We start from the raw sequence: 144,179 nt of genomic DNA on the forward strand, positions 1-144,179 counted from the left end.
CTCTACATATCTTCTATATCATAAATGCATTGAGAACACAAATGGGCGTCATTGGAAGCATCAAAATTAGTATTAAAATCCAAAACAATAGGGAGGCTACCTTACTAGAACGAACCCGACCAACCCAATTTAGAAGATAGAAGTAAGTTCTTGATGTGAGAGTAAAGAGAGAAATTCAAGCTTCTAAAGGAAAAATCAAGACAACTTGAGCTTGCATACCAACAATTTCTCAAATACCCAACCCAACAACAACGCCCCAATGGAGTAATACAATTTCCTTATGCCAAAGGCTCCCACATGGTGGAAAAAGGGATATGATACAGAGTATACTTATAGGAAACTAAACTGAAATCAATTATGGAAGAACCGCCTTTCCAATATTGGAACTCAGAAATTTCCAAACCAAGCACAGGGAGCTCATATTTACCTTGGAACTGATCAACACGTAGAGGGTTAGTGCCTCTTAGGACAAGGTATCCAGGATCAGTAGAAGAACCCTGTGAGCCGAAGAGACCTTTGTACCCAATGAACTAGGAACAAAAGTGACAAAGCCATGAATGCCATGCTACAAGATAAAAAGCCAGGTCCTTTATAGGAGGCTCCTTACAGAGTAGACTATAGGAAGCCTGAATAGATGCCACAAATGGATACAAATATCAGGGTGGAGTCTGATCCAAATTGAGAGCCATTTTAACACTGAATTGCTTGAATTTCCATTCCTTCATTAATTTCACTCAGATGCTCATCAATAAAATTCATCGAAGATCTGGCCTGAGGTGGATTCCAAGGCTTTAGCCATAGATAATCGTATATGAAAGCATGCGAAGAGGGGAGATCATCCTCTGCATGGTGGTGGATATCATATGAAGCCACATCATAGGTAATGCAAGGAAAGGTTAGCTTAACTAACATAATTATGGAGAGGAAGGAAAGGACTTGAGAGGGCCAAGAAAGGGAGAAGGAGAAAACAAAAGGGGAGGGAGGGAAAAGAAGGGAGGAGGCATTGAAGATGGAGAAGGGGCAGGGGAAGGAAATGAGGGAGATGGGGTTAGGAGAGGGGGAAGATGGGGGATTAAAATAAGAGAAGGGAGGGAAAAAAAATAGAATGGAGATAAAGGAGGAAGGGCAAGATAATCATTATTTCAAATTTGAATTCATTGGACCTTAGGGGATGAGACTGAGACTGATGTTACCATTTATTTCAAGCATGGATTATCCTAATGTACAAGCTCATTTTGCTTCCAATTCTACCTCCATGTTGTTTCTTCTAAGAATATGGTAGAAATGTCGGGAGTGAAAGAAATTTGCCAAAATTTTGATGCGATATAAAATATGGGAAAGGGAGTTGTCCTTTGGGCTGACAAGTTTAGTGATATACAAATTTGTTAGCAGTGAATCTCCTATAATTATGATGTCTTATTTATCTTTTGCAATGATGAGGCCTTGATAAATTCCATACATTTTCGCCTGATTATTAGTCCTCCTTCCCAATCCCCAAGCGTATTTGATTTCAGCTTTTCCATCGAGATTAAATAAAATCCCTCCCCCTCCTTACACCCCTAATATTTATTTGGGAGGTTTTAAAAAATATTCCTTATCATATTTGGGAACTCACCCAATAAAATATCTAGTCATTTTCATATTCCAAATTATCATGTTCACAAATGCGTTGATACTCCATTGGGTGAGTTTCAAATTTCAAGTAAGTATCATTTGAATGGAATTGATAGTGAAATAGGTGACTGCCTTGATCAAAGTATATTATCAATTTTCACCAATGATTCATTGAATTTCTTTCAAACTTTGAATTTTGTGTTTTCCTAAAATTTCATGCAATGTTCTTAAAGGCACTAAAAAAAATTCAAACTTTGTGCATTAATATTTAATATCATTGATGGAATATTTTTTCTTTCTGTCTTTTCTAGTTAATGTTGATCATAATATTGTAGGTCCAAACCAAATATTATAAGGAACATTCGAGCATTTGAATGTATCAAATTCTTTGTTGAAGTATGCATTTGAAGGATAAGCATAAAAACAAATCCATTTTTAAAATTTGCACCGATTTGCTTCTTGCTAGAAAACGAGCTCTGTTAATGCATTCAAAGTTATAGTATGCTTAAAAAATTTCCTAACAAATTTTGTACCACATCCTCTAGAATCCACATCACACCATATTAGGGGAATTTTGGGGTCTAAAATTGGTCTTCTTAAGGAAGATAATAAAATAATAGTTAAAACGCTAAAATATGAGTTATGCTTTTTTAAAGGAGAAGAAAGAGTGACCTTTTTTTTTGTTAAATTGTATTTTTGGCTTATCTTCTATAGGTTTACTTAAATATCAAATGTGCGCACTCTTTGGATGTGAAATTTAATTATGCATCCAACGAGTACCCACTCTATATACTTTTGAGTAGATCCACACCAAAAAAATTGAAACTACATTTCTTTCCACGTATTTTCATTTTTTTTTAGTATGGGTCTGCTCAAAAGTATACATAGTGTGTACATGTTGGATGTTGAATTTATTCCACAATAAATAGGTGCCCATACTTGAAATTTGAGTAAGCCTATAACATGATAAGTGGAAAATACAATTAAAAATAATATTTTCCTTCTTTTCCCTCCAAAATCAAAACAAAATGTTCTAAAAGAACAAATAAGATTCAAAATTATGATGTTGGTACATTTTTTGTTTTGAGGACCATTTCAACCTCAAAATTATTGTAATGCAAGTTTATGATGGTAGACATGATTACCTAATTTTTTTGAAAAAGCATTACTTTACAAATTGAATTGAAATTTTCAATGAGTTCATATATGTTTAATTATATCTTTCCTCAAACATTGAATTCAAATATCTCATCCCATGCATAAGCTTATCTTTTCTAATTGAACACATACATTATTTTGTTTATAGAGTCCATTTCATTTGAATCATAATTCACTAAGACTAAATCCCATGTTAGGTTGGTACCTCTCCTAGGATTTTTCTATGAGAGGATGGAGTTCTTGTTACCTTTGAATGATTTCGTTTTGAAATGGGAGTAGATTTGCCTCGTTCAAAATATTATTTTTTATATTAGAAATCTACACTAGATTTAATCAGTTAAATTTAAATGTCAAAATATGGATTCAAAATTTGTAACCAACTCTCCTAAGTGATATGCTTGCCTACCTTTCAAAGGAAAACACTACTTAAATTAGGGCATGGACATATTTTTTGATTTTATGACGCTTGCCATGAAATTCAAGCAAAAAAAATCTTTCAATGTTTAGTCTCTTCCATCTAGAGTGTCAAAGGATTTCAAGTGGTTTTCTCAGAAGTTTTCTTTATAACTCCACTAAATTTTGTTGTTGTTAAAATAGGTAAGTTTCAATACCAAGACCAATGCAAGAAACATGAAAATAATAAGAAAAAAAGCACATATATGAATCCATCATCCAAAGATCCCATGAGACCAACTTACTCAAATGCTACAAGAAATACTAAAATATGGCTTAAAACTTCTATAAATCCCTTAAAATGGAAAAGCGAAGATGATTATGTGAAACTTTCAAAGATCCCAAATACATAAAGTAGTAGCCCAACTTACCATATGGTCTTGTGCTAAAATGATGAAATATATCATTAATCATATAAATATTGACCACATAATGAAGGTTAATGATGATGGCAAGTGTATATCATATTTGAATGTTGGAAACATATTACAAGTCTCCCCAAGTAGAGACATATATGAATTCTGCATCGTAGAGGAATTTTCATGAAATAAAAACTATCACAAGGTCATGGGAAAATGGTGGATTGAAGGAAGAGAGTTGAGATTAAAAAATAAAGGAATAATCCCCATCAAAATACTTGGGGAACGATATATACATGATATTGTTTTCGTGACTAGGTTATAACACAAAACATTTCAAATAGGTTTGGGTGCCACTCCTACATAATATATTGAGGAAGGGATCAATTTTTAACTAGGATATCATCTCATCCCACAAAATTACTAATAAACTAGCCAAGACTAGGTATCCCACTCTAGGCTCATCCCTTAACTTTTTGTGTATTCTTATTTGATAGATATCATATGCGCTTTAAAACCTTTCCTAGTGTTCATAGTGCTGGATGCCACCAAAATTGTAAGGGGATCTCCCTGATGTTAAGTCCCAATTAGACCTCACAACATTTGGTGTATGAGTCTTGTCCAATCATACAGTCTGACCACTATTGGAATGATTTAGATATATTTCTTGGTTACCAACAAACTCAAGATAACACACACTACTTTGGGGCAACAAGAATTTGAGCTTTTTGAGACATCTAATGTAAGGTATATGAGGGAGAATTCCATGACTGCTAGGGGAAAAAGCCATTGGTTAGAAAAGTAATAGTATTATTCTAAAGGGGGACCCGGGATAAACAGAAAGACTGGTTGAATATCTGTATATTAGTCCACATAATAAGCAATAATCGTTAAAGCATAACAACACTAATTCAATAATAGCCATATCTAAGCAACTAATTAGTTCATTAACTTATTATGTAAATGAAGCAACATATACCATAAACATAACCAATAGTCCAACTACATCTACGATACAGGTATGAAGGAATGAAAACTCATTGAGCTTCTGATTAAAAGTGTAAGATCCCAAGTACACTGTTAAATGAATGAAACATTGTATCCAATAGTGGAACACAAAGACACAACTTTCTTCTCTAAAGAATGATCTATCTCTTATGTATTGCAAGATAAGCCAAGGCAAGACCTCTAGAATCTAAAGCCTTCCAAATTCCCTTTGCTTGAGTTATGAGGATCTATTTATAAAAATTGACAATGAACTTTGAGATTCCTCACGACTCTTTGAATTATATGACAGTTCCTATTCTATACATGACTCATTACATTCCAATGTGTGGCTTTTCACTTGGAATTCATTACATAGTATTTATTACATAAGAAAATTTACAAATGAGATAGTTGCCTAATAAGACAAAATTGACATTGGGACAAAGAATCATCGAATGGATAAATCATTTTCTTCCTCATGGAGTTTGTTTGTGATGTAAGTGTGCCAAGCTATGATCTCCTTTGCATTGGATTTGACCCAAACTAGCAAGTCCCCTGTGCAGCGAATATTCACTTGCAGTGCCTCCCTTAGTATGTTCTTGGATATCGACTGTGCATTATTCCACAACTATGAGAGCTTCATGTGCACTTTGATTGGTGCAAAGGCATACTTGTAGAATAATTTCTTTGGTAACCTCCAAGCCTTCCTATTCTGTTTCCTACTTGATCTATTAAATATATTATATGATCTCTTGGATGATGACTTCTCTACTTCTGATTGCTTCAAGATATCTGATGGTGGGCATCCCATGTTTATGTGTTAGAGACTCAAACCCATTATGTAGTCGGGTACACACAATCATAGTATTAATTGGCTATGCTCCAAGATGTGAGTAGTTCTGTAAGTGGAGTCTCAACTGGAATCTGTCTATTTCTGTGACAATCTTATCCTTCTTTTCCAATTATCGCAGAGCATCAGGATATCTGGCAGTCCACTCCTACATCTGGTCAACTGCTCTATTTTATATCTTCAAGATTTTCACCACTTCCTATACGTTCTCCTGAATGCTAATGAGAGGGGCCATGACCTGCAATATAAGTACCATCTAATCATATAGTTCTCCATTGGCCCCAACTCTTATTACATAACTGACTGCCATTCCGTGGTGTTGAAGTTCTGTGATGACAATGACCGGTTCTCTACCACAATATGTTCTTCTTGTTGCTTCATCGCAACAAGTTCTCTTCTCAACCTAACATTATCATTCAATAAATACTCAAAGTTATCCTATGCCACTGTAGCGAATGCAACATTTTCCACCATGAATGCCCTCAGATCCCTTCCAGTGTTGCAGTTATCACCTTCTCTGTAGACATTGAGACCAAATTCAAAGGATCATTTGAGAAATATCTATGCCTCTGTTACACGATCCTCTACTTTAGTTGATCAAACTTTATATTGCATACATCCATGAGTCTGTCGGTTGGTGGAGGTGTGATCGCAATTTATCCAAATGGAAGATGGCCACCTGTGAGAGGATGCTCTCCTGGAGTTAACTTTTCTTCTTCCAATCTATGCACTACTTCCTCCTCCTTGGTTTGCCTCTGCTACTCTTCTCCTATCCTCCTCTTCTCTTCTTCTTCTGCTTATTTCTTACCCAGCAACGCATCGTGCCAACTCTTCCTTTCTTCTTATTCTACTTCTCCATTCTTTGCTTGAATGGTTCCTAATTTCAAAGGATTGACTTTCCATTTCTTTATGCTCTCACCCGTTGAGGAATACCTAATATTTTTGTTAACACTAGAAAATCGTACACATGTTTGTGCAATCCAGAAGACGCTAAAAGGAATCCAACAGAATGCACAGGTGAATATTCTCCAGCTAAATACATCATGAAGTTTAAAAAATCAAATTTATCCTAAGGCCCAAATTTTTACAAAGATAAAAAATTGATGTCGCCGCGACTATTTATTCGATAGCCGCATGCACGCGAAATATCCTTCAAAAGCCGTGCGGTCGTAGAAATGGGTGACTTAGTGATTCAGGACCACTCCACACACTTGGAGTCGATTCTCTGACATGATATCACTCCAAGACAACTGAATTTGAGTCACCCTAAAGATATATAACCCTCAATGGAATCATCTTGTCCTACTCTTGTGTCAATATCATGCATGAACCAAGAGGGGGAAGATTTGAGGAAGGTCCCTCAAATCCTACTTTGGGGTCCTAATTACAACTTGGATTCCATCATGTCAGCTCTAGGGGTTGCTAACTATCAAAATAGGGCCTCCTTTATCCAAAGTTAGGGCTTCTCTAGGTGCAACAGTCCCTCCCAAGTCTCTCAATGGGAGACCAACCTCATATGCGATCTAAATCAAGTCATTCCATGTTGATAATGTTGGATGCTGCCAACATACAGGGGGTCTGCCCTATGTGGATTCCCAATTATACCTCAAACCATTTAGAGTAGGAGCCCCATCTAGCGATATGGTTCACCCACCATTATCAAGTGATTTAGAGGTATGCCTTGGGTGCAACACATACACAAGATATAATAACTCAACTTTGTGGCACTACGTCTAGTGCCATTATCTTGGATTTCTCCTCATCTTTGCTAATGATATCTTCTTATTTTTCCTCTTGTTTTATGCTTGATCCATCATTGCTATCACTAGGGATTTCATCTTCTTCTTCTTATGAGGAGGATTGATTTGTCACTGCAATAAAAGTAGAATCCTTTGCATGGTTCTCCATTTTTGAAATTTGCAATTTTCCTCCAAGATATAAACTTTGCAACCTATCCAACTTATATTTTGCAGTCTCACAATGTCTCACATACATGCTATCATATTTTGAAATACTATGAAAAATAATATTTTTAGCCAAATCATTAAATTCATCTTTAATTCCATACTCTACTAATATCAAAATATTTTCATCAAGAGATATAAAATATGAATCCAATTTCATCCTCCAAGTTGCAAATTTACCTTCATGAAGTACTAGAACTCCTTGTTGATGCGTTTCGAAAATTTTGCAAAAATTTTGCCAAAAACTCCAAGATCCACTCTCTAATGATCAAGCTACACCCGAGAGCCCTCTCTATGATACCAATTGTTAGAAACTAGATCACTACTGAGGGGGGGGGGTGAATCAATAGTGAAGGCACTTATAATTTTTTCTCCAAATGATTATTCTTTAATCATGCATAAACTAAAACACAAAAGCATAGATCAAAGCATCAAATATAAACATGAAACCATGAAAGCAATCAACACAATGGACATAAATATTTATGGTGGAAAAACATCTCCAAGGAAAAAAACCACCTGATGTTGTTACACTGCTCAAATATCTATTATGTTAAGAAAATTATTTACGTAGAGATTTAGCTAGATACTATCAAATGAAGGCTCTTTCTCATGCAGATATATGGACTACCATCTGCTGAAGGCCACCGCGATGAACGATATTCGCTGAGTTACTCCTAAACTAAAAAACGACTCTACAGACTCCTATCTGCTGGAAGCCACCACAACCAATGAGCCTCACCCGGTTTCTTCTAAACTATCCAACTACCATTGGATTGAGAAAACCGCTCACTTATATTGAATTCACTAGAGTCACCCAACTCCACTCCTCTTTGTGGTTCTCGTTTCATACATTTTTATACTATAACCAAGAACTTTTCAACATGAACACTATAGAAACCTATCATCAAGGCACACAATCAAAAACTAAAACCACAACAGTAAATACAACATAATCTCTCCACACACTACATAAAATAATATGATCAATGCATCAGCTAAAACCCACTCTGCACCAAATATTAGCTCACAACTTAATGTTTCCTTCAAACAATAAATTGGAGAATATACTAGGAGAAAACGATCTCCAAAATCACCTGTAACTAAACACTATTTCATCTCCTCACTCATTATTAAAAATGTTGGCTGAAACATACTCTACTATCTACTGCAACACCTGCAAACTGCTTCAGAAAATATGCATCATACAACTCTCACAACTTGCACACAATCCTCTAAACTCACACTCACTCAACACACCAAGAGAATCAACCATACTATCATTGAGCTTCCTCCAATATATATATGAATTGAGGTGCTCAACTCAATAATTACCAAGAACTACTGAGCTCCACAAACTTTGTTCATATGCTTGATTTGATACAGATTCATCTCATTGACTTTATCAAGCCACTAACTCCACTTGAATTTTGATATTTTCAACTTTAATTAGCTTCTAGAGGCCCCACTACCTTTTCCGATCATATACTAAAAAGTTATGATAAAAAACATTGCCACAATACCAAAATTAGTTGAGTTACGTGAGGAATACAGAGAAATTTCCATGAAAAGGCTCAGTCGCATGCACAACATTGGCTAAAATAGATTGGAACTCTTTAGTTGCATGCACAAGCCTGTCTCCAAGAAACTGGAAACTTTCATTCACTCTCATGAGCCTTCATCTATGCGACTGGTGCATAGGATGGTCAAAGTCATATTTCCTCATCTCAAAACTTGCCCAAACTTTTTGAGCACCTTCATCAACTCCTAAAAACACCTACAAGCCTATGTAACAGTCTAAAACTAATGACATAGGCTAAGAACCTAAGTTAGTAATATTCAAACCCTAGTCTACCAAACTCCTCGTCAAGATCAACACCTCCAGCTCCTCAAGCAGCAACAACCTGTCCAAACACCTCCAACACCTATAAAAAAATCTCTAACTCTTGTAGCAGCATCTCCAACACCTACAGTAGTGGCATCAAGTCATCCAACTACCTCCAACACCTGTAGAGGCACCTCCAGCACATGCAACAACATCTCAACACATGTAGTAGCAACTCCAATGATTTCAACACATGTATAATCATATGCAACACCTGTAGAAACAATCCAATCACCAGCAACAGTGGAATTTGTAGAAACATCATCAACCTATGACAAGCCACCATATCATGCCTTGCATCCATATCTACTTAGCCTCGAAATCATTTCCACTAGTCATGCCACAACCAAGTTGACATCAATTCCATCCAACAAGACCATCAATCCAAACACTCATCACACATCAAGAGGATTAATAACATCATAAGGCATATAACAAGTAGCACCATGACCCTATTGACAACAATGCCAACACTACAATGCCAACATCTCATGTTATTGGAATAGTTTCATTGACATAGTTGTGCATATATCAAGTGTGTTTGCATCAAGGAAATTTGAAGTATTAAATTCTAGTTGTTTTCACTATTTGAAATGGAAAAAAGAAAAGGAAACTTTTCCCTACCCTAGCTATAATTCATTGAAAAGGAAAATTTTCATTGATTGCGTTTCATTGTGACTTTTCTATTACACATTAAAGAGTCGTAACAACACTTAGTTGCAATCCATATCCCTTTTTGAGTAAACAACAACCTTTAAAATAAATGGTAATTAAAATTTATCATACATTTTCATTTATAGAAAACCCACAAGCTTAGGATTGTAGGGTCTCATAATAGGATTGGAGAGTGAATTATTTAAGGATATGAAACTGAAACTATTTCTACTAGTGAGTGAAAATCCATCACCACATCAAATTTGTGTGGGAAAGATCCTATCACATAGAAGCTAAGCAAGAGGTCACTTCTGAGGATTGTGGAGTGATATCCCTAATAAAGTTGTTTTATGGTGCTTGTTTTATTATGTACATCCAACGATATCATAAGCGCACATGGTTCACTATGAGAAATCCCATTTTGAAGCTTCAAGATTATATTCCCTACCCATGCGTATGGCCCTAACCCACAAGTGTTCCCCTGATCATTTAATAGTGATATGGTAACCTTAATGGATTTACTTTACAATACCCAACCTAGGTGATTATGGGTGGGATGTCCCCATAGTACCTGAGGCATATGTCAATCACCATATCAACACTCTTTGGGGGTGAAACCGTATTACACTCAAGAGGTCAGTAATGGTCGTAAATTCTAGGATAAGGAGGTTAGGGCAGCTACTTCTCATACCTTCGCTAGCTAGGGGTCTTGGAGATTTTATCATTCCAAGGTTGTTGGTTTTGGAAGGCCCTTATACATTCTCTTATTTTCTTGTTATTATCTTAGGCTCTTTTTAGAGTGTGATATGTGGTATTTGGTATAGTGTTAGCCTTAGCTTTCTCATTTTTGTGGAATAATCAAAATATGGAATTGTAGCTAAATAATTGATCCATAAACTACCGTGGATATTCCACTAGACATCTCATCACAACAGATATGATAATATTATATTTTAAATATGAGATTCTACACTATTACAGTTTTATTTAATTTATAGATTTGTAAAATTAACTATAATTAGTGCATGCATGTAAAAGTAAATCAAACAAAAAAAGTAGAGAATGAAAAAATAAGCTCTCACACACATAATACACAAGATATTCTCTCCGGGAAACCATTTTGGGAGAAAACCTAGCTGGAAGGTGAGGTTGCTTCGCTCTCTTTCTTTGTCTGGAAATATGGCTACAGATATAGAGAAGTAAAATTTCTGTGGCTTGTGGGCTGCTATAGTGCACAGATCCTCTCTGTGTGTTCTACCTCCTATCTCTCCTACTTATCTTCTCTCAACTATGGAACAAAATGCTTTCAAAATAATGGAATGCCTCTTCCTCCTAGTGGTCTGGTTATAACACAACCTGATAGCCTACTAGTGGTTAATTTTGGCTACATCAACCTTAATTAGAGTTACAAAATAGACTCTTCTAGAGTCTTGTACATCACAAACACGTGGCTAGACCCTTTTCCATGAATAATGGGGGCTGACATAGCATCCTCCCAAACTATAGGTGTGAAAATAGGAAGGTCAACTTCTGAGTGGCATAACTTTTGTATACGAACTCTGATTGATGCGATTCTTGCACCGTTGGAAATATTTATGTGTGTAGAATATCATGAAAATGTGTGGCACTTATGTGACAAATTTTTACTCCCAAAAAACATTGTTTGATGCCTCGAAATGCTCTCGGAAGGTTTCAAACCTTGTTTCTCCAAACTGGGTCACGCTGGTACAAATGGTCCCGTGAGTTGATTCCTCCACTTTTTCCACTCAAAATGCATCGAGATGCATGAAAAAAATATAATGATCCAATTCAGATCAATAATTATACCATTAGTCATGGAGACAATGTGGTCTCTCTCTCATCATAAAAGATCCACACACTATTCTTTGAAGAGTTTTATCACCATATAATACTCCCTCATATCACCTTGAGACACACAACACCTATTTAGGAGATCGTGTTGAAATCAAGGTTATACACAATAGTATGTTACCTAGCTTCAACCTTCCTTTGACTAATCCATTTAGTCTTTTATTACAACAAGTCCAACCTACAACCTTAGAATATGCTCTCTTCCATAATTTCCTTATGATTCCAAGTGTCACTAGCTCATCAGGAACAAGAATACCCCTACCTTCACCTTCATCCATAGTGGGGTGAGCTACTTCTCTCCCTCTTCTAACATCACTAAGTGGTATGAATGCTTCTGCCATTTTTCCTAATGCTCCTAGATTCTCAGTTTTGGGACATGTGTCATTATCTCTATTTTTGTCTATCATTGTTCCTATGGTCAATACAACCATGCTATCAATGGAATCAACCACGATAGTGTTCCATCCTAATGGGGGGACTTCTTTCACTCTACCTTTTGCAAGTGAGACTCACATGTTTGTTAATCCTTTCATTGGCATCTCATCTATTTTTCATAATCCTCACTTAGCTTGTTAAAATATTATGAAAGGATCAAGATAGACCACTAAAGAGGTTGGAGGAAACACTAATTTCTAGGAGAAAAAATCTACAAGGACCCAAAACACATATGGAATCACTCCTTTCTCATGTGAAAACCTAACCTTTAGGGGTAATTTTACTTCTAATAAATTTCTAACTAAAACAAACACACATTTAGAAACTTCTTGGGCTTCATTAATCCCTTTTTTGAAGGAATTCAACCTTTTTCTAGGACATTTTCTCCAAATAAATCCCTCAATGGAACTTGTTTCCCTTCATTAATCCTGTCATGCATATGGTTTACCACTCTGGTACACAACCTCAACCCACCATCCTTATTTTCTTTAGGAACTATAGTGTTTGGGTACAACAAGTTAACCTAGGTTTTTGAACCCCCATGCTCAAATTTTTTCTCTATCCCACTTACCTTTTTTGGAATCTCTTGACTTGCCAACCTTGGATAAGCTCACAATCAACCCCATCTATCACAATCCTCTATGGTCACCAATGCCACGTAAATTTTGTTCCAGCATCCCAAATTTTATGACAAATTGAGAGAGAATCCCAAAACACACATCACACCTATCATTTGTGTTGTTTGTCCAACTCCCTAGTAGATCATAATATGCACTTCCATCTATTTCAATGTAGTCTCACCAGTGATTCCATCAAGTGGTACATCAAACTTGCCCCAAAATATTACCATGATTTTGCAACATTGGTGATTCATTTCTTAACACATTTCCAACAATCGATTTGTCAATCCATTGGGTTGATATTTTGCCACACTTCTATCAGGAAACCTCACCCACATCTCTAATAATATTCATGATTGGAGAATATAATGATGTTTTATTTGTACAGAGATCTTATAACATTTCTTGCAATATTGGTTCACATGGTCTCTACTACCCCGGATAGCTTGTAATGTTTCCATGGCTAGTGCAACGACCAAAGAACAAGCCATGTTACATGCTTAACACCTCAATTTGATATATTTTCAATCAAGAAAATTGCATAATATAATCCCTAATTCACAAAGTTCTGACTGTTGTATATTCTTCCAAACCTTAATTGAGCCCCTTTGATGATGGTGTGGTGGGCTCTATTTCCAGTGACTCTTTAGGACAATTCAATGCAAATTTGGCCAGATGGATATCAACACTCATCTGTAGCCAACGTGCCCCCAAATCTAAAGCCATTAGTTCCTACTACCATATTGGAGATTTACTCAGTAGATTCCACTAACCCAAATAATTCTCAATAACTTAGATGTCATAAGAAAAAATAAAACAGAAAAACTAGTCTTTTGAGAAAGATGCAACTCAAACTCAGACACACAACCTTACTTTTGATGACAAGAAATGGAAGTTCAAGGTGAAATATCCTTGTAAGATATATGTTGAGTACCATCCTATGTATTAATTTCCATGGATGGATGATATCCCATACTACTTCAACCATCATGTTGTAGCTGCTACAACAGCACCCAAAATCTTTACCCTAATACTCAAATTTTGGGCCACCCTCTGATTTTCAATATTACAATGGTTATGCCTATGCCTTAAATTGGTTAAATATTTCAATGACCTAACTTTCATAAAACCCTATGGTTGATGATGATTTCACGATGCATATTATCTATATTTACCTTGATTCATCTTAGACATTATTCTTTTGAGTGCATTTGGGTTTGTGGAGTTGATTCTTTTGTTATGCGCCTTTAAGCTTCATACCATCACAGTATGCATTGAAAATTATAGGCATGCATATTTTGTTTCTGTTCATACTTCACCTTAGCTCTTATCCCCTAATTTGCAGCTTCAAGCATTGAATTCTCATGAGCATTTCATGGAATTTTACAATCATAGTAGTTGCATTGTTGTGTGAGAAAGTTACTTTGCATATTTGTGCCACTTCGATTATTAATTTAATTTTTGTGATTTAAGGAAAACTATTATTCCTGCATTAAGATTGACTCCTAAAAGAATTCACCTTAAACATTTAACTTCTTTCAAGGAAATACATTAGAAACATTTGTATTACCTATGTTTTTAAATCATTTGGAGGTTTCTTTTGGAGTTTCTCTTGGAGTTAATTCTTGCAAATTTTTTATCTAGTGTGTAAACGAGGATTCAACTTTCAAGTTTGTAAATGGCTCATATTTTTCTCTCCCATATAAAGCATTAAAGAGTATCAATTTTGTTAGGATATTCTGACACATAGGAAATAGTTAAGTACAACTTGGTCTAGTATAGAGTTAGGTATAGAGTTAGGTAAAGTGTGTTTCTTTACCGTTGTACATTTTGTAACTTACAATCCGACGGTCACGATTTGTAGTGATCCGATGGTTCATTCTCTCCTTGGTATTTCTTAACTTTCATTGATGATTTCTCCAGACGCACTTGGGTATACTTCTTAAAACTCAAGAGTGAAGTATTTAACACATTTTTGGCCTTCAAAGCCTTTGTTGAAAAACAATCTGGAGATCAAATTCTCAAGCTAAGATCTGATAATGGCGGAGAATATGTTAAAAACACATTCATCAACTTTTGCACTGAGAATGGAATTCAAATGCAGCATACTGTTCCATATACTCCACAACAAAATGGTGTAGCTGAAAGGAAGAATCACACCTTAAAGGAAATGGCTAATTGTATGCTACAATCTAAAGGACTTGGTCTTAGTTTTTGGGCAGAAGCAATTAACTGTGCAAATTACATAATAAATCGCACTCCTACTAAGGCTTTAAAGAATATCACTCCAGAAGAAGCATGGAGCTCAATCAAACCAGATGTAAGTCACTTTTGTTGGATATTCTGAAGATGTCAAAGGCTATAGACTTATTCCATTTAATTCCAAAAATGTTATCATTAGAAGAGATGTAAAATTTGATGAAAATATATTGGCCTGCGAGCCTAGTCCGGCGGATGTGCCACCTCTCCCTATCTCTTCTACTTTTGAAAACATTTCTTCTTCAGATGATGAAAGTGAGGATGACAATCCTCCCCCACCATCTCAGGATCCTCCTTTAGCTCCTCAGCTTCCAAAATGGGTTCGTGCTACTCGTGATGCAGCAGGTGATCTTGCCGGTGATCCTACAGATCAGCGACGCACACGTTCTCAGTTTGAGAGAGCCTCTTCTTTACTGGCTCAAGCTCCAGTAAATTATGATCCTGACACCTTTGCAAAAGCTTCAGGCCATCCAGATTGGGAAGCAGCTATGAATGAAGAATATCATTCATTGTTGGCAAATGATACATGGGATCTTGTTCCTCTACCAAAGGGACGAAAACTTGTTAGATGCAAATGGGTTTACTGAACCAAGTATGGACCAGATGGGAAAGTTGATAAACATAAAGCTCGTCTTGTTGCTAAAGGTTTTTCATAGGTTGAAGGCATTGACTACACTGAAACCTTCTCCCCTGTTGCCAAAATGAATTCTATCTGCCTTGTTCTTTCCCTTGCTGCCTCGTTCAAATGGGAAGTCCATCAGATGGATGTTAAATCTGCCTTCTTTCATGGGGACTTGCATGAAGAAATCTACATGGAACAACCCATTGGCTTCATAAAAATAGACTCCAGCCTTGTATGTCGGCTTAAGAAATCCCTTTATGGCCTCAAGCAAGCTCCTCGAGCTTGGTATGCCAAAATGGATAGCTTTCTTTTAGAATCTGGCTTTTCTAGGTGTCATTCTGACAATACTGTCTACACCAAGCAAGTGGGCAAGTCTCTTATCATTCTTGTTCTTTATGTTGATGATCTTATCCTTACTGGTAGTGATCCCAACCTTATAAACCATGTGAAGTCTAGCCTTAAAAGGAAGTTTGAAATGATAGACTTAGGACACTTACATTATTTTCTCGGTCTTCAAGTCTTGCAATCCAAGGAAGGTATTTCCCTTTCTCAGTCCAAGTATGCCTGTGATATTCTACGCCACTTTCACATGGAAGACTGTAAGCCAGCCCCTTCTCCCTTTCAGTCTGGAGTCAAACTTTCAGTCACTTGTACTTCTCCTGAAGTTGATGCTACCTTATACCGCCAACTTGTAGGAAAACTTTTGTATCTAACCCATACTCGTCCTGATCTTTCCTTTGCTGTTGGCCTTGTTGCTCAGTTTATGCAAAACCCACGTGAAAGTCATTGGAAAGCAGCTAAAAGAATACTTCGTTATGTTCGCGGTACAGTTCAGTTTGGGATTCATTACAGTGCTGAAGCAGCTCCTCTATTGGTTGGTTTCACTGATTTTGATTGGGCTGGTGACCCTGATGATCGGAAGTCTACTGCCGGTTATGTGTTCACTCTTGGTTCAGGACCTATTACATAGGCTTGCAAGAAACAAGCTGCCATTTCTCTTTCATCAGCAGAAGCAGAGTATCGTGGTGCTGTAGAAGCTAGTAAGGAAGCCTTGTGGCTTCGTCAGATCCTGTCAGAGTTTGGCTTTCAGCAGCAGCATCTGACTACACTTTGGTGTGATAATCAAAGTGCCATTCAACTATGCAAAGATCCAGTCCAACATCAGCGCAGCAAACACATTGAACTGCACATGCACTTCATCAGAAAGCTCATTCACGACCATGTTCTTGAAGTGCAATATTGTTCAACAGATGATCAAGTTGCAGACATCTTCACAAAGGCTCTCACAGAGGCGAAGTTCACTAAACTTCGATTTATGGTTGGAGTTCAGGAAGTTGTCACTAAGGGGGGATAGGCTCTAGTGCCTCCTTCCTTCTCCTATTGTGTCATATTTGTAAATCCTTCAATCCTATCCCAAGTTGTTCTTAAGGGGGGATGTTAGGATATTCCGACACATAGGAAATAGTTAAGTACAACTTGGTCTAGTATAGAGTTAGGTAAAGTGTGTTTCTTTACCGTTGTACATTTTGTAACTTACAATCCGATGGTCACGATATGTAGTGATCCGACGGTTCATTCTCTCCTCGGTATTACCGACACTTGATCCATGGCTTGACACCCGATTGGTCCATGATTTCTATTTAAAGCGCATGGAGGGTCATTTGTAGGGTAATCCGTGCATGAGAGAAACATATGTAAATTTTCATTCTTTTATTAATAAATTGCCTGAAGTGTCCGCGTTGGCTCAGGCCGTGGATTGTTTCCCTCTTTGAGGGTTTTAACCACATTAAAAATACTGGTGTATTGGTCTGTGATCTGGTTGTGAGTGGTGTCCTTTGGTGTTCCGTCTGAGGAACTTACCCTGTAAATTCCTACAAATTTTACATAAATATTTCATCATAATATCTATTAATTTTATTGACATTAAGCTTGTATGGTATGATAATAATTATTCTTACAATGTTGTTTGACAGACCATTTTTTATGGCTGAATATTTTGGCAATGAAAAAGGGACCTCTAGCTCAGTTTACAGGAGTTTAACCTAATCAACTCCTCACCTCTATTTTTATTCCCTAATTTCAGCCTAGAGCTTGCAATTGGAATATGTGGAAAATTCAAGTTTCATTGAAGAATGGCATTCACCCAAGGGACATGGATTTGTGGGTTGGAAATTCTTTCATTCCTAAATGCTCTACTATTTATTTGAGGAGAGAGAATATATTGAAATTAATGGGAAATGTTAGACACATATTTTCAAGAATTGTTGTTTCCTTTGACATTCACCCATGGCAAAGGATTACATAAATCACTATTTCTTTCACCAAAATATGTGTCGTGTGCCAAGAGGCTTTACAAGGAGAAAGGGAAGCTTTTGCATTGTCTATGGTCAAATATATAAAAGGAAACATCTCTAGTTTACAAGAACCAATTCCATTCTACCTTTGAATGATAGGGTGTATGATTGAAGAAAAATGAGATTTTTCCATCAAAAGGTTGAAAGGTCAAATATAAAGTGTTGGATGGCATACCAAACAATGTAATGGAAATTATATTAAAACATGTGCATGCAATGGGACTATGTATGGATGCATGTGATGAGGTTATATACTGATGCATGTGAAAGGCCATATCTTGGTCCTTGTGATTTAGGTTTTAACCCTGTACAGAAATTACCTAGATACAAATTCTAAAAATTGAAAATAAACAATGGCGAGAGCATAAAACATAAAGCAGATATACACAAAGATTTTCCCCTGGAACCCAAAACAAGGACTACTAGATTTATTTTTCATTATGTTCCTTTCAATTTTACAATACATTTATATACATGTCGAAGCATCTGTAAACCCCAGTCCATTAACCATGGATTAGAACATAATCGTAGTTCCCTTAACCGGATCTACAAAATACCATGGGCAAAAAATCATCATGCCCAAAACCATGTGCGAAACACATGCACAAAACCATAGGTAGGTCTTCCCACCTAATATAGGGTCCAAAAAAAAAAATCTAGGGTGTTTCCCCCAACCTCATGTAGGGGGCTACCATCTCCCTACAAACCCCTCGTTTCACCTGACACAAGGAAGGGGGTGCTGTCCTCCCCCCCTCTAACCCCCCAGCTTCACGCGTGGGGCTAGTTGTGGAAAGAATATAACACACACGCAACATTCTCCCACTTGTTGTTTTCTTTGTACAGGGGGCCACAAGAGAGCTTAGTCATTGGTCCAGCCCTACAATGCCCATTTTTTCTCTATACCAAGAAAACTTCTTAGTGTTGATAGTCTTCATCAATGCATCTATAGTATTCTTCAAAGTGTCCACCTTTACTGCAACACCTTTTTTCCTCAACCATATCCCTCACAATGTGATACTGGACATCAATGTGCTTTTTATTTGAATGATAAGTAGGGTTCTTTTCCAAGAAAATTGCACTTTGGCTATCACATTCTATCCTTATAGCTCGCTATACTAACCCCATACTTGAACACAAACTCTGCAACCAAATTGCTTCCTTGCTTGCATGAGTGGTTGCCATGTATTCTTCCTTTGTAGTTGAAATTTCCACTACAAACTGTCCCTTACTCATCCAAATAACTGCACTTCCAAATAGGTTAAACACATACCCACTTGTAGATCTTCTCTGATCCAAATCTCCAGCCCTGTCTACATCAAAAAATCCATAGATGTCCAAAAATTTGTCTAATCCTGGTCTTCCTTGGTAGCATAGACCATAATCACTAGTGCCACGCAAATACCTCAACACCTACTTCATTGTTGTCCATTGCTCCTTCCCTGGTTTTGACATAAACCTTCTCAATACTCCCACTACATATGCAATGTATGGTCTAGTACATACCATTGCATACATCAGGCTATCGACTTCACTTGCGTATGGAGCACATGGCATGTCCTCTTCCTCTTCTTGTGTCTTCGGACACTACTCAACAGATAAATTTACACCTATAAGGATATGAACCTTCACTGGTTTACTATCCTGCATATTAAACCTTTGCAGTATTGTCTTGAAATACTTCCTCTGGTTTAATTAGAGCTTCCTCTTTGCCTGATCTAGTTTAATTTCCATGCCTAAAATATAGTTTGCAGCACAAAGATATTTCATGTTGAATTCAAAAGACAATTGGGTCTTCAAATCCTAGATAATTTCTTTGTTATTTCCAATTAGCAACATATCATCCACATACAAGACCAAATAAATAATACGGTCACCAATTAATTTAAAATACACACTGTGATCTTCTTTTCTTCTGGTGAAGCCAAGTCCCCGTGTATCAAATTTCTGATACCACATCCTTGGTGACTGTTTTAACCCATACAAAGACTTTTTTAACATGCCTACCAGTTCTTTCTTACCCTTCACTGCAAAGCCTTCAAGTTGTTTCATATAGATGTCTTCTTCTAAATCCCCATGAAGAAATGTTGCCTTCACATTGATCTGTTCTACCTCAAAATCAAAAGAAACAGTAACAGATAAAAGTAATCTAATAGAAGTTACCTTGGCAACAGGAGAAAAAATATCACCACAATCAATTCCTGACACCTAGGAATAACCTTTTGCTACCAACTGAGATTTGTATTTCTCCACATTTCCTTCTTCATTTGTCTTCTTCTTGAACACCCATTTGCTGCCAATGGGTTTCCTTCCAACCGGCAACTCCACTAGATCCCAAGCCTCATTTTTGTGCAAAGATGCCATTTCATCAACCATGGCCTCTTGATATTCAATTCAATTAATATGAGTCTATCTTGAAGTCTAGGATTCAAATGATAAGTCAAGGGAGACTCTCAATCTCCTGGATTTTGAAATAGTGTAGCTGAGCCAAAAAAAATATTGAATTGTTTCTAGGTGCATTTCCTGAGTCATCTAGTGAAGTGACACCCTTGGACTGAGTCAAGTATGAAATTTCTAGTACCAAACTTACCATTGGATTTTTCCTTCCATACTGAGTGCCTTGTACCTCAATTATGTCTTAATGGTCACCCTCAATGAGTTTCATTGGATCATGAGATCACTCATTCTTTATGTCCTTGGATAGTTCCTAATCATGATATGATTCTAGGCTTTCACTAGATTCATCAACCTTTAGGAATGTAGCAATATGATTCTATGTGGCTTGGCCCTAGCATGGTGCATCATATGTTTTCGAAAATTGCTCATGATTTCAGATATGTCGATAGGAATCCTTGGCCTATACTTGGAACTATGCACTACATGGCATAACCTATTTAACTATGTCCTAATTTATATATATATGTATATAGTATATCAAATCAAAAAATCCAAAAGGAATTTATCAAATTCAAAACATCAAAAACATGGTCTTGTTTTACATGATACATGCTTTATTGATTTCATTATGTGATCTAACAATGCGTCTAGTCTTTTTGGATGGTATTTACAAGACAGGGTAGAATCTTTATGGAAACTTTATACTGAAATTTGAGGCATATTTCTTTCCCAAAGCATACATTGATAGGTTTTTCCCTATCATCTACATTATTAACTATCGCTTGCTCAATGTATGCCTTGATTTCAAATCCGTTGATTTGTGACATTACCCACTCCTACTTGTAGACAGTAAATAAATGGTAGTACCTTGCCCCATGAGCACCCTATATTAGCACCCCCTTTATCCATTGGTGTCCATGATGAATTATTTCCATAGGATTGGGAACCCCTATAAATCTTCCACGACTCAAAATCAAACCTCATTTTTGTATCTTGTCTTTAATTCTAGCCATATCCTTAAGGGTTTTTCCCCATGCCTTATACTTCAAAATATACATACATACTATTTTTCATGCTTTATCACTTATTGATCAACTATTATTTGCTTTAATCCCACTTAGCACCTTTGTATTCATATTTTCTTTGCTCGCTTCCATCATACACTTGAGAGATAATTGTTGTTATGAGTAGCCTTTCCTTTCCAGTATCATATTGCACTTTATCCTACATAGGTTGGTCGCATCATCTAGGGACATAGAAGTATTGCATGATGCCACTCTTTCTCTCCAGTGAGCCTTATTTTATCTCTTTTTCACACTTGTTAAAAAATTATGAAAAATACATTGTAAAGTATATGTTTAGCTCTTTTTTGAGATCATAAAAATTGAATAAAAATACAATACTAAGCTTACTTTACAAATCTTGTTCAAGCTTGTAAAACCATAAAGGAGACTTCTATAAAAAAAACAAAGAATTGGATGAAATCATGCATGTATATTTATACTTCATGATAGCATTCATGTTTCCCTTGAACATAGCACCTTCCCATGTTAGTATCATAGTTGAGTTATAGTTTTTCTACATGCAATATCATGAGTTTTTTACTCCTCCATGTTGGTCTTCCTTCTATTGATCACTATGGAGAGTGCTTCTCTTCTTTCTTCATTGTTTCACTTTGTCATTCATTCTTTTAAGTATTGCTACCAAGTCAATCATATGTCATGTTATATGTTCAAGGGAAGTTAAACCTTAGTTTACCATCTGCTTCTCTCTTTACCTGTTGATTCATCCATCCTTGTATCATTTCATTGCTACAACCCTACTACTTCACATACTCTTTGAGTATATGTTTCATGTTGATCTATGGGGGTTAACCGATGCCTTCCTTTGACATATCTCTTCCTATCAACACTAACTCTTTATATAGGAAGAGTGTCTAGAAACTAGACAATACTTTAGGAGTTGTATACCTTAGTGTAAGGTTTCCTTGCATGATAGTGGGATTCCATCAGTGGCTCCTATTTTATCAATTTTATAATTTTCAATGATAATTCATCCATTCACACTTTCTAGGTTGTACTCGGTATCTTGGGGCCCATCTTCCTCATAAGTGGATTCCATTATGTCTTTTAACAGTTTATATCATTGACCACTAATTAGATAGATGCTCCCATGTTTTATTTTAGCACATCTAGTCATGTGGGTTGGCATCATACTATTGGGGTTGAGATGTAGTCCTTGGGGCATCACAAGGGAACATCACTTTTTCATTATACTATCCTAAGCTATGATGGATTTGTATTATGAAGACTACAGGTGAATTCTCATACATCCCAGTTTTATTCATGATATATGTTGTGCCATGGATCTATATTGTATCTATTGATGGATATAAAATTTCACATGGACCTACCATGTATTCCTTTTTGGCCATGATTTTTCATTTCATAACCTAGATCCATGGTATATTGTTAGAAACCATGCTATATTACTCCCTTGAGTATGGTTATGCCTCCCTCAGGGATGACTAATAGTAGGTTTCTATGGATATGAACTCCTCATACTTGTCCTTGTGTTTCGTCTTATTACTTAATTCATAATGTATTTTTCCCATCATATTATATTATGGATTCACACATTATAGGGCATCTGCTATGGCCTTAAAAATCACTCTCATGAACCTTTGAGGATTTCTTAATATCATATATTGAGACACTTCAATGACAAATAATTTTTTAACATTGTCTTACCCCACATTCTAAGTAGAGTGTGATTGATTGTTATTTTCATTACCTACAACACGCAACATTTATTGTTTCCTTATTTTCATACTATGAGCACCATCCTAATCATCAAATTTGATAATCTTGAGGAGAATATGCTTGGGACATGATTTATACCTTGTATGTATCACCATGACCTAGCCTTCAGGCTCAAGCTTCACCTAATTCACCCAATATTTCAAGCTCATCATCTCATCCCATTATATCCTATACCCCAAATATATAGTGAAGATAATACCAAGGGAAAAATGGAGATAAATTTGAATTAAACTTATGTTATTGATATTTCTATTGTTGGTTATGTTGTTTTGAGGCCCAAGGAATGAAGAGGAAAAGGAACAAAAGAGAATGGTGACTGATTCAACGTAACTTGATTCATACATTGTAATTTTTTTATTTTGCTTAATGTAAAGGACCTATATGGTTTTCCCTTCAACAATTATTGTTGATTATGCATGAATATTTTATATGGTTATTGATCTAATTGGAAATTAATAGTTTATACTTGGTTTTAACTAATAATCCACTATATTAGAAGGATTTGGAAAAGGTTTTTTTGTTGCTTTTAGAGTAGATAATAAGTTGCAAGAGCCAAAGTTGCAATCTCATGAAATGCACTTATTGAGGCCACATGAGGAAAAACACTTAGAAAATGTGCACACCATAATCTTAACCTTCTTTTGTAGCTTAGAAATTGTCTATTTTCCTAATCTAGTGGGAATTCATATTGTTGTATGAACTTCTCTCTACCTCAAATTGTGGGAAAACTCAAGGGAGGGCTCACCTATCCATAGGAGGATTTTCTCCATTAGCACTAAGCTGCTAGAAAGGAATTGAAACCATGCATAATGGTGGTTAAGTTATCTCCCTATTTACTAGTTGATCCAAGACATGACTTGGGAGAATGTGGGAAGTTTTGATGGCTCCATAAATTTTGATTTATGTGCCTTCTTATTTTACATATTGCATAAAAATAGACACATAATTGATTCAAATATCTTTTATTACTTCATATATTTTTTATACAACTTTCCATACCCTGCGCACACAACTGCAGGGGCCCATGCACTTAGCTGCGGACTTACCATGGTCACCGCACACTTAGCTGTAGGAGTCTTCCCCTTCGCCCAAACACATAAATATCTATAATTACAGACTCAAAATTAGTTCATCCATCAAGTAATTATCCTCAGACCTGCTAAGACACCTTTTTATACTCTTTTCTGTTACAACACCATGGTCCGCAAACCATGGGTGGATCTCAAAACAACACCAAAATATAAGGGGTTTCGACCTTCTTAAAACCCCTTGACTCCTATTTGACCTATGCTAGTCATGCTATGCTCCTCAAGATGTGTAGACTTACAATATTTTAACAAAATTGACCTAGGGGACCATGTCCTAACAGGCCCCTAACACAGTGATGTGACTCGTCCTCAAGTCACTCTGCTGGTACGCTTTGGATATTTTATTTTAGGATGGTGAATGAAGAATTAAATGGGTGAAGTGCCTCTGTGCATTGAATGGATTCCTGTCGAAATTCTTGGACCAACTTTTCCATAGTTGGCATATCTTCTGCTAAGTCGATGGTTCGTTGTGTCCACTGCATACTCTTGATTGTGCCTTCCACAATTTGTGAAAGTTTCCCTGCTTCTTCTTCCCATGGATACATTCTTGCAGTGATGATATGCATCTTCTTCCACAACGTCTCGATCTCTCCTTGCAGGGATGTCCCCTCTTTAAACTGGTCAAACCATTGCACAGGGGCTAAGGTGCATGTCATTTCCTTTATCTCGTTATACTGCAACTACTTATCTCGAATGGTGACTTCGATATTTTTCACCTATGGGTCCTCTTGCAGCAAGGCCCACAATTCTAGAGTCTCTTCAAACAAATGGCTACACTCCTTGACTGTAGCATCGAGATTTTCCCTATCTGTTCTAATGGAAGCCTCACACTTCTCTCAGATCTCTGGTGGTGTGATGGGATGTAGCTTCGATTGAAGCTAAGTAATTTGTAGCTGCATATCGAAGAACACTTTATCCACCTACGCCTTTGATTCTCTAAATGCATCTGCCAGCTGTTACACTTTTTATTTATAAGTGGCCTTTGACTGAATCTAGAGCTCAAGGAGCTCACAACATACTATGGAGATGGCCTCCTCTAGCTGCGCCCTTCTCGAAACTGCCTCATCACGATCCTAGAGAGATTTTTTCTTTTCATCATACATCTATTGACTAGTGATCTGCACATCCTTGATCACCATGAGAGCCCGTTTCTCTCGCACCTGAAGCTTATCTACTACACCCTGATGTAGCTCATGCAATGTGGATATGGGAAGCGTCGTGAGGTTAATACTTATGTCTTTAGGTAGTTGGGCACTCTCCCATTCGCTAGCATCATTCAAATATAAAGATCCATTAGGTAGGGGTACAACGCGAAGCTTTGAAGTGAATAACGAATGCACACTACCCGATGTCCTTTTTTTCCCACTCACTTGAGACCAGCTCACTTGAACCATGATTTCTTGAACCTGGCTCACTTGAATCTGCAACTCTGTGAGGCCCGCCTAGACCTTCATCAAAATTGATTGATATTGTTCTTCAATATGGCCCCAAATTTCTTCTGTCGCAGGCCTAAAAATATCTCCAATTTCATCAAGGTCCCCCTTAGTGAGGACCATGGCCTCTACACCGTTGGACTTATTAGACTTGAGCTTCTTTCATTCTCCTTCTGCACTTGACTTTTGTTGTCATTTAAGAATAAAGGTATAATAAACGTTCTCTGGGTCTACAAAGGGGTCTTCAGTACCCTGATCCAGTTCTTTTGTATGCTTCTCTTCATCGTGCTTGCCCTCTGGTTCCTGCACAATATTTTTCTCTAGGTCAATGGTCACCATCTTCTTTTCCTTCGGTGCCTCTTCACTGGTGCCCGTTGTGCCTTCTGCACTAGTTGTTGGCTTGTTGGGGCATGACCTAGGTTCAGAGGTGATTTAGCCAAACAAATCTCGATACTACTGGCCCTTTCGGCAATAGTCCATGGAGTGCAGATTGAGGTCTCACCCAAAGTAGTATGGGAGGGTTATAAAACTAGGTTTTCGCACCCTGGAGATGTCTAATGGTTTCAAGTGGTTTGCGGTTCTACCTTGCGTGCATGTCGCTATGCACACTTATTGTTCCTTGTAGCCTGAGGTGCTGCTTACATGCAACCCTACTCAGGGGCCGAATGTTGTTATTACCCAAGTCCTTACTAGTAATCCGATATTAGTTGATTAAGTTGGCTTATTTGTATGCTTTCAGTTATACTTAACAATATTCACAATTCATACAAGTGTGCGCAGTAAAGAAACAATATATTTTCAAATGATATCAAACATGTAATAACTCAAAATAGATACAAAGAATTGGTAATAAAACCTTTCTTTATTAATCTCTTCTCCGATTACAGACTCGACTCCACCCTGCGCACTCAGCTGCAGGGGTCCGCACACTCAACTGCGGAATCTACTAGGCCTCTACGCACTCAACTACAGAGCCTTTTCCTACTCTATGACCCAAGACACACTTCGCACTTCGACTTAATCTCTAAGACCTTTCATTCTTATTTTCTATTAGATTGGGTCTCCCTTTTTAAAACTTAGAGCCTCACTCTATTTATAAAATCCCATGGTCCACAGACCATGGGTACGCTGACCTTACATTCAAAACTAGGGCGGAAAACCCTATGACTCTAACATACATTTCACACCCGGCAATTCGCGGAGCTTTACAACAATATAAACTCAAAACTTGGGCTTTGATCCCCAAAACATGCCGTGGGGGGATTCCATTCCCAACAGGCCCCCAACACAAACATTGTGACTCACCCCAGAGTCACTCTATCGGCGTGGCGATCTTAGCACAGAGTCCCTCCAACTGTTCGTGAACAGTACTAATGTACACATTGCACTGAGCTATTACTTGCTAAACCTGTTGCATCCGTTCTTCTGAGGCCTCTGTGTCTAGCTTGCTTTCCTGCATCTACACGTGCATCCCCTGTATGTGCATGAGATTTCCTTCGATATTCACCGTGATCGTGAAGGCCTTGTTAATCCATGGCTAAACGCGCACTTTGAGAACTACCTCCTTGCGTCGCACAACGTCCACCTGTTCCTTTAGTGCCTTAGCTTGCTACATCCTCACAAGCTGCTGAGTGAGGATGACTGTCTGCGGAGTTCCTCAGATATTGTCGTATTTCTGTTGGAGTTCTCGTGCCTCTGTCTCCAGGCGCTAGATGTTGGGGTCCTCCTACAAAGTTGTGAGGACCTCAAGTGCTTGTTCCAACATGCCAGTATAGTCTTGCACTGCACCCCTAATTTCTTCAACCCTACTACGATAGCGCTAGCGTGCTGTTCTTTGACTTCTAGGGGAGTGGAAGGCTACACCTTCAACCGCAGCTCAACTATCTAAAGATTTAGCTCTAGTTGAACCTTTGTCGTTTCTTCCTTGGCCTCGTGGACTCGTTTCCAATCTGTGGATCCGCACTTCTATCGGTAGATCTACTGGGATGGCCAGCTCCGGGACGCGTCAACAAGCATCATCTACCATCTGCTCCAAGTGTTGATTTTGCGACACCAATTCATCGTGCTGCAAGGTGAGTTATTCCATGTTTATCTTCTGTTCGTTAAGAACTTGGATCATGCGGCTCTCTCTGGCCCACAGCTCTGCCATTATCCCATCTTGTAGCAAATACAATGTCTCTCATGGAAGGGTAGCCAAATTAAGGCCAAGGCCTTTCAACATGTTAACCGAAAATCTATTGGTCACATTCGCTGCGACTAGGGCCCCTTCCGGCAACACTACCGTGTTTCCATCTGTGCGTGTAACATCTACTCTGCCACTGAGGATCCTGCCACGAGGTGGGTAGAAAGGGTACCCACCTGAGGGGGACGCACCTGTAACTCCTACAACTGCGCCCTGAGGGCCCCCAACATAGTTTGGTTCTCCTACATAAAATCCTGAAGTGCTTCATTGGTGACATCACGGACCATCTCACCGATGTCATGGAGATCACCTTTGGTTAAGGTGATCGGGTCAATGGCCAACTTCGAGGCCTTGACCTTCTTCCTTGGTCCCGCTCTCTCTGCGATGCGTGGGTGCTTTAACTATGTGGACACAGCCCCTGGGTCCGCACTTCCTTCTATTGTTTTTGCTTCCTCTGCTTCCTGCCCTTGTGAGGACGTTGATTGGTCCTCATCTGCCTTCGTTGTTGCTTCCTCTGCCACCTGTGTTGCTACTATTTCTTCTGCAACCTTTTTCTGCTCTACGGATTTTTGTGTTGCTTCGCGCGCTACCTTTTCCTTAGCTACTGTTGTTTATTGCTGCCATTTTTCAGCCAATTGTGTGACGCGTAGCTTGGCATCGTCCTTCTTCTTTTGCATTACTGCCTTCTCAAGTTCTGCCAGGTCTGGGGTGCGCCATTTCGGAGGCCATGTCTCCAAGACATTGAAGATGGCATCGTCAGCGGCCATAAATGGGAGCTTCATCCATTACTTCATTGTATCCTTGTGCACCCTAATGTATACATTATGCATGTCGGCTTTGAACTCTATAAAACTTTGCAGAATGTTGTACACCGTAGGTGACAGGCGCAGCCTCTGATTGATCCACATCTGGATGCTCTTCTCCATGAGCACCTAGAAAATTTTGGTGTTGCGAATCCGCTTTGCGTCCTTTGTGGCCCAGAGCGAAGCATACTTCGCGGCCTCTGGTAAGTATCTGTCAATGCTGGGGAATTATGGATAACAACAACCACAAGTAGTGGAAGGTTTTACCCTTCTCTTGGGCTTCGATATAGTTCTGCAAAAATTCCTCGTAGAGGAATTCAGACCAGTTGAACTAGACCCCCTCCGCGCACTGCTTGGCCAGTGTGACCACTAGCGCCGGTACCTCATCAGCGCAACACTTCCTCATAAATTTATCGACCTGGTGTTGGGTTGCTACACGTACCCATTTGTCATTGATGCTGGAGATGGCGTAGCCCCTCTTCTTCTTCTCCAGCTTGTACTTTGCCTTCATGGCTTCTACAAGGGCCAAATCACTTCCCTTTCCTTCGACGATGGTTACGGGGTCCTTTCCTTTGTAGGGGAGCCAAGAAATATTGTGAATGAGGTCTACCGTGATGGGGATAGGCTCCTCGAGCCATAGATACCCATCATACACTAGGCAGAGCAGCTGCTTGATGACAAAAATGGTGATGGGCGCGCAGTGGAAATGCGGTATCCATAGTAAGTGCAACAACCCGGCCTTTTCCACAATTCACAACCATTTTTGTGGCTCTAAATTTGTCACCATGCCCTCAGTGTTCTCTTCATGAGGTTCTCGGTATCTAGGTGAGAGAACTTCTCGCAGTCAGTGAGGTCCCAATCTTCAAACATCATGGTTGGCACGCGACCTAAGTGCATGCCTTCAAACACTATGTCGTCTGGGAGGAGCGGAGTCTAGAGTGAACTCTTGGTTTCGTCCAGGTCCTTCGGCACTTTGGTCTTCCCTTTCCGTGGGGGGACATATGTAGGCAATTTTGTTGTAGAGCGTATAGGTTGAATGTCCTCCTCCATATCTTCGTCATCTTCTGTTGTGATGGTCAGGGCCTGCAGATCTTCTTCTTCCTCATCTGTGTCGATTGTGACAACTTTCCCTTTTTCTACCATTGATAGCTTGTTGCGTAGTGGGTTCCTTGGGGACACACGTACAGGGGCCATTGCTTGTTTATCTTTCTTGGGCCTCGGCATTCGTAGTGATTTGGGGATTTCTACCACAACCCCGATGCCTTCTGGAACATCCTCCACCATTGGGGTCTGCGCGGCCTCGCCGGTGGTTACCTCTTCGATTCCCAAACCATCCTTAGTTGTTGTCATCATATCTAGGCTGTATTTTGTCGCTCACGAACTTAGGGGCTCAATTATCACTCAGCTCTCAATGCTTAGTGCTTTGCTCAAATGCTCAATTCTCAAATGACCAAGTGTTGTTCGCTGGCTAGCCCTTTATGTTTTATAACACCTTTTGAATTTGAATTCGACTGTTCCCCCCAATTTCAGGCCATTAATTCTTTCTTGGTGGCAGATTTTCCCAAATATTGCCCATAAATTGCGTCTTAAATTCTAGCTGCCCACTCCATTTGGCCTCAAATCGAGCATCCCATCATGAATAATGACTTCAATGATCATTTTTCGGCCAATTTAAGTGGTAGCACAGCCCTCTATGTGTGGTCGTAGACTTGTGACGCTCTGCTTCTGGCGCATCCCCAATATCGCACAACTTCTGGGCAGAATAGTTTATAGTCCCGTGCTTCCTTTCAACTGCCTGGAGTGCTAAGACTGTCCTTCTTGTGGTTAGTCAGGTAGTCACACCACCCATGTGGTGCTCCATCTTGTCCTCCACCATGGTTCACGGAGAATCCCCACCTTCCATAGTAATGGTCGGCCTTGCGCACCTTACTACTTGCAACACACTACCCTAGTCACTACATTTGGCGATATGTGGTCCAAGCCAAGGCAGTAGGCTAACTAGTTCCTAGTGATAGTTCTCCAACTTGTCAATATGATTGTATGCACCTTGCCTTACCATCCTCGGTTTTTCGACGAGAAATGCTACCTTTATTTCATCTTCTAGCTTCTTGACCTCTGCGTCCATCAAAGCGCTTTTCTCCGTTAGCTGTACTCAGTCTTTTTCAAGTCCGTGAAGTCTAATGTTGCCCTGTCATATTTCTTCCTCAAGTCTTATGTGTTCTATTTCTCGTGGTTGTGTGATTCCTTTGTTCTGGGCTTTGCGGAATATCGTATCTATGGGTGCTGCTATGCACGGACTAGGCTTCACATGCTCCATAGGGATTACGACCCCTGCTTCATACTTCAACCTCAGAAGTGCTTTCGCAGGTAGGGTTTTGCACATGGTACTATAAACCCATAGAACTACTGGTATGTGCAGGTCCCAGTTAGTGCGTCTCACATGGTGGACCATGTTCGACACTTCGCACACTTTGTCAAAGGCTTCCCCACGTATAATCTTTGGCACACTTGGTCGTATCATACTTTATCGTTCACGCCCTCGTCGTGCCCACTCCTACTTGTTGTTCCTATTTCCTATTGTGAGGATGGTGTGTGTTCATGCAGTCTACGTACTATATGCCTATACCCATCTGGAGAGGTGGGCGTGCAGGTTGTTTCATCCATCATACTCGGCTTCCATCCACAGCTGAGGCTTTCCAAACCATATAAGCATCACCATTCTCTATTTGCACCAATTCTCAAAACTGCTTTGATGCACACCCCACCATTTTGCGGGCGTAGCTCGCAGTGCCCCTTTGAGAGCATCAAAAAGATATTGTTCTGGCACTTCTCTTTCAAATTTGTTCAGGAATTCATCCACCGCTATCAACCCATCATACATAGGCAGATCCCTTAGCTTTGTTGTCACACAGTGCAATGATCTTACCATCATGTTGCAATTGAGTGTGGTTACCTCGTGTAGCTGGTTCTACCATCATTCTATTTCCTCATCCTAATCCGATGTGCAGGAGCTTTCACGCTCCCATGAAATCCTTCCATCCACAGTTGGATTCACCCAATCTTGTTCCTAGGTGGTTATCTTGTAGATACAGTCTAGATCGTCATCGCTCTTATCGTCGCGCATTGGCTCTATGTGGCGCAATCCTTCCGCATGGTCTAAAGGTACTACTATGTGTAGTGACTTTTTCTCAAAAACCATTTTGCGCTTCTTTATATTTATCACTCCATTCATATCAGTGGCCCAATCTATTCCTAGTAGCGCGGGATAGGGATTGCTGTCATCAACAATCTCTATCACTTCGAAATCTGCAAGCGCGCTTGCACCTTCGATGTCTACCATTATTCCCTGCAACCTTCCCATCTGTAGGACCTTTTGCTGGTTCGCCTTTTGCAATTGAATAGGGGACCATTGCAATGCGGGCCTACCCATGCACTCCCATTTCTGCTTTGGCAGTATGTTCACGTCCGATCTAGATCCAAAATCACTTGATCCATTTCACATTCCCCGATTTGTGCAATCAATCTCATCTCCCTTCCTATTCGCATTGTATGCTTCCTGAGCTTCCGGACTACGTGCGGTTCTCCTGACCCAACGCACCTAGTGATGAGTTCTTGCAGTCCCTTCACAACCTTGCTATCATGCAACAACTTCGTGCATGTCTCCAAAAAGGTAGTGAGCATTGAAGGATCCATCTCCGGTTCTAGTTGATCCTTACTACCTAAAGTGAAGGCCTCTATGAAGCTCTTCTTAGCTTCCATGAATGTCTCCTTCACATGCTCCAAATCAAACTCAGGTTCCTTTGTGGGAGCCTTGCGAACCCATGCACTTTCTTCAGGCTGCTTTCCCTTGTCATCTCCTATTGTGATACCGCTTCAGAGCACTATGTTTACGTTCGGGTCCTCTTCGCGCGGCTCAGATCTCATCATTTGTAGGTTCTGAGTCGGAGGAGGCTGGAGTATTACTTTATCACGCAACCTCGCTATCAGTGTAGGGCAGTCCTCCATCTCATGATCAAACTGGGTACAATATACACATGATGCTCTCGTCGGATTTGTACAATCACAGGCATAATGCCCTGTCCCTCCACAATTGTAACAAATCAGTTGTTCGCGACCCCTTCCTGGTCCCATTCCACCTGGACCTCATCCGCGCCCCTGAAATCCAGTACGCCATGCCTGCATTTTGATCGAGGGATCACGTTTTGGTTTGCACCCTATAGGTAGGGGTCCAATCCATCGTCAGTTCATAACTTCTACAGGTGCATTCATCATGGCCTACTGATCTGCAGAAATTACAAAACAACTGTTGGGACGTCTGCGTATAATTTTGTAGTAGGTGACAGTTATTTGTAGATAAATCACACACCATAATGCAAGCGCTGTGCTCGTTCTTGCTTGTGCCTCTAGTCTTAATGGCATCATCCCTCCTCCCGCTAGGTAATTCACAAAGACTAGACAATGGTCCTTGTCATGCCCCTAGCCTTTGCATTTTATGCACCATACCTCCTTGCACGCCTCTAGCTGAGTTGTCCTGTCCTATTTCAAACTCTGCATTTCCAGACACAAATTTTTCAGTTGCATGTGGATTTGTTGGACTCCTAGGCGAGGATCTTATATTTGGGTCTCGTGCAGAGTCATTGCAATATCCAAAGCTTTGGTGTGGGTGGATAACTTTTACCACGACAGCGCCATCCTTAGATGCGGCATTAGTGACACTACAAACCATATGCGGTGCTGCCCATCTGTCAAGTTCATGTTGGCTTCGTGAATCATACCCTTTAGTCTCTAATCTAGCTCCCAGGGGGTCTCGCTTGGAAGCATCACGATCTCCTTAAACCTGATGATCGATTGTGTTTTTGATTTTTTCCTGCTAAATTCCCTGTTCAGGGAAACCTGGATATGTACGATCCCTACGTTTGGATTTTCATTAGAATGCTTCATGTACCATGTTAGTGCATGATCCTACAACGCGCTTACCGGTGTTGCCTTCTTTATTTTGTCATCCGTGACTCCTTGCGCTTCCCATACGGCCTTTACCATGAAGAAAAATTGGTCCAGATCCTCATTCCCTACTCCTTTGAACACTAGCAATTTTATCGCGCTCGCCATATTGAACTGTGGTGGTGGAGTAGGTGGTGTGGGCGGAGATGGGGGTGAAGATGGTGAGACTGGTGGTGGTGTCGGTGGAGGTGGTATGCATGGAATTCACTGCGTTATCAGACTGATCGCACTTCTTGGTGAAACTTTCATGAGCTCTTCCTCACTTTCTCGCCAAGGCGAAATCAAGGGGCTATTCTCTATCTCTGTGCTACCTTCGTTTCTATAGGTCCTCCCACTCCATGTAGCTGCAAACATCAATTTATTCACATAACCCGCTTTTCACACAATAGCATTTTAATCCAAGTGTTCAAAGATTTAATGTACTTACCTCGCGGTCCTTTGAGGAAGCATCGTTCCGCCTCACTGTAGCTGACTGATGTATCTACATGAACTCTTTGATAAACCCTCCTATAATTTGATCGAGCCAATGGTCTAAAATGTGCGCAATCTTATCTTTCGATGCTTCTAGTCTGTGCACCAACTCTGGAGTCCACACAATCGGTTTGTCGAGCCTACACCTTCCTTGACTGTCTGCTAGCTTCGCGATCCACTTGTACAACTCAGAGGGGAAGGATGCAAAGAAAATTTCATGGATTTCCATATATATGTAGCGCTCTAACCACTGTTCCTTTGATACTTGCGGATTCTTGTTTTCTTGCACCGCAAACTCATGAATATTTCTGTCCAACCACCCTTCAATTTCTTTCTTTGTTGGATTCCAGTGACACGACATCAGACATCCCTTATGCAGATCTCGGTCTCGACAACGGAACCATTTGTTGGATTGTTGGGGCCTGACCTAGGTTCAGAGGTTATTTAGCCAAACAAATCCCGGTACTACTGGCCCTATCGGCAATAGTCTATGAAGCGCAGACTGAGGTCTCACCCGAAGTAGTATGGGATGGTGCTAGAACCATGTTTCATCACCCTAGAGATGTCTGATGGTTTCAAGTGGTCCACGGTTCGACCCTGCACGCACGTCGCTACACGCACTTACCCGTTCCTTGCAGCCTGAGGTGCTGCTTACGCGCAACCCTACTCAGGGGCCAAACACTGTTATTACCCAAGTCCTTACTAGTAATGCGATATTAGTTGATTAACTTGGCTTATTTGTATGCTTTCAGTTATAATTAACAATATTCACAATTCATACAAGTGCGTGCAGTAAAGAAACAATTTATTTGCAAATTATATCAAACATGTAATAACTTAGAACAAATACACAAAATTTGTAATAAAACCTTTCTTGATTAATCTCTTCTCCAATTACAGACTCGACTCCACCGTACGCACTTAGCTACAGGGGTCCACGCACTTAGCTGTGGACTCTACTAGGCCTCTGTGCACTCAACTGCAGAGCCTTTTCCTACTCTACGACCCAAGACACACTTTGCACTTCGACTTAATCTCTAAGACCTTTCATGCTTATTTTCTATTAGATTGGATCTCCCTTTTTACAACTTAGAGCCTCGCTGTATTTATACAATCACATGGTCCGCGAACCGTGGGTAGGTTGACCTTACATTCAAAACTAGGGCAAGCAGCCCTATGACTCTAACATACATTTCCCACCCACAATTCGTAGAGCTTTACAACAATATCAACTCAAAACTTGGGCTTTGAGCCCCAAAACATGTCGTGGGGGGATTCCATGCCCAACACTAGTCCCTGTTACACCTTTGACAGTATCTATTGGAAGGATCTAGTTAGTCAGCCACTGAAGGACTAACTACATGATATCATCTTCAGTGACAAAAAATGACAACGTCATCCATTTCCTCATCAAATCATGCCTCACACAGATGTATACATGACAAAAATTGGCCTTAAAATACGAAATGCACTGATATTCTTTGAACATACATTACCCATAATATTATCCATAACATTACCCATAACATCGTATTTTCAATGACACAGGCAAGGTCCTTCATTGCCCACACCGAGGCAATTTTGGCAGCCTCGCACAAGTCTAGATCCATCATTGGGAACTGGGAATCCTCTAGCATCCTCCAAGCTATCAGTGCTATCAATAATAGTAGCCACACATAGTGGAATGTTTTTGCTTCCTGCTATGCTTTGTGAAAATCATCCAAGAATTCTTGGCAGAGGTACTTCGCCCAATTGAATTGGACACCCTTGCTGCACTTTGTAGCCAAGGATACCACTGGTGTCGGTAATTCATTGGCACGACACTTTCTCATGATTTTTCCTGCCAAGATCTGTGCAGCTATATAATCCCGGAATATAGGGCATTGATCCTTATGATGACCTTCAACCTTCCATTTTGTGCACCAAATTCAAAATGTGTCTCTCACTTAACCTCATTTCCCTGTGTGTTTTCAGTGAGTCGGGTGTTCATGTCGCCAAATCTTAATCGCATCATTCGACGATATTCCTTCCAATCAAAAACATTATCCTTATGCACACCCCACCATCTTGCATGAAATAACATCTAACAGTTGATCCGGATCCTCATGGAGTAATTAAGATAAAATACAGATAAATATCATTCAGTTGCACGTAAATACATAAAACGCACAAGTGCATAAAAATAGACACATAATTGCTTCAAATATATTTTATTACTTCAGATCTTCCTTATACAATTTTCCAGACCCTGCACACATAGCTATAGGGGCCCACACATTCAATTGCGAACTTACCAAGGTCTCCACACACTCAGCTGTAGGAGCCTTCCCCTTCACCCAAACACAGAAAGATCTGCAATTACATACTCAAAATTATTTCATCCATCAAGTAACTCCTCTCCTTAGACCCACTGTAGAGTCTCATGACTGTTTTGTTTTTGACACCATTTCCATACATTTTTCCTGTTTTCATCGTTGCTATAAACTCAAATAAATAGTAAAACTATATATTTTGACATGGTAAGGTACTCAGATGTCTTATTTTTCATATTTATTAATGTGCCTTATTATTAAGTTAAATATTGTAATAACTACAGAATTAACACGAATCTGCAGTTGTTCATGATTCTGCAGTCATCTCCATGGTTTGTCAGATTCCAGTACGCTAGCCAAGCAATGAATAACATGGGAATATAGGGATTGATCTCCTCCTATTTTCTTGAGCCAAATCATTAAGGAAATCACCCAGTGGCGCAGTCAAAGAAGTAGGTCAACGCGTGGATGAATAGAGCAGCGAGAGTCCAAATAGATCACGACTCTCTGATTTGCTTTCCAAATAGAAAATCATCAAGAAACAATTAAATTCTCCGTTATCAAGTTAGCATTTAGATTAGGATTGTTTTTAAGTTTGCAAGGCATGAAAGTCTCAATTTGTTGAGCGCAAATGCTATATATATAACTCTGTAAACATAAAACAGCAGGTAGACATATATGTAATTTTTAATTGACAATTTGAAGTTCCATAACTCTGTTGCTTTTTAATTGAAGAAGCATTCTCATCGATATCATGTGCAGTTATTTATTGAGATAAATTCTTAAAACCTATTGTTTTGTGGAGGGCCCTTGCAGACAGTCGAGGTTCGTTTTCTTATTATTTAGTTCAGTTTATTTCATTTTTAATATCTAGAATTGCATTATCATAGTTTTATTTCTTTGTAATTACTTATTTACAGTTTTTCATTTGTTGTCTGTCAATTTCAAATCATTTGTATGCTTTCTAAAATCGGACTATGTACATAATCTCCTTCTTTTCATAAGTGAATATGTTTCTTTAGATCTCATTATTTCTGCTTTTATTTTTATTATTTCAAGTAAGATTGTTAATTGCAATGTGTAGATCTTAACATAGATTGCCTTATAAATTTTATCCTTGAATAAAAGTAATTCTTTTTAGAGTAGAAGTAATTGTCTTTCTAGAACATTAGTTTAGATAGCTATGTTTTCGTCATTTTACATAGTAACTAACAATAGTCAGTTAAATAGGATCATAATAGCTTGTCTTACTTTCCTTTTCAAGAGTTGATTGTACAAATTTAATTGTAAATCTTTAGTTTTCATTAGGAACATAGGAACAAAGAAAATCCTTAAAACATCCACAATCATTATCTTAATAAACTCAAAAAGGATTCTAGCATATATAGTTCACTTGCACTTCACAAGTTTACCATCTCAAGTCGATAATTTATGTAAGAAATTTAAGAACATTGAATTGAATAAACACCCACTAAGAAACCTTTTTATACTCCTTTATATTACAATACCATGGTCTACAAACCATGGGTGGATCTCAAAACAATACCAAAATATAAGGGGTTTCGACCTTCCTAAAACCCCTTGACTCATATTTGACCTGCGCTACTCGTGCTCCGCTCCTCAATATGTGAAGACTTACGATATTTTAACAAAATTGACCCAGGGGATCCCATCCCAACATGCCCCCAACATAATTATGTGACTCGTCATCGAGTCACTCCTCTGGTATGCTCTATATCTTTGCTTTCAAGATGGTTAATGAAGACTTCACTGGGTGAAGCTCCTCCATGCATTGAACGATTGCCTATCGAACTTCTTCGATGAAATTTTTCGTATTTGTTGCATCTACTGCTAAGCCAATGGTTCATTGCATCTGCTTCATACTCTTGAGTGTGTCTTCCATAGTCTGTGAGAGTTTCCCTACTTCTTCTTCCCATGGTTGCATTCATGCAATGATGATCTGCATCATCTTCCATAGCTCCTCGATCTGTCCTTGCAGGGATGTCTCCTCTTTCAATCGGGCAAACCGTTGCACAAGGGCTAAGGTGCACACCATTGCCATTATCCCATCATATTGTAGTTATTTATCCTGAATGATGACTTCGATCTTTTTCACTTGTGGGTCCTCCTGCAGCGAGGCCCATAGTTCTAGAGTCTCTTCAAACAACTAGTTACACTCTTTGATTGTAGCATCGAGCTTTTCCCTGTTTGTTCTGATGGCAGCCTCACGCTGCTCTCGGATCTTTGGTGGCGTGATGGGCTGCAACTTCAATTGAAGCTCTGTAATTTGGAGTTGCAGATCGAAGCCAACTCCTGTGCCTTTTATTCTCTAAATACATTTTCTAGTTACTGCACTTTTTCTTCAGAAGCAACCTCTGAGTGAATCTGGAGCTCAGGGAGCTCACTACATACTCTGGAAATGGCCTACTCAGATGCACCCTTCTCATAGTTTCCTCATCACGATCCTAGAGAGCTTTGTGCTCTTCATTGTAGATCTATTGACTGGTGATCTGTGCATCCTTGATCACCATGAGAGCCCGTTGCTCCCACACCTGAAGCTCATCTGCTACACACTGGTGTAGATCATCAATGTGGATAGGGGAAGTGCTACGAGGTTAATACTTATCTCTTTATTCAGCTGGGAACTCTCCCGTTTAGTTGCATCATTCAAATGTAAATATCCATCAGGCAGGGGTACATCATGAATCTCTGAAGTGAGGAACGACTACACACTACTGGATGTCATTGTTTTCTTTCTCGCTTGAGATTGACTCCCTTGAACAACACTCACTTGAACTTGTAACTCTATGAGGCTTGCCTGGACCTTTGCAAAACAGGTTGATATTTTTCTTCAGCATGGCCCCAAATTTATTTTGTAGCAAACTAAACAATATCTCCAATTTCATCAAGGTCCCCCTTAGTGAGGACCATGGCCTCTGCACTAGTGGACTCATCAGACTTGTGCTTCTTGTGTGTGCCTCCCGCACTTGACTTTTATCGTCGTTTGAGAATAAAGGGAGAATCAACATTCTCTGGGCCTACAAAGGGGCCTTCGGTACCCTAATTTAGTTCTTTTGTATGCTACTCTTCGTCATGCTCACCCTTTGGTTCCTACATGGTATTTTTCTCTAGGTCGATGGTCACCGTCTTCTTTTCCTTCTTCAGATCCTACAACTCCATATGCACGCTTGATAGCTCTTCACTCTAGATCTAAGGCCTGGAACCAATGTTCCTTTGGTACATCCCTTTCAAAATGTTCAAGAAATATATTGACATCACACAAGCCATCATAATAGGGTAACTTACGTACCTCAATAGATACATAGCGTAGTGATTTTGTAAGCTGATTACATTTTAGCGTAGAGACCTCATGCAACCGATTATGCTAGTTTTCTAACTCTTTGTCTGAATCAGATTAGTAGGACTTGTCCTTCTCCCAGTTGGTCCTTCCATCTGCAGTAGGATTGATCCAATCTTACTTTTGTGAAATTAACTTATAGATGTGCTCAATGTCATCATATTCATAATAGTCACGGTTCGGTTCTATGTAGCACTCACCTTCAGCTGGATCCAACGGGGCAATCACATGAAGTTCATTCTTTTCAAATACCATGCTTCGCTTCTTTAAGTTAATGATTTCATTCATGTCAAAGGCCCAATAAATCCTAAGAAACACTGGGTATGGATTACTATCATCGATGATCTCAATAACTTCGATATCAGCCACTACTCTTGCGACTTCAATATCTACAGTTACTCCATGCAGGCGCCCCAATGGAATTATCTTTTGTTGATTAACCATGTGTAGTTGAATTGATGACCACTATAAATTAGGCTTTCCCATACATTCCCAAGTTTGCTTCAGCAGTACATTAGCATCAGAGCCCAAGTCTAGGATTACCTAATCCATTTTGAAATCACTGATCTGTGTAGTTCACCACATCTCCCTATCGGTTCTTTTCTTTCTTTGGTTTACCTTATTGACTACGCGATGTCTTGGTAACAAATTATCCTTGCTGGCACAGTTATCTATCAGTTCTTACAGTCCCTCTACTGCCTTCTGATCCCGTAGTAACTTCATGTAGGTATGCAAAAACGATTTCAACATTTTGGGATCTGAACCTTGAGTTGCAGTAGCATCTTCAAATTTATCCTTTCACGAGACTATCAACATCAGGTTATGAGATGTAGAAGAACCTGGACTCACAAAATTATTTCTTTCCTCCATGAATGTCTCTTTTTATTCATGTAAATAAAACCAAGCATTCTTCTCATCTGCTTTTCAGAACCATGACTCTGATTCTAGATGTTTGCCTTCAACCTTGTCTTCACCAGTGGCTACACCAATTTGCGTAACTATGTTGACACTAGGATTGTCTTCACGCAGCTCAAATCTCATCATTTGAATATTTTGTGTCAGCTATTGATTCTTCTTCTCCTGCATCTTCTCTATTAAGATTGGGGAATCTTCTATAACATGATCAATTTGACGATAGTACTGACATGAGGGTGTGTTGGATTCTGACAATCGCACATAAAGTGTCTTGGTTCTCTGTAGTTGTAACAAATAATTTGGCCCTAACCTCTTCCATCTCCTCGTCCTCGTCCTTTTCCCCATCCTTGAAATCCTCCACGAGCTATAGGTAAGCCTTGGTCATTCTATGCGGAGTTTTCAACCTGCATGCTATACAGCGGAGTTTTGTCCATCATTAGCTCATAACTTCGACAATTCCTCTCATCATGACCAACTGATTTACAAAATTTACTAAAAAGTTTCTTTGGAGATTGTAATAGGGAACAATTATCGGTTGAATGATGTCTTGAAACTTGGAAAATACTACATCGAGTACTTGCACTGGTGCTTGATCCAGCGGAAGACTCTGGATTTAGTGGGTTAGAACCTTCCACAACTATATAATCCCAGAATACAGGGCATTGATCCTTATGATGATCTTCATCCTTGCACTTTGTGCACCAAATTTCAAAATGTGTCTCTAACTTAACCTCATTTACCTGTGTATTTTTTAGTGAGTTAGGTGTTTGCGTAGCCAAATCTTAATCGCATCATTCGACGATATTCCTTCTAGTCAGTAAAATTATCCCTATGCATACCCCACCATATTATAGGCAGAACTTGAGGGGGCTTGGACCTAGGTTTAGAGTTAGTTTCACTAACCAACAAAACCCTACACTACCGGCCCGTTCGGCAACAACCCACATATCGCAGGCCGTAGTCTCACCCGAGGAAATATTGGGGGATGCTAGAACTAGGCTTCTACATTCGGAAGGCTATGTGATGTGGTTTAAAGCATTTCCTATAGTTTTAGTTCTGATTTGACCTTCGTGAACCCCTATTCATGAAACTCAAGTGATTTTTAGTTAAAGAGAGCTATAAGCTTCACGTAAACATCTAATCATGCATGAAATAACATCGAACAGTCGATCCAGATCTTCGTAGAGTAATTAAGATAAAATACAGATAAATATCATTTAGTTGCATGTAAATATAGAAAACACACAAGTGCATAAAAATAGACACATAACCGCTTCAAATATCTTTTATTACTTCAAATCCTCCTTATACAACTTTCCAAAGCCTGCACACACAGCTGCAGGGGCTCGCGCACTCAGCTGCGACTTACCAAGGTCTTCGTGCACTCAACTGCAGGAGCTGTCCCCTTCACCCAAACACAAATATCTACAATTACAGACTCAAAAGTATTTCATCCATAGGGTAACTCCTCTCCTTAGACCCACTAAGACACCTTTTTATACTCTTTTCTAATACAATACCATGGTACTCAAAGCATGGGTAGATCTAAAAAAAATACCAAAATATAAGGGGTTTTGACGTTCCTAAAACCCCTTGACTCCTATTTGACCTGTGCTACTCATGCACCATTCCTCAAAATGTGGAGACTTACAATATTTTAACAAAATTGACCCAAGGGACCCCGTCCTAATAGGCCCAAAACATAATTATGTGACTCGTCCTCGAGTCACTCCACTAGTACTCTCTATATCTTTTCTTTCAGGTTAGTGAACAAAGAATTCTTTGGGTGAAGTGCCTTCATGCATTGAATGACTTCTAAGTCAATGGTTTGTTCAATCTAGTGCATACTATTGAGCGTACCTTCCATAGTCTGGGAGAGCTTCCCTGCTTCTTCTTCCCATGGATACATTCGTGTAGTGATGATCTACATCTTCTTCCGCATCTCCTCGACCTATCCTTGTAGGGATGTCCCCTCTTTCAACCGGAAAAGCCATTGCACAGGGGATAAGGTGCGCGCCATTTCCTTTATCTCGTCATACTGCAACTGCTTGTCTTGAATGGTGACTTCAATCTTTTTCACCTGTGGGTTCTCCTACAGTGAGGCCCATAGTTCTAGAGTCTCTTCAAACAACTGGCTACACTCCTTGACTGCAACATCAAGCTTTGCCCTATCTGTTTCGATGGAAATAATCCAAGAATTCTTGGCAGAGGTACTTCGCCCAATTGAATTGGACCCCCTTGTTGCATTACATAGCCAAGGATACCACTGGTGCCGGTACTTCATTGGCACAACACTTTCTCATGATTTGTCCTACCAATATCTGTGCAGCAAACCACACAGCTTTATCTGAGAAAAAACTAATGGCATATCTCTGCAGCTTCTTCACCAACCCAAAGTCACTTTTCATTTGGTCTGTGAAATTTTTTTCTTGTGACTTCCCCACAAAATCATCTACGGGGTTCGCGCCCTGATATGGTAGCGTTATGATTCTATGGATCAACATATCATCAATTGGGATGGATCCTCCCAGCTAGAGGCACCCATCATGAACCAGTGCCAAAAACTGGCACACACAAATGGTATTAATAACATTTCTACTAAAATGTGGGACATATAGTGTTGTACCTCTGAGTTGATAATGGTTAGCTATCCAGCCATAGCATCTAAGATAATTGTTTTGGGGTTTTTGTTTTTAATTTGGAGGACCAATGAAAGAAACAGATATAACATTGTAATGCCTAAACTTTTGAATAATATTAATCCCAAAGCAGAGCGCTGCTATAAAATTTCACACAGCGATACAAATTGAATAGTGGTGAGCAGAAATAAAAAAAAATATGATTATCACAATTTCCAGATTGAAAATTAGATAATCATAAGTATGAAAACCTCTGATCGATATTCAGAAGGTTAAAGAGAATATTCTTATGCTTACAACAAGATGCTGATGATTTATTGATTTAGAGGGAATTAATTAAACATACAGTCCATCAATCCATTCTCTTTATAGATTATCACTTTAGAAGCTTATAGGAATAGATTGAGACATAATCATTCCTACCTAGGTATATATGTAAGACATAAGAATATGAAGAAAAACATAATGAGTGTTACTGGAAAAACTTACAGGAAACAAAAACTGTGTAAAACTGAATTAAAAAATTATTTGCTTTGTATTAAGGTCCAGAAAAGTCAAGTACATCAAGTGTTTTGAAATGATTCATCAAGGGTGCAACCCTTCTTCAAGAGTGAAACTCTCTTTCAATGGTCAACCTGGTTCAATGGTGAAATTGGTTCAATGATGAACCCATAATAACTCGTAAGGAGAGTTATTTATACAATAGTAGAACTAAGAAAATATCCTAAAATGTTTTTACAAATATAGATTTATTTATGGAAAAGGAAATATCTTCATGCAAGAAGATAGAGACAACTATTGAACCATTGCTTGCTATCCCTGTTATTTAGGTTCTGTTGGTTTTGGTATTTGATCTTTTTCCCTTTAAGCTACTTGGCTGTTTGGTCTCCATGATGGATGTCATTTTTACTTATGACCTTTCATCTGATACACTTTCATCTGATACTCTTTGACCTTGTTGACCTACTAATAACCTTTACTGTACTTTTTACTTTTACTGTACATTTCAAGTTTTTACTGTGTATTTCAACAATAATTCATTTCGTTTTTTACATGTCTCAGCATATGGTAGTCGAATATTGATCATTTTTCTCTATATTTCATCTATTTCTCTTTTAACTGTATGTTTTATCTGCCTCCTCCGTTTTAACATTTACTGTCTATGTGTAAAGGATTTCTTCTTTGTTTTAACCATTACTGTGTAAATGACTTCTGCTCTGTGTAAATGATAATTGTATTTTTCTTCTGAATAAAGGATTTTGAATGGATTTCCTTGTGAATCTGGAACAAACAGGTTTTATATGATCGCCTATAAAACACAACAATTGTTAAGAAAAACACAGGTGGACAGGGAGGGCCGTAATGGCTTCAGGGAACAGGATAGTGTATGGACGGAGTCCTGGCAATGTTTGGAATGTAATCGGGGGTCAAAATAGGTTGTAGAGGCTCAGGGTGGCACAAGAAGGGTTATATGGGTTTTACTGTGTAAATGGGCGAAAAGAGTGAAAGTGAGGGTTTTGGCGTTTAAACGGGAAACTTTTAAAATTTGGCGCGGAAGGGTTAAGTGAACAGTGGATGGTTTTATCGTACGTGGGGAGTGGTTTTGGAGGCTCATCACACCGCTTTTTGTCGTGGGGTGGTATTTTCTTGAGGGCACACGAGTTAACGTGGGACTGCCATGTAACCACAAGGGGCCTAAGCAAAACCACAAATCTCGCGTGCTCTCGAGCGGGTAAAAGTTGGAGATTGGGAGCTTGCGATATTGCTGTGGGTCGTTGGATCTAGGAGTAGATGATCTGACGACTATTGCACGGTGGAGTTGCACGAAGGGCACAGGTGCGGAGATTAGCGGGGCCCAGGGGTTAATTACAAGTGATTTGTAATTAACTTAATGAATAAAGTACGAGTTAAAAGTATAATGTGATGGATTTAATAAACTGGGATCGGGTTTAAAACATAGTGGATATGAGTTAAACAAGTATATTGGTGGAGTTAACTTTATAAAGCAGGGGTAAACCAAAATTAGGCTTAAAGGGGTTTTATGGGTTTTTAGGCATTTTGTCGGGAAAAACGTAAATGGCGGAGTTAAAGTTAAATAAAGCAGAGGGGGGAATAAAACTTAGGATAAAGGGGTTTTATGGGTTTTTTTAGGAAAAATAGGAAAATTACAAGGGGAAAGTGATTTCTTCAAAGGGGAATGGATTTCACACTAGGGAAAAGGGGTTTTTGGGTAGGAGAATGAGTTTGGAGGGAAAATTGCTAGGAAATGTGTGAAACCAAGGGGCAAAGGTGAAATGAAGGGAAAAGGGTATTTTCTTAGGAAATGATGAAATAATGAGGAAATTAGTATGTATGTAGTGGGGGGTGAAATGAAATGAGAGGAAGTTAACCAAATCAACTTGTGAACATATTATCACTTTCATAACTGCTCCTACACACTGCAACACATGATCAAGCATGATAAATGTACCTATGCTTCAATCAACTTTATACTTCTGCAACATTTCTTCTACCTACCCTTTACTTACCCTAACCTTTTTTATTCACTTAATTGGGTGCATTTAGGCTAGCAGATCCTTTATTTCCTTTTTCTTTTGAAAATAAAACTATCTAATTTTAACATTATAACATCCAAGGGCTTAGATTAAACTAATGAGCTCCTTATTATTCTCTACCTAACTACTGATCTGCCAAGATTAAACAGTTAGGCTAGATCTTTATTCTCTAACTATAAACATGAAATTTAAAGCATGAATTAGTCAAGATTAAACTATTTGACTATCATGGGTTGTGGCTTTTATGACAAGTTGCACACAACCATTATTTTGCATAATAAAGTAAAAAGTAGTGGCACTTGGACTTGCACACTTTCAAAGTTTATTGTTTTTTCCTTTTCTCTCTAAGTTAACATTTTATTTTTGCCTTCATTTTTTAGGGCATCTATTCTAACATTTTCTTTGATATGGACATGTTATCAAGATATTTCCTAACATTTTTATTCAATATTCTTTTTCTCCATATCCTATCATTTTTTGACTAATTGATTCTAACTTACCAAAACCAAAAAATGCTACAACATTGGCTCCAACTGGGGACTGCTTTCTCTTGTAGAATGCAGAGAACTTACATATCCATGTGCCTTCTCCTCGGGCTATGGAGTCTTTTGCTGTAAAAAATCACACTGACAGCTTGAAAAGTAAAAGAAACCAGAGTTTTTACAATGGTAGTAATGAAATCTACTTCAACTTCTTAGTACTGAATGTAATGTTTGAGAAACCTTCCATTTATAGGATAAGTGGAATATAGCCCCTCAAGATTTTGTAGCACAAAAGTGTTGTTTCCCTTCACTTCAACAATTTCTAAAGGTCCAAACCACAGGTTGTCAAACTTGCCATGTTTTCCCTTTTCTTCTCTCCTGGAATCCCATCTTAGAACTAGATCACCTTCCTTGAAGTCCCTTTCCCTGGATCTTCTGTCAAACAGGCTCTTCATCTTATTTTGATACTTTTTCAATTTATATTGAACTTCATCTCTGTTTTCATTTAGTTCAATAATCTGATTTATTCTCCTTGAAAAATCATCAGGTTCATCTGTTGAATCCTGCAAGAATTTTAAAACAGGGAAGGCCAAATTGGTAGGGAAGATTGCATCCTTCCCATAAACTAACTGGAAATGAGATTTTCTAGTAGATCTCTTTGGAGTAATTCTGTTTGCCCATACTACATAAACTAAATGAGAGTCCCAACTCTTTTTATGATCTACTAGAGTCTTTTTGATTACCTTTACTAGAATTTTATTGGAGGATTCTACAAGGCCATTACCTTGTGGGTAATATGGAGTCGAATGGTGTAACAAAATATGATATTCTCTGAAAAAACTCAGTCATTTTAACACTAGAAAAAGTTGTTACATTATCAGTGACAATTTGAGTTGGGCAACCAAATCTAGAGAAGATGTTCTCTTCAATAAATTTAATTACTACTGAATCAATAGCATTTCTCACTGGAATTGCTTCCACTCGTTTAATGAAGTAGTCTGTTGTAGTGAGGATCCATCTATGCTGATTACTTGAAGTGGGATGAATCTCTCCAATAAAATCTAATCCCCATTGGCTAAAAGGTTCTAAGACTATTGATGGAACTAGTGGAAGAACTGCTAATTTTCTCTTACCAGCAAACATTTGACAAGGAACACAACTTCCGACCTTTGCTCCTACTTGTAAGAACAATTTTGGCCAATAAAATCCTCCCCTTAATATCTTATATGTTGTTTCCTCCACAAAATCTTGTATGAAATTGGTCAATGATTCCTTCAGTTTCTTATTCTATTAAACATAATAACAAAATATTTAGTGGGTCTTTCCAGTATAAATTTGCATTTATGATACAATACTTGACTACTTTCAGTTTGAGAGTTTTACACTAGCTTTTGGAGAATGATGATGGACATTCAAAATGGATCAAGAAATTTAGAATGTCTTGGTACCAATCTAACAACAAAAATTTGTCATCAATGTATAAGGGGCTGATCTGATCTGAAGGTAAAGGTTCTTGTGGATTCTTTTCTTCAGGATGAAGGGAAGGTTATTGTGGATTCTCCTCTTTTGAAAGGACAAAAGGTTCTTGTGTATTCTTCTTATTTGAAATTTGAGAAGGTTCTTGTGGATTCTATCAGGCCAGACAGTAACTCCTCCAAGAAAAATTGATTCGTATGCTTATTCCTTCAGGTTGGTCTTCATTATATACATGAGGGAGAGATTGTTCACTTCATCTCCCGATGACTGTTCACATTACTTATTTATTTATTTACATTATGTTTACCCAATCTTGATGATTAGGTGTCAACATTCCCCCCCTTAATCTGAAGGGATGTTGGTGAGTCCAAGCATCATTATGAATCGTTCAAGTTTTTCTCTTCCAAGCGCTTTGGTGAAGATGTCTGCAATTTGCTCATTAGTGGAACAATGACGGAGATGGATTGTTTTGGCCTCAACATGATGTCGAATTAGATGATATTTAGTATTGATGTGCTTTGTTCAATCATGGAACTTTGGGTTCTTGGCCAACTTTATTGCAGAGGTATTTTCAATCATGAGTGGAGTTGATTGTACCTGTTTTACCTACAAATCTTCAAGAATTTTCCTAAGCCACACAATTTCTTTTGTTGCTTCAGCTGCTGCCACGTATTCTACTTCTGTTGTGGAATCTACTGGAACTGATTGTTTGCATGATCTCTAGGAGACAGCTCCTGATCCAAGACTCATAGATATCCTGAAGTAGATACCCTAGTTTCTTTGTCTCCATCGAAGTCTGAATTAGAGTATCCAATCAAGATGAAGTCGTCCACCTGTGTATACTTGATTCCAAAGTCTTGAGTTCCCTTCAAGTACCTTAGAAATCTTTTTGCAGCAGACCAATGTCCCTCACAAGGATTTTGCATAAACCTGGAGAGGATTCCAACAGAAAACGAAATGTCTGGTCTGGTAGTAGTTAGGTAGTTGAGACTTCCTACAAGCTGTCTATACTTTGTTGCATCCTCAAATTCTTTTCCTTCAATAGATGTGAGCTTTAAGTTTTGTTCCATTGGAGCAGTAAGAGGATTGCATTCTGTCATGCCAAACCTGTTCAACATATCTCAAATGTATTTCTTTTGAGAAATAAATACAGACTTCGGATGTTGGGTTACTTCAATACCAAGATAGTAATGAACATAGCCCAAATCAGTCATTTCAAAACTATTCCCCAATTCCTTCTTTATGGATGCAATGTAGCTTTCGTTGTTCCCTGTCATTAAAAGATCATCTACATATACCACAAGATATACAACTGTTTTGCCAACTTTCTTGACAAATAAAGTTGCATCATCAAGATCATAATGTTTGAAATTGAGTTTCAGAAGATGCTCAATTAGTTTTTCATACCAGGATTGCGGTGCTTGTTTAAGGCCATACAGGGACTTCACCAGTTTGCATACTTTATGTTCATGTCCTTTCATAGAAAATCCTTCAGGTTGGGACATAAAAACATTCTCTTTTAGATCTCCATTCAAGAAAGCAGTTTTTAACTTTCCAACCGTTCTGAGCTGTTAGGGCAAAGAGTGTCCGGATGGTAGCCCATTTTGCTGTGGGGGAAAAAGTATCCTCATAGTCGACCCCTTCCTTCTGTGCAAAACATTTTTCCACAAGCCTAGCTTTGTGCTTGTCAAGTGAGCCATCAGCTTTATACTTGTTCTTGTAGAACCACTTGCAGCCAATTGGTTTGGTTCCTAATGGAGGATCAACTAGCTTCCAAGTGTCGTTCTTTATGAGGGCATCATACTCCTTTTGCATCGCTTCTTTCCATTCATCATGAGAAGCAACTTCTTTGAAGGAAGTTGGTTCAAAATCTGTAGACAAGTTCAATTCACAATCATAAGAAACATCCATATCAACAGGTGAATTAGAGTCATCTACATCACCTCCATTTTGTTGGTTTGAATTTCTAGTTCCTGTCTTTCCAACCTCATCAGGATGAACACTTTCAAGTGTCTTTGTCAGCCACTTTGGGGGACCTTTCTTAGATGGTCCAGGCTGCTCCGTTGATTGAGTTGGGACTGAATCAAGATTGAGTCTCCCAATTCTATCAATCACATCACTTAAAGCATCATCCGTTGTTGGAGTTTCATGTGGGGGAGAGTGTTCTTCAGAAGAAGATTCCACATGTTGATCTAGTATAGGAATCCCCCCTTCAAGATGTGGAATCTGATTATCAAATTCTTGAAATGATTTTGATTTTGTGAATCTATCCAAGTGATCAAGTTTCCGCTCAACAACATTGTCAGTTTTGGATGATTCAAGAAAAATTACATCTCTAGATACAACAAACTTTATTTACTTCATCATAGAGACGGTATGCTTTGGAGGTGTTTGAATACCCCAGCAAGATACACTTATGACTTCTTGCACCAAGTTTTTTTCTATGTACCTTTGGTATCAAGGCATAACAAGTGGAACCAAAGACCCTGAGATGCTTTACCGAAGGAACATGTCCATACCACATTTCATATGGAGTCTTGTTTCTAATAGCATTAGATGGACATCTACTCTTTATATATGCAGCACATGGAACAACATCAACCCAAAACATTATCTTTACATTTTTGAAGAAGAGCATGGATCGTACCATGTTTAAGATTGTCCTATTCATTCTTCAGCTACACCATTCTGTTGGGGATTATAAGGTACAGTTGTTTGATGTTTGATCCGATGTTGGCGAAGATAGTTTTCAAATTCATTTGATGTGTATTATTTTCCATTATCAGTACAAATAGACCTAATATGAGATTGTGGATAATTTTCAATCCATTTATGAAAGTTCTTGAATGTTTGAAAATCATCAATTTGTTCTTCAATAAATAAACCCAACACATTTTGGTGTAGTCATCAATAAATGTCATCATATATTTATTTCCATTTGCAGAAGGAATAGGCATTGGACCACATAAATCTGAATGAATGAGTTCAAGTTTTATATGTGCTCTTAAATGTGAATCATGAAAAGACTGTTTGCTATGCTTTCCTAGAATACAAGCATCACATTGCTTAAATTTCCTAGGAATTGTAGGCAAACCAGAAACACCATTTTTCTTCAACAAGCGGAGGCTGTCATAGTTCAAATGTCCAAATCTAGCATGCCATAATAAACTTGATGGAAGTGTACCTTCTTCATAATGAGAATTGTATGAGAAATGTTGTGCACGAGCAGAGGTTCCTTGTAGCTTGAGAAGCCTTTCTTCTTCTATTCCCCCCATGACAAGTGAGTGGTGAGATGTTTTTCTTACCTCAAGCTTGCCATGAAACATATGTGTTAGTGCCTAGATTTACCTCAGGCTGAAAAGGTAGGATCCAAGACCAATGTCAAACCACGCTTAGCCTCGTAGCTAGCCCTACGAGGATAGGAGAGGGCTCTCTCAGGGTCAATCTCAGCAAATGATGATCGATTGGGGCTTGAGATGAATGAAATATCTTCTGATGTTAGGCTAGGTATGAAGTGCAAGGATTTGATTTGATTTTTTGAGGGTTTTGTTGGAATCTAGGGAAAGGCAATTTTGGGTCCGGTGATGAAGGCCAATTTTGCAGAGTTTTGATTGGGGCAAGAAAGGCAATCGTTTTGATGCTTTAATTTGTAAATATGGAGGGCTCTGACTGGTGAGAAGCTGAAGAGGGCAAGAGGTATCAAGAATCCTCTTCAAACTGAAGAAAACATTGAAAATTAAACAAAACTAAAAGGCAGAGCACAACAAGCTAATGAATTCTACCTTTGTCACTCATTTGTTTAATTTCAGAAGCAAAGGAGAAAGGAAATGGTACATAAATATCAGTGAACTCACAAATTACATAGAGAGGAACACCATCAAAACACAGAGCCACAGGAATCCCAAAAAGTGCTGCAAAACCCTGGTCTTTCCTTTGCCAAAAATGCAGAAATCAGATGTACAATGGAGTGCCAAGCAATCCCAAGTGTCCAACCATGAAAATGACTGAGAAATTACATGATATAGACAAGCTTAACTCCTTCCCATGCCTCTAGGGTTCGAGCTCATCATTCTAGGAGCTATTTCAACCATATCTAAACAAGGAATTGAAAAATAGGCAATGAAACAACTTGCCTCTAAATAAAAGGAAACTGATTCATTCACTATCTTTTCACCTTTTAGTGAATGAATCTACTAAAACAAGTAAATATGTGCCAAAATTAAATCATGTTCATGAAATTACATCAAGGTAGATCAAGAGTTACATGAAAAAGTGAAACTAGTCAAAACTGGGCGAAATTCTGAGTTGCTGAGTGAAAAATAGGCCAAATTTCCCTATGCGCTGCGCCTAAAACCTATATGCATAGCACAAATTTGGAGCTGATTTTGAGGCACTTTCCAAATTCCAAATTGCACTCAGGATAGCTTGTTGGAAAGCCCTGCCTGTCTGCTTTCCAATCCAAGTTGAATTTTTGGATTTGGATGTCATTTTCCCCTCAAAAAATCCAATCTCCCAACACTTCTTCCTGTGGGTGCAAAAGGTGTCAGAAAGGTGATTTTTAGGGTGTTTTTGACCCTTTAGGCAACCCAGAACTCAATGAAATCCTTAGGTAATCCATGAGCATGCATAAATTTTGATGAAAAATGCAAAAATGTAAAGTTTTCCTCCTACAGAGCTGCCAATTATAAGCGCGCGCCAAGTGGCGCTACGCGTTGTGCGGAAAAACCTGTTTTAGACCAAAATTGTCAAAATTGACAAAATTTTCTCCAAATTTGCTGAAATTTGGACTGAAGGTCCATCATCAAGTATCATGCTCAACCAAAGAAGCTTCGTCCAAGATCATGCCTTTTCACATCTCCTCCAAGATCATGCCTTTTCACATCTCCTCGATGCCTTCTTCATCTATGTTGCCTGAGGTGAATATGAAGAGTTTGGTGCTTTTGCCAAATGTGTCAAAGTCAATATGGGATCGTGGGAAATAGGACAGTGGAGACACTAAAGTCTTGTCAAGTGGTACTTTGTCTTTTGAAAGCTTTTGGTTTGACAAACTTTGGGAAAAGGGATAGCCACTGCACTGTTTGGGGAAGTTGAGGTTTTGGGAATTTTATAATTGATATGAGAGAGGGAGAGTGATAGGGAATGGTAGGGTTTAGGGATAGGGATAATAGGACTTGGGAGTGACTGTAGTGATGAATGAGATAATAGTGAGGGGAAGGGAAAAACAAGGTGATGGGAATAGAATGATTAACACCAAAACAAGTTTAAAACTCCAACTTCAAACACTAAGGGAGCATTTCTCAACAAGATAAGAAGGTTTGAGTTTTGGCATTCAAACTCTTATAATCAAATTCATATTTGACACCAAACATAGTTAATGACAATTACAAAGTCTCACAAACCAACTTGGAGCAAAGGAGGCCAAATCGATTTGAATTTGAGAGAGAAGGCAAGAAATTTTATGCTTTCAGCCTTGTACGCCGCGCGCCTAACCCAACGTGCCGCAACCTCTGTGTGCGCTGCACGCGTGTAATTTTACACTGTAAAAGCAGGGCTAATGCACCACGACCTCCACTCAATGCGCTGCGCAACAAACTTTACCCTCAGTTTCGACTTCAAACTGCTAACTTCACCCTTTCACAACTTAACTTGGTTCTTTGATAATTTATGCATGCAAATGAAGCTTGAATGTGGAAAATATCTCATATAGCCATGGACTTTGATTCTTTCTTTTGACAAACCCATTTTTGCATTGTTTTAAACTTTGAGACTTTCACATAACTCTGTTTTACTTGTTTCCACTTTGATTTTTTGAGTTGAATGATTAAACCTTGTCTATTTTTGCAGGGATGGTTGGCATTGGATTTCGGCAAAGGATGACCAGGGCTGCGCCTGAACATCTTCACAACTGAAAAACTTTGAAAATATACATATTTATTACAAACAATAAATTTGACGATTTCTTCTTCAAAACAGAGTTTTGAAGAAGAATCATTTTCAAGCCTTATTGATAATGAAAATTTTGGAATGGAAACTTATTAGGAACATCCTCATGTGCCTGCTGGCATTATTGGACACTTTGCAGACAAAGTTTGCGAAACCCTAGACCTAATGACTGAAATGACTCTTGGCTGACCAAAAGACCATCCATAATGACTATAAAATTGACTTTGATGAACTTTGATGATCAGACACGAAAAAATAGGTACATGACATGAGGGAAGTATGGAGACAAGACCCTTCCATCAGAAGATCGATGATCCTAATGGAATGTATATGATCGAGCTGAATGAGACACCTAAAATGAAATGCAACAAAAGAGTTTTTGATCTTTGAAGGAGGGCTAAACAGACCGACTCTAACAATATGAATGGAGTGACCTTGCTGGCGGATGTGGACCAAGGACAACAAGTTTCTCTTGAGCTGTGGGAGATATAGAACATGATGCAGCTCTGATACCATTTCAGGCCAGGTAGTTTAAGCCTGATTGTGCCAAGCCCTGATGGCTTGATTTTTGATTGGTCTGCAAAGTATACTGCTCCATCAACATTGTCAGTAAATTGTTCAAAAAATCTTTTCTATGAGTCATGTGGCAGGTTTCTCCTGAATCAAGCAACCAATCATTTTTCCAAGAAGCAAGTGAAGCATTAAATAAATCTTCATTTACTCCAATATTAAAATGTGCCACAACATAGTGAGCGGATTCAGGTGCTTTACTTTTGTCTGTATCATCAGTTTTACCTTTCTGTTGGTTTCTTTGCTACTCAATTTTTTCCCATGGTAACTTGCATGTAGAGGCATCATGTGATCCATTTCTTTTGCAGCATATGCAGTGCAAATCTGCCTTTTCTCCTTGAGAGTGTCTGCCCCCCTGCCTCTGAAATATCTTCCTCTTCCTCTTGAAGAATCTTGAGCAGGATGCTTTTCTTTATGAGCAAGGCACACAAACTCATTAGAAGATTCAAGGGCTATTTTATTTCCAAAAGCTTTCTCTCTTTTAGCAAACTTTTTCAAAAGAGAGTCAAAGGTGATATCTTTGAGATTTCCATTTGCTTGCAATGACTCAAGATAATTGGAGTAAGTAGGATAAAGTGCATTGAGAAAAGCGATAAGAGGAATGTCCAATTCAACCTTAGTGGATTTGATATCATGCATTATAGACTTTATTTCAGATGCAAGAGCAAGAGGATCATTATTTTGCAGTTCAAGAGTGAAGAGTTTAATCATGAGTTGAACAACTTCAAGTGCAGAATGTGAGTCATAGAGTTCTTTCAGCTTCTGTAAGGCTTCAAAGGCAGTTGAAAATGGTGAAATATGACGACTCACCTCTTCATTTATAGATGCTGCGATTAACACATAAGCATTGCTGTTCTTGTTTTCCCAAATGATGAGCTCTTTGTCTAAGGTAGGCTGTTCTGGTTATTTGTCTCCGTCTCCAACACACACTCCTTTCCACAACTCATTGAAAATGAGTGTGTGTTTTATCATCCGGGACCACTCAGGATAGTTCTCCTTGCTAGTGAGAACTATTCCCATGATGGATATGATTGAATGCATACTGTAACAAAAACTTCTGCTGCAAAACTTTTACTCTTAATGGGAAAAAAATATAGTTCTGATATGACTGGACAACAAACTCAACTTGACAACAAATGTCAATACCCAAGACATATATATCTGCACTATTCAAAATATATATCGGTTTCTTTTTACATTGATCACCCAGTGCAGCCCTTCAAAAATTTTTAACACACAAAGGCGATTTTAAAACATGCACAAAATCAGGGCTCAACTCACATATACATTATAGGACAGCGTACCAAAAACAGTTCAATGCATGCCATGTATATTCAACGCATGGCTCAACTCACATGCGCATCAACTCACATAGGCATTTAACATATTAACATGCCATGAACAACGTTCAACGTTACCAACGTTATATGCCAAGAACAGCCTTAACTGCGTTAATACAATACCAAACAACCTTAATACAACTACGTTAATACAATACTAAAACAACGTTAATACAATGGTAAAATAGCGTTCAACGTATGGCATTAACTTCAACGCTTGCACTTCATAAACCAGTGAACACCATGCTTGTATACCAGTGTATGGCCAAAAAACTTCAACGCATAGCCAAAAACTTCAACAGATTGCCAAAGAAACTTCAACGCATAGCCATACCAGCGTAAATACCATGATTGCAAGTCGTCCAACTGATCTCTAAATCTTCAGATTTTTTTTTCTTTTCGGGATACCTCAGGATTTTTATGGTCACAAATGCAGATATATTAATAGTGTGGGATGTGGAGACCACGACAGCTTTAGCATTCATGGAAATGTTCTAGAAGCTAACATTAACGTGAGATAGAGAGCTTTGGTTAATACCTCTAGGATCTAAACCATCAGAGAATCAACTGGAATCCATTAATACTCTACTCATGCAGATAGAGGCTTTGATTCACGCACCATTCACGTAGTGAACATGGCCATGGAGTCGATTCACGCACCAAAAACGTTTCATTGCTGCTCTGCATAGCTACTGGGACCATTCAACGCAGCAGCACGGCCTCAAGGGAATTCAACTCAGTGATTCAGAAGATTTTCAGGTCTGAGGCTGTCAGGTCAGAGAATTCAAAGTTAATTATGGCAGACATAGTGCATAGGGGCAGTGGACAGAGAGTAGTAGGCAGAAGGGAGTTACACCTATTTTGGGAGCTGGCTTTGATACCATGTCAGGTGAGGCAGTAACTCCTCAAATCAAAATTGATTCGTATGTTTATTCCTTCAAGTTGGTCTTCATTATATACATGAGGGAGAGACTGTTCACTTCATCTCCTGATGATTGTTCACATTACTTATTTATTTATTTACATTATTTTCACCCAATCCTGATGATTAGGTGTCAACAGATTCTTCCCATGTATCTCTAAAACAAAATTGATTCCAAGAACTTTATAGTTGGATTCAGCTAGAAGCTTAGCTAATCCCTGGCCTTTTACTAGCTTTATAGTTTTGATAGTTAGATCAAACTCCAGTATTTGAGTGATCCATCTACCTCTCTTTCCATTAGTGTCTGTTGAGTTAAAACAATTTTCACAGCATTGTTAGGAACATAAGCAGTAATAGGAGAATGTAGGACATACATCCTAAATGATTTCAAGGCTTGAATAAGGGCATATGCTTACTTCTCAATTATTTCATACTTAATATCGGCATCTATCATAACCTTACTAAAAAAGGGTATGGGTTGGTCATGGGAATCTTCATTTTTTTGTATTAGAACAACAACAAGGGTTGTTTCCGAGGCAAAGGAAAAGATACTGAACAGTTTAGTGTAATCAGGGCTAGCCAAGGTGGGAGCTTCAGAGATAGATTCATTTATTTGATCAAATGCATGCTTGGAAGAGACAATCCAATTAACTTCATGATGTTTTCGGATCATGTCAGTTATATCTTTTACAATCTCAGCATAATTTGAGATGAATCTCCTTAAAAAATTAATCTTGCCTAGAAAAGCTTGATTCTCCTTCTTGTTTCTAGGTAAGGTCAATGTTTCAATGATAGAAACACACTTGGGATCAATCATTACTGCTTCTTTTGAAATTATATGGCCCAAAAATTTTCCTTCTTTGATAGCAAACAAAGACTTTTTAGGATTCAATGATATTCCGAATTTTCTACACCTGTCAAAAACCTTCATCAAGTGCTTTAGATGTTTCTGATCAGATTTAGAAAAAACAGTTATGTCATCAAGATAAATGACCAAAAATTTATTTACCTGACCCAAAAAAGCTACATCCATAGCTCTCTAAAATGTTGCTCCAACATTGGTTAAGCCAAATGGCATTCTGGCATACATGAATGTACCCCAGGGTGTAGTAAAGGTTGTCTTCTCTCTGTCTGTTGAATCAACATTTACCTGATTATAGCCTGAAAAACCATCAAGCATAGAAAGTCTTTGTGCTCCTAAAACCATTTGAAGTAACTGATCCATTTTGGGCAAAGGATAGTTATCCTTTAATGATGCTTTGTTCAAATTTCTAAAGTCCACACAGAGTCTAATTTCTCCATTCTTCTTTCTAACAGGAACTAAATTTGCAACCCAATTAGAATATCTAAGAGGGAGAATGATCTGGGCATCTAGCATTTTCTTAATTTCCTTTTCTACAGTTGGTAGAAGAGATGGATTGATCCTCCTAAGTTTTTGTTGATAAGGAAATGCTTTTGGCTTTAAAGGAATCTTATGCTGTATTAATGAAGTATCATAGGTTTTTAGATCAACATAGGTCCATGCAAAAACATCCTTATAATTTTGAAGTAACTTAAGATATTGAGCTTTGATCTCAGGATCTAGAGATGCACAAATTTTAATGTTTTTAATATCATCATTTGTTCCAATATTAATTTCTTCTATGTCATCTTGTGAAGAAATGGACTGAGGGTTTCTGAGGACATCATTTTGATCAAACAATTTTTCTAAAGGAATGAGGCCTTTGGGAATAAGATTGTTAGACAATTGGATAATGTCGTAATCAATAATTTTTGAATTGAAATTTGAAGTATCATTTTCATTTGTATTTTCATCTATTTTTGTTCTATCTTCATCAATTTGTAGAATTGAAAAATCATCTATAACCTACAGAAAAGATTTCAAATGTTCATCATCTTCAAATATCTGCCAGTGTTTTAGATTGGCTGGGATGGATGGTCTATACTTGACTTGTATTTGATAGAGTACATTGGTATGATCAAGAATTCTAAATGAACTAGCAGAAACAGCTAATGCATCTGCATGAATATTTTGATCTCTTGGAATATAAGTCAAATTAAAAGCATCAAAGAAGTTTTCAACTGAATCCCAAACTTCATTTCCATAAGACCTAAGTCTAGGATGCTTAGTTTGGCAAATATTTCTCACTTGTTTGACAATAAGTTCTGAATCAACAAAAATGCTTAAGTTTTGAACCTTTAAGATTTTGGCTAATTGGAGTCCTAAAAGGAAAGCTTCATATTCAACCACATTATTTGTAACTTCAAAGTCAAGTTTGCATGATTGGGTGATATTTTCTTTTCCCGGTGAAATTAAAACTACCCCAACTCCTGCCCCATATTTTGTACAAGAACCATCAAAAAATAGTTTCCATACATCAGTTTGATTTGGTACATGACTTTCAATTACATCTTCTATTTTAACTTGAGTTTCATGAATTTGGTTTGAAGAGATTTGAAAGCAACCAAAATCTTGATCAATTGCATAAATGGGATGGTTCCTTGGCTGGTCTGTTTTGCAAACAATGTGCAAAAATATTACCTCTCTATATAACCTTAGTTGTTCTCTCCCATAAACTGGAATAGTGGCATAAGACATATCCATCCGAAGAGTTCCCCCTAATTTGGCACAGCAAGACCTAGAAAGGAGCATTCCAAATTTGGGAAAGATATCTGTGACAACTATATCAAGCACTACACTTTTCACTGGAATTTGGGCAAGGGTGACTACTAAATCCTTAATCAATCCTAAATAGGGCACCCTTTTAGAATCAAAGGTGTACAAGGCATGATAGGATCTAGTTATGTCAAGTTTCAAATGGTCCATGATAGTTTTTGGCATGAGGTTATGTGATGCCCCAGAATCAAGCATACAATTTTATAACATGGAATCATTTGTCTTAAGAGTTACATAGAAATGCGGCACTATTTCATCTATCATATCTGAGCTAGGACCAAAGACAACTGTTGGTTTTTCATATTTCAAACTAATGATATCACTTTCAGCATCTACCAAGGTGTTTTGTATCCATTTGGAGACTTGATTTTTATACCCAGGGTTTTTGGAAAGTTTTGAAAGTGGAATTGGGATTTTAACTCTTTCTAACTCTTTTTCAACATTAAATGTAGTCAAAGCATTTTTATCATTTTGAGCAATATCAGTTGACTGATTTAATGGTCGAATAACAATTGTTTGAGTTTCAACAACTTTGGTATGAGGTTCAATTATTGGAGTCTCCTTAGGAGGTCTTCCAGGGCCGGGTCTAGGCCTAAGATCATATCTCTTGTTCAACTCTGCAATTAAAAATTCAGAGAAGGCATGGTATTTAGAAACCTGTGAGGATTCTTGATCTTCTTGAACCTGATTTTGTTGTGAGAGAGGAATCATAACTGTTTGATTAGAAGAAGTATCCATGTTATTGATATCTTCAGTAATAGTCATAGTATTTTCATTAGGTTGCTGATCATCTATCAGTAAAGGAGTGGGAACCTGCTAATCATTATTAGGTCTCTGAAGAATTTGTAATTGTGGATTCCTTCTATACTGACCTTGATTTTGATTTTGGGGTCTAGTAACTATTTGTTGAACTGTCCTAGGTTGAGTCTCAATCTTGGAAATTATATTAGATAGATTTCTAAGAAGAGAAGTTATTTCATCTATTTTAGAATCTTCAGTTTTAGTCTTAGAAGAACTAGAGGAACTAGAGGCTTCTTGAATAGATTTGAGTTTTCTTTGGGCCTTTTCCTCTTTAGTTTTCAAGGAAATTGAAGTATCCCTATTTGCTTCCACCTCTATAGTATTTTTTTTGCATATCTTGAATATTTATTTAAGTTCTCTCTCTTAGCATTACAACAAAATCGTCGTCAAAGGCTTTAGAAAACCTAGACTTAGCTGCTGCTGCAGGGGGTTTACAATTAGGGGGCATATTATGATAAAGTGTATTGAACCTTTTGATAAAATCTAATATAGGTTCACCAAGGTTTCTTTTAAGTTATTAAAACTCAGTTAGATAGTAAAGAGGATCTTTCTTTACACCCCATTGGTTTTTAAATATGTTTGTAAGCTCTTACCAATTTCTAATGGAATTTACAGGTAACTGCGTAAACCAGATTCTTACATTTCCTTCAAGTGACTGTACAAACAATCTCATGTAAGCATTTTCTTGTTCAATATTCATATTGTCTGCAAAGTCTAGAAAAGCTTGAAGATTGTCCTCAGCTGTGGGACCAGTTTCTCCATTATACCTGGGAAGGTATTTCAAGTATCTAGTTGGGAAGGCATCGAGGTTAGCAGGTAAGACTAAAGCTACATATATAGCCTATACAATAGTTTGGAATGCCATAGTAGAAGGTGGTGTATGAGGTGTTTGTGTGGATGAAGAAGGAGAAGATGAAAAAGAAGAAGATGAAGAAGAGGAAGAAGAAGGTGATTGAGGGGGTGTGTGACTATGTGGAGGTGAAGAAGGAGGGGATCTCCTGAATAACTTTAAAGGAGTCCTAAGAACTAACTTTGGGACCTGTGAAGGAATACCCTCTTTTGTTTCAAAGAATGGATTTGTATATATAGAGATGGTCTCTTCAGGTTGTTTAGAAGTAGAAGCTTCAAGTCGTTCAGAAGTGGAAGGAAATGAATAAGTGGTAGGGGATATGAAATCTGTGGGTTTGTATTCAGGTAAATGAACACCCAATTCAGACTCAGTTTTAGGTGATCCTGGTGGTAATGGGGGTTCTAGATTCTTTTCAAAAGAATGAATGAGGAAAGCTGAATCTAAAGCAACTCCCTATCTAATAGTTTAGCAACACTAGGAGGTATTTGTGTCAAATTAGGATCAGATGGAATATTACTAAAAGGATCAAATGATACTAACTTTTCAGACTACAAGGCTGAACAGGAAGAAGAAGATGGTTGATGTATCCTTTTAGAACTAGCCTTTCTCAAAAGTTTTTCAGGATTTGGCAGAGGATTAACTAAGTCAGATTCCGAATGAGATCTAGTTTTCTTAAAAGGTGCAAGTTTGGGCTAGTGGAGTCGTCAGGTGAAATATTTTAACCTTTCTGTACCTTTAATCACCCTAAAGGAATAGAATGTATATCATTGCCCCATGAAAACTTAATGGAATTCGAATACCTGACAACGGCGCCAGGCTGATGTCTTACCTCTGAGTTGATAACGATCAACTATCAAGCCAGAGCATCTAAGATAATTGTTTTGGGGTTTTTGTTTTTAATTTGGAGGACCAATGAATGAAACAGATATAACATTGTAATGCCTAACCTTTTGAATAATGTTAATCCCAAAGCAGAGGGCTGCTATAAAATTTCACACAGTGATAAATCGTGAATAATGGTGAGCAGAAACAAAAAATAATATGATTATCACAATTTCTAGATTGAAAATTAGATAATCATAAGTATGAAAACCTCTGACCGATGAGAAGGTTCAAGAGAATATGGTTATGATTACAACAAGATGCTGATGATTTATTGATTTAGAGGGAATTAATTAAACAGAAAGTCCATTAATCCATTCTCTTTATAGATTATCACTTCAGAAGCTTATAGGAATAGATTGAGACACAATTATTCCTACCTAGGTATCTTTGTAAGACATAAGAATATGAAGAAAACAATAATGAGAGTTACTGGAAAAACTTGTAGGAAACAAAAATTGAGTAAATCTCAATTTAGAATCCTTTGCTTTGTATTAAGGGTCCAAAAAAGTCAAGTACATCAAGTGTTTTGAAATGCTTCATCAAGAGTGCAACTCTCTTTCAATGGTCAACCTGGTTCAATGGTGAACTTGGTTCAATGATGAACCCATAATAACTCGTAAGGAGAGTTATTTATACAACAGTAGAACTAAGAAAATATCCTAAATTGTTTTTACAAATATAGATTTATTTAAGGAAAAGGAAATATCTTCATGCAAGAAGATGGAGACAACTATTGAATTGCTGCTTGCTGTCCCTGTTATTTAGGTTTTGCTGGATTTGGTCTTTGATCTTTTTCCCTTTAAGCTACTTGGTTGTTTGGTCTCCATGCTGGATGTCATTTTTACTTATGACCTTTTATCTAATACACTTTCATTTGATACTCTTTGACCTTGTTGACCTGTCAATAACCTTTACTGTACTTTTTACTTTTACTGTACATTTCAAGTTTTTACTGTGCATTTCAATAGTAATTCATTTCGTTTTTTACATGTCCCAGCATATGGTAGTTGAATATTGATCATCTTTCTATATATTTCATCTGTTTGTCTTTTAACTGTATGTTTTATCTACCTCCTCTGTTTTAACATTTACTGTCTTTGTGTAAAGGATTTCTTCTTTGTTTTAACCATTACTGTGTAAATGACTTCTGATCTATGTAAATGATAATTGTCTTTTTCTTCTGAATAAAGGATTTTGAATGGATTTCCTTGTGAATCTAGAACAAACATGTTTTATATGATCGCCTGCAAAACACAATAATTGTTAAGAAAAACACAAGCGAACAGGGAGGGCTGTAATGGAATCAGGGAAAAGGATAGTGTATGGATGGAGTCCTGACAATGTTTGGAATGTAATCGGGGGTCAAAATAGGTTGTATAGGCTCAGGGTGACACAAGAAGGGTTATATGGGTTTTACTGTGTAAACTAGCGAAAAGAGTGAAAGTGAGGGTTTTGGAGTTTAAACGGGAAACTTTTAAAATTTTGCGTGGAAGGGTTAAGTGAAAAGTGGATGGTTTTATCGTACTGGGGAGCAGTCTCAGAGGCTCATCACACTGCTTTTGGCCATGGGGTAGTATTTCCTTGAGGGCACGTGAGTTAACGTGGGAATGCCACGTAACCATAAGGGGCTCGAGCAAAACCAAAAATCTCGTGTGCTCTCGGGCGGGTAAAGATTGGAGATTGGGAGTGCGCGATATTGCTGTGGGTCATTGGATCTGGGAGCGAATGATTGACGCTATCGCGCGGTGGAGTTGCATAGAGGGCACAGGCGCGGAGATTAGTGGAGTCCAGGGGTTAATTACAAGTGATTTGTAATTAACTTAATGAATAAAGTGCGGGTTAACATTATAATGTGATGGGTTTAATAAAGTGGGATCGGGGTTAAAACATAGCAGATATGACTTAAACAGGGATATTGGCGGAGTTAACTTTATAAAGCGCGGGTAAACCAAACTTAGGCTTAAAGGGGTTTTATGGGTTTTTAGGCATTTTTTTGGGAAAAACATAAATGGTGGAGTTAAATTTAAATAAAACAAAGGGGGGAATAAAACTTAGGATAAGGGGTTTTATGGGTTTTCTAGGAAAAATAGGAAAATTACAAGGGGAAAGTGATTTCTTCAAAGGGGAATGGGTTTCACACTAGGGAAAAGGGGTTTTTGGGTAGGAGAATGAGTTTGGTGCGTAAATTGCTAAGAAAATGTGTGAAATCAAGGGGCAAAGGTGAAAATGAAGGGAAAATGGTATTTTCTTAGGAAATGATGGGATAATGAGGAAATTAGTAAGTATGTAGTGGGGCGTGAAATGAAATGAGAGGAAGTTAACCAAATCAACTTGTGAACATCTTTTCACTTTCTTAACTACTCCTGCACATTGCAACACATGATCAAGCATGATAAATGTGCTTATGCCTCAATCAAATTTATACTTTTGCAACCTTTCTTCTACCTACCCTTTACTTACCCTAACCTTTTTTATTCACTTAATTGGGTGCATTTAGGCTAGCAAACCCTTTATTTCCTTTTTCTTTTGAAAAGAAAACTATCTAATTCTAACCTTATAACATCCAAGGGCTCATATTAAACTGATGAGCTCCTTATTATTCTCTACCTAACTACTGATCTGCCAAGATTAAACAGTTTGGCTAGATCTTTATTCTCTAACTATAAACATGAAATTTAAAGCATGAACTAGTCAAGATTAAACTATTTGACTATCATGGGTTGTGGAATTTATGACAAGCTGCACACAACCATTATTTTGCATAATAAAGTAAAAAGTAGTGGCACTTGGACTTGCACACTTTCATAGTTTATTGCTTTTTCCTTTTCTCTCTAACCTAACATTTTATTTTTACCTTCACTTTTTAGGGCATCTATTCTAACATTTTCTTTGATATGGACATGTTATCAAGATATTTCCTAACATTTTTATTCAGTATTCTTTTTGTCCATATCCTAGCTTAACATTTTTTGAAAAATATTTTCTTTTTTTTTGACTAATTGATTCTAACTTACCAAAACCAAAAAATGCTACAACACATAGCATATTGAGCAACCCTGCACGCTAAATACTGTCCGCCCACTTCATCGGTTCAAGTCTTGTAATGCCCGCTTCCTCATAGTAGATTGTTTTCAAGTATTTACTGGGTTCCAATTATGGAAATTTCTCATGAACGCCCAAATCCCAATCCTCCATATTTAGAAATGGTACCTAGGCTAATAATTTGTCGTCAATATGTACTTCGTCCAGTAGTAATGGCGTGAATACTTTGAATTTCATAGAGTTAGTGTCCCTAGTTGCTTTGGCAGTTGGTTTTCGTGGGGGCATATACGACGTTGACCGAGAAATTGGCTCTGCGCCTTCTACATTGATATCCTTAATCTCCACATTAATCTCTTCTTCGTCCAGGCCTTAGGGTTCCATAGGCTTCTTTTTTTTATCCATACAACTCTTCTTTCTCTGCTAAGTTGGGATCTTCCATAGCGATTTCTGAACCGGGGGTTGTTGTGGTTTTTTCAGATTTTTCTCTCTTGCTGTGGAGGTAGTAGAATTTGGCCTCGATGATCTGGGGGATGTAGCAAGGACTAACGGTTTTGTATTCATGATTTTTCCTACCCCTCTCTTCAAGAATTCTTGCTCAAATTCTGCCCAACTCAGGTAATCGAACATACAACAACTCACTCGGCTCTTTAAGCACAAAAGCACATAAAAAATTCTCAAGAAGCAAAGTGGCCATGTGTGGAGTGGGGTGTGATATTTATAACTTGTTTCAAATGCAAATTTTCCATTCCCCCATAAATATTTCTCATAAATGCCATTTTGGTGGCAGATTCTCCCATAGTTGCACCTTAAATGCACTTCCCCCACTCCTTTTAACGGAAAGATAGATGTCAAATCAATTGTAGTTGCTCCAACGGTCACTTTGTGGGTAGGTTGCATGAAAATCCTCCTTGTGGCATAGCTACCTCATCGCAGATTCCATCTGCACACTCTTCCAACACTTCGTGCAACGTTCCTTCTTCAATAAAAAATTTCCTTGGTAGCGTAGTTTATAGTCATGTACTTTCTTTCAACTACCAGAAGCACTAAGACTTTCCTACATCCATGTAGTCATTGCACAGGGGCAGGATCATCCCTATAAACCTTTAGCCTACTCCCATTAATCCTGCCTAGAAATAATTCCCCATTCAGATTCGTAAGTTTAAATGTGCCACCATCCGAAATGTCCCTAATTACATATGGTCCCAACCAATGCATTTGAAACTTCCCTGGAAATTTGGTAAACTTGTTGTCATACATTAGTACCAAATTGCCATTTTTGAAGGTGAACTACTTGATGTGACAATCATGTCATGCCGTTTCCTTAGATTTTTGTACCTTCTGATGAAATCCAACCAAAAAGCGGTCTTCCTCTAATGCTAGCAGCCGTGTGAGGCATTCCTCCACGACGTCGCGATCTGCCATCTTGGTTACTGCTACGATTCTTAGGCTGGGCACTATGTATTCCATCAGAATTACAACTTCTTATCCATAAGCCAATTGAAAGGGTGTTTTCCTAGTCAATTTCTTACAGGTAGTCTTATAGGCCCATAGAACCGCTGATGTGCACACATCTCAATCATTCCTATTAACATGGCATATCTTTGTGAGGGAATTCTCCAAGATCTTGTTGAAAGCTTCAAAAATGCCATTCGCGTAGGGGTGATATTCTTCTACAGGCTTGATTATTCTGGCTGTTAGCATTTTATCAAGTTCCTCTTGTACCTTTTCCTTGTATTTTGGGTTCAACCGATATGGGCACTACTTAACTAGATTCACATCAGGTTTTAAATTGATCTTCATCACCCCCAAATATCCTACTATCCCTTTCAAGTTAGAGAACATGGAAGGAAATAAATCCTAATATTCATGTAATAATTCAGCTACCTTATCCATTGTATCTTCATCTCAATAGTCACCAATGTTCACGAATTTTCATTCTGCTTCTGAACCAATGTTCACCTACTTCGTGTGCACCGGTTGTAAAATATCAGGGATCTCCACACTAGCTCCACCAACTTCGCGTTGTCCCTCTGATTCAAGGATATTAATATTCCATGGATCCTCATCAGCTTCTTCCATTGTAACATTGTAACATTCTAAAGCATGTTGTAGTTGCATACTCCAGTCAGGTTGTACCCACGTGATAGGTTCGACGGGTGTTTGGAAGATTGCTGCTTTAATTTCCTGAAGCGCTTCATCAATGCATGTGAACCCATCTTCAAAACTAAACGTTAGAAAGAAAATTTCTTTCATCTCATCCCAATCAACGGTCTTGTGTCACAGCTTTGTTTCTAAATACCAGTTCTTCGGGATAACATCCAGGGTATGAATAAAGATATGCACCCACTCAGGTTGAGGTATCTCACCCCATGCCTTATTCCACCACACCAGATGTTCGCATGGATCATCCTTCCCTGTGTATTTTTCAGTGAGTCAGGTGTTTGCGTAGCTAAATCTTAATCACATCATTCGACAATATTCCTTCCAGGCAACAAAATTATCCTTGTGTGTACCCCACCATCTTGCAGGCGTAGCTCTTAACGCTAGATCTAAGGCCTAGAACTGATGTTCCTATGGTACATACCTTTCAAAACGTTCAAGAAATATATTGACATCACCCAAGCCATCATAATAGGGTAACTTACATACCTCAATAGATACACAACATAGCAATTTTGTAAGCCGATTACATCTCAGCGTAGAGACCTCATGCAACCAATTCTACCAGTTTTCTAACTCTTTGTCTAAATCTCATTGGAAGGATTTGTCCTTCTCCCAACTGATCCTTCCATCCGAAGTAGGATTTATCCAATATTCATTTCATGTAGTTAACTTATAGATGTTCTCAATGTCATCATATTCATAATAGTCACAGTTCGGTTATGTGTATCGTGTACCTTTAGCTGGATCCAACAAGATGATCACACAGATTGTTTTGAAATACCATGCTTCGATTCTTTAAGTTAATGATTGAATTCATGTCAAAGGAACAATCAATCCCAAGCAACGCTAGGTATGGATTACTATCATCAACAATCTCAATAACTTCGAAATTAGTCATTTCTCTTGCACCTTCAATATCTACAGTTACTCTATTTGGGCGCCCCATTGAAATTATCTTTTGTTGATTTTCCATGCACAACTGAATTGGCAACCACTGTAACTTAGGCTTTCCCATACGTTCCCAAGTCTACTTCAACATTACATTAGCATCGGAGCCCAAGTCTAGGATAACCTGAACCATTTCAGAATCACCAATCTGTGCAGCTAGTCGTATCTCCCTACCATTTATTTTCTTGCTTTAGTTTACCTTATTGACTGCTTGTTGTCTTGGTAACGGCTTATCCTTACTGGTGTAGTTATCTATTAGTTCTTAAATTCCCTCTACTACCTTGTTATCCCACCGTAACATGATACAAGTCTACAGAAACGATTGCAACACCGTGGGATCTGAATCTTGTGTTGCAGTAGCATCTTCATATTTCTCCTTTCACACGACTATCGGCATTGGGTTCTGAGATGTAGAAGCACCTGGACTCATAAAATTATTTCTTGCCTCCATGAATGTCTATTTTTCTTTATGTAAATCAAACCTAACATTCTTCTCACCAACTTTTTGGAATCATGACTTGGATTATGGTTGTTTTCCTTCAACCTTGTCTTCACTAGTGGCTACACTGCTTCGTCTGACTATATTTACATTGGTATCATCTTCGCGCAACTCGGATCTCATCATTTGAATATTTTGCGTCGGCTGCTAATTCTTCTTCTCCTACATATTCTCTATTAATATTGGGAAATCTTATATAACATGATCAAATTGACGATAATACTGACACAAAGGGTGTGATGGATTATGACAGTCATGTGCAAAGTGTCCTGGTTCTCCGAAGTTGTAACAAATAATATGGCCCCGACCTCTTCCAAATCTTCCTCCTCCTCCTCTTCCCCTCCTTAAAATCCTCCGCGAGCTGTAGGTGAGCCTTGGTCGTTCTACGTGCATTTTTCAACCTGCATCCTATACAGTAGAGTTTTTTCCATCATTAGTTCATAGCTTTGACAATTCCTCTTGTCATGACCAATTGATTTACAAAAGTTACAAAACAATTTCTTTGGAGATTGTATAAACTTCTGTAATAGGGAAAAATTATCAATCGAATGTTGTCCTGAAACTTGGAAAATACCACACCAGGTACTTGCACCGGTGCTTTATTTAACAAAAGACTCTAGTTTTAGTAGGTTAGAACCTCCTGTAGCTATATAATCCCGAAATATAGGGAATATATCCTTATGATGACCTTCAGCCTTGCATTTTATGCACCAAACTTCAGAATGTGTCTCTAACTTAATCTCCTTTCCCTTCTTCAAATCCTACAACTCCATATGCAGGATTGCTAGTTGTGCTTGGATCTGTTAAACTCCTACATTCGTATCCTATATCGATGAAGCTTCTAGCTTCATCGCGATTACCAATGCTTTGGCCTAAGACCCAATCTTTTGCTGAGATAACGGTAATCTTAAGTGAGGTAATAGTGAAGCTATATACCAGTCCCTATGTTATTTATATGAGATCTGAAGGTTAGCTTGACTTAGTAAGAACTTCAATCACTGATCTATATCCCATTCAAATTCATTAACCCTCTGCTTAATCTCCTTGATCTCAGTCACACACTGAGCTTTCGACTTCGGCTTTGTAAATTCTACATTCAGTGCATCCTTTGTATTAGCCAATGAAGCAGTCGGGTGATTCATGTTATATATGATATACCGGGTAAGTGCCCTATCCTGTAGCACTATAACTAGTTGAAATTTCTTCATATCATCATCATTGATCTGTTGTGCTTTCCACACAGCTTCTGCAATGAACCAAAACTATTCGGGATCCTCTAATCCCTAACCGCCGAACACAGGCATTTTTGTTGTATTTTCCATACTGAATAACGGAGGTGGAGGTGGAGGTGGAGTGGTTGGATGTTGAATTCTAGAAGTACCTTGATCTACAGTCTGCGCCACACCTCTGGGTGTACTAGGGCTACTTCGTTCTTCTTCACTTTCAGACTCTCCCAATAAGGGACTGTATTCACTTTCGACAAATTTGTCTTAATCTACTCTGAATCTCTTTCCACTTCACATAGATCTAGTCGGACCCCTCTTAAACATTAAGGTAAAGGCATAACCCTATTTTCACACAAAATAATTTTAATCCAAGTTTTTAGCGATTTCAGGTACTTACCTCTCGGACCTTTGAAGAATCGTCGTTTAGCTTCGCTATAGGACACAGATGTATCTATTGAAAATTTAGTGATGAAACTTCTAGATACTATCAATCCAGTAATCAATAGGCCTTGCAACCTTATAATCAAGTCTTTCAAGAAGTTTGACTAATTCTGGAGTCCACAAAATAGGATCATCGTGCTTCCAGGTAGGTTCGCTATCTGCTAATTTGGACAACCACTCATATAATTCGCAAGGGAATGATGAAAATAAAACTTTGTGTACTTCTGTGTAAAGATACCTTTGTAACCACTTTTCTTTTTATAAGCGTGGATTCCTATTCTCCTAGCCTGGAAACTCATGCAGCTTTCTATTTTTCCACTTCTCGATTTCCTTCTTAGTCGGTATCCACTTATGCCACATCACACATCCCTTAGATAGATCCCAGTCTCAACAACAAAACAATTTGTTGGCTTGAGGGGGCTTGGACCAGGGTTCAGAGTTAGTTGAGCTAATCAATAAAACCCTACACTACCAGCCCTTTCGGCAACAACCCACATAGTGTAGGCTGCAGTCTCACCCGAGGTAATATTGGGGGATGCTAGAACTGAGCTTCTGCATCCAGAAGGCTATGTGATGTGGTTTAAGACGTTTTCTACAATTTTAGTTCTAATTTGACCTTTGCAAACCCTTATTCATAAAAATCAAGTGTTTTTCAGTTAAAGAGAGTTATAATCTTCTCATAAACATCTAGTCAGGCATGAAATAACATCTAGCAGTCGATCTAGATCTTCGCGGAGTAATATTTAAGATAAAATATAGATAAATATCATTTAGTTGCGTGTAAATACAGAAAACACACAAGTGCATAAAAATAGACACATAATTGCTTCAAATATATTTTATTACTTCAGATCTTCCTTATACAACTTTACAGACCCTGCGAACATAGCTACAAGAGCCCGCGCACTCAACTGCGTGAGCCTTCCCCTTCTCTAAAACAAATAAATATCTACAATTATAGACTCAAACGTATTTCATCCATCAAGTAACTCCTCTCCTTAGACCCTCTAAGACACCTTTTTATACTCTTTTCTATTACAATACCATGGTCTGCAAACCATGGCTGGATTTCAAAACAATACCAAAATATAAGGGGTTTTGACCTTTCTAGAACCCCTTGAATCCTATTTGACCTGTGATATTCACGCTTCACTACACAAAATTCAGAGACTTACAATATTTTAACAACATTGACCCAAGGGACTCTATCCCAACACAATGCACTTAGACAAATTTTTCCTCTTGCTTGAGCACATGAGCACACTATAAAGCCCCGAATGACCATGCATGTCCCTTTGTGCTTTGAAAGTGTGCCCTCCTAGTTTGCATGAAATTTTTCTCAAGCGTGCAAGTTATTTTGTGCTATCGTTCATAATTTTTCATGTTCTATCATTTGTAATTTCTCTTTGCACATGATTTACAAGTATTGTTGCATGGTTAGGTTGTTTTAAGCTAATGTTGTCACTATGAGTGTGTTTCCCCAAAAAACTATTTGTGCTACAAGTATTACCACCTTGTCGTCATCTGTTGGAGCCATGCCGTCTCAAAAAGTGATATACAAAGAACATTCAAAAGTAAAAGTTGAAAAACTTGTAGAATTTGAATTTTTGATCGGAGAACCCACAGTAATGGAGTTTTTACACCAACGTTTCGAATCCCAAATGGGATCCATCATCAGGGAAAAGAGAAAGATGATGAGAGAAAGATGATAAAAGAAGAGCCAGATATACCAATAGATGCAGATACATGGTGCTTTATTGATAAGGATACAGAGGTCACATGGAACAAGATTTACAACACATTCATGTAGGAAAGGTTTGTTGAGGACTGAGAAGATTTGCGTGCATACATCAACATCAAGAAGTCCACAATGCATAGGATCTCATGCATATTCCTAGTCATGGCATGTGCGGAGGTGATCGAATGGATCATTACATATATGGATGACTCACACTTTGTGCTTCATAGAGAAAATGGCGATCATCTCGCCACCTATTTTAGTGAAGCTATGTAGTCATATTATAAGATTCTCAAATCCAATGAATACGTCATTGACAACTTATACATGAGATGCGCTACCCTTAACGTACGTGATGTTATGAAATCATGGTGTTGAGATCCTGCCAAGTTTCACCATCACCCATCTGCAGTATATCTGACAAAGATTCTCATAGATGTATATAAGTACTTGATAGCCTTGTATTTTCAGTTATATGGGTGTAAGAATGTTGAGGTGTCAGAGGAGAATTGCATATACATGCTCAATATAGTGGTGGCCCATGGTATAAATTTCAATTGGGAAAATATCCTGTCATTTGAATTGTGGTGTCACCTTGGGAAGGCAAAAGCATCTTTACGAGCAAACCAAGCACCAGAATTCTACATGTATACATTTCTCTTAGATGGAATCTGTGCACAGTATGCATTCTAGGGAATGAACTGGAACTGGACCCTTGAGGAGAAGTTCCTATTTTACTTCCACTACAAAGTGTTATCATAAGCAAGCTTAAGAGGTGTGTATGACAAATTGGTTGAACACTTCTTTGTAGTTATATTTCTTATGATATTTGAGATCGATATTCATTGCATGACAGATCAGGAAAAGGATTCACTTCAAGATATCATGGAATAATTTGTAGCTCCTGAGGGTACATATATTAGGTGCTTCAGTTGTAATATATCCCCTCATCTTATGTCGCGATATGTGACCAATAAGGTGGTCATGCAAGAAGTCGCTAATCAACTAGATAAGGGATTGTCACAAACTCTTTGTACAAGAAAGAAATCCCCTTAGCCTATATTTCCATTAAGGATTGGATTGTATGAGTTAAATATCCATAAGATGACAGTAGTAGAGATACAGGAGATGTACCTCCTACATTTGGCTACTAAATATTTCCATGGATATGATCCCAGGTGAATTTTCAGGCAACATTGTCAAGGGATTGGTCACAATACATGGTACTCATCTATGTCGACTACAGAAGATAAGAAGATAAATAACTGTTACAATGAAAACATGAAGACACATCTAGCAATGGAGGCAATTTCACCCCATGATCCACTAGCTCAAAACTTTCAAGTGCAGGAGGAGGAGGAGATAACACCTCAAGCAAAGAAAATAGCTCCCAAGAAAAGGATTAGGTATTCCTTAATAGGTGAGAGAAGCAAGAAATGGAAAGTTGATCCTTTGAACTCGGGAGTTTTGGGCATGGAATCCCCCCATAGCATGTTTTGGGGCTTAAATCCCAAGTTTTGGTCAAAGATTTTGGAAGACTCCGTGAGTTGTGGGCGCAGAGAGCGAAGTATAGGTTAAGTCATAGGGCTATCCACCCTAAAGTAATGTAATGTAATCTAAAGCCATGTCAGCCTACCCATGGTCTGCAGACCATGAGATTATATAAATAGAGCGAGGCTGTAAGTTGTAAAGATAGAAAAAGAAAGGAATTGGAGGAGCGAATACGAATGGTTTGAGCTTAGAGTAGGAGTCTAAGTGTATTGGGTCGTAGTCGTTGGATGAGGCTTTGCAGCTGAGTGCGTAGAGGCCTAGTAGAGTCCACAGCTGAGTGCATGGACCCTTGCAGCTGAGTGCATAGGGCGGTGTCGAGTCTGTAATTTGGATTGAAGGTTAATAAAGAGAAGTTGATTCCTATTTTTGTGTATCTGCTGTGCATTTCCTTCTTTACATTTATACTATTTTATTCATCGTGCACACTGATATGATTGCTAAATATGTTGTAATAATCATTAATCTTGCACCAATAAGCTAAGTAATCGGGTAATAACAGATCAAATAGCAAGGGACATGGGTATTATATGGGTTGCGCCCTGAGTAGGGCTACATGGAAGCAACATCACAAGTTGCGCATGGATAACAAGTGCGCGTAGCAACGTGTGCAAAGGGTCAAACCATAGACCTCCAAAAGCTCATCACACATCCCCAGGGTATGAAACCTGGTTCTAGCACCCTCCCATACTACTTCGGGTGAGACCTCAGTCCATGCTCCGCGGATTGTTTCTGAAAGGGTCAGTAGTACCGAGATTTTCTTGGCTAAATGACCTCTGAACCTGGGTCAGGCGCATACAAGCCAAAAAATGGTTTCGTTGCCAGGACCAAGATTTGCATAAGGGATGTCTGATGTCGTGCCACTGGAATCCAACAAAGAAAGAAATTGAAGAGTGGTTGGACAAAAAGATTCACGAGTTCGTAGCGCAGGAAAACAGAAATCCGCAAGTATCTAAGGAACAATGGTTGGAGCGCTACTTGTATACGGAAATCCACGAAATTTTCTTTGCATCCTTTCTGTCTAAGCTGTATGAGTGGATCGCAAAGTTAGCAGACAACCAGGAAGGTGTAGGCTCGAAAAACCAATAGTGTGGACTCTGGAATTAGTGAACAAACTATAAGCATAAGGAGATAAGATAGCGCGAGCTGTGGACCATTGGCTCAACTGAATAATAGGAGGATTTATCACTGAGTTTGCTGTAGACACGATCGTCAACTACAGTGAGGAAGAGAGACGTTTTCTCAAGGGACCGCAAGGTAAATATATTAAATCTTTGAACACTTGGATTGATATGCTATTGTGTGAAAAGCGGGTTATGCGAATAAATTAATGTTTGGGACTATGTGGAAGTAGTGAAGAATTGGAAACCAGTCCCTTAATTTCACCTTCGCGGGAAAGCGAGGAAGAGCTAGTGGAAGTTTCTCCAAGAAGTGCAGTCAGTCTGATAAGGTAGTGTATTCCACATTTACCACCTCCACCCACACCGCCACCCATCTCACCCTCTTCAGCTCCATCTCCACCCACCCCACCTCCACCACAACCATAGTTCAGTATGGCAAGTGTGATCAAGCTACCGGTATTCAGAGGAGTTGGGAATGAAGATCCAGACCAGTTCTGGTTCATGGTAAGAGCAGTATGGGAAGCACAAGGCGTCGTGGATGATAATATTAAAAAGGCTACGCTTTAGGATCGTGCATTAAAATGGTATATCAAGCATTCTAATGACCACCCAAATGTAGGAATTGTAGAGATCTAGGCCGCGCTGAACAGGGAATTTAGCAGGCCAAAATCAGAAACACAATCAATCATCAGGTTTAAGGAGATCGCGATGCTCCCAGGCGAGACCCCCTGGGACCTAGACCAAAGGCTGAAGAGTATGATTCACGAAGCCAATATGACTTTGATTGATGGATGACATCGTGCATGTTTTGTGGCATCACTTATGCCACACTTAAGGATGGCGCTGTCACAACAAAAACTTTCCACCCAGGCTGAAGTGTTGGAGATGGCAATGAGATTACATGAGACCCCTATACAAAACCCTAGGTTGGGAGTCCAAAAATTCACGTGCAACTACAGAACTTGCGTCTGGAAATGCAAAGTTTGAAAGAGGACAGGACACCTCGGCCAGAGGTGCGCGAGGAAGTATGGTGCATAAAATGCAAAGGCCAAGGGCATGACAAGGACCAATGTCTAGTGTTTGCAAACTACTTGGCAGGAGGAGGGTTGATGCTGTTGAGACCTGAGGTACAGGCAGGGCCAAGAAAAACATTTTCATTATGGTGCACGATTTGTCAAATAGGAGGAAAACACACCACCGATAATTTTCATATGTTGCAGAAGTATACATAGACATCCCAGGAATTGTTTTGTAATTTCTGCAGGTCGGTAGGTCATGATGAACGCACCTGCCAAAGCTACAAACTAATGATGGATCAGACTCCTGCCTACAGGGTGTAGACCGAAATGTGAGCACTCGACCCAAATGCAGGGATGGCACATGCTGGATTTCAGGGGCGTGGTCAAGATCTAAGCATAATGGGACCAGGAAGGGGTCACAGACAACTAAATTGTTACAATTATGGAGGGCTAGGGCATTATGCCCATGATTGTACAAACCTGACAAGAACATCATGTTGGTACTATACACAGTTTGATCATGAGGTAGAAGACTGCCCTTTGCTGATAACGAGGTTGTGCGAAAAGGGGGTGCTCCAACCCCCTCCAACTCAGAATTTACAGATGATGAGGTCTGAACCGCGCAAAGAAGACCTGAATGTAAACATGATGCTTAGGAGTAGTATGGCCATATGATATGATAAAGGGAAACATTCAGAAGAAAGTGCATGGGTTTGCAAGGCTCCTACAAAGGAACTTGAGTTTTATTTAGAATGCGCAAAGGAGAGATTCATGGAAGCTAAGAAGAGCTTCACGGAGGCCTCCACTTCAAGTAGTAAGGATCAACTAGAACCAGGGATGGATCCTTCAATGCTCACTACCTTTCTAGAGACATGCATGAAAATGCAGTGTGACAACAAGGCAGTCAAAGGACTACAGGAAATTTTCGCTAGGTGCACGGGGTCAGGAGAACCGCGCATGGTCCGGAAACTTGGAAAGCATGCATTGCGCATAGGAAGGGAAATGAGGGTGACTGTGCAAATCGACGAGTATGAAATGGATCAGGTAATCTTAGATTTGGGATCGGACACAAATGTACTACCAAAGCAAACATGGGAATGCATGGGTAGACCCGCATTGTAATGGTCCCCTATTCAGTTAGAAATGGTGAACCAATAGAAGATTTTTCCCATGGGAAGATTTCAAGGGGTAACAGTCGATGTTGAAGGTGCGAGCGCGTAAGCGGATTTTGAAGTGATAGAGATTGTTGATGACAGTAATCCCTATCCTGTGTTACTAGGAATAGACTGGGCAACCGATATGAATGGAGTCATAAATCTAAAGAAGCGCAAAATGATCTTTGAGAAAAAGTCATTACGCGTAGTAGTACTGCTAGATCCAACCAAAGGAGCATGATACACTAAACCGGTGCGTGATGATGATAGTGATGACGATCTCAATTGTATTTACAAGATAACTACACGAGAACAGGATTGGGTGAATCCGACTATAGATGGAAGAATTTCGTGGGAGTGCGAAAGCTCCTACACTTTAGGTTCAGATGAAGAGATAGAGTGATAGCAGAATCAGTTGCATGAAGTAACAACGCTTAATTGCAACATGATGACTAGAGCACTGCGTTGCGTGACAACAGAGGCAAGGGAGCTACCGACATATGATGGATTAACAGCGATGGATGAATTTCTGAGAAAATTTGAAAGCATAGTACCAGAACAGCAGTGGTTTGATGCGCTAAATTGTGCACTGTGTGCAACACCCGCATGATGGTGGGGTACAGATCAAGAAAATTTTGAGGATTGGCACGGATGTAGAAGGATGATGTGCCTACGATTTGGAAAACCCCAACTCTGAATGAAAGCCAACTAGCAGGGGCGGGATAACTTGCGTGCCCACCTTTCTTGATGGGTACAGACATATAATATATAGCCCGCATGAGCGCACACCACCCCCAAAATAGAGAATTAGAACAAACTGCAGCAGTAGGAAAGGCAACACGCGCTACTAATTCTCCATGATGAATCATTCGATAGGGTGTGTGGAGTACTGAAAAGGTTCACTAGGCAAGACGAACTAATTGGGACGTGCGTGTGCCAATGGTTCAATGGGCCCACAGGACCATGTGCAAAGCCCTGAACGCAGAGACGATTCCAAAGGTGCGGAACAGAGTAGAGATTGTAATTTCTGAAGAGAATACAAAAAGGAATCTGAACGTAATGGCTCTTGCAGTTGTGACAATGCGTGACTAGGAGGAAGAAATCACACATCTACGCGAGGTCGAACATATAAGGATTCAGGAAGCCATCTGGTGAGGGAACCTTAGACTTTGCGAACTGGAAAAGGACGGGTACGGTTGAGGAAGAAAAGAATTTGGATGGACGTTGAAATCAAGAGGCTGGAAAACGAGATCATGAAAGCATGTCTCGTCGATAAACCAAGGATGAAAAAGCAAGATACGGATGATCATACCACCGCATTAGAAGATTGTCGCCGAGAGTTTACGACTCTTCTGCCACAACTACAACCACACCTCACCAGACGCAGTAACCAGGGGAGTGCATTACATATAGTAGAACATGTGGCAGTGGCGGTCATGCAAGCAATTGAGCTGTTTCCGCGGACCATACTGGAAGGCAAGTTGAAGTCTTGCACAGGTGGTGTGACCACCTGACTAGCCGTAGGAAGCACAGTCTCAGTGCTCCAGGCAATTGAAAGAGAGCGTGGGACTATAAAAGAGTCTGTTTGGGAGGTGTGCGATGAGGGAGGTGTGCGCAGAATCAACATGACACAAGGTTTGCCCCCGCGCACGGGGGGCTGCACTGCTACGTAAGTAGGTTGGGAAGTAGCTGTTGGTGTCACCGTTCATGACGAGATGTCCAATTTAAGGAAAAAGGGAGCGGGTGGTGGGCATTTAAGACACGAATTAAGGGCAATATTTGGGGCAATCTGCTGCCAAGAAAGCATTGGTGGCCCAGAATTGGGGGGAACGGTCGAATTTGAATTCAAAAGGTGCTATAAAACTCCAGGGGCTAACCATGAGACAACACTTGGTCATTTGAGATTTGAGCAGTTGGTTAGAGCACAGAGTATTGAGCACCGAGCAAGAGTTGAGCCCCGAAGTTTGCGAACGACCATAGATAGCTCAAACAGGATGACAACTACCAAGAGAGGTTTGGGCTCTACAGAAGGAACCACCGATGAGGCCGCGTAGAACCCCATAACATATGATGTTCCCGAAGACACTGGGGTCATGCCGGAAATCCAGAAATAACCTCGGATGCCAAGGCCCAAGAAAGATAAGCAGGTAGTAGGACTAGTTCGCATGTCCCCAAGGAATCCGCGGTTCGGTAAACTTTCAATGGAAGAAAAGGGCAAGGCTGTCACCATTGAGACAAATGACGAGGAGGAGGACCTACAAGCTCTCGTCGATGAGATAGAGGAAACATAAGACATATAAGAGGACATCTAGCTGATGTGCGCTGCAACAAAATTTCCCGAGTATGTCCCTCCACGAAAAGGGAAAGCTAAGATACCCAAGGACTTGGATGCCACTAAGAGCACACTCCAGACCCCGCTCCTCCCCGATGGAATTGTGTTTGAGGGCTCGCACCTGGGTCACGTACCCACAATGAAGTTTGAAGATTGGGACCTTGTGGACAATGAAAAGTTCCTACACTTAGATATGGAGAGCATAATGAAGCAGAGCATGGAGGGGTCAGTCACAACACTAGAGCCATGGAAATGGATGCGCGATATGGAGAAGGTTGGATTACTTCATCTGCTGTGGATTCCACACTTTCACCACGCACCTATCACTATTTTCATCATCAAGCAGCTACTTTTCCTAGTGCACGATGGGTACTTATGGTTGGAGGAGCCTATTCCCATCACGGCGGATCTCATCCATAGGATTTCCCGGCTCCCCTGTAAGGGAAAGGACCCTGTGGCGATAGTAGGAAAAAGCAGAGATTTGATGCTAGTAGAGGCCATGAAAAAAATACAAACTAGAAAAGAAAAAGAGGGGTTACACAATCAACAACATTAAAGATAAAGGGGTGCGCATAGCCACCCAACTCCTGGCAGGGAAAGTAATGAGAAAATGCCACGGAGATGAAGTACCAGCACCGGTAGTTGCGCTGGTTGAACAATGCGCATAGGGGGTCCAATTCAATTGGGTCGAGTTCCTCTGTGAGGAGTTTCTGAATAATTGCAACGAAGTCTAGGAGTAGGGCAAGACCTTCAACTACGCATGGCTGCTCTTGTCCGTTTTATTGGTAACAGGGGAATTGCCCAAGGATGGTCAGTTCCCTAACATTGAATAGGACATACCAGAGGCTGCAAAGTGCGCGTTGCCTTGGGCCACCAAGGACACAAAGCAGATTCGTGAGACCAAGATCTTCTCAATGCTCATGGAGGTGAGCATCCAGATGTGGATCAATAGATGGCTGTGCTTGTCCCCCACAATGTACAACAATATGCAAAGCTTTGCAGAATTCAAGGCGGAAATGCATAATGTATACATAAAGGAGCGTAAGGACCCGTTGCAACAATGGACCAAGCTCCCCTTCATCGCTATTGATGATGTGATCTTTTTAGTGCTAGAATCATGGCCTCCCGAGTGGCGTGCCTCAGATCTAGCGGAGATGGATAGAACAATAGTACAGAAACAAAAGGATGCACCCAAGTTGCGTGTCACGAAGTTGGCCTAGAAAAGCCACAATGAACAAGCGACCGAGGATGTAAAGGCTGTCTGCGAGGCATCAAGGGTAGCTGCGGAGTAGGGAAAGGCCGCTGAAGAAGCAGCAGCAATGCATGCAATGGGAGCCACCACAACACAGGACAAGGAGGGCCAGGACTTGTCTATAGGACAGGGAGTAGAGGACACAGAAGAAGGTGTGGACCTGGGCACAACTCCGCCCAACTGAAAAGGGCGCGCACCATAGAGAGATCGGGTCCACGAAAAAAGGCCAAGGTGTCCAAATTGGCCATCGAACCTGTTAGGGCCTAAATCTACCTCAGGCTAAGAAAGGTAGGATCTAGGGTAACATCATACCACGCTTAACCTGGTAGCTAGCCCTACCAGGTTGGGAGAGGGATATCTCCTTATCAATCTCAGAAAGATGGCCAATGAAAGCTTGAGATGACTGATGTAATGACTGATTTTAGGCTAGGTATGTGTACAGAGGTGTTTGATTGAATTTGATGATGTTTTTTTGGCTCAAATGTGAAAGGCAGATTTGGGTCTGGGGAATGAGGCTCAGTTTTGTAGAGATCTCTATGGGGCAAGGTAGGCAAGTGATTTGGTACTTCAAAATGAGTGATATGGAGAGCTTTTAGATAGGTGAGAAGTTGAAAAGTGCATGAAAAGCTCAGGGATCCTTTTCAAACAGATGAAAACATAGATAACTAAACAAACCCTAAGTAGAGCACTGCACTTTCAATGTATTCTACCTTTATCCTTGTTTGATTTAGTTAAGATGAAGCAAAGAGATATGATGAAATACATAAAACACATGTAGACTTACAATTATAGAAGAAAACACAATACCAAAGCAAGATTCCACATGAATCCCATAAAGTGCTGCAAACCACTGGTCTATTCCTTAGCCAAACTGCTGAAATGAATATACAATAAGCTCCAAGCTTTCCCAAAAGTCCAACCATGCTAATGACTGAAAAATTAAAAGATATAGGCAACCAACAACTCATCCTAGCCTCTAGGGGTCGAGCTCATAAGATTAGGAGCTGTTCCAACAAAATATAAACTGAGAACTAAAAAGTAGGCAATGGAACAACTTGCCTCTAAAAACTAGGAAACTGATTCATTCAGTTGCAAACTACCTTTTGATGGATGAATCTACCTCTAAGAGTGAAAATGTAGCATAATTACATCAAAATCCATCAATTCATATTAAATTACATCATGATTTTGACATCTAGAAGAAGAAAAGTCAAACTGTCAAGAATTTAGGTGAAAAACAGAGTATTTTTGGTCAAACTGAGCAAATTTTCCCCAATGCGCCGCGTTGATTTCCCTATGTGTAGCGCCTTTATGCAGCTGATTTTTGAGGCCTTCTCGATGTCCAAATTTTCTCCAAGTATGCTTGTTTGAAATTTCTGCCTATCTACTTTCCAGAACAAGTGGAATTTTTGAATTTGGCCTCCATTTGCCCCTCCAAAATTGAATTCTCCCAACACTACTTCCTGTGTGTCTAAAAAGGGGCAGAAAGGTCATTTTTGGGGTGTTTTTGACCTTTTTAGGGGCTCAAAACCTGTCAAAATTTCTTGGCCATTGGTGAGCATGCATATTTTTTCATGAAAAATCCAAAAATGCTGATTTTTCATCAAAAGGAGTCCCCCGTCAAAAGCAAGTGCTAGGTGGCGCGACGCATTGGGCAGAAAAACCTGTTTTTTGGCCCAAAAATTCCAAAAATGAAAAAAGGGTCCCAAATTTTTTGAAATTTGGGCTGATTTTTCTCCATTAGGTGCTATTCTGGCCAAGGAATCCTCAGCCAAGATTTGAAGTCTATCTTGCTCTTTTTTCTTCCTCGATGCTTTCTTCAACTTGGCCTTCAAGTTCTTGATTCTTGCCTTGCACACTTTGTTTCTCGCCAAGTAATGATATGCCATGTTCCTCAACATGTTTTTCTCATTGTTGGCCTTCTCTAGAATCCTTTCTAGGTGCATGTTTTTTCTCTCAAACTAAGATTCACGATTAGCTTGAATTTCTTGCTCAAGTGTGGTCAATTTGATTTTCCTCCTCTTGGCAGCTTGTTGGTTTTGCCTTCATGTTTTTGCGCTCCATGGATGAGTGGGACTGATGAGGGGAGGATTTGATGCTAGCTATAGGGTTTTAGGGAATGAAAGGGTTTAGGGGATGATATTTAGGGTTTGGGATGGCAATTAGGGTTTTGGGGAATTTTACTAGGGTTTGGGATAGTAGGACTAGGGATTTAGGATTAGTGATGTTAGGGATATGGGAATTAGGGAATGAGTTGATGAAATTGGAAGATAAATGAAGAAATAAAAGAGTGAGGGAGTGATGGAGTGAACTTGGCAGCAAAAACACAAATTTTAAACCCTAAGCAATTATTTTTGAGAAAAAATTGCAAGGAGGTAGGGTTTTAATTTTTATCCATTAAATCACTATAAGCACCAAGAGAAATTCATTCATTGGTCATGGAGGGATGTTAACTTACTTGGGAAATGAAGAATTTACCAATTTGAGAGTCTTTGGAGGAATATTTTAATGGATTTCAGGCTTTTTATCCCAATGCGCCACACGATCTCAATGCATCGCGCTAGTTCATTTTTTACACTGCAGAGGGCTGCCCAATGGGCCACGCCATCTCAATTCGTAGCGCCTTTTTTCAGGAGACTTTTGGAGACCTTCATGGTGTCAAAATTGCGCATGAAATAGCTTTTTGGAAAGATTATTGAGTCTAATTTCCAACCCAACTTGAATTTTTCAATTTGGAGTTCATTTGCCCTGTCAAAAGTCAAATCTCCCAAGACTGGTCAAAATGTGAAAAATGAGGCTGCCTTAGGGTAGAGTGTTGTTGCAGTCAACTTTTGAAGGTCTTTTTCAACTCAAAATTGAGCTCATGATATCTCGTTGGAAATATTTTTGTGTCTAGATATCATTTGACTCATCAAGCAAGTCATTTTGCCAACCAAGTTAGGAGAAATCTTGATTTTCCCAAGGTCACTTTAGAGGTGCATCAATTTTCCTGAGGAAACTGTATTTTTGACATTTCTCTAAAACAATGACACCTGTGTAAAAAGTGAAGGATTTTTTTCTTCCTTGTCCTATTTTGGACAAAAACCTCTCTCAGTTTTCCCAAATTCATCTTTTCTTGCTCAGAAAAATCATTGAAGTAAAACCTATCCCGATGTGTGGAATAGGGGATTTGTCGAAATGAAGTGAAATGAAGGGGATAAGGGGCTTCTAAATTCTTGAAAAAATTTTTGGAAGTAGGGAGAGATGTTAGGAAGCAGGGGAAATTGGAATTTCATAGATTTAGTGAGGGGAAAGGATCCAAAAGAGCAAAACATAGGCCTAGCCTAGAAAATTGTCAAGTTGTAGCAAGAAATTAGGGTTTGTGCGAAAATGAGAAATTTGAGGGATATCAGTGATGGGAAGTGTTTAATAAGGTACATTAAGGATAGGGGAAGGTGTATGAACATTAGGATACAAGTTTTGCTGATGATTTGACCATCTAAGAGATATTACCTTCAAAACCCTAGGAGAGGGAAATGAACCTTACCTAGGCACAACTGAAGCATGAACAAGGTGTAAAATGACCCATTGGAACCTAACATGATGATGAAAACCCTATGAATGATGGTACACTCAGTTGAATAGTGACATGGACCGATATTTGGACAACTTTGACAGGAGTAAAATCAAACCCTAGACCTAATACCTAGTGACCAAATTTTGCATGAAGACTCACTGAGATGACAAAATTTGACCTTGACACCTTAAATCACTTTGTAAGAGCATGTTTGATCACTGGAGGAAGGCTACAAATACTGACACTAACATTGGCTCCAATGGGGATGGTATCTCCTTGGAGGTGCCAAGAATGACAGATCTTTGGGAGAGCAGACAAGTGCCTTCATCCATTGGGCAATGGAGTCAAAAACTCAAGCTGAAATGCATGAATGAAAACTAACAACTTGACGACACAAACTGACTCTCACTCAACTAAAAACTGACTTGATACTTAAACACAACCGACAAAATGGAAATGATGCTCAAAGTAGAGCTTATTCATCAAAATCTACTCTAACAGTTTCATTCATCACCTGATCAAGTGAAATGAAACAACCAATGCAACCAAGTAAGTATTCCTGTTGTTGTTTGAATTCTCCACAAGTGATTGCTTATGAACAACAAGAGAGAACTACTGGAGGGCAACTCCCATGAAAACTTGTGAACAGATCCATTGAATAATATGGATTCTCTATTCGCCTCCAAAAACACTACATAAGGATCTTGAAGTTCATGCACACTGGGACTTAGCTCATCCAATGCATAACTTTTCTTCTCCTCATACCATGAATGCAAACTTTCATCTGAGCTTTGTGATGAGACTCCTACTAAAAATGGCAAAGAAACCAGCTGCTGGATCAAGTTTGTATCAATGCTTTTGTCAAGCTCACAGATAGGAGAAGGAATTTGACTACAGACATTATCCAACACATCAGCTATTGGATCGTGAAAAACTTGAAAAGACTACTGCAACCCATTTTCTATTGGTTCTGATGATATTACATGATTTCCTATAGGTTGCTCATTTGAAGATATACTATGCAATTTACCCTTCAGAAACTGAAATGATTCAAAACAAAATGGTACGTAATCATCTTGCATTATTTGATCATATGGTCCAGCTTGCATGTCTTCATCTGCAACTTGACAATCAATGGGATTCAGGGGCTGCAACTCTGGATATGAAAAGTCTTGAACAAGGTTTTCATTGCTCTAAAAAAGGTTCAGATCAAGACTTGTTGACAGTTGATTTTTGATTGCATGAATGTTGTCTCTGATGAACTGAAATGAAGCAAAACAAAAAGGCAAAGACCCTTCACTTACTTAAAAATTTACTGCATTTTCCTCGTCATTTCCATAGCTGATAGGTGATGTCTGAACATTGTATTCGAGCTGCTGAAGGTGAACTTCTTTCTCCCACAAACTAGCTGCTGATTTGTCTGCAAGATTAGCTTCTGTTTGGAGAACATAATCATCGTCATACTGATCAAATTGAGGCAAATCGTCCATATAAAACACATCATCAAGCATACATGTCATATCAATAGATCTCTCTTCTCCAAGATGATCTACAAAACAATCATTATCAGATCTATGACAACTGCGATAAGAAAGAAAATGTTTTGGATCAGCAACTTGTTCCTCTTCAATCAGCGAGTGATGGTCTTGAACATAATACTCATTTCTTGTGGTGATCCTTTGCATCATCTCTTCCACTGCACTTACCAAAATGTCAAGCTTTACCTCTAGAGATGTCGATTCCTTCGGATCTATGTTTTTCATCTCTTCTTCCTTCAACTTTTCCCTTCGGATCAGTAAATGAGCCTCTACATCTACTGCACTATTCTACATCTCTTCAAGTGTTGCAAGATTCCTTTCTCTCAGTTGGAACTCCATTTCCAGATCAATGGCACCCGGGTAGTGCAAGAGAGCGGATCCAAGGGGCGGTCTTATATTAACCAGCATCGAAAAATAAACTTGGTTAAATCTGGCAGAAAACTATTGTATTGTCTCCCCTGGTAATCTTTTCAACTGGGTATACTCTTCTATAATCAAGAAAGGGTTTTGTCTGATCATCCACCTGTCGAGGAAAACTGTCGAGGAAAACTTTGACGAACTGCTGGAAATCTGAGATGCTCGCATCAGGTAGGGCTTTGAACCAACTCTTGACTTTTTCTTGCAAAGAAAGAGCAAAAAGCCTAATACTGATATCTTCTTCATCAACTTCAAAAAGGTCAAGAAAAGACTCAAAATTCAGTATGTGTCTCTCAGTAGTGATGTGGTCACTGTTATAGACAATTTTGTGCCTTACAGCAATAAGCATGAATTGTCAATAATCCAAGGGATCCAAAGTTCCCTAAACATGATGTTCCTACCCCTAGAGGAACAAGGTCAGCAAACCAACAGCTCTCAGATCAGTTCTCCACCTGAAAACACTCAAAAACAAGCAATCCTGAAATCAAAGCAGGTGCTCCACTAGGCTTCTGCGCTGAAACACAACTGCTCCATGGTGTACCTGCGTTGCAAAGCAGGTAGAACAAAGCCCACCTACGTTGGGCGAGTTTGGACATGTGGCACAGTGAGTCATTGCTTTGGAATCTTCCAAAAATGACACTTGGATCAGGTATTTCGCCTTGTGATGAGTCAGAGGCTTTGTTTCTCCAAGTGGAAGCAAGGTTCACCAAGTGGACTCAAGAACTGAAGATCAACTAAAGATTAACTGAAGAGAGAGAGGACACAAGGCAGCTACACATCAGTTGCAAGCTGACTCATCCTTTCTCAATTCATCTATATATTGAGCTCTCTCCTATGAGCTCAGCAGGCTGGAATTTTGTGCAAAGTAATGATATGCTGTTGGTTTCATTCTTGAGTTATTGGGTGATTGTTTGAGAGAGGTGAAGAAGAGCAATTCTTTCTGCTGGGAGGTGTTGCTGGGTTGGAGCCTGCAATGGTTGTAATCCTCTCAGAACCTTTATTTCTTCATTAATAAAAGCTATTGAGGTTCTTCTATGTGCTCTTGTTTCAATTATGTATTGTGATGATTGCATGTTTGGTTTACACTAATCCATGAACCAGTTATGATTGCATGCCTCTTGTAGTTTCCTTCTTTGTCATTATGCAGGATCTCATTGCAGCTGGGCGAGCAGAAGGACAAAGAGCTAGGAGCAAGCGGCCAAAGAGGAGAGTTTGGATTCGACATTAAGCGCAAGGCAACGGTTAGTGCTTTCTCCATCCTCTTTTGCTTTCATAAAGAAGTAAACCTTCAGTAGTTTGTTTTACAGTTGTTGCTAAGGAACTGTCACCCTTAGAGTGGGTTAGGGTCATCCGAGTCGGATACTTTTCCCTACAATAGTCACATTCACCATCAAATCTTGTTAGATATAGGTTATGATGTTTAGGGAAAGAATGGAATATAGGAGGTAAAATCATAGGCTTGTATCGATATGGAATTTTACAAGGTATAGGGGTATGTACAGAAGGTATAGAATCAGTCTTGGTCTCTTGAGGCTCATCAGTTTGAAGACGGTCATCATAAAATTTAGAAGAAGGGTCTCGATCAAGATCAAAGGCATGCAAATCTTTGTTATTCACAATCTTCAAAGGGAAGGAACCAAATGCAGACCGAGGATATTTTGAGGAATTTAGACTTCTGTGATCCATAATATTGTAAGAAAATCTTCGGAAAAATCACATAACGAATCTTTTGTCGACGCGTTTCGAACCAACCAGTGTGGTTCATCGTCAGGACAAGTTGAAGAACCAATCCAGCTTAGCGAGATTAAATAGAGCGTGCAGAGATCCCAACAGCTAAATTCCTAACGGCTAATTTGACCTAGAGACCTTGGTCAAACTAAAAAAATCAATTAATATTTCTCGAAAAAAGCTAAATTTAATCTCGCTAAGCTGGATTGGTTCTTCAACTTGTCCTGACGATGAACCACACTGGTTGGTTCGAAACGTGTCGACAAAAGATTCGTTATGTGATTTTGCCGAGGATATTTTCTCAAATAAAATATACTTTGCAAAGCCTTCTTGACATTCTTGGGAAAAGAGAACAAATAATTTATAACAAAGAACAAAATGTCTTGGATGAAATTCCAACTTGAATACCTGATCTTTCCATATTGTCCTTTCATGTTTCTGCTGGTCAGGTTCATCCTCCAGTGGAGTCCTTGGATCTGATCTCAAAACTAATTTAGAGTCACCAGGTGAATGATTTCAGACTTGCTGTATCTGATCATTGTCCACCATCAACAACCATATCTGAACTTGATTACATTTTGCTGAGGAAACCAGATGTTCAGTTCATAAACTAGTCCGGAGATTGACTGAAGCAACATTCATCTACTTTCGCTAATGCAAAACAAGAGCATTTCGAAGGCTACCTGGTTAACTTCAGGCTTTGTCTGTAGTCTACAAAGCAAAAAAATGATAATAGTTTCTTCCCCAGTATGGTCGCCACTATATTAGGGCCTAAATCTACCTCAGGCTGAGAAAGGTAGGATCTAGGGTAACATCATACCATGCTTAACTTGGTAGCTAGCCCTACCATGTCGGGAGAGGGCTCTCTCCTTGTCAATCTCAGAAAATATGGCCAATGAAAGCTTGAGATGACTGATGTAATGACTGATTTTAGGCTAGGTATGTGTACAGAGGTGTTTGATTGAATTTGATGATGTTTTGTTGGCTCAAATGTGAAAGGCAGATTTGGGTCCGGGGAATGAGACTCAGTTTTGCAGAGATTTCTATGGGGCAAGGTAGGAAAGTGATTTGGTACTTCAAAATGAGTGAGATGGAGAGATTTTAGACAGGTGAGAAGTTGAAAAGGGCATGAAAAATTCAGGGATCCTTTTCAAACAGCTGAAAACATAGATAACTAAACAAACCCTAGGTAGAGCACTGCACTTTCAATGTATTCTACCTTTATCCTTGTTTGATTTAGTTAAGATGAAGCAAAGAGATATGATGACATACATAAAACACATGTAGACTTACAATTACAGAAGAAAACACAATACCAAAGCAAGATGCCACATGAATCCCATAAAGTGCTGCAAACCACTGGTCTATTCCTTAGCCAAACTGCTGAAATGAATATACAATAAGCTCCAAGCTTTCCCAAAAGTCCAACCATGCTAATGACTGAAAAATTACAAGATATAGGCAACCAAAAACTCATCCTAGCCTCTAGGGGTCGAGCTCATAATATTAGGAGCTGTTCCAACAAAATCTAAATGGAACTAAAAGGTAGGTAGTGGAACAACTTGCCTAAAAAAACTAGGAAACTGATTCATTCAGTTGCAAACTACCTTTTGATGGATGAATCTACCTATAAGAGTGAAAATGTAGCATAATTACATCAAAATACATCAATTCATATTAAATTACATCATGATTTTGACATCTATAAGAAGAAAAGTCAAACTGTCAAGAAACTAGGCGAAAAACAGAGTATTTTTGGTCAAACTGAGCAAAATTTCCCCAATGCGCCGCATTGATTTCCCTATGCGTAGCGCCTTTTTGCAGCTGATTTTTGAGGCCTTCCCGGTGTCCAAATTTTCTCCAAGTGTGCTTGTTGGAAAGGTCTACCTATCTAATTTCCAGAAAAAGTTGAATTTTTGAATTTTTCCTCCATTTGTCCCTCCAAAATTGAGTTCTCCCAACACTGCTTCCTGTGTGTCTAAAATGGGGCAGAAAGGTCATTTTTGGGGTGTTTTTGACCTTTTTGGGGGCTCAAAACCTGTCAAAATTTCTTGGCCATTGGTGAGCATGCATATTTTTTCATGAAAAATCCAAAAATTTTGAGTTTTCATCAAAAGGATTCCTCCATCAAAAGCGAGCGCTAGGTGGCTCGGCGCATTATGCAGAAAAACCTGTTTTTTGGCCCAAAAAGTCCAAAAATGCAAAGAGTGTCCCAAATTTTTTGAAATTTGGGATGAGTGTCCTCCATTAGGTGCTATGTTAGGCAAATGAAGCCTTGGCCAAGATCTGAAGTCTATCTTTCTCTTTTTTCTTCCTCGATGCTTTCTTCAACTTGGCCTTCAAGTTCCTGATTCTTGCCTTGCACACTTTGTTTCTCGCCAAGTATTGATATGCCATGTTCCTCAACATGTTTTTATCATTTTTGGCCTTCTATATCATCTTTTATAGGTGCATGTTTGTTATCTCAAACCGAGATTCATGATCAGCTTGAATTGCTTTCTCAAGTGTGGTCAATTTGATTTTCCTCCTCTTGACAGCTTGCCGGTTTTTCCTTCATGTTTTTGAGCTCCATGGATGAGTGGGACTGATGAGGGGAGGATTTGATGCTAGCTGTAGGGTTTTAAGGAATTAAAGGGTATAGGGGATGATATTTAGTGTTTGGGATGGCAATTAGGGTTTTGGGGAATTTTACTAGGGTTTGGGATAGTAGGACTAGGGATTTAGGATTAGTGATGTTAGGGATATGGGAATTAGGGAATGAGTTGATGAAACTGGAAGATAAATGAAGAAATAAAAGAGTGAGGGAGTGATGGAGTGGAATTGGCAGCAAAAACACAAATTGTAAACCCTAAGCAATTTTTTTTGATCAAAAATTGCAAGGAGGTAGGGTTTTAATTTTTATCCATTAAATCACCATAAGCACCAAGAGAAATTCATTCATTGGTCATGGAGGGATGTTAACTTACTTGGGAAATGAATAATTTAGAAATTTGAGAGTATTTGGAGGAATATTTGAATGGATTTTAGGCTTTTTAGCTGAATTTGGCATGCCATCTCAATGCGTCGCCCCAGTTTATTTTTTACACTGCAGAGGGCTGCCCAATGCGCTGCGCCATCTCAATGCATAGCGCCTTTTTGCAGGAGACTTTTGGAGGCCTTCCTGATGTCCAAATTGGGCGTGGGATAGCGCATTGGAAACATTATTGAGTCTACTTTCCAACCTAACTTGAATATTTGAATTTGGAGTTTATTTTCTCTGTCAAATGTCAAATTTCCCAAGACTGGTCAAAATGTGCAAAATGAGGCTGCCTCAAGGCAGAGTGCTGTTGCAGTCAAATTTTGAAGGTCTTCCTCAACTCCAAATTGAGCTCATGGTAGCTCATTTGAAATATATTTGTGTCTAGTTATCATTTGAATCATCAATAAAGTCATTTGGCCAACCAAGCTAGGAGAAATCTTGATTTTTCGAAGGTCACTTCAGAGGTGCATCAATTCTCTTGAGGCAACTGTATTTTTGACATTTCTCTAAAACCATGACACTTGTGTAAAAGGTGAAGGAGGATTTTCTTACTTGGTCTATTGTGGACAAAAAGATCTCTCATTTTTCCCAAATTTATCTTTTCTTTCTCAGAAAAATCATTGAAGTAAAACCTATCCGGATGTGTGGAACAGGGGATTTGTCGAAATGAACTGAAATGAAGGGGATAAGGGGCTTCTAAATTCTTTAGAAATTTTTTTGAAGTAGGTAGGGATGTTAGGAAGTAGGAGAAAGTGGAATTTCAAAGTTTGAGTGAGGGAAGGGATTCAAAAGGGAAAAACACAGGCCTAGCCTAGAAAATTGTGAAGTTGTAGTAAGAAACTAGGGTTTGTGCAAAAATGAGAAATTTGAGGGATATCAGTGATGGGAAGTGTTTAATAAGGTACATTAAGGATAGGGGAAAGTGTATGAACATCATGATACAAGTTTTGCTGATGATTTGACCATCCAAGAGAACTTACCTTCAAACCCCTGGGAGAGGGAAATGAACCTTACCTAGGCGCAACTGAAGCATGAACAAGGTGTAAAATGACCCATTGGAACCTAACATGATGATGAAAACCCTATGAATGATGGTACACTCAGCTGAAGAGTGACATGGACTGACATTTGGACAACTTTGACAGGAGTAAAAGCAAACCCTAGACCTAATACCTAGTGACCAAATTTTGCTTGAAGACTCACTAAAATGACAAAATCTGACCTTGACACCTTAAAATCACTTTGTAAGAGCATGTTTGATCACTGGAGGAAGGTTGCAAAGACTGACACTAACAGAACCGATCACATTAACATAAGGAGACCTCTACGACATAGGCGACATGGTTCGTGAGGTCACCAAGGAAGTGCTCCAAGAAGCCATATCTGAGCAACAGATTGTGTTGGGGGCCCTAAGGGTGCAGGTACAAGAACTACAGGTGCGGGCCCCACAAGTAGGAAGCGTAGCCACCTACGGCGCAACAGGCACATCAGTAACAGATCAGCTTCTATGCGCAAAGATGACCAACACCATAATGCTACTGGATGGAGCGCTAATAACAGAAAACAAGGATGCCAGAGCCGCGGTGAGCAGGATCAAGGGACTTGGCCTTAATTTGGTTGCCCTTCTGCGAGACACATTGTACCAGCTACAGGATGGCATAACAACAGAGCTTCGTGCCAGGAAGGGCTGCGCGATCCAAGTAATGAGTGAGCAAAAGATCAACATTGAACAACTCAACCTGTAGCATGATGAACTGGTGTCACAGAACCAACAGATCGTGAAGACAATTGATGAAGCATGCCAGTGAGTCCCATAGTTGTCCATCGCCATAGATCTACAAACTGAGATGCGGTTCCACTGTCTGGAAAATGGAGTCCGAAGTGCGCATGAGGAAACAACATGAGTGCAGTTGGAGCTAAACCTCTAGATTGTTGAGCTGCGGATGAAGGCATAGCCTTCCACTCCTCCAGAGGTTAAGGAGCAATGCGTTAGCACTATTCAAATAGGATTGGAAGAAATTGGACGGGCAGTGCATGACTGTACCAGTATGTTGGACCAAGCCTTTGATGTCCTCACATCCTTGCAAGAGGACCCCAACATACAACACTTGGAAGTAGAGGCTCGCGAACTGCAGGAAAGGTATGATAATGTAAGGGGAACTGTGCAGATAGTCGTCCTCACCCAACAACTGGAAAAGATGCAACAAGCAAGGGCATTGAAAGAGAAGGTGGATGTCGCAGACAGAAAGAGGCACTTCTCAAGGCATGCGTCCAGCCATGGATTGATGAGGCCTTCACCATTACGACCGATATTGAGGGCAAGCTTGCACAGATGCCGGGACTCTATGCACTAAGGCAGGTAGATGATCCTCACAAAGAAGCATCAGAAGAGTGCATGCAGTAGGTCCAGTAAAACATAGAGCCGTGCACCGCATACCTCCGAGTAGTACGGGACCAGTTGGAAGGGCTCTACGCTAAGGTTTCCGCACCAGTAGAGTGACTCGGGATGAGTCACGATGATTGTGTTGGGGACCTGTTGGGCATGGAATGCCCCCACAACATGTTTTGGGGCTTAAAGACCAAGTTTTGGTCAAAGGATTTATAAGACTCTGCGAATTGTGGGCACGGAGCACGAAGTATAGGTTAAGTCATAGGGTTGTCGGCCCTAAAGTAATGTAATGTAATGTAAAGTCATGTCGGCCTACCGATGGTCCGTGGACCATGGGATTGTATAAATAGAGTGAGGCTCTAATTTTTAAAGATAGAAAAAGAAAGGAATTGGAGGAGCGAATATGAATGGTTTCGAGCTTAGAGTAGGAGTCTAAGTGTATTAGGTCGTAGTAGTAGGAAGAGGCTCTAGAATTGAGTGCGTGGACCCCTACAACTAAGTGCGTAGGGGGATGTCCACTTTGTAATCTGGATTGAAGATTAATAAAGAGAAGTTGATTCCTATTTCTGTGTATCTGCTGTGTATTGCCTTCTTTATGTTTATACTATTTTATTTATCTCGTGCACTGATATGATTGCTGAATATGTTGTAATAATCATTAATATTGTACCAATAAGCTAAGTAATCAGGTAATAACAGATCAAATAGAAAGGGACTTGGGTATTATACAGGTTGCGCCCCGAGTAGGGCTGCGCGGAAGCAACATCACACATTGCCCAGTGATAGCAAGTGTGTGTAGCGACATGCATGAAGGGTCAAACTGTGGACCTCTAGAAGCTCGTCAGACATCCCCAGGGTGCGGAAACCTGGTTCTATCACCCTCCCATACTACTTTGGGTGAGACCTCAGTCCGTGCTCTACAGACTGTTTCTGAAAGGGCCAGTAGTACCGGGATTTTCTTGGCTAAATCACCTCTGAACCTGGGTTAGGCCCATACAAGCCAACAGGGAGTCATTCAAGTAGAGTAGGGAGAAGCAAAAAAAGAAGAGAGGAAGATTTAGTAGGATGAGTTTCTATAGAAGCAACAAGTACAAGAAGAAGAGAAGAGGATGAAAAGAGGAGAAATAGAGTTAGTCCCAAGAGGAGGAAGTAGCACATATATAGGAAGAAGAACAAATGACTCAAGAGTTGGAAGAGGAGTAGATCAAGGAAGAAGATACCATCTATCCAATGGAGGAAGAACAAGATAATCTAAGAGAGAATCCTCTGGTAGGTGGTCATATTCCATTCTGAGAGATGGGGATCACACCTCCACCAGTTTATAGAGTCATGGATGCATGTAGTATAATTTTCGTTCAACTATAGAAGAGGATCGTGCAACATAGGCATAGACATTTCTCAAAGGATCCTATGTATCTAGTCTCAGAGTCTACAGAGAAGGTGATAACTACCAACATCAGAAGGAATTTGAGGGTAGTCATGGTGGAAATTTTTTCATTCGCTACAGCGACACAAGATAACTCTGAGTATTTATTGAATGAGAGTGTTAGGTTGAGAATACAACCTGTTGCGGTGAAGAAACATGAAGAACATATTGTGGAAAAGAATCAACAGTTTTCATCACGGACCTTCAACACCGGGGAATGGAAGTCAGCTATGTATGAAGAGTTGGGGCCAATGGAGGAGACCATGGTGCTACTATATGATGATATGGTACTTAAACAACAAGACATGGTCCCTCTCATTGGCATTCAGAAGAAGGCACAAGAGGTGGTGAAACTCTTGAATATAGCAAATAGAGTAGTTTACCAGATGCAGGAGAGGACTTCTAGATATCTCGATGCTCTGAAAAAGTTGGAAAAGAAGGACAAGATTGTTGCAGAAATAGATAGAGTTCAGTTGAGAATCCACCTACATAACTACTTGCATCTTTGAGCAGAGTTGGTTAATGCTATGGTTGTGTATAACTAACTGCATAATGGGTTTGAATCTCTGAAACATAAACATAGGATTCCAACCATCGGATACATTGAAGCAATCAGAAGAACATAATTCATCTTCTAGGAGGTCAAATAATATATTGAATAGATCAAGAAGGAAATGGAACTAGAAGTCTTGGAGGTTACCAGAGACATTATTCTACAGTACACCTTTGCACCAGTCAAAACATACATGAAACTCTCATCGTTAGGGTTGAAATCATCGTAAAGGAGTTCAAAGCTTGGCACACTTACATCACAAGCAAACTCCATGAGGAAGAAAATTATTTATCCATTTGATGAGTCATTGTCCCACTGTCAGTTTTTTCTTATTAGGCCATTGTCTCATTTGTAAATTGTCTTATGTAATCAATGTTATGTAATGAATTCCAAGGGACACATGTGGAATGTGAAAAGCCACACATTGGAATTTAATGAGTCATGTATAAAATATGAATGGTCATAGAAGTCAAAGAGTCACAAGGAATCTCAAAGGTCATTGTCAATTTTTATAAATAGCTCCTCATAATTCAAGTAGAGTGATTTTGGAAGGCTTTAGATTCTAGAAGTATTGCATATGCTTTTCTTGTAATACATAGGAGATAGATCATTCTTTGGAGAAGCAAGTTGTGGCTTTGTGTTCCACTATTGGATACAATGTTTCATTCATGTAATAGTTTACTTGGGATCTTACACTTTTAATTAGAAGCTCAATGAGTCATCATTCTTTCATACATGTATCGTAGTTGTAGTTGGACTATTTTGGTTATGTTTATGGTATATGTTGCTTCATTTACATGCTAAGTTAATGAACTAATTTTTTGCTTAGCTATTGCTAATATTGAATGAATTTTTTTATGTTTTAATGATTATTGTTAATTATGTGGACTAATTTTCAGGTTGTTAGTGTCAGTATCTTCATCCCTCCATCAGAGATCAAATCCTCTTGTTGCATTGCATATAAGGTGTCCTGCTCAGTCAGCTGCATTCCATTAGGTGCATGGATCATCTGACGGTAGTGGATTTCCTATAGTTTCCCTCATGTTATCTACATGCTGGCTCATGTTTGTTCATTACAAAGCATATACAATCATTTTTTGTCTTAAAGATTGCAAAGGTTTTGTTTTAGGGTTTCATTGTCATTTAGGTATAGGGTTTCATTAGGTTTGATCAAAAGGAGTTTCAAAGTTTCCAATAACAACCAGCAGGCACATGAGGAGGTTCCAGCATCAATAAATTTCATCATCAAGTGCTCAGAGATGTGTCTTTCCTCAAAACTCTGTTTTGAGGAAAAACAGAGTATTTTTGCTTTTATGGTACAAATTTGTGTAATTTTATTTTCTTCATATGTGAATCACTCCATCTGTAACCCTGGTCTCTTTCCCTAGCCCCAGTAGCTCCAACCACCTGCAAAAAAAACAAAGCACAGGTCATTCAGTCCATCACAAGTTCTAAAGAAGTGAAAAAGCTTCAAATAGAGTAAAAAACAAAGTCATTTTCAAAACATTGTAAGAAAGAGTTTTATGAGCCAAAAATTTGAAAGCTCCATATACAAGTCATCTCTTCATTCGAAAAATTCATTTGCACTCCAAGACAAAGTGGGAATAAGGCAAAGTCGTGTTGGTGAGCAAGTGAGAGGAATTGGTGAAAATCGGCCAAAAAACAGAGGCGCGACGCACTGGGCAGGTGGAGCGGTGCACATAGCAGGCGCGGCGCACTGGGCTTCGACCTCCAGTTCAAAATTGCACAGGCGCAATGCACTCATTAGGCGCGGTGCATTGGGTTTGATGCGCGGCGCATATAGCCGGCAAGCCCGAAAACTCCAAAAACTTGCTCCAAATCGCCCGAAACTCGTGGATCATCACTTGTACAAGTAAGTTGGGCTTCCATCATTGCTTTTCATCCAAGGTTAGTGCTTGTTTGATGGTGGTTGTCTTATGGTGTTGGATATAAAAAAAAATCAAACCCTACCAAGGAAAACAATGCTAGGGTTGTGTATTGACTATTTGGCTGCCAAGTTATTCCCCCCACCTCACACTCCCTTACTCCATTTTTCCCTTGATTTTCCTATTCCCTACATTCACATACCCCTAAATTCACTAATCCCATACCCCAATTCCCATTTCCCAAAATCTCAAACACAAACTCCCAAACCCTAGTCCTATACAAAAACTCCTAAATCATTCCCTAATTCCCTATTTCCCTAATTAAACCCTACCCCAACAGTCCCTAAATCCCTCACTATTTTCTCCCTCCATAGTCCCTCATATCACTGTTTCCCTTGGTGGAAAAAGTCAACACACATCACAGCTCACCTATTTCTCATCAAGACAGCTCCAAAACAGTCCATACACTAGCAGACATGGCATCTGATCCTTCATATGATTATGAAGAGGAGACCCACAATGAATCACCTACAGAGGTACATGCACCCAAGAGGCCTCATAGAGGTGGCAAACATAATAGAGAAGAACCAACCACTCTTGCTGAATTACAGGCCTGACCTCTTGCCATCTCTTGTTTCCAACATCAGTCCTAGTATGAATTTTGAGAGAAGGTTGCTAGCATTCAGTTTCATCATGAGTTGGCTCGTTTGTTTATGCTGCATTTACATGATGGTCAAGCCACTCTAGCTGGTGTCACTTTTACATTAACACCAGAATCCATTTCACTAGCAACCGATATTCCTAACATTGGAGAGCAATGGAATAAGAGGCAACAAATTGACCAGCAGCATTATGAACCATACATCAAACTTGGCTATTTGAGACAACTCGGCAGAGTATTTCCTTTTCGGTACCTCAAAGATGCTTATTCTCCTTTGATGAAATTGATCATGAGGTATTTCAGCTATGAGGGCTAGTTTTCATGTTTGTATGCTTATCATATTAGGCTACTGATGCAATTTACCAAGGTAAGGATGATGAACATCCCTTACTTCATGTGCCGAAACATAGAGAAGATGACCACCCTAGTGCAACACAAGACTCCTCAGTAGCAGTTCAATAGTATTTACCATTTTGATCTCATTAAAATTGTGGTCATTCATCAGCTTGGTTTACAGGGCATTACTTGGGAGGATTTCATCTCTCGTGAGTTTTTCACAGCTCCTCAGGGACCTTCAGAGGCTTTGCATGAGATAGGTGGACCTTCTTATCAGCATGAGGGTCACGAGACACAAACCACTAGCATGCCGGTGTTTATCACCTATCAGAAGGGCACTAGACGGTTGTTTGTAGCAGCTAATCTCCACCCGGGGTGGAAGGGACCTCACTTCCATCATCAGCACAACAAGTTCAGGACAGAGGCAAGAGGCCACTACAGGAGGAAGGACCATCAGGTGAGCGTGAGACTGATTTCATTCTCATTGAGGGTGATGATACTGATATAGGCCCGCAAAGCACAAATCTCAAAGAAATCATTCAGGAGCAGCAGGTGGACATTGATACCTTTTCCATCAACTTGGATAGAGCCCAATAGACAATACAATACCTGGAGCAAAGGAATAAGCAGCTTGAAGACTAGCAAGTGATTATGGAGTTGCAAAACATTCGGGAGAATCACCAAGCTGTCCAAAGGAGGAGGGTGGAGTTCACTTCACTTGAGCAGGAGGTTAATGCCAATCGGGAGTCATGGCTTGAAAGAGCCAATATCCACTTGGAGAGGAAGCTATAAATGGCCATCAATGAGAAGAACATGCTTAGAAACCTGTCATATCATTACTTGTCGAGGAACATGGTGTGCCAAGCTAGAATCAGGAGTTTAAAGGCAAAGTTGAAGAGAGCATCAAGGAGGAAAAAAGAGCATGAAGGACTTTAGATATTGGCTGAGGCTTCCTTGGCCCAAAAAAATTTTTGATGGAGAAGACTCAACCCAAATGTCAAAAAATTTGGAGCACTTTTTGTATTTTTGAAATTTTTGGCACAAAAAACAGGATTTTCTGCCCTATGCGTCGTGCCACATGGCGCTTGCTTTTGCTAGGAGCCTCTAAATCACAAAAACTCAGAATTTTTGGATTTGGCATGAAAAAATATGTTTTCCTACCAATGGCCAGGAAATTTGGACAGGTTTTGAGCCCTCAAAAAGGTCAAAAACACTCCAAAAATGACCTCACTGCCCCTATTTTGACACACAGGAAGAACTGTTAGGAGAACTGACTCTTGGAGGGACAAATGGAGGCCAAAGTGAAAAATTACACTTGGGTTGGAAAGTAGACAGGTAGAAATTTCCAAAAAGAACACTTGTAGCTAATTTGGACATCGGGAAGGGCTCCAAAAGTGGGTCCAAATAGGCACTATGCATAGAGAATCAGGCGTAGCACATAGAGGAAAAATTGCTAGTTTGACCAAGTATTGCTCTGTTTTTCGCCCAGCTTTGGCCAGTTTGACTTTTTCACTTTCCTAATGGAAAATTTGTGATGTAATTTAATGTATATTGATGCATCATGATGTAAATATGTCAAATTTTCACTTGTAAAGGTAGATTCATTAGTTTAAAAGTTGTTTGAAACTGAATGAATCAGTTTCCTTGTTTCAAGAGGCATGCTGTTCTGTTGCCTGATTTCTAGTTCTCAGTTTAGAATTAGTTGAACCAACTCCTAAAAATGTGAGCTCGACCCCTAGAGGCAAGGATGAGCTATGGTTTTCTATATTATGTTGTTTTTCAGTCATTAGCATGGTTGGACTTTTGAGAAAGCCTTGAGCATCATTGTACATTCATATCAACATTTTGGCTAAGGAATTGAGACCAGGATTTGTAGCACTCTTTGGGATCCCTGTGGCATTTTTTCTTAGCACAGTGCTTTCCTTTGTAATTGTGAATTTTCTTATGTGTTATGTATGCCATTCTCTATCTTGTTTCTTCTTAACTAAACAAACAAGAGTGTAAGTAGAATCCATTGAAATTGCAATGCTCTACTTGAGGTTTTCTTTAGTTTCTTGATGTTTTCAACTGTCTGGAGAGGATCTATGATTTCTCTTGCCCTCTTTAACACATAACCTATCTATTACTTCCATCTCATTCAATTTTAGGTGCCAAAAACAATTTCCTACCTTGCCCCATTGAGATCTCTGCAAGACTGAACCTTAATCCCCGCACCCAAAATCGACCTTTCCATGTGAGCCGACAAAAACATCATTTTATTCAATCAAACTTTATCGCACATATACCTAGCCTAAGATAATTATTTCTATCAGTCATCTCAAGCCCTCATCGATTATAATTTTCAGAGATTGACCCAGAGAGAGTCCTCTCCCGACCTGGTAGGGCTAGCTACCAGGTTAAGCGTGGTTTGATGTTGGCCCTGGATCCTACCTTCCTCAGCCTAAGGTAAATCTAGGCACTAACATAGTGGTGACCATACTGGGGAAGAGATTGTTTGTTTGTTAGTGTTCTTCATTTTATAGACTACAGATGGAGCCTGAAGATTTTCCAGGTAGCCTTCGAAGGGCTTTTTCTTTGCATTAGCGCAAATATATAAACGCTACTTTAGTCAATCTTCGGTCTAGTCTTATAAACATAATAGAATATCTAACTTGTAGATCACCCCAGTACATCTGATAATTCTAAGCTTTTGGATGATAAGTTTAGGATTTGATAGGCTGAAATTTGTTAATGTCCTTTTGATTTCTTGGAAATAATAGCACACTGGCTTCCAGAAGACATACCAGAGCAAATCCAGATCCTGATCCCCCTCCTGTGTACGAAAATCCCAATCTTATTTCGAGAATCCTTCGCCAAAGAAGTTCTGTGATTCCCGTGTTCAAAGCTCAACCATGTCTTGTTGGCTTTGAGTACCTCAAGGATCTTGAGTTTGATGAGCAGTTCGAGTTGTCTTTGTTTGAAACCAAATCTGAAAGCACTTTTGCTTCAATTGCCTTAAATCCCGAGTTTATTAGAAATCTTGAAACTGAAAGGGACAATAAATCCATTGACGATTATATTTTGAATCAGCTCCAGACTTCAATTGTGGCTTCTAATATTGCTTATTTCTTAGATACTGCTTCTGCAACCCTTGGGTCATCTGCAATTGCATCTAGCTCAAGAATTCCCATCGAACCTCCTTTCATTCCTACCATTCCTGTGCAACCCACAGTTTCTGATAAAAAATCTACAGTAATGTCACCTCCATCCACTCCTTCTACTCCTCAAACATCCAAGATTGCTTCGCTCCACATACACCTCCTCATACCCCCCATACATTAGCTGCACCCACTCCCCCAACATACCCAAGACCGATTGCAAATCCACCAAGAGCAATGGCTGCTCGTTTTTCGCCTCTTGCATTGCCTCAAAATTTGGATGATATGGCCGCTGATTATCAAAGCAAAATTCCTTTATTTGATGGCACTCCTCATAGTGTTATAGCTCAGAAACATGTGGACAAAATGACGGATTTCTTCGATCTTCATGAAATTGATGCAGAAAATGTGACAATGAGACTCTTTGTACAAACATTTGGTGGTGAAGTAAGGAAATGGTTCAGGGCCTTGCCGGCTGCAAGCATCACTACATTGGCCAATCTACAAAGACAATTCTTAGACCACTGGGAAGTGAAGAAAAATCCTCTTCAGATCCTTTCCAAATATGAGCACATCAAGCAGAATGTTGGTGAGTCTGTTCAAGATTACTGTATTAGATTCAATTCAGTTTACAATGCAATCCCTGATCATATAAAGCCACCCATGGGGCTAGCCTTGATTAAGTTTCCAGACGGTTTTGATACTGATATGGCTTATCAATTAAGAGAGAGAGATCCGGCTACTTTAGAAGACATGCAGAAGATTGCAGTCAGTGTAGAAGCAAATCTACTTGCCAAGAGAGCTAGAGCAAAGGATGAAAAGAAAGTCACAATAAAAGAATAGTCTTCCACGTCAGATCAAATTCTTCAAAAGGTGGAGAAGATGCTTGATAGAATGAAACTTGACAAGTCTGAACCACAAGTCAGAAATCCTAACTTCTGTGGCCAGCAGCAGCCCCAATATAGGATCAAACAAAGAGAGTAGCGAGCCCAAGATCAAGAAGCACAACAACAAGTGCAGACACCTCTACAGCAGAATTTTGTACATGGTCCAGAATCAGATGAAGAGGAGAACGTGATTGGAGAAGAGAATCATTTCTTTACGCCCGATGATATGCCAATTTTCATCACTGAAGATGAGGAGTACTCCGAGAATTCAACTGAACAAAGGGATGAAAATTTCATTTTGGCAAATGAGACAGTTCTTGAGGAAGAGTCTGATGAATACCAAAGAGGATACATGAATGCTTTGTCAGCTCAGCAGCGACAATATTCACTCCGAAATAGAGATGTGCCCATAAATCCAATTCAGAAAAGGAAGGAGGCAGCAGCGTCAAAGAATGATCTTTCCAATGTACAGAAAAAGGGAAAAGAGACAGCTGATCCTAACACCAGCAAAAGGACATCAGAAAGTGAAAGACCCAACCAGCCAAATGTGTCAAAGGAGAAAATGGAAAAGAAGGATGTTCCAGCAAAAGAGGTAGAAAAGTTTTAGTTTTTAACTTAGAAAACGAAATTGCTAAGTTGAAAATATCCATTCCTTTGACTGAGTTGATGAAGAACAACAATTATAAAGGTCAGGTGTCTAAAATTTTGAATTTAGATCCATCATCCGACATGGTAAACGTGGAGGATGATAGTCCCAAGCTGATCTTTGGGCCAGCATTGGAAGGTCAATCTCAAGATAGTGATGTTTCTCCTTTTTATATCAGTCTCAGGGTGCATGACTTTGTGTTACATAATGCTATGTTTGATTCCGGAGCCTCTCATAATCTCATGCCGAAAGCCATCATGGAAAAATTGGGATTGGATATCACTAGAAAATATCATGACCTTTACTCTTTCGATTCTGGTATAGTAAGGTGCATTGGTCTTATCAAGGATTTGGTGGTCAGTTTGGATCAGATTCCGGCTAAAAATGTTTTGATGGACGTGGTGGTGGCGGATATACCTCCTAGATTTGGCATGCTTCTTTCCAGATCTTGGGGAGAAAAGATTAAATGGAAAATGCATCTTGATTTCTCCTATGCTACCATTCCCATGTTCGGTTAGATGAGGAAACTATACTGAGAACAGAAAATGAAGTACATGATCACTAGCAAGAGAAACCGGTAAATCATCCAATCAACTATGTACATACTGATCTAGAATCATTTGTTTTGTATTCAGATAGCTTTAATGATGTAAATAGCCAAGTAGTTGAAGTAGAAGACATTCCCGAGATCACTAAAAATTTCAGAGAAGTCTTAAAACAAGAAAGGAAAAGACTTGACAGTACTTCTAAGCAATCAGCCATCCGACAGAAGCAACACATTGATGGACAACAAGGAAAAGAAAAAGAATTTCAACATTTGGAAGAGGATGAAACAGGCATGTGGATCATGGACTTTGATGGAACGGTAGGAAGGGAAGGTGCTGGAATTGGTATTTGGATACGCAGCCCTGTTTTCACTCCAAACAAGGTGCCAAACATTGTAAGGGTATGCTCTTATAAACTAGCTTTTGACTGTTCAAACAATGAGGCTGAATATGAAGCTTTAATTGCCGGTTTGAAAGTTCTTAGAAAATTGAATGCTAAAAGGATTTCAGTGTATGATGACTCCGAGTTAGTTATCAAGTAGGTGAAAGGGGAATACCAAGGTAAGCATCCTCGAATGTGGGCCTACCACAATGTGGTGTTGGATATCTTGAAAGTATTTTCTGATTATACTATAACCTGTGTGCCCCGTGCTCACAATGTCATTGCAGATTCACTTGCAACAAAAACAAGTAATTTGAAAATTCCGATGAATTCAAACAACAAGTTTGAGATTAACGTGAAGCATTGCCCAGCTGTCCCCGAAAATCAAAGGTATTGGCAAGTGTTTCAAGATGATGATGAGATCGATGAATTTCTGCAAAATAAAGGTAAATTCAAGGACACTTCTATTGATGTGGAGTATGATGATGGTGATGCGGATATGGAAGTCAATCAAATGGAATTTTTGCAGCTTAAAGACAACATCATTCCTAAAGGTCTAATACCTTTAGAGGAGCTCTTCGATCAAGATGATGTGGCTAGAAAACCGAGCTTGCTGCCAACCGAAAAAGGAGTTGAGGATGTGAACATTGGATCAGCTGAAAATCCTAAGATGGTAAAATTATCAAAGGCGTTGCCTCCACAGGTAAAAGCAAAGTATATCAGTTTGTTATCCTCTTTTACTGATGTATTTGCTTGGGATTATTTAGATTTGAAGGCATATGACACAAGCATAATTTAGCATGTCATCCCGATCAAGCCAAATCAAAAGCCTTTTCGTCAGAAGCTAAGAAGAATAAATCCAAAGCTGCTGCCCTCAATCGAGAAGGAAGTCAATCAGTTGTATAAAGCTGGTATCATAGTCCCCATAAGATTTTCAGATTGGATTTCAAACTTGGTGCCCGTCCGTAAGAAAACAGGTGAGATCCGGTTATGCATTGATTTTAGAAATCTGAACAAAGTTTCCTTGAAGGACAACTATCCATTGCCTAAGATGGATCACATACTTCAGAGAGTAGTTGGAGCATCACGGATGTCACTACTCGATGGTTATTCGGGTTATAACCAAATTCTAGTCCATGAGGATGATCGTGACAAAACAACGTTCACCACTCCGTGGGGAACTTTTCATTATGCAAAGATGCCTTTTGGATTGAAAAATGCTGGTGCAACCTTTCAGTGGGCGATGGATATAGCATTTGCTAATGAAAAAGATGTCTTTCTAGTTGTTTATCTTGATGACTTAACAGTTTTCTCCAATACAGATGAAGATCACCTCTATCATTTGAAGATCGTTTTTCAGCGGTGTAGGAAGTATGGCATCTCGCTCAATCCAAAGAAAATTTTGTTTGCCATGGATGAAGGCAAGCTTCTTCGGAATATTATCTCAAAGGAGGGCATATGCATTGATCCAACTCGGGTGGAGGCCATTCAAAAGATTTATTTCCCATGAAGTAAGAAAGAAACCCAATCCTTCAATGGTAAGATAAATTTCTTACGTTGCTTTGTGCCCAATCTTGGAGAACACTTAAGAGAAATAGAAATATGCTCAAAAAAGATAGTGCAGTAAGGTGGACCGAGGAAGCAATTAAGTCTTTTAATTTGGTGAAATTAGCTCTTTCTTCAGCTCCAGTTTTGATCAGCCCGGACTATACTCAGGATTTTATTTTGTTTTCATTTGCCTCGGATCATACTATGGCAGCGGTCTTGATGCAGAAGAGAGACCAGCTCAAGAAACCAATTGCATTCTTCAGTAGAACCATAAGGGATGCGACATTGAAATACAATATCATTGAAAAACAGGCCCTTGCTTTAGTGAAGGCATTGAAGGATTTTCGGGTTTATATTTTTCATTCTCACATCCTTGCTTATGTCCCTAATGCTGCTGTTAAGGATGTCTTAGTGCAAATAGATCCGGAGGGGAGGAGAGGCAAATGGATTGTTGCCTTGTTGGAGTATGACATGGAAATAAAACCGACAAAGCTCATTAAAAGACAAGGGCTGGCTAAACTAATGGCTGAGACAAATCTGCACGCCTTGGACATTAATCTAATTGCTGCTATGTCCGAGGAAGATGAAGAAAATCTGCCCACTCAGGTATCAGAAATCTTCCTTCTTTCTCCTTGGTATTCAGACATTGTTTATGTACTCCAAAATCTGTCATCACCGACTGGAATGGCTAAGAAAAAAAGTAGGACACTGAAATTGAAGGCTGCAAAATTTTGTATTATGAATGGTGCACTCTATTGGAAAGATCCCGGTGGTGTCTTGCTGAATTGTTTAGTAGAAGAAGAGGCAAAACAGGTTATGGAAGATTTTCACAAGGGAGATTGCAGAGGCCATATTTTCTGGAAAACAACAACCAATAAAATCTTGAGAGCGGGGTATTATTGGCCAAGTCTTTTTGCTGATGTGTACAAAACAGTGGCCAGCTACCATGAATGTCAAATTTTTCAAGGTAAGAGGAAGTTGCAGCCTTTAGCACTCAAGCCCATTGAAGTAAGTGCTCCATTTCTGTAGTGGGGTTTGGATTTTATTGGTGAGATCCATCCTTCTTCTTCAACACAGCATAAGTGGATCCTCACAGCAACGGATTATTTTACCAAATGGATTGAGGTAATTCCTACAATGCAGGCCACCGATTCGGTAATTATCTCATTTCTTGAAAATAACATTTTGTCTCGTTTTGGCTGTCCCAATAAGTTGATCACTGAAAATGAAGCAACCTTTAAATCGAAAAGAATGATTGAATTTTGTCATAAGTATCAAATCACTTTGGTGAATTCAACTGCCTATTACCCACAAGGCAATGGATTGGCGGAATCCTCAAACAAATCTCTTGTCAACATTATCAAAAAACTGCTGGAAACTAACAAGAAGAGTTGGCATAAACATTTGGTCAATGCACTTTGGGTAGACAGGGTAAGTCAAAAGAAATCTACTGGCATGTCTCCTTTTGAGCTTGTGTACGGTGTGGACACAGTCTTCCCGACCTCTTTGGCAGTGCCAGTGGTTAAACTGTTGCAAGAAGCTGGCAGCGAAGATGATAGTTTGCAGTGAAGGATCAATCAAATGATACATTTGCAACAAATAAGAGAGGAGGTATTTCAGAACACTTCCAAGCTACAGAAAATAATTAAGAGGATGTGTGACCGAAAAGCAAAGGGGGACAGGTTCGAAGTCGGAGACATAGTACTGAAATGGGATGCAAGGAACGAAGAGAAAGGTAAGCATGGCAAATTTGAAAATCTTTGGAAAGGACCGTACAAGACTACTGCACATCGGGGCCATAATGCTTTCCTTTTGCAAGAGCTGAATGGTGAAGACTATCCTGGTGGTCCGGTCAACGGTCGGCTCCTCAAACGGTATTATTTGTGAAATGTTTTTTGTTGTCCTATTCATCATTGTATATACCAGTTTGTTTAAATTCCATTGCAAGTGTGAATTGTTTTCATTCTTCAGTTTGGGGCCCGAGGTGAAGGCTATAAAACTGGGGTTTGATTTCAGTTTTGATTTGGTTTGTTAGAGTCAGGTCTTTCTATCAATTTCAGTCTTGAAAATGAGTCAATTTGAGTCACGTTCAGTCCTAAAATTGAGTCTTCAAGTCAAGAGTTCAGTTTTGATTTGTTGAAATTATTGACTCCATAACCCAATGGATGAAGGCACTACCTGCTTTCCCAGAGATCTGTAGTTCTTGGCACCTCCAAGGAGCTACCATCCCCATTGGAGCCAATGTTAGTGTTGGTATCTTCATCCCTCCATTAGAGATCAAATCCTCTTGTTGCATTGCATATTAGGTGTCCTGCTCAGTCAGATGCATTCCATTAGGTGCATGGATCATCTGACGGTAGGGGCTTTCCTACAGTTTCCCTCATGTTACCTACCTGATGGCTCATGTTTGTTCATTACAAAGCATATACAATCATCTTTTGTCTTAAAGATTGAAAAGGTTTTGTTTTAGGGTTTCATTGTCATTTAGGTCTAGGGTTTCATTAGGTTTCGTCAAAAGGAGTTTCAAAGTGTCCAATAACAACCAACAGGCACATGAAGAGGTTCCAACATCAATAAATTTCATCATCAAGTGCTCAGAGATGTGTCTTTCCTCAAAACTCTATTTTGAGGAAAAATAGAGTATTTTTGCTTTTATGGTACAAATTTGTGTAATTTTATTTTCTTCATATGTGAATCACTCCATTTGTAACCGTAGTCTCTTTCCCTAGCCCCAGTAGCTCCAACCACCTGCAAAAAAAACAAAGCACATGTCATTCAGTCCATCACAAGTTCTAAAGAAGTGAAAAAGCTTCAAACATAGTAAAAAACAAAGTCATTTTCAAAACATTGTAAAAATGGGTTTTATGAGCCAAAAATTTGAAAGCTCCATATATAAGTCATTTCTTCATTTGAAACATTCATTTGCACTCCAAGAAAAAGTGGAAGCAAGGCAAAGTCATGTTGGTGAGCATGTGAGAGGAATTGGTGAAAATCGACCAAAAAACAGAGGCGCGACACACTGGGCAGGTGGCACGATGCACATAGTAGGCGCGGCGCACTGGGCTTCAACCTCCAGTTCAAAATTGCACAGGCACAACGCACTCATCAGGCGTGGCACATTGGGTTTGATGCGCGGCACATACAGCTGGCAAGCTCGAAAACTATAAAAACTTGCTCCAAATTGCCTGAAACTCATGGATCATCACTTGTACAAGTAAATTGGGCTTCCATCATTGCTTTTCATCCAAGGTTAGTGCTTTTTTGATGGTGGTTTTCTTATGGTGTTGGATATAAAAAAAATCAAACCCTACCAAGGAAAATAGTGCTAGGGTTGTGTTTTGATTGTTTGGCTGCCAAGTTATGCCCCCCACTTCACACTCCCTTACTCCAATTTTCCCTTGATTTTCCTATTCCCTACATTCACATACCCCTAAATTCACTAATCCCATACCCCAATTCCCATTTCCCAAAATCTCAAACACAAACTCCCAAACCCTAGTCCTATACAAAAACTCCTAAATCATTCCCTAATTCCCTATTTCCCTAATTAAACCCTACCCCAACAGTCCCTAAATCCCTCACTATTTTCTCCCTCCACAGTCCTTCATATCACTGTTTCCCTTGGTGACAAAAGTCAACGCACATCACAGCTCACCTATTTCTCATCAAGACAGCTCCAAAACAATCCATCCACTAGCAGACATGGCATTTGATCCTTCATATGATTATGAAGAGGAGACCCACAGTGACTCACCTACAGAGGTACATGCACCCAGGAGGCCTCATAGAGGTGGCAAACATATTAGAGAAGAACCAACCACTCTTGCTGAATTACAGGCCTACCCTCTTGCCATCTCTTGTTTCCAACATCAGTCCTGCTATGAATTTTGTGAGAAGGTTGCTAGCATTCAGTTTCATCATGAGTTGGCTCGTTTGTTTGTGCTGCATTTACATGATGGTCAAGCCACTCTAGCTGGTGTCACTTTTACATTAACACCAGAATCCATTTCACTAGCAACCGGTATTCCTAACATTGGAGAGCAATGGAACAAGAGGCAACAAATTGACTGGCAGCATTATGAACCATACATCAAACCTAGCTATTTGAGACAACTCAGTAGAGTATTTCCTTTCCGGTACCTCAAAGATGCTTATGCTCCTTTGATGAAATTGATCATGAGGTATTTCAGCTGTGAGGGCCGGTTTTCACATTTGTATGCTTATCATATTAGGCTGCTGATGCATTTTACCAGGGTAAGGATGATGAACATCCCTTACTTCATGTGCCGAAACATAGAGAAGATGACCACCCTAGTGTAGCACAAGACTCCTCAGTAGCAGTTCAATAGTATTTACCATTTTGCTCTCATTAAAATTGTGGTCATTCATCAGCTTGGCTTAGAGGGAATTACTTGGGAGGATTTCATCTCTCGTGAGTTTTTCACAGCTCCTCAGGGACCTTCAGAGGCTTTGCATGAGACAGGTGGACCTTCTTATCAGCATGAGGGTCACGAGACACAGACCGCTAGCATGCCAGTGTTTATCACCTATCAGAAGGGCACTAGACAGTTGTTTGCAGCAGCTAATCTCCACTTGGGGTGGAAGGGACCTCGCTTCCGTCATCAACACAATAGGTTCAGGACAAAGGCAAGAGGCCACTACAGGAGGAAGGACAATCAGATGAGCGTGAGAATGATTTCATTCTCATTGAGGGTGATGATACTGATATGGGCTCGCAAAGCACAAATCTCAAAGAAATCATTCAGGAGCAGCAGGCGGACATTGATGCCTTGTCCATCAACTTGGATAGAACCCAATAGACAATACAGTACCTGGAGCAAAGGAATAAGCAGCTTGAAGACTAGCAAGTGATTATGGAGTTGCAAAACATTCGGGAGAATTGCCAAGCTGTCCAAAGGAGGAGGGTAGAGTTCACTTCACTTGAGCAGGAGGTTAATGCTGATCGGGATTCATGGCTTGAAAGAGCCAATATCCACTTGGAGAGGAAGCTATAAAAGGCCATCAATGAGAAGAACATGCTTAGAAACCTGTCATATCATTACTTGTCGAGGAACATGGTGTGCCAAGCTAGAATCAGGAGTTTAAAGGCAAAGTTGAAGAGAGCATCAAGGAGGAAAAAAGAGCATGAAGGACTTCAGATATTGGTTGAGGCTTCCTTGGCCCAACACAATGTTTGATGGAGAAGAATCAGCCCAAATTTCAAAAAATTTGGAGCACTTTTTGTATTTTTGAAATTTTTGGCACAAAAAACAGGATTTTTTGCCCTATGGGTCGTGCCACGTGGCACTCACTTTTGCTAGGAGCCTCTAAATCACAAAAACTCAACATTTTTGGATTTTTCATGAAAAAATATGTTTGCCTACCAATGGCCAAGAAATTTGGACAGGTTTTGAGCCCTCAAAAAGGTCAAAAACACTCAAAAAATGACCTCACTGCCCCTATTTTGACACACAGGAAGCAGTGTTGGGAGAATTGACTTTTGGAGGGGAAAATGGAGGCCAAATTGAAAAATTCTACTTGGGTTGGAAAGTAGACAGGCAGAAATTTCCAAAAAGCACACTTGGAGCTAATTTGGACATCAGGAAGGCCTCCAAAAGTGGGTCCAAACAGGAGCTATGCATAGAGAATCAGGCGTGGCACATAGAGGAAAAATTGCCAGTTTGACCAAGTATTGCTCTGTTTTTCACCCAGCTTTGGCCAGTTTGACTTTTTCACTTTCCTAATGGAAAATTTGTGATGTAATTTAATGTATATTGATGGATCATGATGTAAATATGTCAAATTTTCACTTGTAAGGGTAGATTCATCAGTTTAAAAGTTGTTTGAAACTAAATGTGTCAGTTCCCTTGTTTCAGGAGGCATGCTGTTCTATTGCCTGATATCTAGTTCTCAGTTTAGAATTAGTTGAAATAGCTCCTAAACATGTGATCTCGATCCCTAGAGGAAAGGATGAGCTATGGTTGTCTATATTATGTTGTTTTTCAGTCATTAGCATGGTTGGACTTTTGAGAAAGCCTTGAGCTTCATTGTACATTCATATCAACATTTTGGCTAAGGAATTGAGACCAAGATTTGCAGCACTCTTTGGGATCCTTGTGGCATTTTGTCTTGGCACAGTGCTTTCCTTTGTAATTGTGAATTTTCTTATGTGTTATGTATGCCATTATCTATCTTGTTTCTTCTTAACTAAACAAACAAGAGTGTAAGTAGAATCCATTGAAATTGCAGTGCTCTACTTGAGGTTTGCTTTAGTTTCTTGATGTTTTTAGCTGTTTGGAGAGGATCCATGATTGCTATTTCCCTCTTCAACACCTCACCTATCTATTCCTTCCATCTCACTCAATTTTAGGTGCCAAAAACAATTGTCTACCCTGCCCCATTGAGATCTCTGCAAGACTGAACCTCAATCCCTGCACCCAAAATTGACCTTTCCATCTAAGCCAACAAAAACATCATTTTATTCAATCAAACTTTATCACACATATACCTAGCATAGATCAGTATTTTTATCAGTCATCTCAAGCCCTCATCGATTATAATTTGCAGAGATTGACCCAGAGAGAGCCCTCTCCTGACCTGGTAGGCTAGCTACCAGGTTAAGCGTGGTTTGATGTTAGCCCTGGATCCTACCTTCCTCAGCCTAAGGTAAATCTAGGCACTAACACAGGCATTCAACAAGTATTTCTCTTTATACCCTGGTCCCCCTTTAGGATAACACTATTACTTTTACAACTAGTGTCTTGTTTCCCTCACTATCCATGGAAGTCTCCCTTGTATACTTTACAATGGATGTCGCACAAACCTCACATTCTTGTTTCCCCAAAGTGGTGTGTGTTCTCTTGTGTTGGTTGGTAACCTAGGCATATCTTTAAATCATTCCAATGTTGGTCAAGCTGTATGACCTGATTTTATTGTTGGCTTATTGGGGCTTGGACCTAGGTTCAGAGTTAGCTGCACTAACCAACAAAACCCTACATTATCGGCCCTTTCGGCACAACCCGCTTAGCGTAGGTTGCAGTCTCACCCAAGGCAGTATTTGGGGATGCTATAACCAAGTTTCTGCATCTAGAAGGCTATGTGACGTGGGGTTAGGGTGTTTCTTTAGTTTCAGTCTTGATTTGACCTTCACGAACCCTTATCCATGAAATCCTCAAACTTAAAGCGATTTCCAGTTAAACAGAGTTATGAACTTCGCGTAAACATCTAGTCATGCATAAAATAACATATAATAGTAGATCCAGATCTTTGCGAAGCACTTAAGACAAAAATATAGATAAATGGAATTCAATTGCACGTAAATACAAAAAACACACAAGTATATAATTTGGACATAGAATTGCTTCAAATATTATTTATTACTTCAGATCTTCCATATACAAACTTTTTAAATCCTGTGCACACAGCTGCAGGGGCCTGTGCACTTAGCTGCGGAGCTACCAAGGTCTCTGCGCACTCAGGTGCAAGAGCCTTCCCCTTCGCCAAAAATACAGAAAGACCGTACCTTTAGAGACTCAAATCATATCAAAATCCCATTCTATTGATTGATTCCATCTTAGACTCACTAAGACACCCTTTTATATACTTTTTCCCATTACAATACCATGGTCCACAAACCATGGGTGGATCTCAAAACAATACAAAAACTAAGGGGCTTTGACCTTCATAAAGCCCCTTGACTCCTAGTGACCTACGCTACTCACGCTCTGATCCTCAAAATGTAGAGACATTACAATATCTTATCAAAACTTGACCCAGGGGACCTCGTCCCAACAGGGACTCCTACACCAAACGATGTGAGATCTAATTGGGACTTCACATTATTGAGATCCCCTTACAATGTTGGTGGCATCCAGCACCATCAACATTTTTTTTGCACTAAAAGGAGGGCCAAATGACAAGTTGAGCGTGTGAAGTCTATTTGAATCTCTTAACCTTAATGGTTTCATCCCATATCATAATCCTGAGGTTTTTTACCAAAGATTTAAATATTTCAATCCCTGTTGACTTTTTAAATAACTTGCCGCATATCAAATTCGTTGGCAAGGGTATGGAAATCATCCTTGATTGTGTAGTTGAATTCGTTCAATTTTGTTTTTCATGTGGTGTTTTTTCTGAAGAAATCCTTGCACAGTTTTTTACCCTTACATTGGATGGTCTTGCGAAGCAATGGTGTTATTTTCTACCCACTGCTTCCATAAAATATTTCAAGTATTTTGTTAACAAACTTCGTCGCGTCTTCGACAAGTACAAATACCTAGATGTTCTTAATGAAATTAATCAACTTAGGATAGAATGAAATGAATCCCTTGAACATTTCGCTAATTTATTCCTTCATCTTTTCTATGAATTCCCAGAAGAGGTCGTGGACAGGCAGTTCTTAGACAAGAATTTTTTTTTCTCAGTCTAAATGTCAAGGAAATATTTTTAATATGATTGCTCATGTCCTCCTGATCCAAAATAATTTCAGCATCCCGAGGAAGAAATGGACATGCCTTTTGTCCCATGTTCTCCTCCTTTTAATGTTTCATGTTTTGAGCCTCAGCTAATCATTAAACTGGAAGATCAATTTGTTGATGAAGAACTAACTTTATTCCACATTTTTCCCATATTGGTGATTTATGTGATCTTATCAATCAACCAACTATTAATCTTAATATTTTTCCAGTCGATCCTTTCCCCGTTAATCAAATTAAACCCTTGGATGATCATGACCTTGATGATTTTCTTCTCTCTTAATTATATAGTGATGATTGTTTAACTAATATGGATGAATATTTGATATGAATATTTGGATTTGCAGCAATTTCAAATAGAGTATGAGACGGTTATCAACCACTTTCTTTTAGGTATATCTCATTTTGATCAAGAAAATGATATGCTTATTATCGAATATTTTTGTAGTAATATGGAAAAAATATATATTTTTTGAATCTCATGATTTGAATTACGAATGTTGTTTCGATGAGCAGTTGACCATGTCTTCCCAAATTGGTTATCAATCTTTTCAGGATCCAAATTTAAGTCAGGTGAGTAGTAAACTTCATCCCATCATGATGGTTATGTCAATTTTGTGTCACCATGACGATATTTGTCATTTCGTTCAGTTTATAATTCTTTTGCATAATTTTATCATTCATTTAATCATATGGGATGTTGACTATCTCCTGAGGGATGCTTATTTTATCCACATAAAATCCTTCAACCTCCAGGGGATGACATTTAATTTGACTATTGATCTTCCACTGCTACATCCCATCTCAAGAAAATCTCTAATTTGTAATATAGAAACAAAGAAGAATCGCAATGAATATTTTTCATCATCCATCAAAGAATCCCATGTGCATGATAGTTTGGATTTTGGTCAACTTAATAATATCTCTTATGACATGTATATGTCCTTGTTCAGTCTTTCCTGTCTTTCTTTCCCTAACTCTTTCTTCCATTATCCCATTTCAAACTCACTAGAAGTCTCTTTTCAGTTTAGACCCATGTCACATGGCTTGTACTCGCACACTTTTTTCAAAGTATCTTGGGTAGTTTTTGATGTCATGGAGTTTATTTCCTAAAAGAGCAGTTGAGTGTAATATATCGTTGTGGTTGCACTTTCTGTTTTCATTCATTAGTGTAGATGTTTGCATGGTTTCTTGTGTTCAATGGATCACTTTTTGTTTCGATCCTTCACGCTCATATCGTGTGGTCTACTGGTCGGGAGCAAATTTTATGGCTGCGTTGGAAATTTCACTTTACATGACATGGTCCCCCTCTTGTTTAGGTTAGGGTATGATAGGTTGCATATAGTTAGATGCATTTCATTTTGGTTGTGTATTTTCATGTTTCATATTTTTATTTTATTCTTTTGGTTTTCTTTTTCTCTGAATAAAAGTCAGTTTTGAGCTTTTAGATGACTAGCTAATCTTTTTTGAATGGAAAGTTGTAGTAAAATGCAACCCTTGGCTTATTTGTTACCCTCTTCCTTGATTTGGTTCATCAATTTTGAATCGATGATTTTTCAATGGAAAATATGATACTTTAGTCGGGAAGATGTAAGTAAACTATGAAGCCCTCATTTATTTAGGATTCCTATTCTTGCACTCGGACCTATTATGAATTATGTTTTCTTGCTTGTCTATCTATGTAGAGTAAGATAAGGGGAAACATTTTAATGATCAAAGCATCAGAGGTCTAAAACCTGTCTCTGAAGGAGACACCTCCTCTTCTCTCAATAATTTGGGATCCCTCTTTCGCCCATGAAAAACAATAATTGCATATGCACAGTCGTATGAAAAGAAAAGAAAAAATAAAGGGTGAAAAAAGAGAAAGGATTCTTGCGTAGGGAGGTGAAGCAAGTGAATTCTCCAGTGTATTGTCCAGGCTCACTAACAGTGAAGCAACATTTTTGTTCCTGAAGCAACTCCATCGGGGTACTTTCCAAGTTTGATGGCAGCAGAGCAACACCATAGATGTAAAACTCACACTTTGATTGCCTTTATTTTTTCATAATATATTACCCTTACTTACATTGATAGGATAATGGTACAGATTGTTATATTTTTGTGTTATGTTGAGTAATGGAACTAGGGAATACTATATATTTAACTAGGTAAGGGTGGAGAGATGAGGTAACCCACTAACTAAATCAATACTTCATGAATAAATGAGACTGTGTGCTTACAATGAAACCATTTCAGAGAAGTTGGGGTTCTCCCATTGAGTCGCCAAGTGTTCTCACTACGACAATGACCCTCCAAAATTTTTTACTATGTCAATTTTGGAGACACAATAACCGTCATTTCAAGCCACTTTGAGTCATCATTTTATTTTATTTGTTATCTATGTGTTTTATCCTAGTATCACATCCTCCTAAGTCAATGTTTCCTAAGTGTCATCACTTAACCATTAGAAGCGCTCGATTTATTTATTCCATGGTTAGGTGAACTCATGATCTTTCTCGACTTAGAAAAAATTCCTTATCACTATGCACACACTAAAAAAAACTCAAAAGCATGAAAAAAAACAAAAGCAAGAAAAACACTTAGAAAAGCAGAAGCGCACTTTAAGTTGGTGAAGACCTGTGCTCAACTTGAGCACATTCATTTGGCTCAAAGGAGTGCACCCTCCTTGAGCACATTCCTTCATTTTCAAAATATGCACCCTCCTTGAGTGCACTTCTTTGTGTAGAAGACATGCACCCTTTCTGGATGCATGCATGAGCCAACCTTGTTGCATGAAGTCACACTGCTAGAAAATAGGACCCCCCTTAACTTCTTTAAATGACCATCTCATGCGACGACAAGTGGCACTCGTGCATGAATAATTTTTGCATGTTAACTTCTTTAAATAAAATTAGTTAATTGTTTTTCTTGCATAATCATTCCATATGATTTGGGCGCACAGTTGGGAATCAAGAATCTCTTCATCAACCAATGCAGAAATAAAGTTTCGCATGGCTAGTATTTCCACTACATTTCATGATTTCACTGACAAATCTTTCTCTTCTTGTTGTAAATCCTTTATTTTTCAGTTCTTTTGTTGGCATTTATGCTAAATGTTCATGTTGCAAGTGTTAATATGTTGTCGCATGCAAAAACTCTTCATATTATTGAAAACCTTCACCTTCCACAATGCATGCGGCAACAACTATAGAGCCTTGCAGATATTTATTTTCCTCATATCTTCATCAAATATTGTTGTCCAAAGTTTTTCCTGAGCTTCCAATAGGTAGAGTGCACTTCTTGAGCTTGATTCGTGATTAGTCTCAAAATTTGTGCCATGTTTGAGAATTTTTTTCACCATGAAGAATTGTGCCCTCTCTTGAGCACATGTGTGCATCATTAAGGCATGAAGCATATTCATTAAACCCTTCGACATGTGATAGTGTGCCCTCCATTTCCTTGAGTGCATGGAAACATTATGAAGGCCTAAATCCTTGCTATCACATTCCTTTGTCCCTTCAGAGTACGACAATGCGCCCTCCTTGTCTCCTTCAGTGCATGAGCGCATAGGGAAGACTTGAAGGCCCATAATTCCATTCCTTCAACCCTTCGAGGTGCACCAATGTGTCGTATATGACTTTGTCCTCTTTCTTGAGTGCATGAGCGCACTATAAAGCCCTGAATGACCTTGCATGTTCCTTTATGCTTTAAAAGTGTGTCCTCCTATTTTCCATGACTATTTTCTCATGCATTCAAGTTATTTTTCACTTCCATTCATCTTTTTTCATGTCTTATCATCTGTAATGGCTCTTTGTACATGATTTACAAGAATTTTTGCATGGTTAGGTTGTTTTAAGCTAATATTTCCACTATGAGTGTGTTGCCTCAAACAAGTTTCTATGCTACAAGTATTACGACCTTGTCGTAATTTGTTGGAGTGATGACTCCTCGAAAAGTGATCTCCAAAAAACATCAGAAGAAAGTTTTGATGAACCTGTATAAGTTACAAAGCTAGATATTACCATATATGCAGATACACATTGATTTATTGATAAGGATACAGAGGTTACATGGAGCAATATTTACAACACATTCATGTAGTAAAGGTTTGTTAAGGACTTAGAATATTTGAATGCATACATCAACGTCAAGAAGTCCAAAATGCACAAGATCACATGCATATTACTAGTCATGCCATGTGTGGAGGTGATCGAATGGATCATTACACATATGGATGACTCACACCTTGTGCTTCACAAAAAAAGTGGTAATAATCTTGCCACTTATTTTGGTGAAGATATGTAGTCTTATTATAATATTCTCAATCCCAATGAATATGCCAATGACAACTTCTACATGAGATGGGACACCCTTGATATAGGTGATGTTATCAAATCCTGGTGTCGAGAGCTTGCCAAGTTTCACCATCGCCCATCCACAGTGTATCTGAAAAATATCATGTTGTCATTGCTACTAAACCCTAAAAATTTTTGGCCTACATCCAAATTTTGGAGCCTACTTTGAATTTTCATGTTGTCATCACAAATATTAAGAGTCATTTCACGTGTTTTCTCTAAGTTTTCTAGTCCAGTTTGTGAGAAGATCCAAGTGTCATCTTCTAGAAAGTTAAGTGTCGCAAATTGTACAAAAGCTAGTCTTCTTCCATTCTAGGGGGTAATATTTGTGTAAATTAGTTGTTATTATCATGAAAACATCTATCACACTCATTTCCAAAGTTTCAAGCATTGTCCCACAAGTATTGTCATTGTCATCTCAAAGTGTATCTTTGGTGTCGTACTTGGTGTAGGCTATCATGAAGCTGTCGTATTGACGAAAAGTATGTTGTTCATGTGTCCTAAGTGTTCCTTTTTGTGTCATCGAGTAATATAAGTGTGTGACCATGTTCAAGTATCTTTTTGTTCAGCCTCATCTCATTGATCCAATACTTAGTCAAAATTGGAAAAATCCTCGACCGGGCCACTCATACTCTTTCACCCTCCTAGACTGTGCACTATGTAGTCTCAGTCCTCAAGCAGCAACCTTGTCTCTTGGAACTATGAAATGTGCAGCCTCAGCCTCCCATAACTACACAATCTTTCCCTCCAGCCAAGCTGTAACTGCGCATTGCACAGTCTTAGTCCTCAAGTCTCAACCCTTAGCTCCTAAATTGCACAATTGCACAATCACTTGGCCCTTTTTCTTCTAGAACTACGTAGTGGAAAAATTCATTGCTCATTCCCTTAGTCTGGCTTCTTTAATCCCTCAATTGTGCAATTCTCAAGCCCATTATAGCTTGAACTGCACATTTCACAATCTCAAGGACCAGTCCTCACCCTTTACTGCCTTAGCTGCATAACTATGCATTCCTTGAGCCTCTCTCTTATCCTGCCACCCAGTTCTAGCTCAATCAGTGGATCATCTTGTTGCATCTTAAAATAGTGTTTTCTCCAATTAATGTTGTCTTGTCATGAGTGAATTGTAGTCATAGGTATTCTATCATGCTATGAAAGGATGATGAGGAAGGAAATGGAGAAGGAGACCATGCTAGAAAACACCTATGTAGTTGCAAATATAAGTTGATAAATTAAGAAGAAGAAAAGGGACATCAAGTTTTGAAAACAGCTTAAGATCTAGATAACACTGAAGACCCCTCTTCTCTAAGCCATATTGAGGTGGAAGAAGATATCATGTTATATCTTCAAGAAGACACAAAGCAAGAAAAAGCAAAGAATTTCTTGATATTGCCATGTCATCTTGTAGTCCATGTCAGTAGTGTCATGTCATGTAATGAGTCATCATGTGCCACATAATTTTTGGATTATGTAAATTCTTATTCGACAATGTATTGTAAAGTGGAAGTCCAAAGGACATGTACAGAATGTGAAGAGTCATGTAAGAGTAAAAAATTCATAGGGAAGTCAAACAATCATGAGGGTAGTCTTGGAGTCACAAGGGAGGTGAAGGATCAACCCATTTGTTATATATATTCCCTCATTGTAAAAGCAAAGGACTTTTCACATTGGCTTCTCCCATAAGGAATCAAAGAGATAGAGTTAGTACTTTTGGGGAGCAAGTAGTGGCTCCAACACTCCACTATTGGAGCTAGTGATGTTTATTGTATTCATGTGTCTTGGGAATTATACTTAATACTTGAATCCTAATGGCCATCACATTTTTCATGCATGGATTATGAATATTTTTAATAATTTCCTATAAATGTTTATGATTCATGTTTTCTTTCACTTGTACTAAAGTAGTTGAACTATTTTGGTTATTTTAGTGCTTATCATATTGAGAATGTGTTGTATTGGTTGTAACCATTGTCGCATTTATGTGGACTATTCCACTAGATGTTAGATGAATATTTCATGTTTGTGTGCATCTATGCTAGGGTGGTAATATTACCTCTCTCTTAGAGGGTCACTTTTCTCTTGTTCCACAGTAGAAGAACCTTGATACACCTGCAACCAAACATACCCCAGGCACATATGTCATCCTCTCTCTTACTGACAGCAAAAGCCAAGGAAAATATTTAAGTAAATGACAGTCGGGTCATATTCCAGATGGGTCTCCTACATCAAATGGTGTGAGGTATAATTGGGACCTCATATTTGGGAGAACCCCTTGAATGTTGATAGGTCCAACACTGTAAAAAATTATGGCACTAGAAAGAGGGTAGCTAGTTTTTTATGGTTGATAACTCCACACACCCACATCATTCTTCTTCTAGAAAATCCAACAACATTCCAAACATCTCTCTGATCATATTCTTGAAGTAGGAGGATCTTCTCATCTTGGCCCAGAACTAGCCTACACAGTTACTTACGAGAAAATCGGGTCAATTCGACCTATAACCCATTAGTTTGTGAAGGCTATCAGACTAATTCCTAGAGCACAAAATCTTCCTCATTTTCTGAAGAGAAAAGAAACAACTCGTACCGACATAGTGGTTTCTATAATGGAAGATCTAGTTTTTTCCACTCTTGAAGAGTTACTAGAATCTGCAGATGACATAGGACATCTAGAACACCTTCCATCTTTCAATGAAGGGTACAAGGATAAAGTTGTACTTTCAGATGACATTTTCTACGAGATGGACAGTCAAAGAGGAGATTCCTCAGATTTTGAAGAGGAGGAGGAACATAGAGATGACAACATGGTGGACCAAGATCTGGCTTAGATGACTCAGGTCCCACTCACTCTTCCAGGTATTTTACATAAGTGTTGGGATAGGGTGCCCAGGGGTCAAATTTTGGCATTTACTTTTTGTACAATTGTAAAGTCTCCACGTTTTGAGGAAGCAGAGCATGAAGGTAATAAGAGTCAAAGGGGCTTTAGTCCCTTAGGTTGCTAGAAGATAGGAAGTTTTGAGACCTGCCCATGGTCTGCGGACCATGGTATTGTAAAAACAAAGGCTATATATAGAAGAGTCATAGTGAGTCTAGAAAGTAACTCATTGATAGAAGATCATTGTATAGGCAAGTAAGCTAAGGTAGGAAAGTATGTTTCTTGTACTTAGGTGAAGGGGAAGGCTCTTGTAGCTGAGTGCGTGAAGACCTTGGTAAGTTCGCAGGCTGAGTGCGTGGGCCCCTACGGCTGAGGGCGTAAGGAAGAAGAGTCTATACTTGAAAGAATACATCTAATAAAGATAGTTTTGATCCATAAATTGTGCATCTGTGTATCTATATTTGGTTCTACATTTTTTGTATTTTTGTTCTATATCTGAAGTTATATGAATGAATACTTATCTAATGTGCGAAAGTAGTAGATTAGTATAATTTATATATGTTATGAATGTTTGACAACCTTCACGAAGGTATAGATTATGTTTATGTGAATTACTACAATTATCTGTTTCAAAAGGGTTAAGGTTCATGGAGATAGAACTAATCCTTAGAAGCCAAAAGAACCCATCACATACACCTCTAGATGTAGAAATCTCGTTTTGTCATCCCCCAATACTACTTCAGGTGGGATTGTAGCCTGTGCTACATGGGTTGTTGCTGAAAGGGCCAGTAATTTAAGGTTTTGTTGGTTGGCGTAACCAACTTTGAACCTCGGCCAGGACCCCTTAAGTCAAAAAATGGTTCTGTTTCCAGGACCGATATCTATCTTAGAAATGTGTGATAAGTGGTTCCCCACTAAGAAAGAAATCAAGAAGTGGATAGATCATAAACTGCACGTGTTTACAACTCAGGAAAACAGGAATCTGTGTCTGTTGAAGAAAGAGTGGCTGAATAAATACATATTCACAGACAAGCACAAGATATTATTCTACTCTTTCACCTACAAATTGCATGAGTGGCTGTCCAAATTAGCAGATAGTCAAGGTACGTGGAAGCTTGACGACCCTATTATGTGGACCCCAGAACTAGTGAAGTACTTGGAGGCTTCAGAAAAAAATCCGCGCTGGTTGTTGACCACTGGATCGATAATATTCTGGGAGGATACATTAATCAGTTCGTGATCAATATGCTCACCAGTTATAGTGAAGCAGAGCACAGGTTTTTCAAGGGACTAAGAGGTAAGTACCAAAAATCCCTGAAGACCTAGATAAAGATGTTATTGTGTGAAAAACAGGTTATGCCTTTAAATTAATATTTGGGACTACACGAAGCAGAAGAGCATTCAGAGGGAACATAGATATAGGCTCTAAATATATCTCAATGTTAGGATCGTCTGATACTAACGACAAAGGTAGTATTCTAAGGAGACCATGAAGTGCATTGCAGATCATAAGCTAGGGTATCATAGTGATACCTCATCCATACACTCCACCTTCACTTCCACCTGCACCCCACAAACCTACACCTTCACTTGCACCTCCACCTCCACCATTTAACATGGACAACACGATGAAGATGCCTATATTTAAGGGTCTGGGGACTAAAGACCACGAGAAATTTTGGTTCAGTGCGGATGTTGTATGGAAGGCACAATAGATCACTAATGATGATATGAATAAAGCGCAGTTGGTCATAGCGCTACAAGACATGGTGCTGAGTTGGTATATCAAGTTTTGTTCAGGTAAACCTAATGCGACTATGTTGGAAACACAACAATCATTGAACAATAAATTTAAGAAGCCTAAATCGCAAGCCCAATTAGTGAGGAAGTTTAAAGAGATATAGAAGAGGGTAAATGAGTACGCGTGGGACTTTGATCAAAGACTGAAGTGTCTGATTCAACAGGCTAATATGAAGATCACGGATGATCAACACAGAGACTCATACATTGCTTCGCTATTGCCTCATATGAGATTTCCACTGTAACAACAAAAAATAGGAATGAAAGTTAAAGCCTTGGATATTTCCATGAGGTTGGAGGCTTCACCCATGCAGGATACGAACTTGGGGGTTCAACAGATTCAATCACAGTTGGCAAGATTACACATGGAGTTGCAGAGCCTCAAGAAAGGGAAGGAAGTCCAGTCGGAGGTGCGTGCAGAAGTCTGGTGCTTGAAATGAAAGGGCCATGGTCATGATAAGGACCATTTCCCAGTCTATCAAAATTATCTTATAGGGGGAGGACCTGTCCCCCTGAAGCTAGAAAAAACTGCTAGATTAAGTGCGCGAGTAGCATTATGGTGCGCTATTTGTCAAATTTATGGGAAACACATGACTGATAACTGTCATCTTCCATAAAATTTTGTGCAAACTTTGCAGCAGTTGTTTTTCACTTTCTACAAATCGGTTGGGCATGATGAGTGCAACTACCGAAGATATGAATTGATGATGGAGTGAACACATACATATAGGATGCAGGTGGAAAATTAGCCTTAGGATTAGGGCGCGGGTGCAGCACACCGAGGATTCCAAGGCTGAGGAAGAGGATGAGGAGGAGGAGTTGGAAGGGGTCACATACAAGTTATTTGTTACAATTTTGGGGAGGCAAGTCATTTTGCACACGACTGTCAGAATTTAATGCATCCCTCCTGTTAGTATTGTGGAAGTTTGACCATGTTATAGAAGATTTCCCAATACTTATAGCAAAGATGAAGGAAAAGAAAGCACAAACACCTATGTAGAATATCCAAATGATGAGAGCGGAGCCTTGTGAAGAGGAGCCTAGCATCAATATCGTGATGCGAAGTGGTATAGCCACTGAAGAAGATAAAGGAAAGCAACCGGAAGCTGAAGGATGGGTACGCAAGGTTGCTTACAAGGAAGTTGGGTTTGATCTAATCCAAGCAAAGGAAACATTTATGGAAGCTAAAAATAGCTACGCAAAAGCCTCTACATCAGGAAGTTAGGAGAAGCTTGGCGGAAACAATAGTGCACAGGACATAGGCCCTTTATTGTTAGCAACCTTTTTGAAAACTTGCATGGATATTTTAAGGGATATAAAGGTGGTAGAAGGGCTATAAGATTTGATTGATAATTATATGGGTATGATTAAAACTCCTCCAAAAAAACGCACAATACGTATAGTGGGAAAAATAAAGAAGTGAATAGGTCGCGAGATGAGACTAACTGCACAGATTGGAGAGTATGAAATGGATCAAGTAATTCTTAATCTAGGGTCTAATGCGAATGTTCTACCAAAGAAAACATGGGAAATAATGGGAAGACTTATGCTACAATGGTCTCCTATCCAGCTACGCATGGTGAACCAACAAAAGATCATTCCCATGGGGCGCCTGTATGGGGTCACGGTAGATATTGAAGGAGCGAGTGCCCTAGCTGACTTTGAAGTGATCGAAATAGTTGACGATAGTAACCCTTACCCTGTGCTACTAGGCATTGATTGGGCCTTTGATATGGATGTGATTATTAATCTTAAGAAGTGCAGAATGATGTTTGAAAGAAAGGAGCTCTGAGTTATTGTTCCATTGGATCGCGATATACAGAACTAGTTCGCGATTATGAAGAGGAGGACGATCTTGACCAGATCTATAAGATCACTACACATGATGAGGACTGGATCAATCCTACAGCAGATGGATGGATCATATGGGATAGGGATAGTTCCTGCACTTCATATTCTGATGAGGAGCTTGAGCATTGGCAAAACCGATTACACGAAGTCTCCTCGCTGCGCTGTAATATGTTGACAAAATCACTTCGATGCATATCCACTGAGGTATGGAATTTGCCTTATTATGATGGTTTAGAAGATGTTAATTTGTTTTTGGATAAGTTTGAAAGGGATGTGCCAGAAGAACATTGGTTCCAAGTGCTAGATATGGCACTACGAGCTATGCCTTCCCGTTGGTGGGGTATGCATAAGGACAAATTCGCTGATTGGAAAGAATACAGGTGAATGATGAAGCTGAGGTTTGGGTATGAAAATACCCATATGACATAGAAATACACTAGGAAGGATGATTCTTGTGAACATTTGGCGTGGTAAACTAAAGCATGGGCAGAGGAACCGCAACCAGAATGGGTTCACATCTTTTGTCACACTTTGGATACCATCACAATGAACTGGTACTTGGAAATTGAGCTGTGACTTGGGACAGACAAAGGGGATATCCTAAAGGAGAGTTTCCTATTAACTTTCAGATTTGAAGATGGCGTTGAGCGTATTGATGAGGTGATCCAAGAAATCAAAGCTGCAATATTTAAAATACCCAAGGAACTAGTAGAATGGGTTCATCCAGATTGGAATACGCAGTTGCACCATGCGCTGGAATGTTATAACATGACTGTAGAAGAAAGTGAATATGACCCTAGAAACGTCAATATTCTAGAGTCCGAAGGATAGCACGAGGTTGAGGGACCCGAAGCAGCAATCCCTGACATATCGGAGCCTTTAAAGGCTAAGTAGGTAAATATTGGATCGAACATGCAACTGAAGTTTGCTAAGATAGGTGACTATTGGGATGAAGACACAGTCAATAAGGTCATGGATCTATTGCGTGAATATCAAGACTTGTTTCCCACCAAGTTCTTTGATCTGAAGGGGATAATAGGGGATTTTGGAATTATGAAGATTACTTTGAAGCCAGACGTGAAGCCTATAAAGTAGCACCCCTACCGATTAAATCCTAAATATAAGGAAAAGGTGAGTAAGGAGTTAGATAAAATGCTGGAGGTTGGGATCATTGAACCTATGGAAGAATCATATTGGGTGAGTCCCATGGTAGTCCAAGAAAAGAAGCAGCAGGATGAAATTCAGATATGCATAGACTCGAGGAACTTAAATGATGTGTGCATCCATGACCCATTCTTGATTCCATTTATAGATGAGGTATTGGAGAATGTTGGAGGATAGGAATCCTACTCATTCATTGATGGGTTCTTGGGGTACCATCAGATCAAGATAGCACTGGAGAATGCGCCTTCAATCTTTTCAAGGGTGGTAATTTTGGATTTTAAGGAATTTATCCACAATTCTTAGAAGTCTACTTTGATGATTGGACCATATTTGGGTTAGTAAAGCGCCATGTTTCTAGTATGCGCCTTATGCTGGATACCTATCGAAGACATCAGATCACCCTTAACCTGAAAAAGTGCATCTTCTGCATACCGTATGGAATATTGCTAGGTCATGTGGTTTGCAAGCAGGGATTGATGGTAGACCCTACCAAGATAGTTGTTATTAATAATTTCGAGGCCCCAAAGAATGTAAAACAATTGCACGCAACATTGAGACATATTGGGTATTATAGAAAGTTTATTAAGGCATACACACAAATAACTGTGCCCATGGAAATATTGTTGATGAAGGACACAACATTCTATTGGGATGAAGATTGTTAGAGCAGTTTGGACATTTTAAAGGAAAAAATGGTCACTGTGCCCATTCTGGTGTTCTCGAATTGGAAAAAAGAGTTCCATGTTTGACGCATCCTGTATTGCTCTAGGTGTGGTGTTGACCCAACTTGGTGAAGGAGATATTGATCATCCTATAGCATTTGCGAGTAGAAAATTGTTAAAGGCAAAGAAGAAATACTCAACTATAGAGCATGAAGGACTAGAAATGGTGTATGCACTATAGAAAATTTAGAACTATCTATTAGGCGCACACTTCAAAATGTATACAGACCATTCCGCTCTAAAATACTTGGTCAATAAGCCTATGTTGAGGGGGGGGGGAGATCTTCAGATGGTTGTTTCTATTCCAGGAATATGATTTTGAAGTGATCGTGAAGCCCGAATGCTTGAATGTTGGTCCTGATAACCTATGTAGGATTGAGACTGGTGATGAGCCTACAAGTTAGGAAGAAGGGTTACCTGACGTACACCTCTTTGTTGTTCGTGTTGCAGATGATCACTTCGTCGATATAATTCATTTTTTGTCTACTGGAAAAGCCCCAAAAGCATATTCAATGAAACAGAAGAAATAATTGGTGGTTTGAGCGGCTGACTTCTCTGTGATCACTAGACACTTGTACAAAATGGGCTCTAATGAGATACATCGAAGATATGTCCTGGAGTATGAAGAACCAAGCATCCTTGAAAAGGCGCATGGAGGAGTAGCAGGTGGGAATTGTGCAGGAAGAGAGACTGTGCAGAAGATCCTACGCATAGGGCTTTGGTGGCCAACAGTGCATAAGGACTCAAAGATATATTGTAGGGCATGTGATGCATGTCAGAGGATGGGGAGCCCATTTAAATCTGCAAATAACCTTGCAGGTGTTCGATAAATAGGCGAAAGACTTTGTGGGGCCAATTCAACCACCAGGGAAAAATACCGGGGCATGATACGTTATTACAACAATTGAATACTTGACATGATGGGTGGAGGCACAATTGGTAAAGGAATGTAGCGTAGCTACTACTGCAAAGTTCATCTTTGAGTTTATTTTGTCCTGATTTGGCTGCCCTAAAATCTTAATGAGTGATAGGGTCACGCACTTCTTAAACAAAACAATTGATGTGATGCTTGAGGAATTATAGGTATATCATTAGAAGAGTACACCATGTCACCCTCAAGCTAATGGTACAGTAGAAGCCTTCAACAAAATCTTGGAGAGCGCCTTGATGAAGGTTTGCAATGTGAAGTGGAATGACTGGGATGTGCACATATCAACAGTCCTCTGGGCATATAGGACCACTTGTAGTTGACAAGACAAACCCTTTTCCAAATGGTATATGGGTAGGAGGTTGTAATGCCCATGGAATAAATTGTGCCAAGTCTACATATTGCAATATTAATAGATATGGATGATTGCGATACTATGGAGGAGTGTCTTGCACAACTGGTAGAACTAGAAGAAGATCGTTTCTTAGCAGGATTTTATCAATAGGTGCAAAAGGATCATGAAAAGGCATGGCATGATCACCATGTTGAAAATAGCAACAAGAAATGCTAAATATAGAAGTGCCAAAAATAACACTACGATAAATAGCATTTCGGGATACCTTCCTATTTTAGTTAGTCCCTGAACTAAAATTGAGAAGTAAAATTCGTTCTTAGCAGCTGTTTGATTAATAATTAATTAATTCATCTTGAATTAATTAGTTGGAGAAAATCAAACATGAAGTCTATGTGAGGACATGCAAAAATTATCCCATTGAATGAGGAATTTATCCCTTAGTTAAAGAGATAAGGGTGAGTTGTAATTTGAGCTGTAATTAGTTAACTTAGTTAATTGAGTTAAGTCCAGTTATATTAGTTCAAATAGTTTGTTGAACTAATTGTGAGTTCAGTTAGTTAATGCATGCATGCATGTAACTACTGCACTTTAGATAACTGAATATTCTCACATAAATAACTCATGCATTTCAGTTTAGACAGAGACCCAATTGAGATCAAATGATGGGACAATGTACTATCAGTTGTAGGAATATTCCATGGAGGATATCTCTTGCATGCAGAAGGAATTCTTTCCTTGGAGATTGCGCAGTTACTTTTGGGTTTTGTGAGTGTGTGATGAGGCCAATTCACACAGGTGGCAACATTGGACCCCGAGGAAAAATGTGCAAGGAAATAGGAGGCTTGGAGGGCTAAGGGAAGACATATCTTGTGTTTATTTAGTCTGTGAGATGTATTGTTCAATTATACTGAGAGCAAGATAGATTGTGAGCTAATTATTTGTGTAATCTGAACATATTTCCACTTGTATGATAATACATAGATCGAGGTTTTTAGCTGAGGCTTTCCCCAAATTATTCTTCTATGTTCATGTGTGATTGATTTCTCATTCTCAGTTATATGTGTTCTATTTGCTCTTTCTCAAATTCGATTAAGCTTCCGTAAGTTTGTTGTAGAAGTAGATCTTGTATTTTGCTTTAGTATATTGCATAATCTGTTGATCTACAGTGGGAATTTCTACATGGTATCAGAGCAAAGGTGATCAAAGCGAAGAACAATATACAAATAAGGGAGAAGTTCGAAGTTTCAAGTTCCTGATTATAGAAATCAAGTTCTTATCACATCTCAATTTCACCAATGGCATTCAGCGGTTTAAGACTCGAGTATGCCCTTGATGGCAGCTCGAATTATATAGCTTGGAAGGATCGCATGGAAGCAGTATTAGAGGACAATTGTATAAAGGACTTCATTGATCAAGAAGTCCCCAAGTCGGTAGCAACTAATCCTACAAAATTGGCAGAATGGAAGAAATGGGTGGCTAGAGCAAGGAGAATCCTCCTAGACGGTGTTTGAGATCACATTGTCTCCAGCCTCCATGGGAAGGAGACACCATTTTCGATGCGGAAAACATTGAAAGAAGACCACATTGTCTCGAGCCTCCATGGGAAGGAGACACCATTTTCGATGTGGAAAACATTGAAAGATCTATATCAAAACAACAATGATCAGAGGAAGCTGGCGTTGAAAGGCAAGATTTGGAAAATCAAGTGTGAAAATGGCAACATGATCTCTACATATTTGAACAAGCTCACCACCTGTAGGGATGAGCTTGGAAGTGTAGGGATCACGACAGTTGATAATGACATGATGAGTCTTGCACTCCTCGGTCTTCCTAAGACCTGGCATAGCTACCAAGACTCAGTTAATGGAAGAGAGAAACTACCAGATTAGGAACGACTTTGGTCGGATCTGATGCAGGAGTAGATAAGAAGAAGCACTAGAGATGGATCTTCATCAAAACAAGATGATGAAGAAAATCTAGCCTTAGAGAGTAAGGTGAGGAAAGGGAAAGGGAAGGCATCCCATCCCAAATCCAGTTCTTCCCATGGTGGGAAGAAGTTTGACAAATCGAAAGTACGATGCTTTCATTGTCATGAAGTGGGCCATTATGCTACAAATTGTCCACAGAAGAAATCCAAGAAGGGATCCTTGAAGGGATCTGATGGTGAGGCACTAGCCTCACTGTTTGAGTTGGATTTCTCTCTTATCGCATGCATGGTTTCATCCATGGTGGGATGTGTGTGGTACCTGGACAGTGGAGCCTCTTTCCACTTGTCCGACGACAAGAATATTTTCAGTACCCTGGAGGAGAAGGATCTCCAGATGCAGATCGAGATGGGTGATGATGGAAAGTACCATGTTTCAGGTGAAGGTATGGTTGTTTTTTAGAGGGAGCATGGAGCTCCTCTCACCCTGACTGATGTAAAGTATGTATCGGGTCTAAAGAAGAATCTTTTGTCTGTTGATATGCTAGAAGATAAAGGCTATGATGTAATCTTTAGTAAAGGAAAGGTATTCCTGAGGCATATCGATACTGGATAGACAAAGAGGATTGGGATTCGAGTTAAGAATCTCTACAAGCTGGAGGTAGATGACTGTGTTGCACTAATTTCCAAAGCAGAGGTGGTGCAAAGCCGGATGTTGGCAAGCTATGGCATAGAAGATTGGGCCAATTGCACCATGGGGCCTTGAAGATCATGCAGCAGATTTCTACCAGACTTCCCAAGGGAAAACTGTAGCAGATAGATACATGCAAAGGTTGTACCTTGGGTAAGTATGTGAAATCTTCCTTTCAGGATCGAGACAGTAGAGCTAGAGCAATCCTAGAGCGAGTTCACACAGATGTTTATGGACCATTCTCTATAGCCTCCACCGCTAAACAAAGGTACTATGTTATTTTTATTGATGATTTTTCTCATAGATTCTGGATCTACTTTATGCAAAAAAAGGATCAGACCTTCTTAAGGTTTTGTGAGTTTAAAGCCTTGGTAGAGAAAGAATCTGGAAAGAAAATAAAAGCCTTGCATAGTGACAATGGTGGAGAGTATGTCTCCCAATAGTTTAAGGACTTCTACGCTGTAGAAGGAATTAAATGGGAGTTGATGGCGCCCCATAACCCATAGCAGAATGGGGAGGCCAAAAGGAAGAACAGATCGATTTTGGGAGTAGCTCTAGCGATGTTGCATGACCAAAGCCTACCATTGCATTGGTGGGTTGAGGCATGCAATACAATAGTATACTTGTAGAACAGAAGCCCACACCGTATACTGGGGATGAAGACACCTATGGAGGCCTTTTCCGGGAAGCGACCAGATGTGAGTCACTTCAGGATCTTTGGATCATCGGTTTATTGCCATGTGACCAAATATGCCAGGAGCAAGCTAGATCTAACAACTGAGTTGGGAATACTTGTGGGGTACACTGATACACCCCACAACTATCGGGTGTATCTTCCTACCAGTCAGAGGATAGTGGTACAAAGAGATCTGAAGTTTGATGAGCAGAAAGCCATGCCAATATCACTTGAGAGGGAGCTCAAGTTGCATGCAGAGGAGGAACTTTTAGTTCCTAAGGAGGAGGAGCCTCAGATTGATGCAGAGCAGCCACATGCAGAGGATCCTAGAATGGAGACATCCATTCATGATGAGTCTTCCAGAGATGGGTGGAAATGCTTAAGGGAAGCTGACAGGTTGATGCTTGATGCGCGGGAGAATGTGTGACAACCATCTTCTCATCACATATAGAGGAGGTCACGTGAGCGGTACACTGGGTACATGGCCCTGGTTGGGGAGTGTGTAGAGTCTGAACCTTATTCATTTGAGGAGGTAGTGCAATAACCATTATGGGTTGATGCAATGGTAGAGGAGTATGACTCTATCATACGAAACAGTGTGGGGGATGTTGTCCCAAGACCTTAGGACAAGTTAATGGTGAGTTCTAGATGGCTTTACAAGGTAAAGCAAGTAGCTGATGGCAGTGTTGAGAAAAATAAGGTAAGGTTTTTTGCCCGTGGTTTCTCACAGGTCGAGGGGATTGACTACAATGAGACCTTTGCTCCTATATCAAGGTACTCATCTATCAGATCGATGTTGGCACTATCAGCTCAAATGGGTTGGGAGATCCATTAGATGGATGTGAAGACCGTATTCCTCAATGGGAAGATTGAGGAAGAGGTGTACATTGAGCAACCAGAAGGTTTCGAAACCTTCGATTGTGAGTCGCATGTGTGCTGACTCAAGAGGGCTTTGTATGGGTTGAAGCCAGCACCTCATGCTTGGTACACCAAGATAGATAGTTATTTCACCGAGTTGGGCTTCATTAAGAGTGAAGTAGATGCGAACCTTTAGCACATCATGGTAGAATGTAAGCCATTGATCATTGTTCTTTATGTGGATGATCTAATTTTGACAGGTGATGATCAATTGATCAAGTCTTGCAAGGAGGACCTTGCAAGAGAGTTCGAGATGAAAGACATGGGTCTTATGCACTACTTTCTAGGCATGGAGGTGTGGTAGAAAGATGGGGAAGTATTTGTGTCTCAAGGCAAGTATGCCAATGAGATACTCAGGCGCTTTCACATGGAGAAGTGCAAGCCCATGCAGACTCCTCTAGCTGGGAACTGGAGGAAGGAGGATGCTACTTCAGGTGAGGTAGTAGTTGCTACTGTTTATCGACATCTTGTGGGTTCACTTATGTATCTGGTGAACACAAAACCAAAATTATGCTTTGTGGTGTACCAACTGAGTCAAGCTATGGTTTAGCCTACTAAGATGTTTTGGAGGGCAACAAAGCATGTGCTGAGATACCTCAGAGGCACATCTCAGTTTGGATTGTGGTACAAATGGACAGTGGGAGTGAAGCTTTAGGGCTTCATAGATGTGGATTAGGTAGGGATTCCATTAGATCGGAAGAGCACTTCTGGAGGAATCTTCAACCTTGGTTCAGCTGCAGTTTCCTGGTATAGTAGGAAACAGAGGTTAGTTGCACTTAGCTCAGCAGAGGTTGAATACATGGCTGCTAGTCAGGCTGCATGTGAGGCCATTTGGATGCGGAAGATTCTAGTGGGATTGTTTGGTCAGAGGGTCGATCCAACTGTGATCTACTACGATAATCAGAGTTGTATCAAACTCTCTGAGAATCTAGTTTTTCATGATAGGTCCAAGCACATTGATATCCAATATCACCATCTTCGAGATTGTGTGGTCAAGATGATCATGTTTTTGCTATATGTTTCAACTGAGGAACATGATGCATATATTTTGACTAAGGCATTGTCAAAATGCAAGTTCGAGTTCCACAGAGACAGGATTGGGGTTACTAATAATCCCTTTCTTGTTGAGAGGGAGTGTTGAAAATAGCAACAAGAAATGCTAAATATAGAAGTGCTAAAAATAGCACTGCCATAAATAGCATTTCAGGATACCTTCCTATTTTAGTTAGTCCCTGAACTAAAATTGAGAAGTAAAATTCGAATTTATTCTTAGCAGCTATTTGATTAATAATTAATTAATTCATCTTGAGTTAATTAGTTGGAGAAAATCAAACATGAAGTCTATGTGAGGACATGCAACAGTTATCCCATTGATTGAGGAATTTATCCCTTAGTTAAAGAGATAAGGATGAGTTGTAATTTTATTTGTTATTAGTTAGCTCAATTAACTGAGTTAAGTCCAGTTAGATTAGATCAAATATTTTTTTGAACTAATTGTGAGTTCAGTTAGTTAATGCATGCATGCATGTAACTGCTGCACTTCAAATAACTGAATATTGTCTCATAAATAACTCATGCATGTTAGTTTAGACAGAGACCCAGTTGAGATCAGATGATGGGACAATGTACTATCAGTCGCAGGAATATTCCATGTAGGATATCTCTTGCATGCAAAAGGAATTCTTTCCTTGGAGATTGCGCAGTTACTTTTGGGTTTGGTGAGTGTGTGATGAGGCCAATTCACATAGGTGGCAGCATTAGACCCAAAGGAAAATTGCGCAAGGAAATAGGAGGCTTGGAGGGATGAGGGAAGACATATCTTGTGTCTATTCAGTCTGTGAGCTGTATTGTTCGATTGTACTGAGAGCAGGATATCTTGTGAGCTGATTCTTTGTGTAATCTAAACATATTTCCGCTTGTATGATAATACAAAGATCCGGGTTTTTAGCTGAGGCTTTCCCCAGAGTATTCTTCTATGTTCATGTATGATTTCTTTCTCATTCGCAGTTATATGTGTTCTATTTGATCTTGCTCAAATTTTATTAAGCTTCTGCAATTATTTTGTAGAAGTAGATCTTGTATTTTGCTTTAGTATATTGCATAATTTGTTGATCTACAGTGGGAATTTCTACACACCATATAAAACAATGCACCTTCCAAGTTAATGATTTGGTATTCATATATGAAAACAAATTTACAAAATTCTCCTGGAAGTTTCAAATGAATTGGCTGAGACCCTATGTCGTAAAAGAAATTACAGATGGTGGCATAGTTCAGCTCGCGAAGATGAACAATGAATTATTTCTAGGAAAAGTCAATGGTAGTTGCTTGAAGTTGTACAAGGGCGATCTTGCCCCTGCATAATGACTATATGATGGTGGGATAGTCTTAGTACTCCAGGCAGCTACAAGGAAGTATGAGACTATGAAATACACTGCCCAAAAGTGGGAAAGACGAAGCAAGAGGGTAGCGCGATGGATGAAAGTAAGGCGCAGAGGGGAGTTGCACCGAAGACATTGTGCCACAAGGCCTGGTACGACACAGAATAGTCAAAAAATGACCATTGCATGCACTTTAAATGATTGGATGGAAAATTTTCCATTAGGAGGAGCGGGGAAGATGTATTTATGGAACATATATTTGAGTATTTGCTGCCAAAGATGCATTAATGATAGGAAATTCGAGGGAATGGTTGGATGCAAATTCAAATGTAGCTATAAATACAACATGCAACCTTGCATTCGAACACTTTTCTTTCAAAGAGTGTGCCTTAAGCTTTTGTGCCAAGACGAGTGTTGTATGTCTGGGCAAGTTTGGGAGGAAATTCTTTCACAGCTAGAGTTCGCCAGATTACATGAGTGGCACCGTAAGATAAACTTTGACAAGATGACCTCAACCCTCCCTGAGACGGAAGCAGCGCCATCTATCCCAATGGGATTTCCAAATACGGTGCCTAGGTATCCCAAACCTAAGCCTTATGTTCCTCATCCTTCTACTTCCAAGGTGACAGATAAGAAGTAGAAGAAACTGCAGTAGGTCCCGGTGAGGCAGTCACTGCAGAAAAATCCCACAGAAATTCACCAAAAGGTGAAGATGGATCGATCTCAGTAGTTGACTGAGGCATGGATTTGGAGGAGGATGAACTACATGGAGGCATAGAGGAGATTGATTCTGAGGAGGGTGAACTGATGACTCAGTTGCCGAAGTATATCCCACCGCACAAGGCCACAGCTAAAGTGCCTAAAGATCTCGACAATGCAAAATTCATGGTGTCTACACCACTATTTCCAGAGAAAGTGGTGTTTGAGGGCACGTTGTTGGCCTGTATCGACCCTCAAAATGGAATATTGGGACTTAGGGGATCACTAGAAGTTCCTTCATTTGGTTCCAACCAAATACCCATCCGAGGTATACTACAAAGAAACAGAGGTTACACTGTTGGAGCCGATGAAGTGGGTCGTTGGTGTTGGGGCCGTGGGGCTCCTGAACATGCTCTAGGTGCCGCATTTCAATCGCACCAACATAAACACCATTTGTATATGGAAATTTCTCACATTAGTGCACAATGGGTGTCTCTAGATAGGAGAACCCATCCCGATCATGGACATGCTGGTCCACCAGATCACATTGTTGCCATACCAAGGAGTGGATCTGGCAGAGGCGTTTGGGGGAAAATGCAGGAGAAGAAATTCGTGGACTAGATGAAGAGTGAGTTTGGCCTAATAAATAAGTTTTGTTGATATTCTACCTGCTCTATTACGTATCCCATGGGGTAGCTCACTGTGCATATATTGGTGGGCAAGATCATGCGTAGGTGCCATGTAGACAAAGTTCTGCCTCCCGTCATTTATTTGGCTGCATAGTGCACCAAAGGAGTCCAGTATAATTGGGCTCAATACTTGTTTAAGAAATCCTTGGAGAATTGTAGGGAGGCCCAGGATGAGGGAAGGCATTTAATTATGCCTAGTTGCTATTACTGATAGAATTGATCGCTTGGGAGACTCTGGAAGAAAGTCATTTTCCTCCCCATGAGTTGAACCTTCCGGAGGTAGTGAAGTTTGCTTCACTCTTGGCTACAAAGGACCTTTTACAAGTCACTGAGGCAAAGATATTGTGGGTCTTGTTTGAAATGGATTTGCAGATGGTGATTAGCGAGAGGTCAAGGTTTTCACCCACAATATATGCCCAGTATGAGCCCCTCGTTGAATTGAAGGTAGAATTCCACAACCTGTATGTTCACGCAAGGAGGGATCCCATGAAGACATGTCACAAGTTGCCTTACTTGGCAGCTGAGGAAGACGTAGCAGAAATTGTGGGCAAGTGGCCGGGTGAATGGCTAACCCCATCAGATATGGGTGCAGGTACAAGTAAGGTTGTGGAGGATACCACTACGCAGATGAAAGCGATAGAGAAATAGAAGGAAGCCTAGAAGACTTCCACCTAGAGAAAGTTGTGCAACGGAAAGAGGTTTCTATTGGAGAAAATGGATCGACTGACAAATAATGAGCAGTCCAAGAAACGATAACGTCACAGGCCACCATCGACATTGAAGAGTTTGATACACAACACACATTGGAACAAGACGAGACATAGGAAGAAGAGGGAGGGGGCATGGAGCTAGAAACCCCCTTCATGGTAAAGAAACAAAAGAAACAGACATCCACAGGGCCGCGAAAGAAACAAAAGTCTGACCGATCAGTCAAGGAAACCCCTTTATTCCTTACTAAGGGTGACTTGGATGAGATCAACAATAGGGTCCAGGACACCATGACTGACCTTTGGAGCCGTTTCGAAGACTAATACCAATAGGCACTGTGAAAGGTTTAGCACGATCTATGTGAGTTGCAGATCTAGACAAGTAGGTTACAGGCGAGCATGGGTTAGGCGAGCGAGGTACAAGTGAGTGTGACAGTTTTGGACATGAAAAAAACCTTGTATCTCTGTGTAGTTTGGTTACCTGATGGAGCCTTGCGCACTGAGACAGAAGAGGAAAGAACCCAACTACTGCAAATCAAGAATCTAGGCTTAAACATTGCGACACTCCCTATCAAGACCCTGCATGAGCTTCACCAGGGGGTATCCGATGAGTTGTGGATTAGGGAGTAGCGCATGCTATTGGTTATAAGTGAAGTCAAAATAAAAAACCAGTAGATTTTGTAAGAAAAGGCGTAGGAAATGAAGGAGAAAGAGGAAGTCACCGCGCAAAGACAACAATTGGAAGTAGCCATTGCACACGCTTGCAGTGAAGTAGCTTTCACAGAGAAGATCCAAAAGCTGGCCGCTACAGTAAATGAGTCTAAGGACAAAATTGATCATGTTTGATTTGAGCTGCAACTATAGATATTAGAACTATAGTTAAAACTGCATGCCACGACTCCTCCGGAGATTCAAGAGTAGCGCAGAGCTGCTATCAAAGAGGGCATGGACACTTTAGAAGAAGCAGTCAAGAGCTACACTGAGATGTTTGGGCAAGTCATGGAGTTATGGAAATCACTGCAGGAGGATCCGAAGTTGCAGAATATTGGTGTGGACATTCGGGAAAAGTAGAGGGAGTTCGATGAGATTTGATCGACTATGCGAACACTAGCGCCAATACAACAATTCATGCAGTTGCAGGAAGGAAACCAGATACATAATGAAATTGATGAGCTACGCCGAAAGGAAGAAATTCTCATTGTACAAACTCAACCATGGATAGATGAGGCCATCCAGTTGACTCTGTCAGTACAGAGTAAACTTAAGGGGATGCAGCAGACTTAGAGGACCAAAAAACTGGTCAAGGAAGTGCAATAGGTTGCTACATAGGGAACAAATTATATGCAGGTTTTTAAGTTGGAATTCCACGAACTCAAAGTGAAGATCGAAGTGCCAGCCGAGTGACTCGAGGACGAGTCACAAAATTGCGTTGGGGAAGCGCAGTGCGAAGGTAATAATATTCAAAGGGGATCTAGTCCCTTATGTTGCTATAAGAAAGGAAGTTTTGAGACTTGCCCATGGTCCACGTACCATGGTATTGTAAAAACAAAAGCTATATATAGAATATTCATAGCGAGTCTAGAAAGTAACTCATTGATAGAAGATCATTGTATAGGCAAGTAAGCTAAGGAAAAAAATTATGTTTCATGTACTTAGGCTAAGGGGAAGGCTCTTGTAGTTGTGTGCGCAAAGACGTTGGTAAGTCTGCAGGCTGATTGCGTGGGCCCCTGCAGCTGAGGACGCAGGGAAAAAGAGTCTGTACTTTAAAGAATACATCTAATAAAGACAATTTTGATCCATAAATTGTGCAGTTGGGTATCTGTATTTACTTCTACAATTTTTGTATTTTCACTATGTTATATGAATGAATACTTATCTAATGCATGAAAGTAGTAGATCAATATAATTTATATATATTATGAATGTTTGACGACCTTGGCGAAGGTATAGATTATGTTCATGTGAATTAATGAAATTATCTATTTTGGAAGGGTTAGGGTTCACGAAGATAGAACTAAGCCCTAGAAGCCACAGGAACACATCACATAGACCTCTGGATGCAGAAACCTGGTTTTGTCATCCCCCAATACTACTTCGGGTGAGAGTTCATCTTGCGCTATGCGGGTTGTTGTTGAAAGGGCCAACATTTTTGGGTTTTGCTGGTTGGCGCAGCTAACTCTGAACCTGGGTCAGGACCCCTCAAGCCAACAATAATATGCAAAGACACCCATAAAAGTTGTTAACCAAATATGACTCTGACAAGTCGATCAAATAAAAAGACCACTTGGATAACTTCTACCTACACCTGTAGATGATCGAAGTACTTTATGATGACGTTGCACATAGAATCTTTCCTTGTACCTTATATGGTAGAGAAATTGTTTGGTATCATAGTCTTCCTACAAATTCAATTCAGAATTGGAGGGGGTTTAAAAAGTTGTTCCTTGAAAAGTTTGTTGATGATAAAACCCCATCCATGTTATTAAAGGAGTTAGGGAATTTAAATGTGGGGGAAAAGGAGAAGGTTAGGGATTTCAATCAAAGGTTCAATTTGATATTAATTTTTTCCCCAAATACGAAGCCTCATGACTCAATCACTATCGATTACTACACGTTTGCCTTGCCCATAAGCATTTCCCAATTTGTGAAGAGAGCTGCAAAAGAAACATTGGCGCAGAATTTTGAAGAAGCCATTGCAGTAGAAAATGACTTGTGTGTTATTGGAGTCATTTTTTATGAAAAACCATCTAAAGACCCCAAGGAAGTTGGTAAAAGGTATTAGGCCTCTTTAATAAAGGCCAAGGAGAAAGAAGCTACTAATCTTGAAAGCTTGACTCAGACCCTCAAGTCTTTATCCAATGAGTTGGCAGAGTTAAAACAAAGGACAAGTGAGACCACTATCAGCAGCAAGCCTCCCAAGTTCAACTTCTTGAGAAGGAATAATGACAACAACAGTAATGAGCCAGCTAACTCTGCACAGAGCTCAAAAGTTGTTTTGAATTTCAAAAGCATGGGCATGGACCAATGTTGTTATTTTCATAAAGAATATCATTCAGAAAATACATGCCCACAATAGAACCACGACATGAAAACTCAGGTTTCGAACATTATTGATATGGTAATATAAGATGAGAAGATTGGGCAGATGGAAGAAAATTAAGAACCTATTGTGGCTAAAGAGAATGCAGGTGTTGGAAACACAGTGAATACTTTCAGTTTTTTATTCACTTATGAAAGGAAAAATGTTGAAGAATCACCACTAAATGAGGCCCTGGCTTAGAAGTAGAATAATGGATATAAGTTGAGAAGTCAAGAGCCTATTTCTGAACATGAACTAATGAGGTACAAATTGAAGGAGAAATCATTAATAAAAAACACACCATCTATCAACTCTACTCTGGACACTCAGAGAAAGTATGGAAATGCTGCTACAGTGAAAAAAACTTCCGCAAGTGGAAAAAGCGAGTCTACCATTTGGAAATGTAAAACAAAGTGACTCCTCTAGACACTTTGGCAACTCGTGTTGCATATGAAACACTTTTGTTGGGTGCGGGATCTCCAAAGGGAAGTTTTGGGGCTTATAGCCTAGATTTTGGTCACAAATTGTAACCCCGATGTAAAAGACTCCGCCTTTTGTGGGCGTGGAGCGCAAAGTTGTAAAAGAGTCATAGGGTTTTCTGCCCTCAATTTTGTAATGTAATGTCAGCTGTAGAGATCTACCCATGGTATGTAGACCATGGGATTGTATAAATAGAGCAAGGCTCTAAGTAGTTAAGTAATAAATCAATTGATGATCATGGAATAGAAGCATAACAGAGTATTTGAAGTGTAAAGTCTAGTTTTGGGTGGTAGAGTAGGAGAAGGCTCTGCAGCTGAGTGCGCAGAGGCCTAGTAGTCCACAGCTAAGTGCGCCGACCTTTGCAGTTGAGTGCGCAGGGTGAGTTGAGTCTGTAATAGTTGGAAGCACTAATAAAGAGAAGTTTTATATCATTCCTGTGTATTTATTTCCTGTTTTCTGCATTGAATGTATTGGGTATGAATTGCAATTCTACAATTTATATGATGCACGAACATATGTGACTATGATAATTAAGTGAATGTGAGATAAAGTATCTGTTTACGCAGACTTAACTAAGATCTTTAAGAAGATAAGTAAGATCCGTGGTATAGTTTGGGGAAATAGCGCAGCTCGCTGCCATAGTAGTGCGAAAGCACCTCAACCCTTGGTTAGGGTTGTGCGAAGGTGATTATAACAGATCGCGAAGGTCTCGTAGGTTATCACAGTGCACGAAGTGACCTGTGTGAAGGTAGGCATAGTTGGACTAAATCGACACCTCAAACATCTCAAGGGAGCGGAACTTGGTTCCATCATCCTCCCATACTGCTTCGGGTGAGACTTCAGTTCACGCTCTGTGGGCTGATGTCGAAAGGGCCAGTAGTGTAGGGATTTGTTCGGCTAATTAACTTTGAATCTGGGTCAAGCCCCATCAAGCCAACAAATGGTTCCATTGATGGGACTAGAATCTGCATAGAGATGTCTGATGTTGTATCATTGGAATCCAACTAAGAAGGAAATTGAAGGCTGGTTGGACAGAAGAATTCACGAGTTCGCAGCACAGGAGAATAGGAACCCGCAACTGACAAAAGAAGAGTGGTTAGACTGCTACTTATACATAGAGATCCACAAAATATTCTTCACGTCTTTCCCTACTGAGTTGTACGAGTGGATCACGAAGCTAGCAGATAGCCAAGGAAGGTGGAAACTTGAAAATCCTATTGTGTGGACCCCAAAGTTAGTGTGAAGGTTGGAAGCATCAGAGGATAAGATCACGTGTGCCGTTGATCATTGGCTCGATTAGATTATAGGAGGATTCATTACTGATTTCATGGTTGACACCTCAGTTAGCTATGGCGAGGAAAAGCGACGCTTTCTCAAAGGACCACGAGGTAAGTACGTAAAGTCTTTGAATACTTGGATTAAAATGCTATTGTGCGAAAAGAGGGTTATGTAGTTACCTTGATGTTTGAGGCTACGTGAAGTAGAAAATCTTACAGGAACGAAGGAAGTAAGGGACCTAAAACTAGCCCCTTGATTTCACCTCTATGAGGGGACAAGGAAGAGTTCGCAAAGGTCTCACCACGAAGTGCGATCCATCTGATAAGGCAAATAATTCCATGAATACCACCCCCACCCACACCACCACCAACTTCACCACCATCACCTCCATCTTCACCCATACCACCTCCTCCAACACCGCAATCCAATATGGCAAGCACAATGAAGTTGCTTGTGTTCAAGGGATTGGGAAATGAGGATCCAGACCAATTCTGGTTCATTGTAAAAGTCGTATGGGAAGCACAAGGAGTTACAAATGAAAATATAAAGAAAGAAACATTGCATAGCACCCTGTAGGACCACGCGCTGACCTGGTATATTAAGTACTCCAATGATAATCCAAATGAAGGAATCACGGATATCCAAGGATCACTAAACAAAGAATTTAGCAGGTCGAAGTTCGAAGCACAGTCGATCATTAGATTCAAAGAGATCACAATGCTACTAGGCAAGACTCCTTGGGAGCTGGATCAGACACTGAAATGCACAATTCGCAAAGCTAATATGAATCTAACTAATGGACAACATCATGAATGGTTTGTAGCATCGCTAACGCCACATATGAGGAGTGCGCTATCACAGTAGAAGCTAACGACTCAGGCATAGGCCTTAGAGATCACGATGAGGCTGCATGAGACCCAGATGTAGGATCCCAAACTTGGGAGTTCAGTAGATCCACGCGTAGCTAAAGAATTTATGCCTGGAGATGCAGAGTCTGAAACAGGACAGGACAACTCAACCAGAAGTGCATGAAGAGGTATGGTGCGTAAAATGCAAGGGTCAGGGACATGACAAGGACCTTAGCCCAATTTTCAAAAATTACCTCATAAGAGGAGGGTCGATGCCCTTAAGACCAGAAGCACAAGTAGGACCTAGAGCGACACTTGTTTTGTGGTGCATGATTTGTCAAATAGCTGGAAAACATGCCACAAACAATTGCCATTTGTTACAAAAGTATACGCAAAATCCACAAGATTGGTAGGACATGATGAGTAAACTTGTAGAAGATATGAGTTAATGATGGATAGAACTCCCACCTACATAGTTCAGGATGAAACAAAGCCCCTTGATCAAATTGCAGGAATGGTGCAAACAAGATTTCAGGGGCGCAGATGATGCCGAGTCGGAGGAGGACCTGGAAGAGGTCGCGGAAAATTGATATGCTACAATTGTGGAGGGCGAGGACATTATGCCCATGATCGTACAAATCCAATGTATCCATCATGTTTGTATTGCAACTTGTTTGACCATGAGACAGAAGATTGTCCCACACTGATAGCTAGGATACGTGAAAAAGAAGCACTACCGCCTCACCCGACTCAAAACCTGCAGATGATGAGGTCTGAGCTGTGCGAGGAAGATCCGAATGTAAATATTGTGCTCTAAAGTGGAATCATGATGGGATATGACAAAGGTAAACAACCAGAGGATAGTAATTTGGTTCGCAAAGCTCCGGTGAAAGAAGCGGAGTTTGATTTGGAGCGCACTCAGGAAAACTTCATGGAAGCTAAGAAGAGCTTCGCTGAGGCCTTTACTTCAAAAAGAAAGGATAAATCGGAATTGGAGATGGACCCATATGTACTCACAACATTCTTGGAGACATGTATGAAGCTACTGTGCGATAGTAAGGTGGTAAAAGGGTTACAGGAACTCATTAACAGATGTGCTGGGATCGTGCCAGGAGAACCGCGCATAGTTCGAAACATTGGAAAGCATAAGACTAGGATGGGAAGAGAAATGAGGTTAACCATGCAGATTGGAGAATATGAAATGGTCTAAGTAATTCTTGATTTAGGATCAGATGTGAATGTTCTCCTGAAGCATACATGGGAGAAAATGGGGATACCTACACTGCAGTGGTCTCCTATTCAACTGTGAATGGCGAACCAACAGAAAGTAATACCCATGCAGCGATTGCAGGGAATAATCGTGGACATTGAGGGAGTGAGAGCGCTAGAAGACTTTGAAGTGATAGAGATTGTTGATGACAACAATCCCTACCCAACACTCTTAGGAATTTATTGGGCCAATGACATGAATGGGGTGATTAATCTGAAGAAGTGCAAGATGATTTTTAAGAAGTCACTACGCATAGTTATACCCCTGGACTGAGCTGAAGGATTGCGTTATACATAGTTGGTGCACGACTATGAAAGTGATGATGACTTGGACTGCATCTATAAGATAACAGTGCAAAACCAAGACTGGGTGAAGCCCACTGCATATGGGTGGATTGCATGGCAGTGCGAAAGCTCCTGTACTTCGGATTCAGACAAGGAGACGGAGTGATGGCAGAATCGGTTACATGTGGTAACTACACTGAATTGTAATATGATTATAAGGTTGCTATGCTGTGTATCGACAGAAGAAAGAGACCTACCTACGTATGATGGTCTGAGTGAGGTAGATACCTTCTTGAATAAATTTGAAAGGGAAGTGCTAGAAAAGCAACACTTTTGGGGCTTGGATTGGGTACTGTGCACTACGCCCGCGAGGTGGTGGGGTACACATGAAGGGAGCTTTGATGCCTGGTGTGAATGTAGGAGAATGATATGCACACGATTTGGGAAGCCTAGGGTGCGACTGATAGATAAGAACAATGGGTAGAATGATCCACGCGCGCATCTGGCCAGGTGGGTGCAGGCATATGGAAAACAACCTACGTGGATGCACATGAACTCCGTACTGAAAGGTATGATCAATAAGCATGTGTTGGGGGGGAAAATGAGAAAATGG

Source organism: Pinus tabuliformis, chromosome 7, assembly GCF_031772625.1.
Source record: "Pinus tabuliformis cultivar Carrire ecotype Pingquan chromosome 7, CPIR1, whole genome shotgun sequence".
NCBI lineage: Eukaryota > Viridiplantae > Streptophyta > Pinopsida > Pinales > Pinaceae > Pinus > Pinus tabuliformis.